This window comes from Mesoplodon densirostris, chromosome 9 (genome assembly GCF_025265405.1).
Source record: "Mesoplodon densirostris isolate mMesDen1 chromosome 9, mMesDen1 primary haplotype, whole genome shotgun sequence".
Taxonomy (NCBI): domain Eukaryota; kingdom Metazoa; phylum Chordata; class Mammalia; order Artiodactyla; family Ziphiidae; genus Mesoplodon; species Mesoplodon densirostris.
Window position 1 is genome coordinate 26,082,520 of NC_082669.1, and position 106,384 is coordinate 26,188,903.

A 106,384-nucleotide genomic window follows, 5' to 3' on the forward strand; every position below is an offset into this window, starting at 1 on the left:
GTGACAGGGACCTGAAGGAGAGGCCTCGGGATTCCTAACCACGTCCACGGGGGCATCAGGGAGCTGAGAGAGAGCATGCCAACCTGGGGTCCAGGACAGGTATGCCCAGCAGTGGCCAGGCTGCAACCACCCGACTCCCAGACCAGGGGGGACCAGTCCCACGTGTGCACCGCTGTGGAGGGCAGGAGCTCTGCTCTAGAGGCTGCCCTCCGACCCAGAAGAAGAGAGTGCTTACCGAGGACTGGCGACTCTGAGTCCACACACCACTCTTTATTCACGGAAACAAGTCGTCCACCCTGGGCTGAGCCTGCTGCCAGCTGGCCGTCTGGGGAGCAGAATGGAGAGGGGGTTGGGTCTGTTCCCCAGACCGTGTTCTGGGTGGTCAGGTCTTTGTAAGGCAGCTGCCACCTCCTGGACACACTGGCACATCGACTACTCCTGACTCTTCTCCCTCCCGCACACTTTGGAGGCAAACTGTTGAGAGATGGTGCCTCTCCCTCCTGGCAGATTATTTCTGCCCTGGGAGTTTGGAGTTTGCTTGGTAATTCCACTGTTGAGCCCTTTGCACATTCTTCACTCATTCAAGAAATGCTTATCAAGAAATGCTCATCAGGTCCTGCCCACTGAGCATGGCCCCTGGAATGGGGGAACGGGCGGGGGGCCCTGGAGAGGCTGCCATGTGACTGAGGAAGGGGATGTGTCACACACCTGTTATGTCCGGAGCGGGTGCAGGCAGACTCATGAGCCCAGCGTTCCGGGACCCGTGCAGGTAAATGGGGCACTGAGGACCCTCGGGCTGAAGCCTTCTGACTCCTGTTTGGAAATGCACGCAAGCTCTAGAGATACAATCTTTTCTCCTGACCAAAAGCTTTTTAGATTTCTGAAACCTGTGTGAAGTCTCGCCAGGATGCAGGCTGGATGAGAAACACCTCTGGGAGATATTTAGGAATTTGCCATTTTGGCGTTTGCTGTGTACGCGGGCCTCAGGGCTAGAATTTGGGTAATGACCACACAATGAGAACTGTCTTGGCAACGAACGTCACACACAGACCCACAAGTGCTTAAATACAGATTTATTGCAAACCAACACCGGAGACAGGGTGATTTCGCAGGTGTGCACCCCACTTCCTTGGACCTCAGCTGACGGAGCTCAGTGGCCAAACTGCTGCTGCCGGGTCTGAAGAGAGAAAACAGGCAGAGTGCACAGGCTCCAGGGCCCAGGCCGGCGGCGAGGGGCAGAGGTCTCCCACAAGACGGCGCGGGTGACCAAGCACTCCCTCCCCTGAAGCCTGGCACTCCCAGATGCCTGCAAGCTGCTGTTACAGCGGGTGGGGTGGGGAGAAACGCAACACTGGAAATCAAATAGGGCAAAGGGAAGACAACTGACCACCGAGTCCACAGCTCCCAAAGTCTCCCAAATAGCTGAGGTGCAGGCACCACACCCCACCTGGTCACGGCAGAAGACCCCACGGGGGTGGTGGAGGGGAGGAGGAGACAGGGGCGTGTTGAGAATGGTTCTCTTACAAACATGTGCCAGTGAGACCTTTCACTATGTGGGACAGGTGTACAAATCCTGAGGGCCCTAAAGAGGGGCCTCCAGCAGCTCCATGACCAGCTTCGGTGACAAGTGCAAACAGCAGGGCCCTGTGCCCCCGTGGTGGCACTTCCCCCAGCCACCTAGTGTCCATGCCTCCTGTGATGGCATCAGAGCAAGCAAACGCTTCCCAGGGACCCAGGGATGTGTCTACAGGGCGCTGTGAGCCAGAAACCTGCCCCCACAGACTGTGATGAAGCAGCTCCCACCTCTGCAGTTGAAGGGGGAAGTCTCCAGAAAGAATGCCCCCCGGACAGGGCTCCTTCCTCCCCCAGCCCAGAGAACAGAGCTCAAGAGGGCAGGTTCCAGGGTGCAGAGACCTGCAAGGTCACCGCCCAGAAGGGCAGCCCCACAGTCCTGGCGAAGGGCACAGGCTCTGGGTCCTGGGATAGCGGTGAGAGCAGAGCCACAGCTCTGTGCGGTGCAGTGTGGCCTCAGCCAGGAAAGGACCAAGGGCTGCACCGAGCAGCTGACACACCACAGGGCCTCCTGAGGGTGCCTGGCCCAGCTCACTCTGACAAGAACCGGATCCCCCGAGAGAAAAGTGCTAGGCCGGGTGGCAGCAGAGCAGCCCGGTCAGGAGAGGGACAGATCCTGCCGTGCCTGCACCTGAGCCACGAGACACTTCCTTCCAGCGTCCAGATCCGGCGGCAGGACCCCAGTTTCCGCAGCTCCTCAACGAGGCTGAGGCAGGCGGTGAACGCGTACAAGCAGGCGGGCAAGACCACACGTGAACACACCCAGCAAGAGGGCGAGGCTGCGCTCTCCCCAAACTGGCCAGGAGCTCGGCCCTCAGGTTGCACAACCCTGCCCACGCTTCAACAGCCGCGCGAGTGGCACCCACGCCCGCCCCAAGCGTGAGAACAGCAAGCAGAGAGCACAAGAGCAGCAAGCGGAGGGAGGGAGTGGCTAACGGGCCAGGAGGGGCCGGAGCTGCGCCTGCCGGGACACCCCCTGCTCTCTAACACCCGCCCGCACAGGCCACACAGCCCCCTCCCCGCTCTAGAACAGTCTGGAGATGCAGGGCCAGCATGGAGGCCGGGTTCCCCCTTGAAAAGAAGGATGGCAAGGGTGAACCAGGCAAGCGAGTCCCCGGCAGGAGGGAGCCGTGGGCCACGGCTGAGGCCCCACCTCCCCGCCGGCGAGGGCTTCGCTTCCTTCGGTCATTAAAACTGCACAGCCCCCGGGGAGATGTTGAACATGGCTGGGTCGAATCGCTGGCCTCGGAAGGGAGAGCCTTCAGCATCCCACCCCTTCTTCAGCATCTCATGGACTTTCTACAAACAGAAAATAGAGAGGTTACTGTAGTCACCAGGCCCACACGTCCTAGAGCAGGACTCCGCTCTGCGTCCTCCGGGAGAGGACCTGCCCAGGGTGACAGCAGACCCTCCGCAAGACTGCGTCCCCACGTGCAGATTCCACCCCCATCCTGGCCCCAGCGAAGCACTGGCCGTCCTCCTGGCTCAGATGCTGTCCCTTCTCACCAGAAGTACCTGTCCGAACTCCAAATGGCCTGAGGTGCAAAGAGGGGTTCTCTGCTCCCCTTTCCCAGGGAGAAGGCTGGTGGCCTCGAGGCCTGTACCCTCAGATAGTCTGGGAGTGACCCAGGCTGTGACTCAGAGAGACCTCAGGAAGTCTGGCTGTGGACCCACCCATCACCGACCCCTGCAGCCCCTGGGGGGCAGAGGTCAAAGCTGCTGGATCACATATCCCAGCACACGGGCAGCAGCAAGCCAAGCACTGTGGCCTGGGCCAGGGCACGGCGGGAGGCTGCACCCATGAGGGAGGTCCCTCGCCGTGCTGTAGGCCCTCCTTCCCCGCGGGTCCCCGGGTCTGCCCTCAGTGCTTCCCTGCGAATGCATCAGGCTGGGAACCATCTCCCCTTCCTTCTGACCAGGAGAAACAAAGAAACTCACTGCCACGGGGCCAGAAAGCCCTGCCCACCTCTGGCCTCTAGGCTGACAGACTGCGCTGAGGGGAAAGCTCCCGGTATCTGGCAAGGCTGCAGGACTCTTCTCCTGACAGGGGCCTCTTTTCCCTGTTAGTAAAACTACGTGGTGCAGCAGCAAACACATCAAAGATGGGTAGTACATCTCAGGGATTAATCCATATTACTCCCAAGTCGGTACAGATGACACACGCCAGGGACCCTGGGAAGAGCACTGGAGGAGCGGGCAGTGCTGCCCGCAGGCCGCCCCCCGGGGAGAAGGGACCAGAGAGGCCGGCCCCGCCCACCAGCCTGACTCCGGGGCTTCCTGGCAGTCCTGCTGGGCCAGGCCTCCTCCTCCGTGCCATCCCTCTTCCTCTAGCTCTCGCCCACCCACCCCTCTGAAGGCCCCCCCTCCCGGTCTCTCAACTCACTCTGTGCCCCTCATCTGAGCACCTCGTCTGCCGAGTGAGCCCTGACCCACTGATGTGCCCGTGCACCGGCCTCGTCACGGGCAGTCTGACGGGCCCTCATGCTCCAGCTCCACGGGTCCTCGGCCCGCTGCCCACGCTGGTCCTGCCCCAGGCCCCTCATGGCCACCACCTGCTTTCTTAAGCCACCCCTCCTCCCCGTAGCCCCCATCTGAAGCCACCAGCCAGTCCTGCTGACTCTCCAGCCCCGATTTCCTTCTTCTCCTGGGGACGCTTTCCTCCGAGGACTCCAGAGACTGTCCGTGGCTTCAGCACCGTGAAGTCCAGCTCCCTCCCCGCCAGGCCACACCAGCTCTCCTGGCCCCTCGCGCCTCCAAAGCTCTGCTCTCCATCCAGACCCTGCTCCCCGCACTGCGCTCCCCTCAAGGCCCGTGTACTGAGGACAGTCCACGTGGAAGCCTGGGAGGTTCCCGAATGTCTGCTAAGCCCAGATGAGTCCCACACGGCAGTGCTGGTGTTCCCACCTCTACTCCCATGGCCCCGAGGTGTCAGTCCTCTACTATCTCCAGCGAGGGACGGCAAGCTGGAGACCCCTGCCTGTCCAGGAGCAGGTCAGCTGGGCGAGGGGTCACCCCAGAGTCCTGCCGCCTGCACCACCAGCCATGGGCTCCTGTGTGTCTGCTGAAGGTCTCCGCAGGGCACTGCACTCAGCCGGGCACTCACGCCCCTTCATGGTCAGCACACTGCCTGGCACACGGCAAGCCCTTCCAGAATCCCTTTTGACTCAAACCATAGAGTTCTTTCCATTAGACTGCAGGGTCTCCCAGGCTCTTCTTCAGATCCTTCTTGATTGGCCGGCCCCATCCCTGAGCTCATCAACAGGGACTTGGCTTCCTACTTGGGTCTCACAACCAGGTGCCTGCCCACTTCGGGGCAGCGACACCCACACTTTCGATGGCTGCACAAGGTCCCCTCCCGTCGGGCCAGCGTTCAGAGCGCTCTTTCACCTGGTGGCCACAGGCACATGCAGCGTAACTGGATAAAACTGCCGCCTAAACGTGCACAGAGGTGGGTTGCACTCCACATCCTGCGCCCTGCGAGCTCAGCCATTACAGCCAGGGGCCAGTTTCCGTAGACAAGACCAGCAGATGTCTGTGATCCAATGGTCAACTGTAGCCCCGGCCTCTAGCCCCAAAAGCCCAGGTGGGTCAGGGAGCCAGACCAAGAGGTGATTCAGAGACTCGGGGAGGGGTGACAGACAAGCCTGGAACCAGCTCAGGGTTCAAACCCCAGCCCTGCTGCCAGACCAGCTGTGGGACCTTGAACACGTGCTGTGACCTCTAAACCTCGACCCCCCTCTCAGGGGTGCTGCAACGGGGGACCATTGACCCAGCCAACCCGACCCAACCTGCGTGCAGTAAGCACTCACTAAGCACTCCCCTCCATGGCTCCTTGGCCCTCGAAGGAGCAAGGCGGGCCGTTTGCATGCAGGGTCCAAATGAGACGGAAAGGAAGGACCACAGGCACGCGGGCAGTGGGCGGGGGCGCTCGACGGCCCTAGGCCTAGACCACGCACAGGAGCCACAAAGTGAGGCCTCTGGGAGATAAGACAGGACGCCTGAGAATCTGAATGGCACTGGGGGTGGGGTGGAGGGCGGGTCTCGTGTCTGACACATGAGCAGCCTTGGAGATGGACCGTGGTGCCATGGCTCAAACTCCCGGTGCTGTTCACGTGGGACACTGGGAACTAAAAATAACCTGAGAAAAGCAACCCTCTCTTCTGCACAGAGCCACTCTTGGGAGTATTAAAGCAGAAGGAAGACGGTACACGTCTAACTAATCCTCCTCGCTGCCACCGCAGGCTCAGGCACGAGCCTCCTCTTCGGTCACTAACTTCCTCCCATCCCTCCACAGCCGCCGGCCACGCCCACTTCTCACGCCTCTGACGTTCGAAAGTGACTTGGAAGGACTTTCCTCCCATTGGCCCTTTGTGGTCAAACCCGCACCGGCCCCGAGGCAGGGCTGGGCCCGACTGTCCCTCCTGTGCTGAGGGTCTTGGAGGGGCTGAGGGGAGGGAGCCGTCCGCACAGCCCCAGCGTGTCAGCTAGCAACACGCGATACCTCCGGGACCCGGCAGACAGACAGCTTTTGGCTCTGCCGGTTGGGCGCCCGCGTCAGGATCCCGCAGCAGCGCACACCGCCCCCCACTCTGCCCCGCAGGGCCCGTACCAGCTCGTGGCTCTGCGGCTTGCCCTGCAGCTTCTGCTGGTAGTCGAAGGCGAGCCTGTCCAGGACCGCGTGCTCCTCCTCGTCCACCGTGGCCATGGAGCGCTCCTTGTTGATCTGGTCGATGTCAATTTGCTCCTCCCCCTCCAGGATGGCGCTCCACCAGTACTCGCCCACCTTGTTCAGGCTCACCTGGCACACGAGGGCAGAGGCACAGTCAGTGTCGGGCAGGTGGCACCGGGGACCCAGCGGGGCTGTCCGGACCCCGGGCACTGAGTATTCCACTCTCCACCACCATGACTGGGTGGTACCTGTGGTTCCTGTCCCCCAGGTCCTCTCAGAAGACACTGACCCCCGTAGGCATCAGCACCCGCACCGCTCAGCCACCAGAACCCCAGCCCGCTCTGACCAGAGGGGGTCGTTTCCGAGCACTCCGAGCTGCCCCAATCGCCGGTGCCTGGACCCCGTCACGGTCTCCCGAGCTGCCGAGGGAAGCCTGAGCCCAAACAGGAGCTTCTGTCAACGTCCACCTGCCCAGGCCCCGCTAGCTCATCCCCCTCCCTCCTGCTGACCTTCCCCACCTCCAAGTGCAGCACCCAGGCTCCTGCCTGCTGGGGGGACCTGGAACCTGGGGAACCAAGCACTCAGCCTGACAATGACTACCCACCAGCCAGACGCCCAGGCGCCTTGTCCCACTCTCCTCCCTGGCCAGGCGGCTGCAAGAGCGGCTCCAGCCCTGCGACCGCTACATGTGACTCACCTGCCACTCAGCCTCATAGTGCAGCCCAGTGAGGGACGGGGGGAGTCGGGGGGGACACAAGAACTCAGAGGTGGGGACTGCAGAATATCAGGGCTTTGCCTGAAGCTGATGCCAAGTACACGCATCCCAGGGACCACACAGGGAGGGCCCAGGCCACCTCCTCCCCGTGGTCACTGGCCAGCTCATTGGGAAACTTTACTGACTGGCCAAGAACTGACAGGAGGGCTGCCCACGCTCCCTCACTCTGTCCATTCTCAGACGGGACGTAACCCCCACTCATGCCCAGAGGGGCAGGGAGGTGACACAGAGATGACGGAGCCAGCAGTGAGAGCAGCGCTTCCTCACAGGAGCACCATGAGGAGAGGCTTACTGGCCAGTGGGCAACCCTGACAAAGTGGACTGCGAGCTGGCACACAGGCGACATCTGTGAAGACACTGCATGCCCACAGGTCCTAAGAAGTCGGCCCCATGGCTCACGGGCTGCGGGGAGTGGTGCTGCCAGCTCCAGCCCTGCTGCCCGAGTCCACTGAGAGCCCCTGCGGAGCCCGGGTCCAACAGGGTCACAGCAGAGCTAAGTCCCGGCCCTGAGAGCAGCTGAGGCGTGGGCAGTGATGAGGGCAGGTCACACAGTGGAGACAACCTCCAGGAAACCACAAGCACAGCATGAATGTCAGCAACTCAGCACATTACAAAAGCAAGTCGCCCCACTTCTGACCATCCTGGGTGGACGCGGGCGTGAAGATGGCAGGGGTGAGATGGCAGGGGTTCTGAGCACCCCCTGCCCACCTGATCAGATGAATGACCTCTACCCTGCCAATGCCACTGTTTACATTCAGGGTGAAGCTTCTGTTTCCAGATGCTCTGTCTAGCCAGCTTCTGGCCAACTGTACTCTCCTGTTTGCACGCACGGACCTGACCTGGCCCTCAGAGCCCCCAGTGCCGAGCACTGAGCCCCGTCTTTACAGAGCTGCACCAGGGCAACAGAAACCTTCCAAGGGGGAAATACATGCTCTTCTTACCATTCCAGGAGAGACTTCTGAGGAAGTCGGCCCTCTGTATCCACAGGTTCTGCATTCCACTGAAGTCAACCAACTCCAGATCAAAAATATTTGGAAAAAAAAATTTCCAGAAAGTTCCAAAATGCAAGACTTGAACTTGTCACACTTCAGCAACTGTTTACATAGTATTTACATTGTATTAGGTATATGATGTGAAGTAAACAGGAGAATGTGTGCAGGTTACATGCAAACACTACACCATTTATATAAGGGACTAGAGCATCCTTGGACGTTGGTATCTTTGGCGGGGGGAGAGGTGGGGGGAGGGCTGGGTTCTGGAACCAATCCCCTGAGGATACTGAGAGACGACTGTAAATCTCCAGAGACAACAGACCCTTTAGACTCATTTTACTTGTATCTTCGTTAGTCGTCATCATGGCCAAAATCTCTCTAACATGTATCGTTAGCACTCACAACCTCTGTAAAATACCCACTATTACCTCTACCTAGAAGTCAGCGCCTCACCTGGATCACCCAGCGCTACAGGCAGAACAGAGCCATGCTCGGGCCAACAGCCCGTGACAGCACTGTGGGGTCAGCCCAATCCCCACCCCGGGGCTCTGCTGCTGCTCCTGTGCATACGAACCACACACGGGGTGTCCCAGCCAGGTCCACACACACATCCAGGCCCGACACAGCTCGGGGGCACAAGGGGACTGACCCTGAAACCAAGGAGCCTGGTGGGCCTCTGTGTCCACAGAACAAGTCCGCCCGGGCACTCTGCAGACCCAATAAACATCAACATGAGCCCAGCACCGCAGTAAAAACAATTTAAGGTGAAATTCACATTAACATAAAGTTAGCCATTTTAAGGTGAACAGTTCAATGCGTTTAGCGCATTCACAAGAGTCTGAGCTATTACCACCTCTTATCTAGTTCCAGAACACTTTCATCCCCGCAAAAGGAGAACCCGTGCCCATGAGCAGTCACTCCCCACTCTGTCCCTCCCCCAGCCCTGGCAACAAATCATTTATTTGCCTGTTCTGGACATTTCCCAAAAACGGACCCACAGGCTATGTGTCCTGTGGCTGGCTTCTTTCACTCAGCACAATGTCCTCACGGTCCATTCATATGCTAGTGGGTCAGAACTTCATTCCTGTTTCAGGTGGAATAATACAGAGTGCAGCATCAAGAGGACATGGGTGAAACGTTCTTGGAATGGAGCTCAAGGATTCAGGTCTAAAAGTAACATCTTTGATAAAGCAGTCTGATGGCTTAACATTTGGTTTTGATTTTTTATTTTAACATTGTTATTTTTTTAAAAAATCAGGTTTGTGGAGGCGTAAGCTGGCACACAGTAAAATTCACTGTCTTGAGGGTGGCATCCTATGAGTTTTGACAAATGCAGCCACGTAGCCACCACTATCAAGACACACCCCAAAGCTCACGGTCCCCTTTCGACGGCGATCCCCTCAGCCCGACACTTGCTTTGCCATTTTGTTGGTCTGTGTCTGTTGGTCTGCTCTTCTCTTAGCACAGTGGCCTGGTGTTCAGCCATGCTATGCGCGCATGGGGGTCACCCCCTGACATAGGCCGACACACCTGTGGGTGGACAGGTGGGTGTTTCCAGGGTTCAGCAGTCACCTACCAGGCTGCCTGCAGGGCTTTGTGGTCTCCTTTCCCCTTCGTAGGTATCCAGCAGTGGGATTGCTAGGTCCTATGGTAAGTGCACATGTAACTTTATAAAAACTGTCAAACTGTTTTCCAAGCCACCTGCACGGTTTGGCCTTCCCATCCGCAGTGCAGGGGAGCCCCAGGGGCTCCACACTGTCGCCAGTCCCTGCTCCTGTCGATTCTTTCCGGGAGCCAATCAAATAAGCGTGAATTGACATGTCGCCGTGGTTTTAATTGGTATTGCCTTAATGACTAACGACATTGAGCATCTTTTCATGGGCTTATTTCCCATCTCATTTCTTAAAACATTTTATTTAGAATAATTTCAAACTTATAAGTTATTAGAATTATTCAAATACAAAGAATACCATTTCCTCAAGTCACCCACTGTTAACATGCTACGCCTTTTCTTTATCACGTGTATGTGTGTCTGCATATATGCTCTCACTCTATGTGTGTAAGTTTATAATATGGGGTAAATTACACGGTATTTTTTCGGAATCATCTTGGCCCTTTACCCCTAATACTTTGGTGAGTGTCTCCTTCCTGAAGGTATGGAAGTTCTTTACGATAGTAACTTCAGCTCACCTTCCCTCCTGCACAGGATCCAGTCCAGGGTCCTGACTACATCTTAGTGGGCCTGTCCCCCTTCATCTGGAACATTCCACCGCCTTTGTCTTTTGTTGTTAAGGACCGTCCTTCCTTTGGGGTTTGTTTGGTGCTTCCTCCTGATTAAGCTCAGGGACGTGCCCCCGCAGAACCTGCACAGGTGATGCTGCAGCCCTCCTGGGATGTCCCCCCTGCAGGCACAGATGTCACGTGCCGCATTCCTGGGGTTCCTCCCTGACTCCATCTGCCCCGCGATATGGCAGGGACACAACACTTCCAGCCCCAACAGGTGCTGTGCAGGGGCCAGCAGGGGCCTTCTCCTCCAATGATGGAGCCACTTACCCCTCTGTCGCCAGCACCGGCTCCTGGACACGTAGCATCTCAATGGCTCACTCGTTCCCATCCCTGATCACACAGCGCTCAGAGTGCCCCATCTCGGCTGGTCACGGGTGGTTGCTGTGACCTGATAACACACCCTCGTTCCTTGGCTTTCCTCCAGGTTCCTTTTAGCAATCGGTCCCAGACCTAGAATCAGTTTCTCAGGGGAACCCCCAGAGTGCTGGTTGAACAGTTTTCCCAAAATGTCCTCAGAGAAACTTCCAACTCCACGTGGCTCAGCTCACCTCAGCACCCCAATCTGTGTGATGATGATGACTCACCCACACTCATCTCCCTCCCCTCCTTTGTCACAGAACGCTGCTTCTATTCAGAGAGGGAGGCAGTGCGCCCCGCGAGGAGGACAGCTCCTTGCAGCTGCCCGTACGTGGGATCAAGCTTGGGCCAAGGAGATGCAGGTGAAAGCTGTGGGATGGGGCTTCAGAAGGGCGCCTTGAAACAAGGACAGAGGACAGGGAGAGGCAGCGGGGGCCTGCTCAGCTCCAGGCGCTTATGCGGGGAGGACGCGGCCCCGGCCAGACCGCTAGCCTCTCGGGGCTCTGCCAGAGGCGGCACTGCGGTGGGCAACCTCCTGGTTTTAATGTCGTCAACAAGTGTTTTAAGCTTAAACATTAAAGCACTGTAGGGCCAGACAGAACCCGGCCGTGGTGGGCTGTGGCTGCGAGGCAGGTGACCACGCAGGGCCAAGCTGCGTCTCCACTCTCCTCCCTCACGGGACGAGGGGACGCGTGCTCTGTCCACCAGGAGCGTGGTCTTCCGGTTCTGCCTGACATGTCCCTTCTATTCACGGGCAACTTCTCCAGAATGTGCAGACTCAGGCTACCTGCTTCTCAGCACCCGGTGGAGATCCAGGGGTTGGTGATGATGCCAAAAATGTGACCACCTTGAGAAACACGATGGGTCCCGGGAGATGAGCATTGAAGGCCAAGAACTCGCATTTCAGTCCCTGGACTAATTTCCAGGCTTTGGGCTCTTGCCAAAATACTAACGTAATTTAACCTGTATTTTAAGCTGAACGATGGCCCCTCAGAGCCAGGCAGGGAGCCGGTGGCCACCAGTGACAAAACAAAAGTGGTGAACCACTTCACAGAGAAACACACATCCCCACTCGAAAACAGCCCAGTGCCAGGGCACACAGGGATCTGCTGATGTCACAGAAATCCGACATCCTTCTTCGGGGAGCCCACGGCAATGGCCGAGGACTATACTCAGCCTGTAACTCTACTTTTGAGAAGTGTAATCTAAATATATAATCTAAATACGGGGGACGCAGCTTATATAAAAACACTCATAGGTTCAAGCACCAGACACACTCAGTAGCGCGAGCTTTAAGGCAAGCAGACAAAGATCTGTGAACACGCGGCAGCTACTGCACCAGCTTTAAATGACTCGAGTGTGGACCATGTCAGCGTGTGGACTGGCGTCGCCTCACTAATGGCTACAAATGCAGAGACCGCGGAGTCTCGACGGCTCGAGGCCATGGCCTGCAGGTGCCCACGGCAGGGCCATCAGCCCCACCTGCAGGGAGAAACCAGGACAGTGAGCCGAGGCGGGTTCTGGGACAGAACGAGGCACAGGGGGAGGCCCTGATTTCACGTCTCGGGAACCAAGAAAGGAGCTTTGCCTCAGAATCAAGAAGCCTCATTTAACATTCTCGAGTGTGGGAGGGAGGGAGGCAAGAGCTGTCATCCGGGTTTAGCTGCCACCCCTGCCTGCTCTGAAAGCCTGCCCGGGCGTGTCTGATGTGGATCCGGCTCAGGCAAGGAGGGAGTGGTGGCTGGGAATCAAGGGGCATGTCTGCACTGGCCTGCTTGGGAGGTCAGGACTCGGACCACAGACTCTGGTAAGGTGACAGGCACCCCCGGGGTGACCCCTCCTGTCCCAAGTGGCCCCCACAGAGATCATGCCACATAAGGCCTGTGCTAGTGTCCTGGGGCAGCCGCAACAAAGCACCACACACTGCGGGCTTCAAACAAGATACTTATTCTCTCCATCTGGAGGCTGGAAGGCCAACATCAAGGTGTCGCAGGGCTGCACTCCCTCCAGAGCTTCCAGGGGACCTTGCCTCATCTTCACTTCACTCTGTCTGTTTCTTTTCCTCTCGTAAGGACACCTGTCCCTGGATTTAGGGCCCACCTGGATAATCCAGGATGATCTCATCATCGCAAGATCCTTCACCTTCTCACATCTGCAAAGACCCTGTCTCCAAATAAGGACCTATTTGCAGGTTCTGGGATCTGGCGAGGACATCTGGGGGCCCTTTTCGGCCCACTCAGCCTTTAGGAGGTGGGCCCTTGACTATTTTCCTTAATTGCCCCAGTGCCCAGCACAGGGTCTGGCACTTTGTGATAAGCAACCAACAAACGTCTGGGGATCGACCAACCAAGGCTCTGAGCCTCACCTGAAGATCGAGGAACGGAGGTCCAGTGAGGCTAAAGGCGGCCAGTGAGTGGGGCTGAGGCACAAAGCAGGCCTGGCCACCTGGGCAGCCACGCTCTCCCCCTCCAGAGGCTCGAGGGAATGGCACTTGTTCTGGTCAGTAAAGGCCCCAGGGTCTTCACGCATCAAAGCCATGTGCTTACTGAGCTACAATATCATCTCAGATACGTGCTCCTCAATGTTACCAGTAAATAAATAATTACACTGAGAACACACCAAACTTTCAGCTCCATAAGCAGCAATGTCTCCATTAAGACACTGGCATCGGCTGTACCCGAGGACCGTGGTCAGGAGGAAGGTGGAGACAGGCAGGATCCCCGCATCTCGTGAGAAGGTGCACGCCAGGTGTGCAGGGGGCTGGGCTGGCAGGGAAGCTCCGGAAGAGGATGTGATGCTCTAAATTAAGTCCTCTTCTTTTTCTACAAGTGGTGGAGCAGCGTTAGAAATGCGATGCCATCCACGGATGATGAAAGCCACTCGAAGGAACCTCGGGGAAGAACCAGCCCAGCACCTGCAATTCTGAGAGAGGTGTCTACATGGACCTCGCAGGGTTACACAGGAGCAGGACAGCCAGAAGCCACGCTCACGGGCAGTGACAGGTGCACCGCAGCCCATTCTGCTTCTTTATAACTCCTCGAGCAGCAGGTGCTTGGCAAAAGCAAACTGGAAAACTAAAAGGCAGCCAGGGCACAAGCCTCCCCCTGGACCAAAGGAGGGCCTGGGCCAACCACAGGGCCTGGGCGCATGACCGGACGTCACGGTCGTCTCATCAAGGTCAGCAGAGAAGGCGACGCACCCGTCTCCCTGCTGGCCCGGGGCTGCTGGTCACAAGCTACGCTGCGCTGCTGCCAGCTCTCCTCCCCGCGCCTACTCGCTCCTGGGTGCCTTTCAGCTGAAAGTTAGAGAAGGAGGGGAATGGGAGGCTTCTGGGTCTGGGGTCCAGCTCCACCCTGAGCAAGCTCTTCACCCTCTCTGAGCGCCAGCATCCTGATTTGTAAAACAGGCTTGCAGAGATGAAACAGCACCACCAGGCACCTCCCAGAGCCAGGGCCAAAGTGTACCCAATAGATGGAGGCCATAATTACAAGGAGTTAATGCCCTGGCCACGAGCCATGTCCGTATTCAGACGCAAGTTGTACAAAACACGCAAAAAAGGTGACACGGCTCTGGAACAGGCATGAAGAAGTCAACATCACCTCTGGCAACGAAAATCCCAAGAGTGAGGTACCTGGTTAATAACCACATTTCCGCAGAAGCCACGTCAAGTACAGGGAATCCTAGGTACCCTGATTACAACCCCGACAGACCAGTGGGTAAACAGTGGCTGTGGACCTTCAGGGTCCAGCAACGGGGTCAGTCTTTCCATCCTAGGCGGGGACTCGAAGACAACAGGGCTGAAGACAACAGAAGAACCCCTCAGAGGGAGCAAAGCACAACCAGCTGTCTGCCGGGACGAGCTCTACGTGCACAGCTCTGGGTGGTCCATCAACCCCACACAGGAGGAGTGAGGCCCAGCATCCGTGGACAATGGGGCACCCAGGATCACGGGTCCACGCTCCCCGTGACCACTTGAGCCATCACAGCGGCGCCGGGAGAGGGTGGGCTGCCTGCCGCGGGCTCCCGCTGGCTGCCTGCGTGACCTCGGGAGGCAGGGGGATAATGAGACCCTGGCTTCCTACTTCCCACAATCGTGGGAGGTGCCAATGAGACCACGCCCATGAAGGTATTCTGCAAATGGAACTGGTGGTTAAGAGCATGGACCGTAGTCTGGGGAGAGGCACTGGGGGTGGAGAGGCACGGGGGTGAACAGACGAGCGACTGAACCCCAGGGTGATAAGGGGGAAATCATCATGACTGTTGCACACTAGTGGCGAGAAGCAGAAACCTCGGAAGGGCAGGGGAGGTGCAACAGAGCACTTTTTTTTTTTTTTTTTTTTTTTTTGCGGTACGCTGGCCTCTCACTGTTGTGGCCTCTCCTATTGCCGAGCACAGGCTCCGGACACGCAGGCTCCGGACGCGCAGGCTCAGGGGCCATGGCTCACGGGCCCAGCCGCTCCGCGGCATGTGGGATCTCCCCGGACCGGGGCACGAACCCGTGTCCCCTGCATCGGCAGGCAGACTCTCAACCACTGCGCCACCAGGGAAGCCCAGAGCAAGGTTTAAGCAAGACTCGGGCAGACTTGGCCGGTGCTCTGCCACCGGGTGTTCCTGTCACACAGAGGGGCCTGTGTGTGCTCGGGGGTCCCGGGCATGCCGAGACCTCCAGCCCCCCAGCAGTGATGGAATCCTCTCCACTCCAACGGGTTTGTGTGTCTGCGAGCTGCGAGCAGCCAGAACAGAGCGCCACGGGCCTTGTCAGTCAGGACCAAGCAGGCAGGCCCATGGGCACCTATTCCCACAGAGAAGTGGATCATGACGAAATGGCACACTTTGCACATATAAAGAACATGCCTATATAAAATTCTGAGGTATTTTGTGCCCAAAGACTTAGTATTTTTCTTTTCATCTTTACCCCTTTCACCACGCCCTGGTTAAGCATCCCAGCAGGAAGGAAGAGGAAAGGAACGAACCCAAATATATAGTCTCCCTTCACTGCATGAAGCCTCCCTGGGTGCTGCCCACTGACCAGGTGCAAGGCTCTGACGAGAGAGGATGGAGCCACCAAAGAATCTAGTAACTGGAACACGTACCCCTTCGTTTGGATCCTGCACCCTTGGCTAGCTTAGCCAGTTGAGACCCACTTTGTCAAATAAGGCTGTCTGTTTGAATTTATTAACTCTGCATCCTCCAGACTGGCATTCATGAAAGCGATCTGCCTTTTAATTTTTAACTTCTTTGGTTTTGCCTTAGATGTAACTGAATCCCTGGAGAGCAGAAGCCTCTGGAACTGAGGGGACATGTCCGGTGTGAGCACAGCCGCGCTCTGGGGATGATGCCCCGCCAGGACCTCTTTCATGGTCACTGCATGCGGTCTGTGCATGGGCAGGAGGACACGAAGCAGTGAGAAACACTACATTCCAGTGCCCCTCAGTTTCTTGTTGACACGGGCCCCACCTCAAGGAAGCAAGCAGTGGGACACCGAGAGGCCAAGGCTGTAGATGCAGCAGTGACAGTCAGCTGAGGCCCACAAAGGTGCCCTTCGAGCTGCTTGGAAAACACCGAGGAAACTCCCCAGCTGGCAGAAATCAACACCCTCACAGCATTACTGCCCACACTTACCAAAACGCACTTCCCGGGTTCAAGGCTCCAGAGGGAGCTCTCGGTGTTGATCTTGTGGGTGAACTTTCCTTCCATGAGGACGCGCTCCCCGTTTTCCTCCAGCACGGCCACCCGGATGGAGCTGCTGCTGAGGGCCACAGAGACCTGGAACAGAGCAGAGGAGAATCATCTCGCGCTGGGAAGGTGGTGACCGACGTGCTCCAAGGTGGGAGGGGACGGAGGTTTCCAAGGCGCCTGACCACACACTGCAGGAGAACAAAATGCAAAACCAGCCTGAGGGTCATCAGGCTCTCTGAATGACGAAAACCATACCAACCACTGCACACGTGAAGCAGCCTCTGCATCATCATCTCCTTCAAGGAAACGCACTAGAAGATGTCTCAATATGCGTAACGGTAACGTGGGGGGCTTTGTGGGAACCGCTGGTTTCCCGCTGCAAACTCTACTCCGGTTAGGGGAGGCCAACTCCCTGGTCAGAGGGCAAGCGGGGCCGGCAGCAGGGGGTGTGCTCCCCCAACGCCCACCCTGCTGTCTGGTGTGGACAGCAGCCCTGCCCTGGAGGACACGCCCGGCGGGGCAGAGCAGCCACAAGCCCGGCTCTGCTGCCTGCCAGGAGCTGCTGTGCCATCTGTGGCCACAGCTCAGCTTTCACCCAGGAGGGTGAGGCCAGGTGCTCTGGTTTTATATTTTGTCTTTGTTCTCCCATCTCCTCATTCGCTGGAAACGCCCTCTCCCTGCTCTCTCCGTCTGTCTCCACAACAGTGCTAGAGCTGCTGGACTGGGAGATTTATTTCATGCGTGTACCCCGGCCAGCAGGACCCCAAGCACGTGGACCCCAGGACGTTCAGCAGATCAGTAAGTGGAGAGGAAAGAAAACAGAACTCCGGGTTTGTTTTTCCCCCACTTCTTCTAAATTCTAAATTTTGTGTTTTATAACGTAAAAATCTTTTATACTAGTATTTGCATAATGTCCGCATTAGGCCTTTCTCACGGGTGGGTGGTGTCAGTCAAGGTGTCAAAACAGTCTGGAGATGGCCCTCCCATGTCACTTGCAAAGTGCTTATTAAATGCACTTGAAAAGAAACCCTCGGTGTCACAGAATTTTCAGACTGGAGTCTACACCTGTCAGTGGAATCTGATACTATAACCTACCTGTATTTTAAATAACCATAAATAAGCGATGGAGGGGCTTCCCTGGTGGCTCAGTGGTTGAGAGTCCGCCTGTGGATGCAGGGGACACGGGTTCGTGCCCCGGTCCGGGAGGATCCTACATGCCGTGGAGCGGCTGGGCCCGTGAGCCATGGCCACTGAGCCTGCGCGTCCGGAGCCTGTGCTCCGCAACGGGAGAGGCCACAACGGTGAGAGGCCCGCGTACCGCAAATAAATAAATAAATAAATAAATAAGCGATGGAAAGGAGAGAGATGCCTGCACACACCGTGTCCACATTCAGGCCCCAGGGGGGTCCTGTGAGCCCCAGCTCCAATTGCACCCAATTTCTGAGAGAATGTACCACTTAACTCGGTTCTGCTAAGGCACGGGCACAACTCAGTTCACTCCCAGCTGCCCAACAGCGGCCCAGTGCACTCCGAGACAGATGCAGACAATCGCTGGCCAAATCGGGTGTCCCTGACCACGAACTCGGATGTGCGGTGAACACCTGACAGAGCGGACCAAGGCTCCACCAGTCCTGGCCTCCCAGGAGCAAGCTCACTTTAACAAATAAAATCCTCCAGCCAACTTTATGTAACAGGATAATTTCCAAACCTGGGTGAGCTCGTCTCTTATACAAAGGGGATGTACCCAAGCACCGAGGGGAAACCAGACCAGAGATGCTTCCAGGAGCTCCAGTTCAAGACGTCACTCTGGGAACAGGCGGCCATCTCCTGAGCTCCATGACCCACACAGATGACAGGAACAAAGCACGCAGAGAAAAACCCCAGACAACACAGGAAAGAAGGGAGAGGCCAGGACAGAGAAACTTTCAACAACTCTATGGAGAGGAAGGAGAGGCGTGTGGCGACAGACAGCACAGAGCAGGGACAAGCTCAGCCAAGTGGCGCTTCCGGCTGGCAGTTAGCAGGTATGGAGCATGGAGGCAGAGCGGCTGAGTCAGTCCACGGCCAGCTGTGCCAGCGGAAGCCCCGTCAGAAGGGAGAAGAACCCACTGTGTGCCATGGAGCTACAGGGAACCCTGCTCCAGAAAAACGGGCCGGCAGTCTAAGGGAACTGGGTGGACACCCAGCCCAACACACTGCAAGGCAAAGCCAGCCAGTCAATTCCTCAGCTGTGAGCAGCGATGGGAGCGGCAGACCTCAGACACGTAAAGGAGAAAACCATCAACATCATCCCACACTCCACAGAATGGGGAAGATTTTTTTTTTTCTGTTTTGCCACATCACGCAGCATGCGGGATCCGACCAGGGGTGGAACCCGTGCCCCCTGCAGTGGAAGTGTGGAATCCTAACCACTGGACCACCAGGGAATTCCCAATATATTTTTAAAATAAAAAAACTAGCAGGGAACTAAGGATTGCATTCTATGAGAAAAAGCAGCAGCACAAAAAGACAGACTTAGGTTTAAAAAAAAAAAAGTAAAGATTACAGAGCTAATTAGGAAAAAAGGGAATTCTAAAATATTTCCAATTTATACCCTCGAAGAGATCTGAGAAGATAAGGTATCTATAGAACCAGAATAAAACATGAAAACAGAACTAGACAAAACAAACACTTAGAAAAAAACAGAGTGAAAATAAGATTTTCAACAGAAAGGCTGGAAGATAAAGTCAAAGAAATCAAGGTAGAGCCAGAAACCAATCCAGGCAATCAGTTTGGCATTACAGAAACTGTGACAGCAACAAGACAATTTTCCAGAGCTTAAGAAAAATATGGCTTCAGTTTAAAAGGACCCACCGAGGGCTGAACAGAACGAATGAAAGATGACTTACACAAACTCATGACATTTCATACCACTGAGTATTTAAAATAAGGTCTTAAAAGTTCCAAATAGGAGGAAAAAAGTTTACTCACAAAGAACCGGAATGGAAGACATTTCTAGAATAAGTAACAGCGGATGTAAGAAAACAGGAGAATAATGCCTTCAATCTTGTTAGGGGAGATTTTTTTTTTTTTTTTGGCCCCACTACACGTCTTGCAGGATCTCAGTTCCCTGACCAGGGATCGAACCCAGGCCACAGCAGTGAAAGCCCAGGCTCCTAACCACTAGGCCAGCAGGGAACTCCCAGGAGAGTATTTTTTAAAGTTAGAATTCTATACAAACTCAAACCACAAAATAAGCGGAAGTTTAAAATAACGGCATTTTAAGACATTCAAGAACACTGCATTTATTACCACACATCATTTCGAGAAAGTTACTTGAGTCTATACCACAACAAAATGAGGATGAAAACAGAGGAAGATCCTGGATGAGGAGGGGGATCAAAATCCACTTATAAAATGAGTAAGTTCTGGGGATCTAATGTACAGCATGGTGACTGTAATTAACAATACTAAACAGTACATTTGAAAGTTGCTAAGAGAGTAGAACTTAAAAGTTTTCATCACAAGAAAAAATTTATAACTATGTGAGGTGATGAAGGTTAATTAAACTTACTGTGGTGATCATTTTGCTAAACATACACATCCCAAACAACTGTACACCTGAAATTAATACAACATTATATGTCAAATATATCTCAATAAAACTAGGGGAAAAAAAGAGGAAGATCCAACAAGGATCTAAAACACAGTGAATTTAACCTAGAAGTGCAGTGAAAAGAAGTTCCAGGATGCAAGCTATACAACCGAACTAGAAAATAATCAGTCCGGATGGGAGTCAGAGGTGAGAGGGTCTGCAGGAAGTGATTTCTAGACAATACACAGTACCAGTGAGAGTCTGAGTAATTCTGAGATTATGATGAAAGTGTACTATTTTTTGACAAGAAAAAAAGAAAGACAGCCAGAAACTCCAGAAAAACAAAAAACTATATAAGAAACTACTGATCCAAAGGGATGTAATGAAAATGGAGTAAGGACCTGCAAAACAGCTTGACGGGAGGAGCAGCAGGGACCAGAGCCCTGAGTGTAAGGGGTGGTGGGCTCAGGGCACTTGCACTCTCAGCGTCCCGACAGCCTGAGCCAGATGACACGGGAAATCCTAGGTCCCCTGAGACTTTCCTGGGCAGCCACCTTGGCTGGAGGCACGGCGGCAAACACCAGAGACCAAAGCCGCCCTAGTGGGGCCGACAGAGGGAACGGGGCGGGGGGTGGCACATCATCTGTGCTGAAGGTGGGGCCGCGAGGCTTTTTATTCATAGTTGACAACTTGACAACATATGCATAGAAAACATCTGCCCAAAGATCCCAGGAACTAGTACTGTGATTTCTGAGGTTGGGGTGGGGGCTGGTATAGGATAAAAGGGCAGAGGCAGGAAAGAAACCTCTCCTTGTACATTTTACTCTTTTGAACAGGTACATGTCCTATGCATTCAAACAAAAGCAATTTTTTAACAGATAAATGCAGCCTATTAGCCTTTTCTGCTATGGAAGTTTCCTATAAAAAAGAGTCTTCCTACATTTTTTCTAAACGCCTTCTAAGAAGGGAACGCCGTGTAATAGAGCTTTTAAGCACAAATTCCTACAGCTGAATCAAGCTCTGGGGCACAGCGTCACTGTACAAGACATGCCCAGGGGCCTTGGTGCTGTCCTGGAAGGTTCCCGTGGTGAGGCCAGAGATGGCATGCAGCATGGCCGTGAGCCCACCAGCCAGCAGCAAGGACCTCATCCGCCAGTAAAGACCATGAACAATCTCCGAGAGGAAAGAGAATACCGAGAAGGAAAGTAATTCACTTGTCACTCAATGTCATGCAGTCATGACTGTGTGCAACAATATCATGACATTTTCCACGCAAAAGACAACTAACTGATCAGACAGGGTGGAGGTGGGAGCCGGGTCCTGCGCTCCGCTCCACCACCGTCTCACCGGACAGTGTGGCGCCTTAGCGGTTTACGTCTCCAGGAGAGCTCTCTCATCTTCAAAATGAGAGTCAGACTAAAACTCTCCGGAGTTCAATTTTCCTGCATTAAAATCCTATGATTCAATGAAATGCCAGGTTTATAACCAGCCCCAGCTGACATTAGCGATCACACATACATCGTCCTGATGGCAAAGTTCCTTCTCCCTACCCCATGGCTACACTGAGGAAAGAATGGGGAACTCGGCTGCTTTTCCCGTGCAGAGCGGACGGAACAAAGAACGTGATGAAGCAAAGACCTAACTACATTTCACTAATGAATGAAACCAAAGCTTCATTTTGAGAAGTTTTCCGTTAGATGCACCAGCAAAATGATAAAAACAACAAAGACTTATAAAAAACCAGTTGCATGTAAAATAAGAACGCTTGAACTTAAAGCGTTCCGCACATGCATTTATCTGTCCCCCACTACCCTTGAGAGGCAAATACGTTTTCCACAGGGAAAAAATCCACAAGGAGTAAAGGAGGGGCAATGTTCTGAGGCCTCAAGCACCAAGCTTCAGCTGAAGAAGAGGGGGCCCAGGACCCCCTGCACTGACCCTCAGTGCTCCCACATCTACCCAGTACCCCCAACACCCCTGGCCCCTCACACACAGAGCTAACTACAAACCCAGAACAACTGCGACTTCATCAGCTGAGCCGCTACAATCACAGCTACCATCATGATGCTATCTGATAGGTGCCACAGACAAAAACCAAAAATAAACACTGCTGACAGGTAGCTGTGACAGGTACCGCAGGGAAGAGCTGGAAAGGAGCCAGCCCAGAAAGAAAGTGGCGACTCAGAAAAAAACCCTTAGGCCAGCAAAAGCCGAGAGATACAAAATAAACTTATCCCTAGGTTTAAAGTGAGGCATGCCTAAAACTCTTTAGATCACCAAGAACTAGAGAGACCATGCATTTTTCAAAGGTTGCAGTATAAAAGCGACCTGGAATCTGAAAGTTGCTAACAGAGTAAATCTTAGGAGTTCTCATCGCACATACGCAGTTCTGTAATATGGTGAGCATGGTAACCAGACTTACTGTGGTGGTCATTTCGCAGCACACACAGATAACAAACCATTATATTGTACACCTGAAACTAACATGACATTGTATGCCAATTATACATCAATTTTTTAATGACATGGGGAAAAATACTATTGAAGGAGAAAAAAAATTCAACCACGTAGGAGACTAGTGTAAATTAAGTCAGCAGGTGTCACAAAGTGCCAACACTGGATAAATAAATGCCTTACGGAGAACACGACTCTTCCAATCCCGGCGTCACAAACACTCAGGCTCATCCACACCCCCCGAGTGGTGGGAGCACTGGCTCCAGAGCAAGCCAGCCTGGAGAGACCCTCACCGTCTCTGCGTTTCCCACTGTGTGCACCGCAACGCCTTGAAGGGCTGCTGGGAAGAAGGGTCTGAGGGGTGCCCGGCTGCACAGAGCTGGTTGAGCCAACAGCCTGTTTATGCTCCGCATGGCACCTGCCACACCCTGGAACTGTACTGGCGCACCTGCTGTCATCAACTGAGCCCCACGCAGGGTCAGCTCCAGAGCAGCAATCTTGTTCGAGTCTTGGGGACCATCATGTGGTCAGTAAATGTCTAATGCAGAAATGAGCAAAACCCAGGGTTATCCTTAGTGAAAGCGAAGCCGTCTCCTCCCAGAGGCCACAACAAGTGGATTTAGGAGGCACAGATATGACTGGGGCATGACGGTCTGTCCCTTAGCGCAATGAGACGAAGGACAGGCCCCTCACAACACACTGCTATGGCAGAGCAGCGTTGTGAGACTGACACCCCAATGACCAGTGTGCACATCTGAGATGCTGTTTTCAATGGGAAGGTTTCCCGGATGGCTGTGGGAAGTTCAGCAAGAGATGTCAGGTAACCTGTGTCTCTTAAGTCAAAGAAAGAGAAAATAACTAGTTGTTTGTTTTTTTTTCCTCAGGCCGCACAGCGCAGCTTACGGGATCTTAGTTTCCCGACCAGGGATTGAACCCTCATCATCGGCAGTGAAAGCACAGGGTCCTAACCACTGAACCACCAGGGAAGTCCCCAGAATAACTAGTTTTAGGCTGGGCCTAACACAAGTCCTTCCAGAGAAAGCTCCAGAAGTTCATGGAGAAGTTAGAAGACAGACACTAGACCAGGAAGCTGTAACATTTTTAGCCAAGTAGTGAAGTATAGTAACCAATGCTTTTCATAATTTATTCGCCTATACACAAAGCAATCCTACCAAAAAAACAAAATGAAGGGCCTCCCTGGTGGCGCAGTGGTTAAGAGTCCGCCTGCCGATGCAGGGGATACGGGTTCGTGCCCCGGTCTGGGAGGATCCCATATGCCGCGGAGCGGCTGGGTCCGTGAGCCATGGCCGCTGGGCCTGCGCATCCGGAGCCTGTGCTCCGCAACGGGAGAGGCCACAACAGTGAGAGGCCCGCATACAGCAAAAAGAAAAAAAAAAAAAAAAAAAAAACAAAATGAAAATCAACACCTGGCCCACTAAAACTCTAAAGGATGCTGAACAAACTATTCTAACAAGGAAGGTCAGCCTGCACCCACTATGACCCACCACAATCAGAGGGAACATGGTCATCAAAAGTAGGACTCTTGGGGCTTCCCTGGTGGCGCAGTGGTTGAGAGTCCGCCTGCCGATGCAGGGGATACGGGTTTGTGCCCCGGTCTGGGAGGATCCCACATGCCGCGGAGAGGCTGGGCCCGTGAGCCATGGCCGCTGGGCCTGTGCGTCCGGAGCCTGTGCTCCGCAATGGGGGAGGCCACAACAGTGAGAGGCCCGCGTACAGCAAAAAAAAAAAAAAAAAAAAAAAAAAAAAGTAGGACTCTTGGGCTTCCCTGGTGGCGCAGTGGTTGAGAGTCCGCCTGCCAATGCAGGGAACATGGGTTCGTGCCCCGGTCCGGGAGGATCCCACATGCCGTGGAGTGGCTGGGCCCGTGAGCCATGGCCGCTGAGCCTGCGCATCCGGAGCCTGTGCTCCGCAACGGGAGAGGCCACAACAGTGAGAGGCCCGCGTACCACAAAAAAAAAAAAAAAAAAAGTAGGACTCTGTAGGGATGACCCCTAGTTACCTGGTCTGACCTGGATCCTAAAGTCCATTCACGGGTCACTGAGCCCTGGTGAGATCTCCTGGGATGGGGTGGGAAAGGGAGAAAGGGAGGAACGAGCAGACAATGCTGCTGCAGCCACAATCTCCATGACACCCTGACGCACACCCACGTGGAGCCGTGAAGGCTCAGGGGCTCCTGTCCTGCTCCTGTCTTCTGTGCTGCAGAATGAACTGCATTCGTCTGACACTGGAGGAAAGTAGCAGTATTCTAGAGGCTTCCCCGGGCCCCACCCAGACTCCTGCACAGGGAAGGCCTGTTTTAGGTAGAGCCTAGGGAACCAGGGAGGAGAGCAGCAGGGGCCTCAGGACGGGGGTGGGGTGGAGGTGAGGCCTGGAGGGGCTCACTCACTGCCCAGAGCCTGGATCTACACACGTATCCAGACCAGCAGCAGCCACTTTACAGGGCATCGTTTCTCAAAAATGTATAGGAAACTCAACTTCTGTTTTACATGCTCTGGGATCTTCTCTTTTAAAGAAGCCAGCAGTTATTTCGCTTTATAAAGTGAGGAGTGGGACACGGAAAATAGCATGAGCTTTAGAAGCAAACACACCTGAATCAAACCATGGCTTTACCACTGCACCCACTCAGCCATTCACTCCTTCAAAAACATTCGGACAGTGCTCACTGTCCCCGGCATAGCAAGAGTGAGGGAGACACATGGTGACTTTTCCATGTCAACCTGGATAACCAAGTAACTTCTCTCGGCCTCAATTTCTCATCTATAAAACATAAAAGCTACTACTTACTTTGCAGGTTGTAGTTTCTCATTATGACTGAAATAAGGAAACAGTTTCTGGCATATATCGGAATTTTTTATATTATGGATTATAGTAACAATGTCCCATTTCATGTGCGAGTTTTTCCTTTAAAGTGATGCCTACCTATTTCCAACGAGCTACAATCATGTTATTCTCAACGTCCCCAAGTAAACATCTCTCTCCCGCTAAAAGATTAAATTTCTACTCACTCAACGTCATTAAGATGGAGAAATCAACTCAAGTTGTAAATGTTACAACTCCAAAGAGCACAGGACTGGAAGTCCACCTGTCACTACAGAACCTGTAGTTCTTTGCTTTGCCTCTTGGGACTCCACTTTCTCCATCTGTGAAATGGGTATAACAACAATTGCCTTGCCTACTCTGTAGTGCTTTTGCAGAGACTAAAGGCAATAAACGATATGAAAATTCTGTCATTAAAAAACAACAACAAAGCTCACATTCTATTCACATAGGGGGCTGAGCTGGGTCTCATACTTGACGTGGTTAAAGAGGATGTGGTGGTGGCAGGCTTGTGACTGCAGAAAATAAGTGGTTTTGTGTTGGTGGCTAAGTGGGGAGACCAGCTCCAGTGCAGCCCACAGCCTGAAGCCTATGCCCCAAGGAAAGAAGCTGAGCAGAGAAGCTGGGAAGAACCCCCGAGGTTACCTGCTTGCCCTTCACCACGTGCTTGGGCACCGGCACCTTGAGCTCCAGGTCAGTGTAGTCCTGGGACCAAGCGTAGTTCTCACGCACAGCACCATTGTAGCTGTCGGGGTTTCTCTGGAACTGCTCCTGCCTCCTGAGAAAGAACAAGAAGTAAGATGACAGCCCAGGCCCACACACAGGGCAGGAAGGCCACAGGGGAACCCAGGTACATACTGTCTCTAGGTTGTGAGAATTTTCACCTAATCTCACTTGATTTTGCATCTAAAACTCTCCCTCTCTCTGGGCGATTTCCGTTCTGACCCCCCAGCTCGGGCTTCCTGGGAGGTCACAGGAACAAAGGGAAAAGCCAAGGAGAAGACCCTGAGTGCAGCACCCTTAAGGTCAGGAAAAGTATCTGCCACCACAGACCACGGCACAGCCTGGTGCTCCTGGTCTTCATGAAGCTTAGAAACCAGGCCAGGGGCTTCCCTGGTGGCGCGCGCAGTGGTTGAGAGTCCGCCTGCCAATGCAGGGGACATGGGTTCGTGCCCCGGTCCGGGAAGATCCCACATGCCGCGGAGCAGCTGGGCCCGTGAGCCATGGCCGCTGAGCTTGCGCGTCCGGAGCCTGTGCTCTGCAACTGGAGAGGCCACAACAGTGAGAGGCACGCGTACCGCAAAAAAAAAAAAAAAAAAAGAAACCAGGCCAGCCCACAAACCAAAGAGCCTCATTAATAAAATCCTGGGGGGACTTCCCTGGTGGCGCAGTGGTTAAGAATCTGCCTGCCAACGCAGGGGACATGTGTTCGAGCCCTGGTCCGGGAAGATCCCACATGCCACGGAGCAACTAAGCCCATGTGCCACAACTACTGAGCCCACACACCACAACTACTGAAGCCTGCACGCCCTGGAGCCTGAGTGCCGCAACTACTGAGCCCGTGTGCTGCAACTACTGAAGACCGCGTGCCTGGAGCCCATACTCCGCAACAAGAGAAGCCACCACAGTGAGAAGCCCGCGTACCGCAACAAAGAGTAGCCCCCGCTCGCCGCAACTAGAGAAAGCCTGCGTGCAGCAACGAAGACCCAACACAGCCAAAAACAAAAAAAATCCTGGGGCTTGTGGGTGCCTGGTTTCTCATAAACTACTTGGCAGGACGTATCTCTTAAAAAAAAAAAAAAAAAAGGCAAAACAAGTTCAGCCTACAGCTGCTCAACTTCAATCCTAATCCAACACCAGCCTCCATTTTCTCCCGGTAAATAAATGAAAGCCAAGGCAATGTACTAAACTGCAGGCTTTCCTAAGATGCGAGCAATGTGCTTATGAGACAGCCTAGAAAAAACCCAGTCAGCCAAATCCTCCTGTACACGCATTACCAACCCAGCGCAGATGCAAACAGGCATGGCCAAGAAGCTGATGGTAAAAATAAAATACAATAAAATACTTGCCACAGAATTTAACAGTGTTAATAACAGTATGAACACCATACAAAAATAAGTGTAGAGTCCATTATAGTGAGTTTTAGATCTAAATTAGAGACAGAAGCTTAGTCGGGGAGGAGGCAACACCTATGAGGAAGGACATCCCAAAATACAGATTCATCCGGCCACCTTCTCCTGCCCTCGGAGAGCCCGACAGACGCACCTGGAGGGAGAGGCCGAAGGATGAGACTCCACTCACTGTGAGCATCTGCACGTGTGCAGATGGAAACACCCAGAAAAGGGTCAAGAACACATGTACCCCATCAGCCCCACACCTCTGGTCAGGAGGGGTTGGGAGCGGTGGTTAATGAGGACGCACTTTTTCGGGCAAAAGTTTTAAGCCAAGAACATGTTTACCTCCTGTGGGTATGCTGTACACACCTTGTATCTGAGGCTGGGCGTCCATCACAGCCCAGGCTCTCTGGGCTGGTAAACTGGTGGCTGCTACAGGCTGAACCATGTCCCCCAAAATTAATACGCTGAACTCCTAACTCTCGGCACCTCATTTGGAGACAGGATCTACACAGAGGTAATCCAGTTAGAATGAGGTCATCAGGGTGGGCCCTGATCCAATGGGACCGTGTCCTTAAAGGGAGAGAGATCCGGACACGAAGACACACGCACAGAGGGACAATGTGTAGAGACTCAGGGAAAAGACAGCCACATGGTGACGGCAATGCAGCTGCAAGTCAAGGGACGCTGAGGACTGTCAGCCACCCCAGAAGCTGGAAGAGGCAAGGAAAGGTTCTACCCAGAGTCCCAAAGGGAATGCAGCCCTGCAACACCCTGATCCTGGACTTAGGACTGCACAACTACGGGAAGATTTATTTCTGCTGATCTAAGCCACCCAGTTTGTGGTACTTTTTGCAGCAGTTTAGGTCAGGGGCAGGGCTGGGCACTGACCAATCAGAACAGATGCCAGCCCCAAACTACCCACTCACGCGGCCAGGGAGGGATGGAGGGCCCCTGTGGGGACCTAGAGCCACAGAGAAAGCAGGGTGGGGCAAAGGAGACAGGAACAGTCAAAGCCTGGTCACCGGTGGTCAGCGTAAGCTTGATGTGGATGCCACCAAATGCAAGCGTCTGCAAAGGGGGTTCAGTGATGAGAGGAAAGCTTTCAATATACTATAGAACTGACAAAGGACATGCAGCTTTTGTGCATGGTACAGGTTCAGCCTTCTAAGAAAACACACACACAAAGACGTGTGTGTATGTATAAAAGGAAGTCCATTAAGCCTCTGTGGTTGTCTCTGGGTAGCAGGATCACAAGCAGTTTGATTTTCTTTTCTGTATCTTTAGGTATTGTCCGAATTCCCTACAACATGCAGACGCTTTACCACCAGGAGAAAGAGAGCTCTCTTTAAGAACACACTGACAGGAGACGGTGATCTGCCCTGTGGCCCCCACTCCTGGGAGCTCTCCAGTGGCCATGCCAGCCTGCTTGCCTGCTGAGCCCCTGAAACAGGTCCGGGGGACAGGGTGGCCCAAGACCCACGTGTCCCTGACCCACAGGCTTCCTCCCAGCTCTAGCACCTACCGCAGCTGTAAAGCTCACATCTGACAAACACTTGAACGTGCACAGAATACCGCCAATGAGCACCAAGTAACAGGAGGGGTGGGAGGAGGCCTGACCCTCCCCGTACATCTTCTCTGCATGGCCTTTTGAATCGTGTGTGTACGTTACCTGTGTGAAATAATCAAGGTTATGAAAACACGGAAATAAAATACCCACACACAAAATAAAAGCCCATGTGGCCTGGCACTGGCAGAGGTTAGGAAATAAACCTAAGGACCCCTCAAAGTGGGGGGACAGCTACTTCCCATGACATACAGCTAAGCCCTTATGGGCTGCCATCCACGTGGGCCCTCCGACCAGGACGGGCAGCAGACGAGCAGAGGACGGGAGATGCCACAAGGTCACACCTCCTCAAGGGGCCACCCTCCACCCCACGGGTGGCTGTGCTCAGGGAACCCCCTCTCCCAGAGCAGGAGGGGCGCTGCTCAGGCAGCATCGCAGGGGGGCGGCTCAGCAGGCGCTTGCCCCCCTCCCCCAAGACCTGCAGCCTCTTCCCAGCGGAGCCAGGAGAGTCACTCCCAGCACAGAGCAGCAAGCTGCTGGGCGTTTTTAACTCTCGAAATCCACCTTCTCTTTAAATACAGTTGATTACTTCCAGCCAACAGTGTGCAACAGTAAGTCTCCTGTCATGTGCAGGTGCTCTGGGCCCCCGCCCTCACCCTGTCCCCCGACCAGCCTGTGGCCACACCCCTGCAGCTGCTGGCCAGCGCTGGGGGTGGGGAAGGGGGCAGGAGGCAGGGAGTGGGAAGGGCGGGAGGAGTGTGAGTCAGCAGCCAGGGCACCACAGTGGGTGGCGCTGTCCACAGGCCTCACTGCAGCCCCCACGCCTGAGGAGCCACAGCACCAGATTACAGGGTTGCGACCCTGTTAAAGGAAACGCCAGGCCCTGCGTCTCCAAGGGATCAGCTCTGCTGGGCAGACGCCCACAGCCAGCATCATCACCTGCACAGGTGGGGGATGTGGAGCTCAGGCCGCCCCCACTCTCCCCCTCCACGCCCCTGCGCCAAGGCGGCGTGGGAATTAGAACAGCCAGTGGCAAGTAGGAGTTGTCGCGGGTAAAAGGGGTCACAGCCCCCAGATAAAGGCTTTTGTGCAAGCAGGCTGGAGCCCATAAAGGGAATGGGTTATAATTCGGGGAGCAGTCGGGGCTGCTCTCAGGCCCCTCCCAGGCTTCCGGGGTTGGGGGTGGCTCCCCCTACGTGAAGACAGGTGCTGGGCAGTGCTCACCAGGTTCCCAGAGCCAGAAAGAGCTGCTTTCACCCTGGAACATCCTGCCTCCACACACTCACACTCGCCCCTCATGACCTAAGGCAAAGGCCACCTCTCCACTGTCCTCAGTGGTGCCCAGGTGTGACAGTTCCGGCCACACCTCCCTACCCACCTGTAGATGCCACTGCCCCTGAACCCAGTGGGAGAGGCCAGGGCTTATGCGTGCACGAGCACACGTGGCGTGCATGGGTACGTGTGCATGAGCACATCATGCGACCACGTGTGCTGTAAGCATGTGCGTGGTGTGTACGTGTGTGGTGTGTGCATGTTATAAGCATGTTTGTGGTGTGTGTGCGTGTACGGGGTATATTAGGTAGTCACCAGACAGCAGCTCATCCTCTCACCAGCTCCATCTCTCATCGACTTCCTTCTCTTGTCACTGATCCCACCATATCCCACATGTGGATGGGAGCCACAGCCACTGGAAACACAGTGATTTTTCCTCTGGATTTCTGCATTTTCCAGCCGATTCAAAGTGAGCATTGTTAGAACACTTGCCCACCTCGGAGCCCCAACTCCCTGCTTCGGAAGCCCAGCACCAACTGTGCCCTCCTGGAAACAGGTCCACAGGCAGCGTTCTCAGCACTGCAATGTGACTGGCGGGGCCTGGATCCTTAGCCATTGTGACTGTCTGGGATGGCCACGCTACACCACGTCACACTCCACCTCCGCAGCTTAGAAACGAAAGGGTCAGATGGCAGCGTCGGTCCACATGACCCGCCCAGAGGGCGCTCTGCACCAGGCGGCCCACCGTCCTCCCCAGCCTCCTGCCCAGTCTCCTCTGGGGCCCCCCACCTGCAGGATCCTTTTTAGTACCTGCCTCTTCTCAGCTCCTCAGGCAACCAGAGCCAACATCACCGGGCCCCAGGCGCAGGGCTCAGAGCCTCTACACCAGGCCCAGCAGTCACTGAAGACCCCATGTCCACAGCACTCAAGGCCCGAGGCCGACCCCATGTCACTGGGTGCCAGCCATGAAACCTCAAGCAGGTCATGGCACTCCGGTCCCTGGTCCCCAACCATAAAACCAGAACACTGACAGCTCTGTCCCAAAGAGTGGCCAAGAAGAGTAAGTGAGACAAACGTGTAAAACAGCCAAAATGGGAAAATGTTCAGGGTCACCGCCCTCCGCGCGCTGGATCACTGCCCTCTTCAGTGCCTTCCCACCCAGTTAGAAAGTCTGCCTACAGACGCAAGACTCAACAAGTGACCTTTATGAATAGAGATTTCTTGACCTTCTGGGGCATTCAGGGAGGGAAGTTATGCATTTTGCCTAATAAGCTTACAGTTTTACCCTTGAGTTTCTTTTTTAAAATCTAGCATCAATAAGTTGATCTACACTGATCTCACCAGTTTAGCATCTGCCACCAATCGGTCTCCCCAGATAGTAGGGGGCTTGCCTCACCAACAGGACCAGAGCCCCTGTGGAGAGGCGGCTAGTCTCCAGTCGGCCTAAGCTAAGTAGTCCCCTGAGAGCAAAGATGCCACTCAAGGTGAGGAGGGTCCCATGAGAGGCACACATGAGACCCTCCAGAGGGCTCCTGCTGGCCAAAGATGGGACAATTTGAGCATCAGAAAGAATAACGTGAAATAGTTAAAGATCCATGAGCTCATAAAACCCCAGTGGTCACCTCTGGTGAGCAGAGTATAGCTCAGTCTGAAAATTAATTTAAAAAAAAAAAAAAAGGTTCTACAGGAACTGGAATTTCAGAAAAGCCAAGTCCCTCTATAAGGATTCCAGAAAAGCCAAGCTCTATAAGATAATAAATGAAGGTATAACAGAATGAGAAAATCACCACTGTGTAAAGTACAATGGAAACGTGAGGCTGGGCAGCATCCCTTGACAGACGCTGAGTGCTAGGTGAGCGGCGGATGGGAGTCTGCCCACGGAAGGATCAGAAAATCACCTATGTCCGCAACAGCCAGATACCAGGCACCTCCTGAGAGAGCCTCACCTTTGCTGTAGTCCTGCACCAACGCTGGGCCTTAAATCCACCCCACCTCACAGGTCTAATCACCAGACTATAGGGAGCACAAGGAACAGAGAACACGTTCATCAAAACCATGTACATAGGGGCTTCCTTGGTGGTGCAGTGGTTAAGAATCCGCCTGCCAATGCAGGGGACATGGGTTTGATCCCTGGTCCAGGAAGATCCCACATGCCGTGGAGCAACTGAGGCCGTGTGCCACAACTCCTGAGCCCACGTGCCACAACTACTGAAGCCCATGTGCCCTAGAGCCCACGTATCACAGCTACTGAGCCTGCATGCCACAACTACTGAAGCCCGTGCACCTAGAGCCCGTGCTCCACAACAAAAGAAGCCACTGCAATGAGAAGCCTGCACACCACAAGGAAGAGTAGCCGCCGCTCGCTGCAACTAGAGAAAGGCCGCGCACAGCAACGAAGACCCAACGCAGCCAGAAAAACAACAACACCAAAAAAATATAAAACCAACCAAGTCCAGAATTTGGAAAATTACAATAGACAAAACTCTAAGTTTCTTTACCAATAAATGGCATAAAATGAAAAAAGACAAGGGAAATGATTCTGAATTAAGAGACTTAGAAGATGTAGCAGCCAAATGTAATGTTTGGACCTGCTGGAATACTATTTTGAAAACAACAACTGAAAAAAGACATTTTGAGACAATCAGGAAAGAGTGAACACAGACTGGACATTAGATGATTATAAGGAACCATAAATTTGTAAGTTATAATTACATTAAGCCCTTTTTTTTTTACTGAAGTATATATATAGGTGAAGTCTGTGATTTCTGGGATTTGCCATATCAAAAAAAAAAGTCTGGGATTAGGGAGAGAAATGAAACACGAATCATGACATGCTGCTAACAAGGAAGGGGGGAACCTCGTGGACATTCATTATGCTACGCTTTCCTTTTTGTGTCACAAAACCTGAAGGATTTGTCTTGGCTATGCACCCAGGAGTGGGCCTGCTGGGTCAAGGGTGTAAAAGTAAGCATCCCACCCTTAAGAGGCAGTGAGAACTCATTTCCAAGGGCTGCCCCAATTCACATGCACCAGTGGTGTGCATGGGGTCCCGCCAACCCACGGGGTCATGTTCAACCCTGGCACACTTTCTAAAGTTTTATCAAGTAAAAATATATAAAAAATAGTATTTCCGTATGGTCTTGATTCACATTTCCCTGCGTATTAATGTTAACTGGCCGTATATGCGACTCATTTCTGCGAAATTCCTGCCATGGCTTTTGTTTGTGCTTTCCCTGGTTTGAAGAAGTTCTCTATAAACTTTTGATAAGAATTCTTCGTTGGTTTCATACTTCACAAACACCTTCTCCCGGTTTATTAACTTGTCTTCCTACTTCCTTCCAGATGTTTGATTAACTCAAGCTCCATCACTACCATCAAAAGATCTTCACAGCTCCTCACCTCCCCGAGGTCTGAAGGGTGTCGTCGCGCCTACTTTCTAACAGGAATACTCTAATTTTTTAATCTTTACTTTTTGCAGTTATTGCTCCCTTTGCATTCAACATGGTTTCCTTGTGTCGTCTTTTCTTCTCTTGACCAGTTGTACCAGGAGCTCGTCTAAATATAAAGGGAAAGTCCAGCTGAGGAACACAGAGGCCCAGCTCGGGACAGGGCTGGCCCATGGTCACTGCGCGCACCAGTCTAGCTCCTCCGGGATGCCTTCCATTCCTTAGCACCCACTCATGGCCAAGACACTGTCAGGAAGGCTCAGTTTAATAAAAAAAAATTCTTACAAAAAGTATACTTTGAAAATGTGCTTTTAACATTGTAAAATTAATTCTGTAGCACAGTTAAAAATATGAGACGATTCTATATTTACCTAAAATAAATGAGGCAAGGTGCTTGGAGTCTCATGATACGCCCATGAATCATTTGACAGGTGTTAATGCAAATTTAGGGAACGTCTTTGACAATCTGTATCAGATGGTCAGCCAACAAAAACATAATCAATATTTACTATGAACTCTTCTAATTAACTAAAGATATAGGTTGGTTATAGTGAGACTTTTTCTTAAATCGTGTTAATTACTTCAACAAGGGAAGGAGGCATTCCAATTTTTTACAAGTATATAAGTATGAAATATACATTTTAAAACAAAAACTAGATAATCTACTCCATAAATATGCTGAATTCTTAGTCTTTAACTCAATTTTCTATTCCTGGTCATCCAAAATCAGGACAGTTATGACCAGCTTTACTATTTCAAGTCCCAACAGACTTCCCAATTGAGGAATACAAGCATACCTCAGAGATATGGTGGGTTTTGTCCCAGACCACCACACCACCACAATAAAGTGAGTCACATGAATTTTCTGGTTTCCTAATGCATGTAGAAGTTATATGTACTCTACACTAGACCATATAACTATTCTGTAGTCTGTTAAGTGTGCAACAGCATTATGTCTAAAAAGACAATGTACATACCTTAATTAAAAATATTTTATTGTTAAAAAATGCTGACCATCATCTGAGCCTTCGGCGAGTCATAATCTTTGTGCTGGTGGAGGGTCTTGCCTTGGTGTTGGTGGCTGCTGACTGATCAGGGTGGTGGATGCTGAAGGCTGGGGTGGCCGTGGCCATTTCTTAAAACAAGACAACAATGAAGTCCGCCACATCGACTGACTCTCCCTTTCACGAATGATTTCTCTAGCAGGCAATGCTGTTCGACAGCATTTTACCCACAGGAGAACTTCTTTCAAAATTGGAGTCAATCCTCTCAAACCCTGCTGCTAAGTTTATGTAATACTTAAATCCTCTGCTGTCATTTCAGCAATCTTCACAGCATCTTCACCCGTAGATTCCATCTCAAGAAATCACTTTGCTCAGCCATAAGAAGCAACTCCTCATCCGTTAAAAGTTTTGTATTTATAACAAATATAATAATAATGAAAAGGTTTGAAATATTGGGAGAAGTACCAAAATGTGACACTGAGACCTGAAGTGAGCAGACGCTGCTGGGAAAATGGTGCTCCAAGGTCTGCTTGACAGAGGGCTGCTGCAGACCTCCAACTTGTAGGAAACACAGTATCTGCGAAGCACAGTAAAGCAAAGCACAATAAAGTGAGGTACAGCCTGCAACCCACAGGGACCAGAGGGAAACAACACCCAAACCTCAGAAGGGGTGAACCCAGCAACACAGCCACCTGTCAGAAACGCCTGCATCAGAAGCTGCCCGTGGAGACAGCGTAACAAGGGGCAAGAGGTCCAGTGAGGGGATGAAATGGAATCCAAAATACATGCATGCATGAGAACTGAGCACTGCCACACGCTCACCACAGATGCAGACTAGAAGCCACACCTGGCTGCAACATCAACAAGCCTCAGCACTCAGCCGCTGCCTGCACTAGCACTGACTATTCATGACAGCAACTTCCCCAAAGAGCCCTCAACTCTTCCATGAATGTAAACTCAACCTCCAGTTTACACCCAGCCTCTGAATCCACCCTCAAAATCATAGCCTTGCAGTTTCCACCAATCCTGACTGTCCTCACCCAGTCCTAATCAAGACTCTCACCCCACGTTCTCACTTTGAAAGACCCACCTTATATCAAACTTCTAATTCTCAACAAGGTCTGGCCTTACCACCCCCGTCCGAGAGGCTGTCAGAGCTTTGGAGGTGGTGCTGTCCCTCCCGAGGTGAGCAGTCCTCAGCTGTCTCACCCACAGATGACACGGTGGTCTCTGGGGTTGCCGTACGCAGGCATGCAACGTGCACATGCGATGTGCATGTCAGGACACAGCAGGGTGGCTCTGAACCCATAGGGTCTGCTCTTTCAGAGGCTGACATCCCATAATAAGTGAAGTTCATCAAGTCCTGCTTCAGGTGGACCAAGTTGTGATGAATGAAAAGTACCACACTGGAGGAGAGAGACCAGTGTTACTTTTATTGAAAGTAAAAACCAAAAAATAGGAAAGAAGGAAACTTGCGAGGGCTGAGGAGGGCTTCCCTGGGCCCAGGTGAAGAGGCGGTGAAAGTGTCAGGGTTGAGGGGCAAGCCTCAGGCCATACAATCAGCTGGCCACCTCTGTCCTGGTGACAAAATGAACTGGTTAATGACACCACCACTATCACTGTCAAAGAATTTACAGCCCAATCCGGGAAAGTCGTGTGCCCAGCCCAAGATGAAAGGTGCAAAGTGTTAGCTGCCAGTGCCAGGCTGCCCAGTACCTGCGAGCACTGAGGGACTTCGGGGGGCGGGGGGAGAGCAGGGAGAACGTGGACACCCCGAGACAGGGAGCAAGGGGAAGCGTGGCAAGGGGACACGGGAATCAGGGGAGTCCCGAGGACCTTGGCAGGTCTGGGCCTGAGGTGGCAAAAGGCAATTCTACCCACAAGTCTTGAGCCATGAAGAAATGATCTTGATACCGAGTACTGAGAAGGCTGGTTTTTTTCAAAGGTGAGCCAGCTAATGTAAGTTCTGTTTTGTTCTACCCTCAAGGTGTGTTACTGAGACGTTGTCTGAAATACTACAGGTCACAGGATGGCAAATGACAGCCCAGCACCTGTTTGGTAAATAAAGTTTTATTGGAATGCATGCTGTAGTAATCCATTTACAAAGCGTCTCCGGCTGCTTCTGGCTCTAGAATGCATGGCCTGCAAAGCCTGAAATATTTACCAGATGGCCCTTCAAATTAGCTTACGTAGTTTTGGAATTTGGGGGCTGGTTTTGGTGTGTTTGTTTAGTTAGTTTTGGCTTTTTGGTTTTGGTATTTTTGAAAAGCCACGTTAAGTTAAAAAAAAAAACTTTTAAAAGGCATCAATTTTAATCAATAACAAAACATCTGAAATGGAAGCGACTCCTATCACTAGGACATGTGGTCAGGTCACTTGGGATGGGGCCTCCTCCACTCCCAGGGGCTCCATCCTGGGAAGGGGCAGTGTGGAACAGCAGACGCACAAGGGATTCAGGATGATTAGCTACGACCGCTCACACCCTCTCTGGGCTGCAGGTTCTGCATCTCCTTTTCACCTCCCAGGATTCTTAGGTGAGAATCATGTGGAAGTGCATGCACACAGTGCACCTGGTAACAGACATGCTCTGTGTGATTTTTATCTAGTGTTTCCCTCCCATAAACCACCAGCCGCAACTCCTCAAGGAAGAAACCAAATGCCCTTTCATCCTGGAAGCTGTCTGCTGTCCTCTTCTCTCAACATCTTCCTGACCGTCCCACCAACTGGACGACCTCACCCACAGAGCGAGGTGGGCATGCCTGCATCTCTCCAGTCCAGACCATAGAGAGAGGAGGATGAGGCCCAGAAAAAAGAGAGGTAGGGGAATTAAAATAGAGACCAAAAAGGATGCCAAAAATCACCAAGATAGTACTGAAGAAGGAGAAAAACAAGGGGGGAGAACAGCCCCTGCTGATGTCAAGTGTGATCCTGGCACTCGGAGCAAATGGCCAGCAGGGAGAACACCCAGCCCTGAACCAGCCCCTCCCACGGAGACCGAGGTGGCACACGGATAGGAAAGAATAGCTGCCTGACAAAGGGCAAAAAACTAAACCTAAATGTGAAAAACACACTTGTCTTTAAAAATTTTATAGGGAAATATTTTTATTAAATCCAAGTAGAGAAGTATTAACAAGACACCTTATAGCATAGAAAAGACCGATCATTTAAATCTAAACTAAATGTGGGCTTCCCTGGTGGCGCAGTGGTTAAGAACTCGCCTGCCAATGCAGGGTACACGGGTTCGAGCCCTGGTCCGGGAAGATCCCACATGCCGCGGAGCAACTAAGCCCGTATGCCACAACTACTGAGCCTGCACTCTAGGGCCTGTGCACGACAATACTGAGCCCGCAAGCCACAACTACTGAAGCCCGTGCGCCTAGAGCCCGTGCTCCACAACAAGAGAAGTCACCGCAATGAGAAGCCCACGCACCGCAATGAAGAGTAGCCCCCGCTCGCCGCAACTAGAGAAAGCCCGCACGCAACAAGGAAGACCCAACACAGTCAAAAATAAAATAAATTGGGCTTCCCTGGTGGCACAGTGGTTGAGAGTCTGCCTGCCGATGCAGGGGACACGGGTTCGTGCCCCGGTCCGGGAAGATCCCACATGCCGCGGAGCGGCTGGGCCTGTAAGCCATGGCCACTGAGCCTGCGCGTCCAGAGCCTGTGCTCCACAACGAGAGAGGCCACAACAGTGAGAGGCCCGCGTACCGCAAAATAAATAAATAAATAAATAAATAAAATAAAATAAATTAAATTAATTAAAAAAATATAAATTAAATGTAAAACTTCTATATGAGAAGGCCCCATGAGTACACAAAGTTAAAACATAAGCCACAAGGACTTCCCTGATGGTGCAGCAGTTAAGAATCCGCCTGCCAATGCAGGGGACACGGGTTCGAGCCCTGGTCAGGGAAGATCCCACATGTCGCGGAGCAACTAAGCCCGTGTGCCACAACTACTGAGCCTGCGCTCTAGAGCCCGTGAGCCACAACTACTGAGCTCGCGTGCCACAACTACTGAAGCCTGTGCGCCTAGAGCCCGTGTTCCACAACAAAGAGAAGCCACTGCAATGAGAAGCCCACGCACCGCAACGAAGAGTGGCCCCCACTTGCCGCAGCTAGAGAAAGCCCACATGCAGCAACGAGGACCCAATGCAGCCAAAAATAAATAAATAAATGAATTGAAAAAAAAAGGTAGGCCACAGAAAGGAGGAAGATCTGTGACACATAACCAACAAAGAACTGGAACATATAAACAATTTCTACAAATCAGTAACAGAAATAGGAAAGTCGGCAAGGGCTATAAAGAGGACATTCAGAGAGGAGGAACCCAAACTGCCACTGAGCATAGGGCTGCATGGTCTCCCAAGTAACTGCAATCATGACCAAAATGATGGACTCACCCATTGACTGACAAAAAGGAAAAGAAACCACTGAGGTAATCAGAGAGCAGGGCAGGAGGAACGTAATTTTCCATACACCACTGGAGGGTGCACACCCTAGAATAGCACTTCTCAGAGCACGGGGCATAAAATCTACATGTGGAACAGAACACAAAATGGAACGGACAATGGGAAGCTGTACTGCAGAGAAAGAGCCAGCACAGCTTCATGGCGCTGCCCCCATGTTGGTACCGGGCATCTGAGGGCACAGCCAAGACAGTGTGCAAGTCGCTGCCTGAGAGAACCTATCACACACACAGGAGAGGAACTGCATCATGGTCAGGAGAGGTCAGGGAGTCGAGAGAGGGTCACGGGGCCAGGAGGGAGGAGGCTCCTGGGGTAGAAAGGGAGGTCACAGAGTGAGGAGGACACCACATCAGAGATTATCTAGTAACCAGTGGGGGTGAACAAACAAATGACAGCAGGTTCAATCGGCGGCCCGCTGTATGAGGCTGAATAACTGGAAACAGAGCTTAAAGATGAAGGGTAACGACTGAGTGGTGCTAGCGCTGGGGGAAGGACACACCCATCATCACAAGAGAGCGAAGAATCTGGGGGCTCACAGTCAACCAATCAATCACAGAAGTAGGAACACCTCCTCCAGCACACATCCAAGCTGGGACACAGAATTCACCTATTAGAAGGATTTGCTAATTGCATCACAGGTGCAGGTGACAGGCCCCATGCTCTGGTTCTCAGAGAAAGGTACAAAGATTTTAATATATTTCCAGAAAGAGAGATATAAAAATAAGGAGACAAGCATGGACACTGACAGGGTCCAGAGGCAGGGGCGCCCAGCAGCAATGAGCTCATCCACTGCCACGTATGGTTTCTAAACACTGTCCTCAAACAAAGCAATCAGGCTCCTTGGAGAATGGGTGGAAGAGAAAATACGAGGTGAGCCTGGAGCACCTGGCAGTGCCAGGAAGTAAGGAAGTGCTCAGAAAACCACAGGATGCAGAATGTCAAAAGGACAAAGAAGCCAACTGGAGAGCTCCCAATGGGCAGAGCTGGAACTGATATGAGCGGCTAAATATATAAAACAGCACTGGATTATAATGCAGAGAATAGGGACTTCCCTGGTGGTCCAGTGGGTAAGACTCCGCGCTCCCAACACAGGGGGCCCGGGTTCAATCCCTGGTCGAGGAACTAGATCCCACATGCATGCCGCAACTAAGAGTTGCTCAGAAAGGTCACAGACCCGCAACTCCGGTCAAGGGAGCCACTCGGAGGCTTGACAGGTAGGAGGAGGGTGACTATGACCCCAGTGAGCAAGGGAGGCGCACAGCTCCAAGCCAGCTCTGCCACTGACTTGCCGTATGACCCTGAGCGGATGCCTCAAGCTTCTCACCTGTAAAATGGGGACGCATTAGTACCCACCTCAGAGATGTGAGGATTAAATGGGTCGAGATATATATAAAGCACTCAGAGCAGAGCCTCCTGGCCCAGAGCAGGTGTTCCAATCATCAGCATCTTTACTCACCTGGATCATCAGTCCTGTAAACACTGCCACTGTTTTGTCAAAGAGAAGAAGCGGTCGTGCCAGGCAAGACCTGGGCTTTTAAAACCAGACAGGGTTCAGAATTTAACAAAAAAGTCATGGGTAGTCACCACAGCGTTGGAACAGGGAGTGACATCATTTGACTGTTTTAAAAGGTCGCTGTAAGGTTGCCATGCGGAGGCGATTGGATGGCAGGACGCCCACTGCATGGGAAAGCAGGCTGGTCAGTGCCGGTGGGAGTCGGGCTGGTGGGGTGTCAGCAGGGATGGGAAGAGCTGTGGAGGCGAGGGTGCTGGGGGCCCAGCCTGCAGGCGGCACAGGAGCCTGAAGGGTGGCAGGAGGGCGAGCACCTGGAGGGCCGGCAGAGCCCGACACTCAGAACGTGGGGGCTGAGGGTGGAGGGCCGGGTGACCCCCCCCTGGAGGCCTGCCTCGCCTCACCCACCCGCTTTTCTCAGCCTGCTTATCCCATCCTTTCCCCTCACCGCCAACCTCTACCAGGCCAGGACCAGGCTTCCTCCCTGATGACAAGAGGGGTGAATCTCCCTCTTCACACTCAACACCAGGACACAGACGACACCGCAGACACACACAGAGCAGGCACGGTGTTATCTGCTCATCCTGCACTTACAATCAGGCAGCCACATGCATAGCTGTCATGGGGTCCCATATGAGATCACAATCTTCCAGAAGAAAACCACACCTAACATGGGGTCTAACACACTGGTATACAGTTGGGACAAATTTTGAACAATCTGAATGTAAACCACAGAACTTAACGAAATACATACATCATAATCTTATGGAAGATCTTCTCCCCCTGTTTCCTTTAAATCCATCCAAAAAGCCTCAAGTTACCAATGTCTGAGTTTTGTTTTCAATCTCACAAGAACACCCTGGAACTCTAAGTAGAGATGTAGTCCATCTCCTCAGCTGTGAAGGCCCGGAGTTATCAGGGGTGGAGAGGGGTTTCCACTGCAGCCTAAGGCCCAGCCTGAAGGTGTCCTATTGCGGGTCAGCCCTCAGGTCAGCCTTCTGCATATGCACCAGCTTCCTCTCAGTAAAGTCTAGAATGTCTTTTCTGCAGGCAAAAACGCACACCTGGAATTTAAGATCATAATCCATTAAATTCTGATAAGTAAATATCCAGCACGACCTGAAGGCCCGGTGCCCTGAAACAGGACCCTGGCATAAGACTGGGTGGCCAGCACGGGGGCAGCTGCAGGCCCAGGCCCTGTCCGGCCATTTCTATCCTCTCTGCTCTCAAGCTCCCTGAGATGGAACTGGCCCGGCTCCTCCATCCCCACCTCAGGTTCCCGCTGCCTGGCTCTCGCGCGCCCCCTAGACTGTAAATCCAAACAGAAAAAGTCACGGCAGGGAAGCAGCCCTCTTCTCAGCCAGGCATTCACATCACGCCCTCCACACCTCCTCCACCCTCGGCCAGGCCCACCTCTCGGGAGGAGGTGCACCGACCCCTGCAAGACCTTCACTCGGGTGTGGCTGGCGTGTATCTACATTTGCAAAGAGAAAATCTCCAATGAACTAAGGAGTCTGCTATTGAATGGAATCTTAGGGTAAATGCTTTTGGTAAAGTGAAGCATTATTTTGACACAGCAAAGCTCCACTCCTCACTCAACACTATATAACACAGAACTTCGACGTCAACTAGAAATGCTGAGTCCTGGGGACCTGGGCTGTGCTCTTGCTTTTTGCTGTCAAGGTCAACGGGCCAGGCCCCCTGGCCGGCTCCTGCTCGACCCCTCCCACAGATATCCCCTGTCCCTCACAGCCACCCACTGCTCCAGCCCTCACACCTCACCCAACCTTAAAGACAAACAAACAAGGACACGAAATCCTGCTCCCACCCTGCCTTCCCTTCAGGAAGTCACTTTCTCTCCACCTCACCTTCCAGCACGCCCCACTGTGAAACCCTGGCCAGCCCAGCGACCTCCAAGTGTCAAAGCCAAACGGGCCTTTCATAGGTTTCAGAACCTGCTTTCCCCTACAACATGTGACATCAACATCCTGCCCTAGACACCCAGTCTCCCTCTCTCTCCTCCACCATCACACCCACCACCACCTGGTCTCCTTTGGCTGACCTCTCCTCCCCACAAGCTCCAGGCGACACAGCAGTCACCCTGCCTCTTCCACACACACCCCTGGAAACACTGCAACAGTGAGGCATCCTGTCTGCGTCCCCAACCTCATCCACTGTGTCTGCTCCCTGTTAACTTTCAAACAAACCAGAGTACGGAACTCTTGAGTTAGAAACCATTGGGTAGCCCGCTCTCCACAAGATAGACCCACTTCTTCAGCATGACACTCAGGGTACTTGACCGCGTCATCCCAGCGCCCCAGGTACACAGACAAGCCCTCTCTCCTCCGACCTCCCGCGGGACCACAAGAACTCCAGCACTGACTGTACAGGAATTCCTCCTGACAGGGTGCCTGCCCTTCTCAGCCTGCTGACCTCCCATGCCACCTCCCCCACAGCTGGGCACAGTCTCCCCACCGACTGTTCCTGGTGTTCCTGTCTGCTTTGTTTTTGGAAGGGAGGAGGGTTGCTGCTGTGAGCGTGTGTGCACACACATGTGCACAGTAGAAGGTGCATTCCAGACTCTAACACAGCACAGGCAGTCCACACGGTGTCAGGACCGGAATCAGCAGCTCTGAGCTGATGTGACACTGAGAAGCAATGAGTACCCGACCCTAGTGAGAAAGTGAAAGAGCAGGCAAAGGGGTTCACATGTCAGACCTCCTTAAGGCAAGGAAGGTCTTCAAAGGATTTCAGATAAAAAAATAAAGCAGAATAATCTAGTGCTCGAGGACACAGACTCTGGAGTCAAAGTCTCTGCTGGGCCACAGACCAGCAGCGGAAGCCTGGACAAGCTGGCCCGGCTCTCCAAGCCTTGGTGTGCTCGTCAGTGCAATGAGGGATGTAACCCCTCGCTGCGGAAACGGCATGGGCTTGCGAGCTAACAGACCGGCAATGGCTGACACCCCCAGAACCCATCTATGGGTTGTGTTGATCCAATTCTTATCCCCAGTTTACACACATGAGGCTGCACAATTCAGGTCCAGACACACGCTCTAGGTCCAGCTGTGACCTCTGGGTGCCATCCACCTGCCCACCCACACGACCCTGAGCCCTGAGAGTGTGTGGTCAGACTTTCACGCTGACAAAACGCACTTCTCCATACACGTCCAGGGTCTTGTGTGGCTGTTTCCGCCTCCTGACAACAGCTCAGCTTGGAAGAGATGACGGCCCAAGAGTACAGCCAAAGCAACAACGTGCCACGGGAGCACTAACGCCTGCTGGATTTCAGTCTCTGCAAATAGTACTTTCCGTTCTCATAGTTATATGCTGCCAGGGAATTTTAGCTGTGAAGAGAGTGAAGACAGGCTGGAGAAACACTCCTACCATTTACGAAGTTCTGTGTCAGACTAGATCCTCCCTAACAGCCCCCTCCTCGCATACATATGAGCTAAGACCCTCCAGCAAGTGCTGTTCTGAGGGGGGCTGAGAGGATGGCTGGACAAGACCCAGGCCACAGGCTGGCCAGGTCCTCCCGCAGCGCCAGGCAGTGAGCTGCAGCGCGATGCCACCCGGCCTCGCTGAGCTACTTTGCTGTTGGCTTCTGCTGCCTGCCCCCACACAGCCATGAACTGTTAACTTTACTGCCTCCTAAAAAGTGCTTCAGAGGAGCCTCTTAGACTACGGTATGTATTTGCAATCTCCTTAATTTTACCCTTTAAAGAAGCAGAACTAGATGCTCTATCAAACATAATTACTTCATTGGACTAACAATGCCTGAGGAATGCAGCCCGGTTTCTGGCAATGTAGACTGGAGAGTTCTATGTAGAGGCTTATAGAGAAAGGTCTTACTATAACAAGAGTCACAAACAAAACTAGTGTCAGAAAGGCATCTCTGACAGACAGCCTTTCAAATGCAGCACATCTACTCAGGCTGCTGATGAAAAGCAACTAGTTCTGCCTTCACGGGTACTTCCCTGGTGGTGCAGTGGTTAAGAATCCACCTGCCAATGCAGGGGACACAGGTTCGAGCCCTGGTCCGGGAAGATCCCACATGCCATGGAGCAACTAAGCCCGTGCGCCACAACTACTTAAACCCACGCGCCTAGAGCCCGTGCTCCGCAACAAGAGAAGCCACCACAATGAGAAGCCCACGCACCACAATGAAGGGTAGCCCCCATTCGCCGCAACTAGAGAAAGTCCGGTGCGGCAATGAAGACCCAACGCAGCCAAAAATAAATTTATTAAAAAAAAAAAAAGGAAATGTTGCCAAGGATACGGAGAAAAGAGAACCCTAGTACATGGTTGGTAGGAATGTAAACTGGTGCAGCCATTACAGAAAACAGTAGGGAGGTTCCTCAGAAAACTAAAAATAGAGCTACCATATGATCCAGCAGTTCCACTCCTGGGTATATATCCAAAGAAAACAAAAACACTAATTCGAGAAGATATCTGCACCCCAGTGTTCACAGCAGCATTACTTACAATAGCCAAGATACGGAAGCAACCTAAGTGTCCGTCAACAGATAAATGGATAAAGAAGATGTGATACACACACACACACACACACACATGCACGCACGCACAATAGACTATTACTCAGCCATAAAAAAGAATGGAATTTTGCCATTTGCAACAATGGATGGACCTTGAGGGGATTATGCTTAGTGAAATAGGTCAGACAGAGAAAGACACACACTGTATGTTATCACTTATATGTGGAATCTAAAAAATAAAACGAATGAATATAACAATACAAAAAACAGATTCATAGACATAGAGAACAAACTAATCTTTACCAGAGAGAGGGTCAAGGTAGGGGTAGGGGATTAAGAGGTACAAACTCCATGTACAAAATAAATAAAGTATAACAATATATTGTACAGCACAGGGAATATAGCCAATATTTTACAATAATTTTAAATGGAGTATAATCTATAAAAATGCTGAATCACTATATGTTGTACACCTGCAACTAATGCAATATTGTAAGTCAAATACATTGTAATATAAATCAGTCAATCAATCTTCTTCCGTGTCAAAACTGTATGCAAAGAGCACATGAGCAGAACGACCTGCTGATCTGCCAAGTCTTGCCATCCCAAATGTGGCCACATGGTTGAATGGGTGAGTTCAACTCCTCGCACTCGCTCTCAGTCCACCGAGTCCCACCCTGCCCACCCCCAGACGGCTCTGCCCGCTGTCCCAGCTCAGGTCAGCGAGTCTTTCCCAAACCATCTTGCTCTCAGATTCCCCCTCCACCCGTCTTACCTCTCTTCAGGGATTCCTTTTCTTCCACCGGATTCTACCGTCCCCAGAGCTTCAGAACGCTTTCCCCCAGCCTCTCACTGGCCGCTGCCCTTCTCACTCCCTTCAGAGACAAAACTTCATTTCCAGGGTTACAACCACCACTGCCAAGATGAGGATTCTCATGCCTGGCTCCAACTTTTGCTTCTCTCCCTAAACTTCAGACTGACATGTCCCTGTCAGCTAATTGCTTCCACTCACATGTCCCACAGTCACCTCATACCTGAAACCAAACACACACTTCTGATACCACAGAACCCCCAAAGGCTCTTGAGTTGGGGACACAAGTTACCTTAGGAAGTAGGGAAGTGGGGCTAAATACTGAGGACAGGTTAAGGAATCTCTCTAGGAAGAAGTCAGCCCCCTCTTCTATTCCACGAAGAGGCAACTACCCGCCCCACCCTCCAAAAACCTAGAGGTTTATTCTACAGGGAACTGGAGACAGATAAACACACACACACACACACACACACACACACACACACACACACACACACATCTCCATCCTCCTGTGTGTGCCCATCCTCTCACAACCGTGAGATGATACCACAGCCTTGAAACAATAACAGAATATTATGTAAAAAAACAACCCCTTTCAGAAAACAAAGAAAGAAATTGTGGAAATGAATACTGATAGCAGAATAAAAACCAACTCAATACAAGGATTGGAGGATACAGGTGAGGATACTGTGCATGAGTTTTCCAGAAAAAAAGAAAAAAGTCAGAGACAGAATACACAGGCTGACCACGTTTTACTGCACTTTGCAGATACTGCATTTTTTTTTTTTTTTTACAAATTGAAGGTTTATGGCAACCTTATGTTCATTGTCAGATGATGGTTAGCATTTTTTAGCAATAAGGTATTTTTAATTAAGGCATGTATATTGTTTTTTATATATAATACTGTTGCACACTTAACAGACTTATAGTGTAAACCTAACTTTTTTATGCACTAGGAGTGACTCCCTTTATTTTGACATTTGCTTTATTGCAACGATCTGGAACCAAACCTGCAGTATCTGCAGGGTGTGCCCGTGGAAGAAAAAAGTGGAACAACGGAAACAGCAATCCAATTTCTGAATAACAGAAGAACTAGGTGAAGAATAAAGAAAATAAAGGTGGGGGGGAGAGAACCAGAAAGAATTTAAGAAATTTCGTAGAGATGAAGGACATGAATCTACAGTCTGACGGGCGCCCACCAGGCACAAAGCACATCAAACTGAACTAGAGCCAAACTCAGAGAAGCAAGATACACTTTTGGAAGAGCAGAAACACTGGGAAGAGTAAGCTTCCCACCAAGAGCAAGAATCAGAATGCCCTCCAACTCCCTAAGTGTGACACTGTGAGCCAGAAGAAAACAAGGGAATGTAGGGCACACTGCCAACCTAACACTATATAGAGCCAAACTATCAATCAAGTATAAAGGCAACACAGACACATTCAGACATTTGGTAGAGTGGCCGGCTTGCCGTGGTTTCCTTGGGGCTTTCTTTGCTTCAGCACTGGATTCTCACATCCTGGGAACCTGCTCAGTCATGGGCAATGGTTTCCCCATAAAACTAAAAGTCCCTTATCCCAAGAACCCTTCAATCCCAGGAAAATTAGGAAGGTTGGTGAGGTCTCAAAAACTTTCTCTCAATGGTCACTTTCTCAGGGAGTTACTAGGAGGTGTTCTCAACCAAAACATGAGAGTAAAGAAAGACTAAGGCCCACAGTTCACATCACACTTAAGGGTGAAAGCCTGAATGCTTTTCCCCAAGTCTGGGAATGAGACAAGGATGTCCGCTCTCACAATTTCTAGTCAATTTTGTACTGGAGGTGCTAGCCAGGGCACTTAGGCAAGAAAATAAATAAATAAAAGACACCCAGACTGGAAGAAGTGAAACTATCTCTATTTGCAGATGACATGATCTAGATAGATAGATAGAAAGACAGATAGATAGGCTGACAGATAGATGCTTAAGAATTCACTAAAAATTATTAGTTAATAAAAGAGTTAAGCAAAGTTGCAGGTTACAAAATCAATATGAAAAAATCAATTGGGTTTCATAACAGTAGCAGTGAACAATCTGAAAAAGAAATTAAGACAATTCCACTTACAACAGCATCAAAAAGAATAAAATGCTTAGGAATAAATTTAACAATAAAATGATAAAACTTACACTCCAAAAAGAAAACTTTGTTGAAAAGAATTAAAGAAGAGCAAAATAAAATTGAAAGGCATCTCAAGTACAAGGACTGGAAGACTTAAATACTGTTAAGATGACAATACTCCCCAAACTGATTTACAGAGTCAATGCAATACCTATCAACACCCACACTGGCTTCTTAGCAGAAACTGGCAAGCTGATTCGAAAATCCATACAGAAATGCAAGTGATCCAGAATAACCAAAACAATCTTAAAAAAGGAGAAAAAAAGGTTCCAATTTCAAAGCTTACTTACTAACAAAGGTGTAGTAATCAAGACAATGCAGTACTGGCGTAAGGACAGACATGGAGGTCAACAGAACAGAACCGAGAGTCCAGAAACTCTCAAATTCACGGTCAACTGATTTTCAACAAGAGTATCAAGTCGGGGCTTCCCTGGTGGAGCAGTGGTTGAGAGTCCGCCTGCCGATGCAGGGGACACGGGTTCGTGCCCCGGTCCGGGAGGATCCCACATGCCGCGGAGCGGCTGGGCCCATGAGCCATGGCCGCTGAGCCTGCGCGTCCGGAGCCTGTGCTCCGCAATGGGAGAGGCCGCAACAGTGAGAGGCCCGCCCGCGTACCGCAAAAAAAAAAAAAAAAAAAAAGAGTATCAAGTCTATTCAATGGGGAAAACAACAGTCTTTTCAACAAATGGTGCTGGAATAACTGGATATGCAAAAGAATAAAATTAAACCAATACTTCATATCATATATAAAAATGAACTCAAAATGGATCAGAGACCTAAATGCAAGAGCTAAAATTATAAAACTCTAAGAAAATATAAGAGTAAATCTTTGTGATCTTGGGTTAAGCAATGATTTCTTAAATATGACACCACAAACATATGCAACCAAAGAAAAACTAGACAGACTTCATCAAAATTTTAACCTTTTGAGCCTCAAAGGACATTTTCAAGAAAGAGAAAAGATAACCCACAAAATGGGAGAAAATACTTGCAAATCATGTATTTGATAAGGGCCTAGTATCCAGAACATGCAAAGAACTCTTCTAATGATAAAAAGACAACCAAATTAAAAACTGAATTAAAGGATCTGAATAGACATTTCTCCAAAGAAGATATACAAATGGGCAATAATCACATGCAAAAACACTCAACATTTGTAGTCACTAAGAAATTCAAATCAAAATCATTAGGATGGCTACAATCAAAAAGATAGATAATAACAAGTGTTGGCAATGATGTGGAGAGATTGGAGCCCCATAAAGTGTTGGTGTACAATGGTGCAGCCACTGTGGAAAACAGTCTGGCAGTTCTTCAAAAGGTTAAACATTGAGTTACCCTGTGACGCAGCAATTCCACTCCTAGGAACATGCACAAGAGAAACGAAAACATGTATCCAGACAGAAACTTGTACATGAATGTTCACAGGAGCATTATTCATAATAGACAACCCAAATATTCATCAACGGATGACTTAACAAAATGTGGTCCGTCCATTCAAGGAAGTGTTATTCAGCCAATAAAAGGAATGAAGTCCTGACCCATACTATACCACTGATGAATCCCGAAAGCATTATGCTAAGTGAAAGAAGCTAGACACAAAAAGCCAAATATCACATGATTCCATTTAAATGAAATGTGAGAACTAGCAAATATAGACAGAAAGTAGGATGTTGGTTGCCTAGGCCTGGGAGGTTTGGGAGGAAATGAGGACTGACTGCTAATGGGTATAAAATTCTTCTGGGGATAATAAATATATTCTGGAACAGAATTAGATAGTAGTGATGATTGCACAACCTTGAAAATTTACTAAAAACACTAACTAGCATATGATAATAGGTATTTTATGATCTGTGAGTTGTATCTCAATTTTTAAAAACTGTGTGTGTGTGTGTGTGTGTGTGTGTGTGTGTGTGTGTGTGTGTGTGTGTTGTGAGCATGGAGGAAGGTATGCAAGAATATACTTCGTGGTATATTAACATTAGCTACAGAATTCGGAGGAAGAGTTTACCTTTAAATATACTTGTAATTCACCTATTATAGTGGCCAAGTATTTTCTAATGTTAAAATGATCTAAAAAGAGAAATAGCAAATGTAATTTTTTTAATTGGAAGGAAATTCAACAGTATAGTAATACTGATGGAACTTGAATAATTTTCTCTATTTTCCAAATTTTCTAAAGCCTGCCTTTATTACTTTTATAATTAATTAACTGCTTTCCTAACTGGCACAAGCTGTAACAAACAGAGGCAAAGAAAATGCCATTCCTAAATGCAACACAAACATTAAAAACTTGGATATTAATTGAACTCAGGATACATGAAATCTGTCTATAATCCTCCAGGGCAACTTTCTGTAACTGAATTTAATGAGAGAAGGAAAGGAAGCCATGAACAATGCAATGATATACCTGCTTTTAACAGGGTATTTAATGGGAGTATAATGATAACATATACTGCAAGGTAATATGCAGTTTTACCGTAACACCAATTAAAGACCCAAAGGGGTATAACACAGAACTTGATCAAGTCACAGTAAAATTCATTTTAAAGAAATCAAACAATATTAAAGAACAATCTCAAGCCCCTTGTACACAATGGAATGGTACATCCAACCTACAACTTGAAAGGAGAGAGCAATTTCTAAAATTTAACAACATAAAGGAAATCACTGAAGACAATATAGATGTGGCAAACTCCCTGCACAAAGTTCAATGAATCAACTGGAAAAAGAAAAGCAGCAAATAAGAAGACACGTTAAGTTTTATTTGTGAAACTCTACAGAAGGGAAATACCCAGATTCCAGGTACTGGAGTAGTTAACAGAAGGAAACACCAATTTTAATAAATCACTGCACAGAAAATGTAATCTTTCTAATAATTAAATTAATGCAAATTAAGGTGTAAGGTACTGTCACACATGTTTAACTGAAATTTAAAACTTGCTTGTTATCCATGACAACCAAGTAGGCCTGTCCCAGAAGAGGCAAAACACAGAGAAATAGGAATGTGCTCCATCCCGTCACCACAAGACTCTCTACAGACAGCATACCAGACTCTACCTCAAGCCCTTTTTAAAAAACCATCAGTATGTGTAACATTCACCACCACCAAAGCTAGACGAACCACAGGAAAACAACTTTCACCACTGATGACACCTGAGGCTTCAAATCTACCCATACACACTCTCCCCAAAGGACACCAACGAACCAACTACCTCCAAGAAATAGAAGAAAATATGACTGTGGCATGAAAATAAAGGTGAAAGGGGCCTGATGCTTTAACTTTGGGGGAAAAAAGAAATGGGAGATCAAAAGTTTAAGTACTGGATGGAGGATGAAACAACTGAAATTTACACTGAATTCACAAACACCACAAGACACTCCACATGAAGTAACTCCACTACCCAACCTGTGACTGTTATACTTTTCACAAAATTTACAATAAGGGATTTTAGTTTTCTTGGAAAAACTTTCAGTCTTTGTTAAAGTCTATTTGAACTGCATCATGATTCTTTTCCACGCCCACACATCCTAGGTGGCCCCACACAGCAAACCCAATGACTAGCCTGGCCGCAACCCTACCCGTCTCACAAGCTCCTTCAAGGCTACGCCCTCCTGGGGAAGGGCCCTTGAGTGCCTGCCTGCCGGCCTGCCTGCCTGCCTGCCTGCCGCCACACCGGCTGGAGGACAGGGAAGCCCCCGCCCCTGGCTCCCGGGGCCCTGCCCAGCACATCCTCGCCAGGAAGCATTTCGGATGTCTAAGGGAGCTGTCTGACCTCTTCCTTACACTCATCACACTGAACTACAGCTGTCTGTCCCCGTCCCCACACCGTGAGCCTGCAAGCACCCCCTGTGCCCCCAGCACCTACAGCAGGGCCTGGCACAGCATGCAAGAGACACAACACGCATGTCAGATGCGAGGGGAGAAGGGTAGGCCCGTGAACAGAGACACCTCCTCTAACATCAGAGCGGCCTGTGAAAGGAAGAGGCGTTGCAAATAACCGGGGTTTCCTGTCACTGGCCTGATTGATTCCCACCCTTGGGGGTGTGTGGGAAGGCAGAGGACGACCCACCCCCAGGGCTGAGGCTCAGGACCCGGCATCCACAGCTGTGAGTGCATACTGGGCCACGCTCTGAATGGAGTGTGGCCATGCCTTTAGCCCCAGCGGTCGGAACAGAGGAAACTGAGGAAAAGGGAAGCCTGGGAGCCAAGCCCAGACAGGTGGGACAGGGCGGCTCCTGGGGGCACTGCCACCCTCCTCGGCAGCCGGCCCCAAACCCGTGACCCCATGGAAGCTGTCCACACTTGCGATGAACAGGTGATGACAGGACAACTTCTACAGCAAACAACATCAGTGCTCAGAACAGTCAGCTGTGCAGGCAGATGTCCGTGAACAGGTGGCCTCCCTAGGAGACTTTCTGTAGCATTGTAAAAATAAAGCCACACACACACTCCCTGGGAGAGAGGGAAAGACAAAGAGAAATGTGTGTTACCTCCAGATCCTTGAGCATATTTCAAGTTACTCAGTCAAAGAGCTGGATATATTTTGCTTACAAACAACATTTCACAAATGGCCCTAAAATTTCAACAAAAACCAATTTCCAGGGCCTCCCTGGTGGCGCAGTGGTTGAGAGTCCGCCTGCCGATGCAGGGGATGCGGGTTCGTGCCCCGGTCTGGGAGGATCCCATGTGCCGCGGAGCGGCTGGGCCCGTGAGCCATGGCCGCTGGGCCTGCGCGTCCGGAGCCTGTGCTCCGCAACGGGAGAGGCCACAACAGTGAGAGGCCCACATACCGCAAAAAGAAAAAAAAAAAAAAAAAAAAAAAACAATTTCCAGGGTTCCAGTCACAGTTACTGAACAAATGTAACCTATAATAAATTAACACACATGCAATTCACCTGCTAAAATCCTCTAATGGTCATGTCTCCAGGAAAAGTCCTAGATAAGAAAAACTGATCAATATATAAGCTTAACTTCTAGTGGAATAAAGAAACCCTAAAGCAGATTACTCCGCTTGTTTGAATGCACATGAAAGCAGGAAAGTCCTGCTTGATGGGCAGCTCTCAAAGGGAGGGACACCGTGGAGTGCTGGCGGCCTGGAGGGAGCAGGTGACGCTGGGCCCTATGCACTGTCCTCTGACCCACACCCCTCTACACGTCCCTCTAGACAGCAGGCAGGTGGCAGCATGTTTATAATTAATCTGAGCCTGGAAAAGAGCTCAATTTTAGATACAAACCCTAACAATCTTTTGCCTGGTCTCATCACACTGTGAATTTTCCAGGCACACAACCATGTGTGAATCTGTCTGATTCTGGGCTCTACTGAAAGTTGGTCACCTTTCTGAAAACTCATGACCAGCACAGCACTACTGAAGCGACACTGGTAGACTTCACCTAGAATAGTCAAATGCGGTGGCACAAAATATTTCTTAAAAACATGGAGCATGGTCTGGCAGGGTTAAGAAGTTTAGGAGGAAACCTAGTTTTCCTTTTTAGATAAATGAACGCTTAGCAACTCTTCAGAGAATCACCTCTTGATATAAACTTACGGGTCTGAAAAGCAAACACAACATAAGGAGCTGGCTGTGAGGCTCCGAGCCACACAGCTTTTCCCCACAGACAAAGCCACCCGCCGGCCCTGTGCCCCCGACGAGCAGCACACACAGGGCTCGGGCCACGCTCAGGGGATGCTGTGGTTCCATGCAGGACAAGTGCTCTGTGCAAATACTGTGCCCCCAGCATTACAGGACAGAGAGCTGGAAGGACCGCAGAGATCATCCGGCACAATCCCCTCATTTATCCAGGACAGAACTGTGACTTGTCCACAGGCACACAGCTCTGCCACCGCCTTGTCCCTGACTCAGGCTCAGCAGTCAAGTCCGCTCAGACACGTTCAGGGAGTAGGTGCTGAAGCGGTGCCTCAGAGACACCCTAAAAGAGGGAAGTGAGGGAGCTTTTCCCCGGCAGGAGCACCGCTCAACAGGTGTCTAGTGGCCCGTGGGACACGCCTTCCGGACGATGTGCGGACCCGGGCAGTGTCCCCAGTGCCTCAGGGAGGGCCAAGGCTGAGCCAAAGGCTCACATCCCCTGGGCTCAGACCTGTCAAGTCCTCTTGCAAAACGCAGTCCCTGCAGTTTATAACAGATGTCATAAGGACACCTGAACAACCATTTCGGAAATGGTAACACTGAATCCACACCTCACATGTACAAAGAGGGCAAATGGATCAGAGGCATAGATATAAAAAATGACACCACACAAGGGTTATTTTCACAGAACTATAGAAAAAAAGCACACAAGTACCACAGGAAAATGGGTGAAATCCTTCCTGAACTCAACTCAACTCAACTCAACACAGAAAGCTTTCTAACTCAAAATCAAAAAAAAAATCTGATAAAGTTTATGACACAAACATTTTAAATATTAAAAAACACTTTTTGGGCTTCCCTGGTGGCGCAGTGGTTGAGAGTCCACCTGCTGATGCAGGGGACGCGGGTTCATGCCCCGGTCCGGGAGGATCCCACATGCCGCAGAGCGGCTGGGCCCATAAGCTATAGCTGCTGAGCCTGCGCGTCCGGAGCCTGTGCTCCGCAACGGGAGAGGCCACAGCAGTGAGAGGCCCGCGTACCGCAAAAAAAAAAAAAAACAAGACAGAAAAACACTTTTGCTTGCAGCAAAACCTATCATAAGCCAAGAGGAAAATATTTATAATATATTACAGATAGAGGTCTCATTTCCCCAATATAGAGAGCGAGCTCTTAAAAGTTGAAAAAAGTAACAAAACCCTAACAGAAAAGTGAGCAAAAGACATAGAGTATTCTCAGAAAAAAGATATACAATCAGCCCTTAAATGCATGACACTACGTACAACTTCACACACGATAAAAGAAATAAACATTAAAACATGAGTGTATCTCATCTTTCAAAGAGTAAAAATTTAAAAGCTCGGCACACACAGTCCACTGCCCAGCTGTGGGGACAGGCTCGCAGTAGGAATGCAGATGGCACAGCCTCAATGTCATTGGCTTATCTAACAAAACCACGGACACACACATATGCAGCGACTGTAAGGGAGTGGGTGGCACACAGAAGGAGCGCGTGGGGAAACTTCCAGTTACTTCTCGTTTGGGAATATCTTGTTCTGGGTGGTGATTCACGGCAATGCTCATTTGTAAAAATACATCAGACTGCACTTGAAAACTGCACCCATAACAGATGTGTGTGCTGTACCACCCTGGCTAAGGGGGCCCGTCTCTCCGAACCCCCTTCCCCAGGCGGTTCTGAATGAGAGTCGGCCAGAAGCTGCCCGGGGATGGAAGTGAAAGCTTCGAGGGGGCAGCAGCCTCAACTGTAAGACAGGCCCAGGGTGTCTGGTGGGCTCCAGCTCAACCTCATGACTTACAGCTAACTAGTATTACTTCGCCGGCTGGTGGTTGAACAGACCACCATCAGGCCTGCAAGAACCACTACTAAGCAGTATGTGGCTAAATCTACCAAGTATTCCAGGGGCCTTCCAGGTCTAGGCCCAGGTGAGCTGGTGACTAGGGACAGTGGGAAGATGACGGGGTCGGGAGGCCCTCAGCAGCGTGCAGGGGTGGCACCGACCCCTCAGCAGAGACGGGGGTGAGCCCTGTGCTGAGATGGTCCCTTGCTGAGCAGGCGGACGGAGGCACCGCCGGTGCCCAGAGCACTCCCCTCCCCAGAACCAGGAGAGCAGGCCAGGCTGCACGTGGAGGGGGCAGTTCAGGCAGGATAACCTTTTGGGTTTCTAACTTACAACCTGCTTCGCATAATTAGCTGCAGGGCGCACCCCTCAAGCCTATGTCGTACTTATGCACACGAATGAAGTCTGAGATGCAGAAAGTGATACATGCTGGGAAAACGCACCCGAGAGACTTCAGGGAGGCCCAGCCTGGACAGCACTGGAGCGAGCGTGCACAGGCCGGAGAGGGAGGCCAACAGAAAAGGAGCCGGCGCGCAGCGGGGAGCATCCTCCTGTGAGGGGGAAGGAAGGTCCACAGAGACATCAGGGGATGAGCCGAGGATGGAGGGGGAACAGAGACGCCCCCCTGGACAAAAGTCTGAAGTGCAGAGCATGAGGCTTGCAGGAGGAGAGGGATCGGAGAGAAAGCACCCAACGAGCTTGGGTCGTGAGACGGGGCTGAGTGACTCGAAGCCTTAGGGAGGGAGGGAGGAGGCCACCAGGCTTCAGGGAAGTATTTTACATACCTGCATGAGTGTGTATGAGACTAAGTGGAATGGAGAAAGGCCACGGTCCGAGCAGGAGGCTTCAAGCCCCGGTCTGTGTGGAGGGGTCAAAGATGCAGAGATGGACCCAGCTCTGGTCTCTCCCAAATAAGGAGGGCCAGCGTGCTGACGGCAGGACAACAGAAGGGCCACGAGTCCACCTCCTGCCCCCTTCCCAACACATACAAAATCTGAACCAAGTGGCACCCAGCCCAGAGAGTGTGGGGACATGTCTGGTGACACCTGGGAACTGGAACTCCATTCCTGCAGAACAGCAACCAGCGCAGTACACCCTAGGCCACCACCTAAAAATTTCTAGAGACCAGGTGTGGAACAGTGACAGCATTCACAGACAGGGTAACAGGAGTCTCAAGCACAAAAATGAACACAAAATCAGGAATCACCAAACCCTGAGAAAAGCCAGCTTCCTGGGGCGGAGGCCACCAAATTCTACAGGGAAAGAAGTGCTGTTGAGAGCCATGGAGGGAACCGGGCACCAGGACTCCACAACAGACACGATCACCCTTCCAAGTGACGGGAGGGACACTGCACTCCAAAACATCAACCAGCCATCTGAGAAACTAAAACCTGTGATCACTGAAATTAAAAAACAAACACAAAAGGTGAGCTCCAGAAAAGTAGTTGCCACTGGGAGCAAACTGCGATCGGGGTGGTCAAAGGGGGCCTGAGATTTACCTATGCTTCTGAGTGTACTCTGTAACTGTTGTATAAATTAAAATTAATGAAAAACTTCAAAGAAATATATTTTCTGGATGAAATAAATGAGAACTTAGTACTTCTACAACCTTTCAGGCTCCTCCAAAAAAAAGTCCCTCAAGGTGACAGCAAGGAAGGAAAAGGCCCCGTGGTCTAACTGAGTTGGTAAATGCTGGGTTAAACCACACGTTTCTCTCTTCCAGGACCACCAGGTGACAGTGCCACAGCGCAGACCCGTGAGTCACTGATGCTCCAAGAACACCTGCCACAGAAACATTCACGACTGGAGATGCCCAAAGCTGTGTGTCAGCTCTCATTCTTTTTTATTCTATGAAAAAAAAAGGCAACACCCACTCCTGGGCTTCTGGACAGTCTGTGCCCCCTCATTCATTTTCCTCAGTGAATACACATTACTTCGGAAGGTATTTTTAGGACTGTTAGACTCTCATAGTCTGTTGAGTCACTGTTCTCCTCCAGTTCCATGAGAAACGAGGCCGACGGAGCAGGCAGTCACTGAGCACAGTTTACACAGAGGAACACGCCAGGTGGCCGCTCCAAAGAACACAGAGCACCGAAGAGGACACATTTATAAGGTTCACCGTGTGAAAAAAGCCAGGGACGAGCAGTGTACACAGCGCACTATCCTGCTAGGAAATCAACCCAAAGGCAGGATGGTGACACAGGGAGGCTGTGCGTGTGGGAGCGGGGCTGCGTGTGGACTCTGTGCTCTGCTCAGTTTTGCTGGGAACCTAAAACTCCTCTAAAATACACAGCCTGTTTTTCTAAAAAGTAGGAGAGAGGAGCACATAAGCACCCTCGGATCCTCACAGACTTCCCCTGTGGTGTCCCCGTGGTGACAGGCTCACGCCGGGGGGGCCTCTCTGCGGACAGAACAGGGAGGTGGGGTCATGGTGAGAGGAGGATTGATGTTCCACGGCCCCCCTTTCTGCTACTGCGATCTCTTTAAATATCTGCGTGTGGCATTTTTCAAAACACCAGTGAAAAAATGGTTTTAAGGAAAAAGGAAGTTCTAGGGCTGGAGGGGTACAAGGGAGACAGATCTAAGTAAAGGCTGCAGCAGCAAAATCAAAGGCGCTCGGCCACAAAGCCACAAAGTGGGGAAGAAACTGGCACAAGGAGGCAGAGTCTGTAAAGAAATGACCACGGGACTCAGGGGCACAGCCTCTACCCGGCAGCCAACCGAGACTGCAGAGCCCAGGGCCACCCTCGCTCGCAGGGCTCTCCCTACCATCCTCCTCATCAGATTTCAGCCTAAACCTGAAAACTGCTGTTAACAGTGAGATCTACTCTGTGTCGCTAAGAGGGCACTGCCAACCTGCTGGAGGACAGGGACCACACCCCACACCCGCTGTGTGGCAACCATCCCCCTCCTTCCTGACTCTGAGCTCTGCGAGGTACCTCCATGAGTTTTGCTGTTTTTGTTGTTTGGAGAATTGGGGACTTGTTTTTCTTGGGAAGGAGAAGAGACTTCTTTCTGTTCTCTTATTCAGGACCCAACAGAGTGGACAGGGGTGGGCGGTCCCACGAAGCAAGTTAGGAAACCGGTAATCACTGCACTGCGTTGTGCAGCACAAGGGTCATGGGGTCAGCATGCAGGCACTGGGGTCATGGGGTCACCCCGTAGGTACCAAGGTCACAGGGTCAGCCTGTAGGCACCAGGATCACAGAGTCAGCAGCACCGCCTTCAGAAACAAGAGGCAAGAAGAGGCCTGGAAGTTTGTTCTCTTGGGAGAACAGGAGCATCTGAAATAACATTCCTCCTACTTTATTCAGCTTTCCCCAGGGACGCCCAGAAAATGCTCAAGTGTTTTTAGGTCACAGCTAGTCCTACCTACCCACTTACTGCAACGCTCCAGCAGCAGCAGAACAGAAAGCTCTCGGGGAGCCTGTCTTCCTGCCCGGAGACACTGGCGGGGGCGGATCGGGTGCCCAAGGCACAGGGCTTCGTGGGGGGGCCAGCCCAGACCTGTCTCCCACCCCTCCTGCCGTTCCCCAGCAGAGAAGATTCTGTCTAAGTATCTGGGGGCTCGTGGCCACCACTGCAGAAAACTAAGGGGCGCTGGCTGGTTTCCTTCCGACTGCCCCCCTCACCAGCCCCCCGGCTGCACGTACTGCGAGCCACACCCCACTCCACGGAAGAACCGGCCAAGAAAGGCAGAAAGGTTACGCCAGAGGAGGAGGAGAAGTTCCTTCCAACCTCACACAGGACAGTGCCACCCAGAGGTGGGCGATGAGCCAAGACAGTGCCATCCAGAGATGGGCTAGAACCAGGACTGCTCCTTTAACTGGGGACAGCGAAGCACCCACTCCTCTCTCCCCGTATCCCTCCAGCTGTAGAGCAGCTCGGGAACAAGGAGGCGTCGGAGGCACTGCCCCTGCACCAGCTGGCCGGAGGCCCCACCGGGCTGGCACTCCCAAACCCCACATGCCCCAGGCCCTGAAACAAACCTACACAAGCATTCATTCCATAAATACCTGCTGAATGAAAGCACCCAACTGAGCACTCAGCTTGTACTGACCACTCTCATTTTACTCTCTCATTTAACCCTCACAACAACCCTTTAAGCTGAGAATCATCACCCCTATTTGACATATGGAAAAACTAAGGCCTGAAGGCCAGATGGTTCAGCAAGGTCTGAGCTGGCATTTGAATGCAGGGCTTTTGACTCGGAGATTCACACTCTTAATCCATACCATGAATTTTTTTAAAGGGAGGAAAGAAAACTGTAAGTGAAAAGTTGGGCAGGATGGTTTCAGAGGGTAAAGTAACCAGGAAATGGGCATAAAACAGTCCTAGAAGCCAGGATACCAGAAGTGACAGGACACCTGGTGCCCAGATCCTTGATTTCAGACCATTCTCCAATCAAAAGCCAAGGCCGGGGACTTCTCTGGTGGAGCAGTGGTTAAGAATCCGCCTGCCAGGGGCTTCCCTGGTGGCGCAGTGGTTGGGAGTCCGCCCGCCGATGCAGGGGATGCGGGTTTGTGCCCCAATCAGGGAGGATCCCACATGCCACAGAGCGGCTGGGCCCGTGGGCCATGGCCGCTGAGCCTGCGCGTCCAGAGCCTGTGCTCCGCAACAGGAGGGGCCACAGCGGTGAGGGGCCCAAGTACCACACACACACACAAAAAGAATCCGCCTGCCAATGCAGGGGACACAGGTTCGAGCCCTGGTCCGGGAAGATCCCACATGCCTTGGAGCAACTAAGCCCGTGCGCCACAACTACTGAGCCTGTGCTCTAGAGCCCACAAGCCACAACTACTGAGTCTGTGTGCCACAACTACTGAAGCCTGCACACATAGAGCCCATGCTCCACAACAAGAGAAGCCACCACAATGAGAAACCCGCGCATCACAACAAAGACTAGCCCCCGCTCACTGCAACTAGAGAAAGCCCGCGCGCAGCAACAAAGACCCAACGCAGCCAAAAATAAATAAATAAATTTAAATTAAAAAAAAAAAGAAAAAAGCGAAGGCCACTTGGAGAAAAAGCCGACTTCACAGCAGGATGACATGGAACATCTTGTGGTGCAAGCACGCAGAGAAGTGCTCAGAAAATGATGCGAACGTGTCAAAAGGACAAGCCCATTTGAAGGGCATCCTGAGCAACAACTCAAGACAGTGGGGCCATAACCATGGAGTCAACATCTGTAAAGACACAATGACACACACAAATAAGTGCATGAATGAGTGAGTGAGTGGAGGAGAAAGAAAAGCCATTCCTAGCAATATAATCCCAATTAATAAATGTAGAAAGAAGGATATACAGGAAATCGCAATTTGGCAGACACCACAGCAATAACTGTTTCAGGCAAGAATAATCAATGGTTGCTAAGATTAGTGGGCAAAGTATGAGAAAAAACAAGATATTCAGAGTCTCAAAGTATTTCTGCACAAGACACTTATTAATCACAAGGGAAAATAGTAACTCTTTAGCACAGAAGAAAAGCAGCCACTGCGGCAGCCTTAGCCGGTCACAAGGAAACATCAGACAAAACCACATTGAGAGACAATCTACCAAGGAAAAAAAGAAGTCAGTACTCCTTAAAAGGGTCAAGGTCATTAGAGACAAGACTAAGAAACTGTGCCAGATAGAGGAGACTGAGGAGACGTGCCCATAATGCAGTGACGACAACGGATGCAACGCTGGCCCGGGAGAAAGGACACTACTGGAACAATGGATGAAACTGGAACAAGGTCTTCAGATGCGCTCACAGCAGCCCCTGGTTACAAGAGGCACAGACGTCTGGCATGCTGGGAGAAGGATGTACAGGGTCCTTTGCATGATTTTTGCAACTTTTTGGGGCAATCTTAATTATCTAAAAATGAAAGTTTTCTTCAGAGACCACAAAATAAATAGACCTTGAGAGCTACATGCGAGAACACGTGGTGGCCCTTGCTCAGCTAAGGACTGGCCCCATTCCATCGCATCGTCGAAGCCACGGACCTGACCCTCGAGAGGTACTCAGAACCCAGGCTCCCAAACAACCAGACACGCAGGATTCAGAGCTGAGTCATCCCAGACGTCCTACTCCAGGGGTTCTCGAAGTGAGCCTGGAGATGAAGCCACCCGTGCCTCGCAGCCCTACGTCAGCCAACTGCTGAGCCCTCACCTGTTGTACGCAGAGGCCTTCCCAGGACTCCACTTACTCACAGGAGGGCAGGCTCCCTGGCTTAAGAAAAAGAGACAAACAACTCGGGCCTGCTCCCGCTCCCTTGCAGTACAGCCTACAGGGCCCAAGGCCCACTCACACCAGGGCTCCTGACTCCCAGTCCCGGGCTCTGTCCCTAGAGGGTTCTTCGCCACCAGGGAAGCTGAGTGCCTGGCCCCTCAGTACAGAAACAGGGAAACGATGGAGGCCTCAGCGCTCTATGACCACACAGGACTCAATTAGGGAGTTTACAGAACACTGAGTTGCCCTAAAAGAAGACAGGGATGAACAGTACATAGAAGATGTGAAAGCCCTAACTCTATGAAAATTCAAAAAAAAACTGAATGTTACTGGATAATGGAATTCATTAGATATGTTAAAATTCAAAGGTTTATCATTTTTTAACATGACTTTTAATTTGAATCACTCACTCAGCTGGTTACTAAGTGCCAACTATGCCGTCAGGGACGTTCCAGGCACTGGACACACAGTGGACAAGATAAATAGACCAAGGTGCACACAGTAACAGAAAAGCTGCACTGTCCCTCCATCACTTTCTGCCGACTGCCCTCCTCCTGGTTTCCCCAGTGAGAGAACTAGCACCGAGGGCTAAAGACACAAAAAAGGCAGTTTACACGGGGACACACGTGGGAGCCGCCACCCGGGGCCAGAGACAAGGGTGCAGTCTGAGCCAGAGGCCAGAGAAGCACCCGCCACAAGGCGAGCCCACCTCAGAAACAGAAACCAGGGGACAGGTCAGGAGTGTATCCCAAAGGAAAGGGGTGACGAGCGAGCTGAGGACTTCAGGGCTGGACGGCTGCAGGGAGCAAGCGAAGGGTGAAGTAGCAGCACATGTGACGGTGCAGCGCGTGTCACCACTGGCCTCCCTCCCTCGTGACAGGACACTCCCCTGGTTGCCTTGCTCGGGCCTGCTCCCCCTGGTCACACACCCCGCTCTCCTGGCCCCCTAGGCAGATGTCCCCTCACCTCATGTATGACCCCCTGGCTCTCAATCCTTGGACCTCTTCTCCATCTACACTCACTGCCTTGGTGATCTCACCCAGTCTGTGCCTTTGAACCCACTGATAGGCCAATGCTTTTCAAACTCCCACCTCCAGTCCTGCTCCCCTCGGACTCCACCTACATGGCTCACAGTTTCTCAGACCCCGAAGACCCCGCTGCGGCCAAAGCCTAAGCTGTCAGCCTCAGAACCAGCCGCCCCCGACCCCTTCCCTCTGCAGCTAGTGTCAGCTCCATCCTTCCAGGTGCTCTCGGGGCAACACATTTTGAGAGGGAGAAAAAAAATGAAGCTACATTTAAAATTCAAAATATTAAAAACGTATTTATTACTAAATATAGTGGTCACTAAAATACTACAATGAAAACTGAAGAGTCTATATTCCTAGAAAATCCAAGAAAATCAACAGAGAAGCTATTAGAAAATAGAGAATTCAGTATCAGTGTACAGGGCTTATTGAATAAAAACATTAAAATTCTACAGAAGAACATAAAACAAGACTTGAATAAATAAAATATACCCTGTTCTTAGACAGAAAGACTCAATAATGTAAAGCTGTCATTTCTCTCTAATTCAAAACATAAATTTAATGTATTCCCAATGAAAATTTCAACAGAATTTTCACATGGAAAAATTTTCCAGAAAAGTCTGGGGGCAAGGGATTAAACACTAGTCCTACCAAGTACTAAAATGTATCATAATGAAGCTACGGTAAATAAAACAGCTTGGTACTGGCAAACAAACAGAACAAATCGTTTAGTATCTATGAATAAATGGAACAGAAAAGGAAAAAAAACACACAGAAACATACACAGAGCCAATGAGAACCCAACATATGCCACAGTGAATGGCATTTCAAATAAAACCAATGAAGCAAAGGTAAGAGCAGCCAAGAAATGGGTTAGGGCTGCCGGCTGGCACCTGGGGTGGGTAGGGTACCCACCCTCAGACAGCCTGGCAGTGAGAGAACAAACTGGTACAATCTCTCTGGGGCCACTTTAGCAACATCCATCAAAATTACACACTTCAGGATTTCCCTGGTGGCGCAGTGGTTGAGACTCCGCCTGCCGATGCAGGGGACGCGGGTTTGTGCCCCGGTCCGGGAAGATCCCACATGCCGCGGAGCGGCTGGGCCCGTGAGCCGTGGCCGCTGAGCTTGCGCGTCCGGAGCCTGTGCTCCGCAACGGGAGAGGCCACAACAGTGAGAGGCCCGCGTACAGCCAAAAAAAAAAAAAAAAAAAAAAAATTACACACTTCATACCCTTTGACCCAGTAATTCCTGTTCTGGGAATTCATCCAACAGATATTCATACACATGTTCCAAGAAACACATACAGCACAGTCACTGCAGCAGCATTTGTGACCACAGTAGAGTGGAAACCTGATTACACTGCCTGTGGAGACTCACTAAATTATGACACTACATCCACAGGGTAGAACTCTGAGGGAGTCGAGAGAAAGACTGTAGTCAAGTCTGACTCTTGGTTACAGGCAGAGTCACCCGGGAAGCTTCTGAAAATCCTGACACATGGTCGCACCTGGGCCAGTTAAATCTGATCTCCAGGGGCAGGCCCAGGAATCAGCATCTTAAAGCCCCATAGCTGTGAGGACAGAGACAATGCACACCGGGAAAAATGGCACCTGGCAACAGGGAGACTGTCTCCTTGTTAGCTGCTTGCCAGCTGCTCGGGGGGATGTAACTAGAAGTCCACGCACAGCATATTGTATACAACAGAGAAGATATACATAAACGAATATGAAAAACAAAAAGTTTATAAAACAGAAAACTTTTACAGAAGTACAGACAATGGCTGCCTTCAGGGAGAATTCACTTTCATTACACAGGCTTATAACTTTCAAAAGTATTGACCCTAAATCCAACTGCCAATTTACTACACCACGTAACAATCAGAGAGTGGGAAACTCAACATACCAACAACCTGATTTTTTTCTTAACAAATAAATTTTGAGAGAATAAAAGCAAGAGAAACAGAGAGTCAGCTACAAAGTGATATGTGGTTGGAGCCTTATTATAGATTTAAACTTTTTTAAAAAAATTATGACGTTATGAGAAAACTGGAAGTTTAAACACTGGTTGAAAACATTTACAGATGAAATGATGAGGTAGAATTTGGCTTCTGAATAACACAGGAAGGGGAGAAGTGGCCGGGTGTACTTCACAGGGTTGGCAGTGAGTACACGCGGATTCACTGCATTCTTCTGTCTACTCACCTTTGTATTTAAATTCAACCTAATACATTTTCCACAAGGTGCATATACCTTTTTTTTCAATAGGAAAAAAAAAAGCTAGCATAAAAAGTTATTTTTCTTTAATGACATAGAAAAATATTCAATTAGAAACTTGTTGTGTTAGTTTTGAAAAGTATCTCTTAGATAGTTCTGGTAATAGTTCCTTTTTCTTAACAATAGCAAAGCGAACATACCCATGTCTGGGCCTCTAAGCACACTGGGAACTGCTTCAATTCCCCATGACTCTGGCCCTCCCTTCTAACTATGATTTCAAGCAAAGCACTTCACCACTGTTCATCTCCATTTCTCCATCTGTTAAAAGGAAGCAGATTGGGCTCTGGCATCTGGAAGTACACATTTCCCAGGGGGGAAGAGTACCCTGGGGGAGTCTCACTGGCCTCCTCCTCTGGCCCACAAACATGCTCACTCCCACAGGCTAGGACGCCAGGTCATTTTTACCATCCAGCTTCAGTATCCAACCAACTCAACATAAGTCATCGCTGTAAGATATACAGGCCAACCTCTTCTAAAAATAAAGCCTATAAGCTAGAAATGAATTGCAAAATGAAAACAAAAACACAAGGCTTCTAGAGGAAAAAACATACTTCTAACAAACAACCTATACAGGTCTTCCTCATCTGTGATTTAAATCAAATCCCTGAGGCCACTTACACCTGAGGTTCCTTAGAGAAGGGGCAGTTTCAGGGTGAATTGGGTGAAAGAACAGCTTCTATACCAGATGAGACTGAAAACAGACCCTGAGGCAGGCAGGCCCAGCAGAGCCCCAGTAGGGGAAAGCCGGAAGACATCCCTGGACTGCTGGCTTTCTGTTTACTGTTCTCTTGAGTGCATGATTACAGCCAACAACCTCATCTGAGCAAAAGAACCTCTTGGGCACACAACACTCAACAGTGTACAATATGAATTCAAAATCAGCAAAAGGGATGCAGGAAATGCTCAGCATACAATGTTCAGCGAAACAGAAGCCACAGTGTAAGACAATTTTATAAGCATACTTTGTTGTGTGTGTATGTGTGTGTGTGTGTTCAAACACACCCACGCACACGTTTATATGCATAGAAGAAACTGTAGAAATATCCCAGAAAGTTAATAGGGAGTGGTAGGATGTTTTCTCTTCTTTACACACTTATCTTTATTTTCCAAATAGTCTACACTGAGCATAATGAGGAAGAAAAACAGTTTGTTCTTGTTTAAGTTAAGAAAAGCAATACTGAGAACAGCTCGTACCTACTTGAGGGCTCACTATGCGCCAGGAATCTTGCTCACCAGGTCTTACACACTGACCTCAGTCAATCTTCACCATAAGCCGACAGGGTGGGTATTTGGGGTAGCATTCCGGTATGTCCACGTGACTCTATCAAAGGGCCTCCTGCAATGGGCACCTGAAAAAGCAGGGACCAACAAAGGAAGGACCCCATTTAGAGACAAATCCAGGAAGCCAGCTCTCAGGCAGCATGACTGCACACAGAAAGGATGCCCCAGCAGAGAGCAGCACCCTTCTGCTCTTGTGACAGCCCGCCTAAGGGACATCTAAGCCACAGACGTCACGAGACATGGGTGAGTAGAACCAAAGGAGAGGCACTAAGGAATGAACTCAGCACGCATCGGATGCTCACCTGACACACTGCTGGGGGCTGAGAGGGGCTGAGTAAGTCTCTGCCCCAAAAATGAAAGATGTAAGAACTAGCCATAAACAGATGTGAGATGAAACCCAGGCTCAGAGGAGACGCGGGTACCTGTGGCGGGGAGCAGAGGGACAGAGGCGCTGGAAGGCCTTGCTGCGTGGACAAGGGCACTGAAGAACGCGAACAGTGCTGTGCTTGGGGCAAATGAACCCGGCGCGACGAAGACGAAGCGTCTGCTGAGGATACTATGAGAAATCTGAAACTTCTCTTCCAAACGACACCGTCTCTTTCCCAAGATGGGTCCCTGTAACAGCTGGACACAAAGGCCACGCCACCCAAAATAAAAGAAAGCACTGAGCAGCTTTCTAACACACCCTTGTTCTACCAGGATTTCACCAGATGGGGCAACACATCAAGTAGTTCCATGACACCCCCTTCTCACGAGGCCCTGCTGTCTGCTTCCCCGTGCAGGACAGAGGGGTAGCTCGGGAGGGACTCAGGGCATGTACCACCATTCAACACTGACACGCAGGAGCGGCTCCTCTGTATCCACAGTTCCACATCCACGATTCAACCAACCACAGATTCTGTGGTACTGTAGCGTTCACTACTGAAAAAAATCCACGTATAGGTGGATCTGTGCAGTTCAAGGTTGTGTTGTTCAAGGGCCAACTGTAATTTACTCTCAGTGTTACTTTCTTTCCTTTTCTTCATTTTAAAGAATGCTGTTTGTGATTTATAAGGGCAAAAGCCAGAGGTGGCACAGCCTTTTGTACATTTTTGTCAGCCTCCCAGCACAAGCAAATGCAGTTATCACTGTTTTGCCTACAGCGACACCTGCAGATCGAGAGGGAAACGGCAGGACCTATGGCCACCGAAGCGGGACCAGACACAGATGGAATCCAAGAGGCAAACCCCACCAACAGGTCTGAGAGGTGCCCGACTTAGTGATTAGGACGTTGATGCTGTTGGTTTTGCATCCCTCTCTCCTTCCACAGCACTAGTAATGTCATCAGCATTTCTGAAAGTTTCCCAGCTCCCTAGAAGTCCTTTGAGCACGTATCACTGGGTCAAGTACAATATAAACACTGGGGCTCTAAGCAGCCCTTTTTACAATATCTTCACTACGGACAACTCATAAACTGTGAAGCTCCTTTGCAGAGTATGTGCACCTCTCAAAGCTATCTTGTATGGACAAGGAAATTTTTGTGTACCCAAATTCTCTCATCTCTAAGGAATAAAACTGGGCACTTTGAGCACTAGGGTGCTGGCATGTGGCTTTATGTGTAAAAATCTATACTTTATTTTACGTATAAATGAAAATGCACACTTCAAAAACTTTAACCCATGGTTGGCAGGGCCTAGGCTGGGGACAGGGGGTTGACTCCCAAGTGTGATTTGCCTGTAGACTGAGAGAAGTTGCCATCACCACTACCTAATACTGGGCAGAAGCACCAGCAAATGGGTAGCAAGCAGGAGTAATCAGAAGTCAGCAGCGTCAGACCCAGATTCTAGGTATGTAACTGGTTTTTGGACAGGGTGCCCCACAAAGGCAGTGCTTCTGTGTGGTCACCTAAAGAATAACTATCTTAAGTTATTTAATTAACAGAACCCCCAGATCTACAGTTTATAGGGTAAGCAATTCTGGGCACTGACCGGAGGGACTTGGGGGGCCACAAAAGCTACAACAAGGACAAGGATGGCTTTCATGTTCCATTTCAGATCTGCCACAGCACAGCCTTTCAGATGGAACCAGAGAGATGTGGACCACAATTTCTTGTTCTGTTCACAGAACACCAGTGACCACCTGGAGGCTGAGAAGGCTCAGCCCATGGAAGCGTTGTGGCTGCAGCACCACACGAAGGTCTCCTGGAACACACCCAAGCCTTCAGCCTATGCTCACACCACGGCAGGACCAGCAAAACCAACGCTGGTACTAACCTGGAATACAACTCATTGGTCCAAGGATAAAAAATAGGGACTCTACAAGACAACGAGGCAGCTATTCTAATCTATTACTCAGGAATTAAAAACAAATCCCCTCTTTTAATAGAGTTTTTAGAAATTATAAAAAGAATGCAAAAAAATTAGTAAAGCAAAGTGTATAATTCATTGTAGAAAAATTAGAAAATACAGTGAGGGGCAACGACGGCAATGAAAAACACTCACAATCCCACCACTATTCATAATGTATTTCCTTCTGGGCTTTTCCTCTGCATGTACAGTTAACCCCCCTTGAACAACAGGGGGTTAGGGGCACCGACCCTCCATGCAGTCGAACTTGGACTCTGCGACTCTGCAGTCTTGCCCCAACCTATTGAGACTCTGCAGTCTTGCCCCAACCTATTGAGACTCTGCAGTCTTGCACCAACCCATCTCCACAAAATTTATTTTCCCCCTACTCCGCATTTTATGCCACTCCAAGTTGTTCACTTTGCTTCATTAACTAGGAACTACATTCAAAGAGTCCCCAAAACAGGTTAGAGGGAGAGTGCAAGGAGAGGGAAGAACAGAAGGGAAGTTTAGTCAGAGAAGAGCCAGGGGGGAGAGGCAACCCAAGAGAGGGCCGGGAACAGTCCTATGAAAGAGGGAAGAGAGCAGATTTGCCTAAAAACAGAGCAGGCCAGGAGCAGCATGCTGTCTTTCAGACACTGCCGCAGCTCATACACAAGGAGGTGTCAGCTCTTCTCACCCAAACAGGGGCAGGGAAGCACCAGGAAGCAGAACTCCTGAAAAGTGAGGACAAGTACAGCACAGGACTTGATCTAAGCCCTACCACTCATGAGCTGCATGACCCTTGGCTCATTCAATATTCACAACAGCCTCTGAGGGAGGTGCTGTTATTATCAACTCCGCTGTGCAAAGGAGAAAACTGAGACACAGAAAGGTGACGCAGCTTGCCCAAGGTAATACATTTACCAAGTGGCAGACTCTGAGGGGACTCTGGGTCTGCAGTCCCCCATTCCAACCTCTTTGGGTGTACGTTAGACCCAGAGGACTGTGGGCCCATGTCCCAGCAGTTGCTCCTGCAGGGAAAAAACAGAGTCAAGACACACAGACAGGCAGGACTCACGGGAAAGCAGAACTGCATGAGCCCAGTGCTCTAACTCTGGTCTAGCTCTTAACTGGCTGTTTGACTGTGGGCAGATTATTACCTTACCCTATAGAGAGAAAAAGGAAGAATACTGAAACCAGTTGACCTCCCATCCTACACACCGTAAGGCAGTTTGCAAACATGAAGAGCTAACTAAATGCTGAAATAGAGTCAGTGTGTTACCAAGTAAGACCCACTTAGGGACAAACCCAACCACCAGATGTCAAGCAAGAAAGAAGCCACCTCTGACATAAAACTAGTGATGTTTCCTTAGGTCAGTCTCCCAAGGCAAAAGAAACAAAAGCAAAATAAACAAATAGGACGTAATCACACTTATAAGCTTTTTCAGAGCAAAGGAAACCATAAACAAAACGAAAAGACAACCTAAGGAATGAGAGAAAATATTTGCGAACAATGCAACCAACAAGGGCTTAATTTCCAAAATATAAAAATAACTCACACAACTCAATAATAAAAAAAACAAATAACCCAAATGAAAAATGGGCAGAAGATCTAAATAGACATTTCTCCAAAGAAGACATACAGATGGCCAATAGGCATGTGAAAAGATGTTCAAATCGCTAATTGTTAGAGAAATGCAAATGAAAACTACAGTGAGGTATCACTTCACACAGGTCAGGATGGCCATCATTAAAAAACTCTACAAATAACAAATGCTGGAGAAGGTGTGGAGAAAAGGGAACCCTCTTGCACTGTTGGTGGGAATGTAAATTGGTGCAGCCACTCTGGAGAACAGTATGGAGGTTCCTTAAACAACTAAAAACAGAGTTACCATATGACCCAGCAATACCACTCCTGGGCATATACCCAGAGAAAACTCTAATCTGAAAATATATATGCACCCCAGTGTTCATTGCAGCACTATTTACAATAGGCAAGACATGGAAGCAACCTAAGTGTCCATCAACAGATGAATGGATGAAGATATGACACACACACACACACACACACACACACACACACACACACACACACAAACAATGGAATACTACTCGGCCATAAAAAAGAACAAAATAATGCCATTTGCAGCAACATGGATGGACCTAGAGACTATCATACTAAGTGAAGTAAGCCAGAGAAAAACAAGTATCATATGATAACACTTACACATGGAATCTTAAAAAAAAAAAAAGAAGATACAAATGAACCTATATACAAAACAGAAACAGACCCACAGACACAGAAAACAAACTTACGGTTACCAAAGCGGAAAGGGAGGTGGGGATAAGTTAGGAGTCTGGGATTTCCAGATACACACTGCTACGTGTAAAATCGATAACCAACAAGGCCCTACTGTATAGCACAGGGAGCTATATTCAATATCTTGTCATAAACCGTGATGAAAAAAAGAAAAGAAAAGAAAGAAGCCTCCAAGTAGAACTTCTTACTTGGGAAGGGCTGGCGGCCTCCTCGGGGCTTCAGCAGCGCCAGCGTCCGTTCCCGGCGGCTCTGCCTCCCTGGAGCGGTGGGCCACCTCCTGCACGGCGCCCTGCAGGCCGGGAGGCTCCTGAGGGCCGCCCGAGGCTGTGGTGGAGTCAACCTCCACCTCCTGAACCGGGGCTGGGACCGGCTCCTGCTCGGCCGTGGCCTCCTCCCCTTCCTTCCTCCTGATTTTCTCCTCCAGCTCCTTCCTCCTCTTTTCATCATCCTGACGGGCCATGCGGTCAAAGGTTTTGAACACCTAAAATCAAACAGCAAACCTGCAATGAGTTCATCCGCCCAGTACTGTACCACACGTTCTGCAGAAATACAGCAAAATCTGGTAAATAAAGAATGAAGAAGCAGTAGACTAAAAAAAATGTTCCCATAGGCAAAATGGAAATGCACTTCAACTTCACCAAACGCCGCTAGGAAAACAATCTTTAAAGGGGAGTTCCAAAATCAATGAAAGTGAAACCTTTACAAGCCAAGGCTCAAAATATTTACACGCCTATGAGGCCAACTTTCAAGTCTAAATGATGCATAACTAAATGGTCTCACCTGTCATTACTTTTATAGCCCCAGAGAGCCTTGTTCGAAATGCAAAGAACACGCTGTCCTGGTACTGAGAGCTGTAAAGGCACCAACTACTCAGATGAAAGAAGAGAAGATGGGAATTAGTTGAATTTCAATCCACAAAATACAAGCCGGCTCACTGGGCTGCTGCTATCTTCCCACACTGCACGGGCTGAGGGAAGGTGCGGGTCTTAGCCTGGGAATTCAACAAACATCCGTGATGTGCCTACAGTGTGCAAGGGGCACCAAAAATCCAAATGACAGCTCCCAACCTCGAAGAACTCCATTTTCTGGTGCGTGGATCAGTCATTAAGCTTTTCTGGGCCACAGTCACACCCACAAAAGTGCTGGGACTCTCCATCCAAAAAGTGTACAAGAAAATGGCATTTTGTATGCACCATTCAAGGGCGCACATAACCCTGAATTATAGCCAGGACAGACCCAGACGTGACAACTCTGACAGGGAGAGGCTGTGACGAGTACGTGTGATGCCATCACAATGAGGGTGCAAATGAGCATTTCCGGTGAAAGAGAGCTAAGGTAGTTTCTTGGAAGAAGGCGCTCTGCATCAGACCTTGAATGAAAGGCACACCTTCCAGAGGGAATGACAGGAGGAAATGTCACAGCTCCAAGAGGCAGGATCATCAAGAGATATATCCTATGGTATCTCCTCCCGGAGACAGGAAAATTGGGAGATCCACCTTGAAAAGTGGGTGGGAGAAGACCCTTACATTCAACCCAGCAACCTCGCTCCGTGGCATTTACCCAAAGGAGTTGAAAATATGTCCACCCAAAAACCTGTACACGGACTGTGTATAGCAACTTTATTCATAATTGCCAAAACTTGGAAGCAACCACGATATCCTTCAGCAGGTGAATGGATAAACAAATTGTGGTACATCCAGACAATGGAATATTATTCTGTGATGAAAGAAATGAGCTATTAAGCCATGAAAAAACGTGGAAGAACCTTAAATGCATATTAGTAACAGAAACCAATCTGAAAAGGCTACACAGTGTATGATTCCAACTATATGACATTGTGGAAAAGGCAAACTTTTAAAGACAATAGAATTTGCCAGAGTTTGCAGGGAGGGAGGCTGGAGGCAGCAGGTGGAGCGCACAGGAGTTTTTTAGGGCAGCGAAGATACTTCGTGGGGCACCATAAGGAGGATTACATGCCATCACACAGTTGTCCAAACCCCGTAAAATGAACAGTAAGAGTGAACCCTGAAGTAAACTGTGGGTTTAGGTGACTATGATATGTCTATGTAAGTCCATCAACTGTAAGAAATGCACCACTCTGGTGGAAGCTGTTGGTAGAGGGGATGCTGGGGAGGGGGCCAGGGGGGACATGAGAAATCTCTGTACCTTCCCCTCCATTTCTCTCTGAACCTAAAACTACTCTAAAAAACAGTCTTAATAAAATAAAAATGTTTTAAAGTGTGCAGACAAGTGCTAAATAACTGTTGCGTGCACTGGGCAGGAAGACAGAACCAAAGAAGTCACTAACTATGCCAATGTTTTTACAGACATTCTCTCAAAACCCTCGTGAAAATGCCGTGAGGAAGACAGCACTGACGTTTCAAAGATAATGGAAAACTAAGCTCGGAGAGGGTAACCTGCCCAAGGTCCTGCCAGTCAAAGAAGAAAGTAAAAAATTATACAGGAAACACACCAAACACTGAAAGGAGATGTAGGCAGAGGAAGATAAGTAAAACCCTAAGGCTGAAAACTGGAAACAGTATCTCTCTCTACTTCTTCAGAGAACCTGAGCCCCTGACTCACTCCTCTCGTACTCACGTCAATGACACCGGACACCAGACCCGTTACCCTCAGAGCCATTCACCCTCCTGACACCCCACATCTTCTTCTTAACTCCAGAAAAGAAGCAACAGCAAGGGCTCTCTCCAAACGCCGGGGGGCTCCCTCGGACCCTGGGCCTCACGTTCCTCACTACACTGCGGCGCCCACAACCCCTGCTTACTCAGCACCCCGCCTGCCCCCTGGCTTCACCTCTCACGTCGCCACTGACCTCAGCACTCATTTCAGAATCCTGGACTGCGGAGCTGGAAGAGATGTCCCTGACCTCCAATCAACCTTCTCAGCTGACAGAGAGGAGAGTGATTCTCCCAAGACTTCCCAGCAAGCTCAGAACAGAGAGAGCCAGATTTCCTGACTCTCATGCGGGACCTCTAAGCTTGCCAAACTGGACTCCAGAATAAACACAGAGGATCCACTGATACGAATGAAATGTCATTCAAAATTATTGTTTTCTTAAAACATACTAATAAATCATGGAGTGGAATACAATTTCTACATGCATCTTTCCTGCTGAGGGTCTGGCAAGCTGTACATTCAGACTGTGCAAGCCCTAAGAATTAGGAGGAAAAGTGTGAGAAGGCTTAAACCTCACCAACAGCCCATACCCCAAAATATCAAGGGAGAACTTTTGGGTTCCAGAACAGAGTACCCCAATACTCCCATCCAAACTCTCTTTGCCTGAGTTCTGAAGAGACCCCCCAAGCACCCCACTGCCAATGCCTCTGTGGATAAAAGAACAGCTCCCCAGGACTTACCCTGATCTACCCAACCAAAATACCCAGGGAATATCTGCTCTTTTAAAGTTCCTTGGGCAATACTGATGATTCAGAACCACTTTAAAAAAACACTACACCCCTCCTAACCATCTGCTGGAAACTGTCCCCCTTGGTTTCCCTGAAACTTACTGCCCTGCCCACTTCCCTCCATCCCCCTCCCACTCACACAGCCTCTTCCTTCTCCCATCCCTTCTCTGGGATCCTTCCCCAAAGGGCTATCCTCCACCTTCAGTTCCTCTCCTTCAAACCACTCAGATTCCTAAAATCCAGCCCCACAATTGAACAGCCTGTGGGAAGGGACTTCTGCCTGAAATCTCCAATTCAACTAAGCTTCTTCCCCTAAACTCAGGTGACAGTTCAGTGAATGCATTATCATTATTACAGTGCCCAGGTTTGAAACCCTGGCTCACCTCTGGCCCATCCCAACCCTCTCTCTGCCCTGCTCCCCACCTTCACTTTATTAAACTGTTCACCAAGTCTTAACCTTAAGGGTGCTTGAAACATAGTAGGTGTCTTACATGAATTACCTCTGTCAGTTCACCTGTAAAACAAGGGAAAACACCAACCTTTCAGGTTGTGTTAGAAATAAATAACATCCTAGAATGTAAAATATATAACAACTGGTACATACTAGGTGCTCAGTAAATGTTCCTTTCTCCTTTACATCTTTTCTGCAAAAGATCACCCTAGACAAAAGTGTTCCCACCCTACTATGGACTGGCTAAATAACAGAACAGAAAGATCTGGAATCCGAAAAATGAAGTTTTGAGTTCCAGCTCTATGATGAGTTTTGTCAAATCACCTAACCTTGCTGAACTGGCACTCTCATCTGCCACATAAAATTCAACCGTATCTATGTCACAGTCTTCCATGAAAGCATTAATTTGACATAAGGGCCTCCTAAAAACCATCTCTGACACACAGCTCTCTGATCACTCAGATGGCACTTAACAACTACAAGGATGAGGAACAGCCTTAAGTTTTGAAACTGAATACCACCCTCACTCCTCATCTGACCATATTATCTTCGGTAGTTAAACATTTTAAACTTCTGTTTCTTCATGCAGGCACTGAGGAAAATACCTGACCAACGTGCAGCTTGTAGCAAGTCTTCAGAAGATGAACATTTGAAATCACTTCATAAACTGTAAAACGCTACAGAACGGTGGGAGGTTATCACCAGCGTTTCTACCTTCTCAGGTTCCTAGAAACAGGCTCAATGCTTGACTGAGTACCTTCTTTCAATCCCATCAAAGTCCCACCTCTTCGAGTAGCACTGACGTCTATACACTACCAAATGTAAAATAGATAGCTAGTGGGAAGCAGCTGCATCGCACGGGGAGATCAGCTCGGTGCTTTGTGACCACCTAGAGGGGTGGGACAGGGAGGGTGGGAGGGAGACGCAGGAGGGAGGGGATATGGGGATATATGTATACATATAGCTGATTCACTTTGTTATACAGCAGAAACTAACACAACATCGTAAAGCAATTATACTCCAATAAAGATGTTTTAAAAAAAAAGTCCCACCTCCTCTATAAAACTTTTCTCCATTCCCAAACCATCATTTCTATTCCTTTCCTTCCAATGGGCTCTGTCACATAATTGGCCTTGCACAGTTCTCTGTTACTGTGTTTTACCTCCTTAACTAGAGCATAAGTATCCCAAGGAGAGAGACCATTATTTAACCATCTGCATTACCAGTGTATCTCCAATGCTTCTGGCAGCTGAGAGTATACATTCAGTACATAAACTCTTGGTTATTACATTCCAAGTACCCCGTCAACGTCAGTGAATAAGTATTACTAGCACCTCAAACATACGATAAACTTAATCCGGGATGTACAGATATATGTTCAAATGTAAACTTATTAAGTACTACTATGACTGCCTCTGACCTGGAAAAGGCACACTTCGAACAGGGGGACCACACCCATCAATCACACAGTCTCCCTTCCACGTCCAGTCGTCGCAGTTCTGGGGTGTGCAGGTGTCCGTGCTGCCGCCCGTTCCCCCGTCTAGCCTGCGCTATTTTCATTCTCTGACCGGCAGGCCCTGGCACCTCGAAGGGTTACACGCTGCGGAGCTGACCCTGGCTCTGAGCTGAGCGTCGATGTACTACTTCCGATATCCAAGTGCACCCGGTCGGACCAGGCTGCTCGAGGGCCAGCCCCGCTCGCACGGAAGGAGTAAACTGATACCCCAAGAGCCTGTCTGCTGAAGCCGCGGCCCCAGGAGGCTGGTCCGGGGCAGCGCCAGAGGATGAACTGAGGCCGGCAGCGAACGGAGCGGCGGGCTCGCAGGGGTCTGGGCTCCCGAAGAGTCGGCGGCTACGGGGGCGCGCTCGCGGGGGTCGGGGTCGGGGCTCCCACGGCCTCCCCCTACCCCACCCCACCCCGAGCTTCCCGCCGGCCGCGCATTACCTGCAGCACCAGAGCCTGCGCGGCCCCCGGCGGGAAGCCCATGCGATCCGACGGGTGGCGCAGCAGGCGGTAGAAGTCCGTCTTGCGGTAGAGGAAGCCGAAGAGCACACGCAGAAAGTCCTGAACGTTGCCCACGTGCTGCAGGATGCCCAACAGGGCCTGATCGTACAGCTCCGCCGCCCCGGGCTCCATGGCGTCGCTGGCCTGAGGGAAGCTCACTCACTGCGGGCGCGGCCCGGACGCCGGCCTGGGGCCACTTCCGGTGCGCTGCGGTAACGGCTCCGGCAGCCCGCGCGCCCGTGAAACTTCCGGTCCGCGCTCGTTCGCCCCCGCGGTAGGGCCCGGCTGGGCTGAGTTTGAGCCGACTTGACGCGGGCCCCGCCCCCACGCCCCCTGGCTTCCCGAGCGGTCTGAGGAGCGGACGTGGGCCCATAAACGCAAGAAGGCCCGGAGCTGCGGGACTGAGGGCGCCTAGTGGCCATGTTGGCAACGGGCGGAAGACGTGTAGCGCGGACAAGTGTTACGTGCGCCTCGCTGTTGTCTTTGGGTTGTGTTCCCAACTGGGTGTCCCGAGCTCCAGGCGGGACAGCGGGAGCCTTTTGCTGGCGCGTTAGAAGAGGAAATGCGAGCGCTTGCGGGTGGTGTCTGTCCCGTTAATAACGGAGCCGTGGGTGAAATGCAAGGTGAAGTGCATAAATACAAAAAGACAAGAATGTAAGGTGAGTGCATGCACAAATATTAAATGGAAAGAGCTAGGTGCAGAGTAGAGAATCTGGCGTGCCATCCTGTGAAATATACATATACGTATGTATGTGTGTGTAGTATATACATTGTATGCGTAGTATACACACAGCGTGTATACGTGTCCTAAGTGTCTGTCAAAGCATAATCTTAAACTAAAAATATAACACTCATACAAATATATAATGAACACATGTGAAACATTTATACATTTTAAGTAACCAGTGATATGACAAAGCTAGTTTGGGGAAGCTTTTGGAGAAACTGGGTATTTATCAACACTTTGAGAAAACAAAGATTGCTAGGTGGGATACGAAGCTGGCTGGTGTCCTACAAAATGATGTAGATTATCTTTTCCAGTGGATAGAAATGATTTGCATCTCTACTGGCCTAAAATCTAGAGGTTAACATATATCTTCATAGTGCATGGGCGCTAATGAATTGTAAATAAAGGCAAACTCAGATAAATTGCCCTAGAGCAGTGGTTCTGAAAGTTTCTGGACTTAGGACCCATTTACTGGGAACTCCCTGGCGGTCCGGTGGTTAGGACTCTGAGCTCTCACTGCCAAGGGCCCAGGTTCAATCCCTGGTCAGGGAACTAAGATCCCACATTTCATGAGGCGCGGCCAAAAGAAAAAGAAAAAAAAAGGACCATTTTCACTCTTAAAATTTATTGAAGACTCCAAAGAGTCTTCAATATTTTATGTAGATTATGCTTATCGGTAGTTACCATATTGGAAATTAAAACAGAAAATTTTTAAATATTTCTTTATGCATTCTAATAACCATAAAAAACACATTACATATTAACATATTTTTATGAAGAAATAATGTTCTTCAAAGCAGTAAAAGTTTGTGAGAAACACAGCATCCTTTTAAATTTTGCAAATCTCTTTACTATCTAGCTTAATTGAAGACAGCAAGATTCTCACATCTGCTGCATTCACTGCATTGCAATGTTGTTTTGATTGAAATATAAGAAACCCAGTCTCAGGGCTTCCCTGGTGGCACAGTGGTTGAGAGTCCACCTGCCGATGCAGCAGACACGGGTTTGTGCCCCGGTCCGGGAAGATCCCACATGCTGCAGAGCGGCTGGGCCCGTGGGCCATGGCCACTGAGCCTGTGCATCTGGAGCCTGCGCTCTGCAACGGGAGAGGCCACAACAGTGAGAGGCCCACGTACTGCAAAAAAAAAAAAAAAAAAAAAAAAGCCTGACTGGTCTTCAACTGTCCAGGTCATCAAAAACAAAGAAAAGGAGAGTCTGACAAACTGTCACAGCCCAGAGGAGCCTAAGTAGACATAACATCTGAGTATTATGTGGTGTCCTGGATGGGATCCTGGCACAGAAAATGGACACTAGGTAAAAGCTATGGAAATCTAAACAAAGTATGGACTTTAGTTAGTAGTAATTATCAGTACTGGTGCATTAATTGTACACTGACAAGTGTATCATACTAATGTAATGTGTTAGCAGGGTAAACTGGGTGGGGGGCATACAGAAACTCTCTGTACTATCTTTGTAATTTTTCTGTAAAACTATTCTAAAATTTAAAAGTCTTCTTTTAAAAAGGTGTTTTTAAAAAAGGGATAATCATCCATAATCCTACCCCCCTGCCTCCCAAAAGTAAGTGGAGCGTTTTGTTGGTATTGGTGCAGGGAGAGAGGCAGCCTCATCCACTGCTGGTGTGAATAGGGCAACCTCTCCGAGAGGCGTTTGCCTGTATGCCGTTCAGCGCTACAGCGATGGTAGCTCCCCACACATAGACAGGAGACGTGTAAGCACGTGCTCGTCACACAGGTCCATGGTTCCATACCTGAAATCCCTTAGGTGAGCTGAATTTCAGAATTTAGAACATTTTTTAGAAAGGTAATTTGATGCTTACAGTACATTAGATACTAGACCCCAGGAGGATCTGGGGCAGCAACACGAAATCAAACTCATTAATGTGCTGAAATATACGGCTATTCACAACAAGTTGGTTGAACAGTGTAAGTATCCTATTTATAGAGTATAAATAGATACATCTTGTCTGATTGGTTTTTGCCACCAAATGAGTTTGTCCCAAACTTACAGGAGAAAAAGAGACAAACACAGTAGGTTTTCAGAGCTTTGGGAGCTCTGAATTCCACAAAAGCAACTGTGGACTTATAGCAGAAAAATAATTGGGGACAATGTGATTGCCCACTAGCTGGAGAATGGATAAAAACACCGTGTTCGTTCACACAATGGAATGCTGTGTCGCAGTTCAAATGATTGGACTAGATCTCCACGTATCAACGTGAATAAATCAAAAAAATGTATGTTGCGTGCAAAAAAAACCTCATTGCAAAAGGATAGGTCAAGTATAATATCAATTAAGAAAAACTTTTAAATGTGCAATAATATTATATGTTTACATACACAGAACTAAAGTTTTAAAACTTGCATGAGGAGGACACATGTCAAATTCAAGAGGTGGATCAGGACCGGATCACACCCACACCATCGCGTGCCACCTCCATTATGATCGTGTGTCCCTGTGGGTGAGACCTCATGGCCAAAGGGTGACCTGTTGTGGGCACTCCTGTGGGGACAGCCTCTCCCAGGCCCTGAGGGGGAGGATGGGTCAAGGGACCCCCACAGAGGAGCCCTCATGGCCCCTCAGGTCAGGGCCGGTGAGCTTGGACAGGGGCTCTGGCTCCATCAGAGCTTCTGCTTATTGTGAGACCGAGAGCTACCCAGGCCACCCTCGCTCTTGGCAGGATGTTCAAAGCCATAGTTGACATAGACACTGTTGGCCGTGCTCGTCGGGGCAGGGCACTTGGAGCAGGAGGCCGCCTTGGCCGCAGTCACCTCCCCCTCCTGCTTCTGCAGCTCCACCAGAGCTCGGTTGACATCAGGCCCTGCAGAGAGATAGGTACAGAGGACCACGGTCAGGGAAGCGGCATGCTGGATGCGGGGCGCAGGCGTTTGCTGTGGCCTAAAAAGGAGGTTCCCGAGAGCGAGAGCTAAGCCCGAAGCCCTCCACCTCCACCACTGCCCCTCGCCGCAGCCCTCGTCCCACCCTACGCCTAAATGCCAGTAGCCGTTTCAGCCGCCATCCGCGCCCAGCCCCTGGCCCACCTGCCTTCCAGTGCAGACCCCTGCCATCTGGGGATCTTGCAGGGGAAGCCCCCAGACGCCCATGGCCTCTGACTGCCCCCCCTCCTCTCTTCCTGGACACCCTGTGCAAGCGCTCCTTGCCGAGAGAAGCCGTTCCTCACTCTGTTGTCAGACTCAGGTCAGGGAGGGGCCCAGGGGCCTCTGCGCCTGCCACTCGCCTCTCTGTCAAGATCCCCTGAGGGGGCAGGACCTGCGAGCTCCTTCCTCACTCCCGGCCACTCGGAATCTCCAAGGGGTGCCCCGACCTGTGGGACCTGTAGCTCCCCAACTGGGTGGCCCCTGGGGCTGTCCTCCTCGCCACCCACCATCCCCAATACACTCTCTTCTTCCAAAGGGGGTCAGGAAGTTTCTACAAGATGCTGGTGCCTTGGGTAGGGGTGCTGGAGCTGTGTGGCCTCCAGATACACTGCGTGTGACCAGCTCTGTGACTGGGGTGGGAGTCTCAGTTTCCTCATCGGTGAAATGGGGATGAAAACATCACCTACCTCCAGAGGTGATAAGACGATTAGTGCACATATATTAGAGCACAAACACACCCTTCTGTAAATGTTTTCTCTAAAATTACCATTATTATTATTCCGGGTGTCAGGGAATGGTGCAGCATTGAACTGCTCTCAGCTTGCCCACCGTAAGACGGGGGACGCTTCGTCCTGTGGGCCCAGTTTAAATCTCTGCGGGGGTGGGGCGGTGGAATTCCCTGGTGGTCCAGCGGTCAGGACTCCGTGTTTTCACTGCCAAGAGCACGGGTTCAATCTCTGGTCGGGAACAAAGGTCCCGCAAGCCGCCCAGTGCAACAACAAAAAAAAATCTCTTTGTGGGGACGGGGTGTGTAAATGACTGTGCTCAACAATGAGGAAACGGAAATGCACGTGTTGCTGGTAGGAGTTTAAATGGTAAAACTTGCTGGGGGGCATTAACCATTGGCATGAATAATCAACATTCACATATTGGACTTTCTCCAGGAAATATTGGAGGATGAGGTCAAAGGTTAACTGGTTAAATGGATTGTGGCTGATCCATAGGAGAGGATATGTTTTTCGACTGCAAGTAGTCACCCATGAATGAGTCATGAAATCAGTTTCGCAGATAACACCAGCATTTTTAAAAAAATCAATGATAGACTAGAACAGAAAATATCCGAGGCTTCTCCGGCAGTGTTATTTTGTCAAATGCTTGTTCTACTCTGCCTGTCCGTGTCCGTGCCTATACACATCACCTCTCAGTGTGAAAATATATTTCTTGCTGAAGGTCATGATCAAAAGTTCAACAGCACTCAGCACAGAACCCTACGGCCACTGAGTGTTGGAAACACACATCTGACACACAAAAAAGATGTTTTCACATGTTAAGTGAAAAACCGCAGTTTTTCCAAACCAGGAGGAATTGTGTGCTCGCAATTTGGGCAGTGACTGTCCCGGGTAAGCAGGGCTGTGTGTGTTCGTGGCATTTTGCCTGTGGCCTGGAGTCATGAGGGAGGGGCCTGGCAGTATCAGAGGAGCCTGGGCACTCACCCAGGTAGCTGAGGATGACCGGCAGGAAGACCAGGCCATGCAGCAGGCCCAGCGCAGTGATGAGGAGGTTGAGACGGAAGAAGAAGATCTGGATGAGCTGCGCCTTGGCCAGGCCCAGGACGAGGATGCCGGGCAGGTTGGTCATGGCCACTCCTGCGAACACCTGGGGGTCACAGGTGGGCGTCAGGCTGGGCACGGGGCAGCCGGCCGAGGACTACGTGAGGCAGCCCATCCACTCACCGCACTGCCCATGAAGATGGTGGCCTCCTTGGCCCTCTCAAGCCGCGTGGGCTCGGTGCTGATGGCAAAGGAGCGGGTGATGTGGGACACGAACTCCACAGAGATGCCCACCGCCTGTGGGGAGAGAGGGGGCTTCAGCCACAAAAGGGCGGGGGCAGGGGTCCCCACCCAGACCAGCGGGCAGCACCTAGACTCTAGAAAGGGCTGGGGTCATCCTATGAGGCCAGCACCCCTCCTGCCCTGGAGCCCCGCCCCTTCAGCCAGCAGGCTACCGTGACCAGGTTGATGAGGGACACAGCATTGTAGCTGATATCCCACAGGGTCATGAAGCCCACAGTGTCCACCAGGATCATGATGATGGAGAACAGGTTGAGGAGGCCGGAGCAGATGTCCATGCCCAGCAGGAAGCAGCAGACAGCGAAGGTGGGCAGCAGGCAGATGGTGAGCATGAAGAGCCCCTCAGGGATCACGGTCAGGTACTGCTCATAGAACACGTTGGTGATCCTGCGGGTCGCAGAGCACAGTCACCGCTCCATGGCATCCCACGCCCACTTCAGGATGAGCATGCAGCTAGGGGAGGGTCTCGGGGGGCCCGGGCCCAGGTGCAGCCCGAGCCTCCCTGCTGGAGCCCATCCCCACCCAGCAGCCGCCCTCCAGCCCAGCACCCTCACTCGGGCCCACCTCCCTGCATCCCAGTGCCCAGGGACTCACGTGTAAGGGAAGACCTCGAAGTTTGGGTCGGTGCCCGGCACCTTCCGCAGGTCGGCGGTGATGTTGGCTGCCAGCGCCCGAGCTGCCCGCAGAGCCTCCGTGTAATCCTGAGAGTTCTTCAGTGGCTTGTGGTAGGCCATGAACCGCGAGGCTGCAAAGGTCAGAGCCTGTACCAGGAGCCCTCAGAACCCCCAAGGGATAGCGCCCGGCTGGGTTCAGGACTCTGCCACCACCATTTGGGAATTCTTAATACATTCTGAGCAAAGGGCCCTGCATGCTGGTTTGGCCCCAGTCCTGCAAACTCTGCAGCTGGTCCTACTGCTGTGCAAGACTCAAGTCCCAGCCCTGCCTCTGATGGATAGAGCTTACAGAGATCTCCCAGGACTTCCTGGTGGCACAGTGGTTAAGAATCCGTCTGCCAATGCAGAGGACACAGGTTAGAGCCCTGGTCCAGGAAGATCCCACATGCCACAGAGCAGCTAAGCCCGTGTGCCACAACTACTGAGCCTGCACTCTAGAGCCTGTGAGCCACAACTACTGAGTCCATGCACCACAGCTACTGAAGCCCGCGTGCCTAGAGCCTGTGCTCCACAACAAAAGAAGCCACTGCAATGAGAAGCCCAAGCACCGCAAGGAAGAGTAGCCCCCTCTCACCACAACTAGAGAAAGCCTGTGTGCAGCAACGAAGACCCAACGCAGCCAAAAATTAAATTAAGAAAAAAAAAAGAAGAAGAGATCTCCCAGATGAACCCAAACGCTGCTCTGTATGGTTTCAAAACATGCATTGGATTCTTAAAATTCATTTAATTACTTTTCCAAAGTACATATTCCTATAGGAAAGGACCATAAAGGGAGTCAGAAAAATGGAAACAGCTGACTTAACAGAGCTGTGCATCAGGGCACCCACTGGGTAAGTACAATAGTCATTCATTTAACCAGCTGCCCACTGCCCACATCTGGGTGTGACTTGTGCCTGAGAGAAAAGGATGTGGGTGGCTCCCGAGTGTGGCATCAGCCACTGAAAAGTCCATGAACGTCACACTGACCTTGGATTTGGGGGTGGGGAGAAGGAAGCAGGGCAGAAATGGGGTAAAGTCTGAGGATGTGGAGCTGGGTAATGTGACCTCTGAAGATAGGGCCAGGGCAGTTAGAAGTCCCCCATAAAGGAGGAAGGAGAGAAGGTTCCCTGGGACTCGTGGGGCCCCTGGAGCAGCTGGCTCTGGTCTTCCCTCCAGTTGAGGCCGTGCTTACCTAAGATCTTGCCATCTGGGCCCAAATTCACAGAGGTGCTGTACGCTGCCAGGCCGCTGCAGGGAGAAGACCAGAGCAGGTTAGCCAAGGATCGGGCCCCCTCCATGTTCCTGGCCTATGGCCATTCCCAGAGAACCCACACTGCCTCCTGCCCCTCTGTGCCCCCGCCTTGGGCGCGCACACAGCTGTCCTCCCTGGTGGACCCGCCACCCCGCCTACCCTTTGGGACATTTGATGTTGGGCTCATCGTTCAGGAACCAGGGAAGATACTTGTGGAACTGCTCCACTGATGGCCGGACAGACCCTGCTGTGGGTCTCATGCAGGTCTTCAAGCAGGCCAAGGAGTCTGCAAAGACAGCAGGGGCTCCAGGTGGCGGCACCCCCAAGGCCAGGCAGCACCCCCTCTGCCCGCCTTGTGGTCCTTTCCCATCATGATCCCCATGCACTGCCACTGCCGCAACAGGCATGGGTACTTCTGGAGAGATTTGCATTTGTCTCTAACTATGGGAGGAGTTCCCCTCTCAGTTATGGAAACGGCTGGTACCTATGAGCAAGTGAGGCAGAGAAGTTTGGGCAGACAAGCAGCCACCACGGGGCCTCCCCACTCCGCCTACAAGCGCAGCTGCTCCGGGGTAGCGCCACGTGCTGTTCTCACTCAACTCCCTCGGCATGTGAGCAGCAGCCTGCCCGGCGGGTGTGGACACAACTCAGCAGGGGCATGAGGGGGTGACTGCCTGGTGGGCCAGCTGGGCGTCCACACATACGGGTGCAGTCCCCCACACCTGTGCTCCAAGACGGGACCCTCCCGCCCCGACTGACCCTGCCGAAGAGTGGGAGGGGCTGAGAGATCCTCCACCAGTCCTCTCCTTTTTCTAGCCTCAGTTTCCCCAAGATGTAGTGGGCCCTGAGCCCCCAGAGGCCCCATACTCACTGACAGTCGAGGGGCAGAACTCATCTTTATTGGGGCCAGAGACATAAAGGCGGCAGCAGGAAGATGAAGACAGCCAGTCAATGAAGTCGTCCACCCAGGAGGAGGCAGGGATGGCCAGGTAAGACCTGAGGGTCGGGGAGAGGAGCTCAGGGGACAGGACCACACAGGCAGGCTGTGGCGGGTCCTTCCTATGGTCCAGCCTTCATTCTGGGCCTCCCCAGGCACATGGCAGCAGGTGGGCAGCAGAGCAGGGTAGGGGGACAGACAGGGGTGGGCTGGGGCACTCACTCATCAGGGAACTCGGCGGCGTACTGGATCTTCTGGGTTAAGGAGAAGTTGTTGCAGCCTGCGCTGGAGCAGATGGCGTTCAAACCTGCCTTACTGGAGAAGTTGTAGCCCCCAGTGGTTACAAAGTAGACTGGGACCCCCACCTCAAAGTAGCGGTTCAGAAAGAGGAAATAGTCAAGCAGGTACGAGTCCTGGAACAGAGGACAGTCAGTGAGGCCAGGGCCAGACACACCCCAAGAGCCTCACTCCAGCAAATGCTCAAGAGGTACACACACAGAGGTGCACGCTCACAGGGGTACAGAGATACGTGCTCACAGAGTCACACGTACGGTTCCATTACAGATGTACATGGTCAGAGGTGTGCCCATAGAGGTACACACACCAAGGTACACACATCCAGGTATATAATTACAGGTACATGCACAGAACACACTCATGGAGGTACATGCACACAGCATCATATACCAGTCTGTATGAACACACTCTCTGACACACACACAAACATATACACATAATTTTACCCCTTCTTATCATCCCCAGTTTGGTACAGCCACAGTCTAACAAGCTGGCCTGTGACCACAGACTGCATGGACACGCACATGTAAACACCCTTGTGCATACCCTCAAGGCCATGTGCCAGGCATCTGCATGGCCTGTTCCCTTCTCCTATAACGTAAAACCTCAAAGTGACATCAGGGATGATGTTGGAATAGGAAGAACCAGAATACCACCTCCCCACCAAGACTCCAACTGCACTGGCAGAATCTGTCTGATGTAACTATTTTGGAATTCTGGGGTCGACTGAGGGCTTGAAGCTTCCAGAGAAAGGCTTGGATGGTTCTTAGCATGGTACTGGCTACTCATCCTTTATCCTCCCAGCCTGAAGCAGGCAGCCATGCATGCATTCCACGAACAGTTTGCACACAGCTTGCAGGATCCAGGGTAGGCTATAAGGCCCATCTCTTAAATATCAAGGATATGTGTTCTGATCACTCATTGCTGCTTCTGATATCCATAGAGCAGACACAGAGTCAGGCACCATTAAAACCTTCACCTCAAGCTGAAGTTACTTCCAAGATATTTAAAGAGCAAGTGCTTGATTTATTGTTTTTCCCCTTCATATCTCCCTTTTTCTCCTTTTTGAGAGCCAGACCTTTAAGGAACATGACACTCAAAATCAACCACAAATACAGGGGAATTTAAACAGTCACTGCACATGCCCAGGGAAAGGTGAAGGCTCAGAAAAGATCTGTAAAGACTTTAAATTTACATCTCAGGCTGACCTCCAGGACAGAGACATCAGTAACAATTAAGTTTATAAAAATAAATAAATAGGGCTTCCCTGATGGCGCAGTGGTGGAGAATCCGCCTGCCAATGCAGGGGATATGGGTTCGACCCCTGGCCCAGGAGGATCCCACATACCGCGGAGCAACTAAGCCCTTGTGCCACAACTACTGAGCCTGCACTCTAGAGCCCGCGAACCACAACTACTGAGCCCACGTGCCACAACTACTAAAGCCCATGTACCTAGAGCCCGTGTTCTGCAACAAGAGAAGCCATGACAATGAGAAGCCCGCGCACCGCAATGAAGAGTAGCCCCCGCTCACTGCAACTAGAGAAAGCCCATGCACAGCAACAAAGACCCAACACAGCCAAAAATAAAAACAAATAAATAAATTTATAAAAATAAATAAATAAATAAGCAAACCCTGGGGAAGGAAGAGAATCTGATCTCTAGAGTTACTGTGAACTCTCAAATGACCATTTTTCAACAACAACAACAATGAAAATCATAAAACATACAAAGACTCAGAAAGATATGGCCCATACCTGGGAACAAAAATTAATCAACAGACACCATCCCTAAGAAAGACCAGACAATGGATTTATTAGACAGAGACTTTAAAACAACTATCTTAGAGATGCTCAAAGAGCTAAAATAACATATGGACAAAGTCAAGAAAACAATGTATGACCAAAATGGAATGATCAATAAAGAGAAAACATAAAAGAGAACCAAAAAGAAATTCTGGGGCTGAAAAGTACAATAATTAAATAAACAATTCACTATAGGGATTCAAAAGCATATTTGAGCAGTCAGAAGAAGAATTACCAAACATGAAGATAGGACAATTGAAATTATCAAGTGAAGAAGAGAAAGAAAAAAGAATAAAAAAAATGAACCTGTGGGACATCATCAAGTAGACCAATATACGCATCATGGGAATCCCAGAAAGAGAAGAGAGAGAAAGAAAGAGGAAGAAAGATTATTTGAAGAAACAACAGCCAAAATTTCATAAATCTGATGAAAGAAATGAATATAAACATCCAAGAAGCTTAACAAACTCCAAGTAGGATAAACTCAAAGAGACCCACACCAAGGCACATTACAATTCAACTGTTGAAAGATAAAGACAAAAAGTGAATTTTGAAAGCAACAAAAGAGAAGAAGCTTATCATATACAAAGGATCCCAAATAATATTATATGCACAGTTCTTATTAGAAAACTTGAAGGCCAGAAGGTGGTGGGTTTGTATACTCAAAGTACTTAAGGAGAAAAAACTGTCAACCAAGAATCCTACTTCCGGCAAAACTGTGCTTCAGAAATGAGGGGAAAATTAAGGCATTACCAGATAAACAAGTGCAGAAGGAGTTTGTTGCCACAAGACCTGTGCTGCAAGAAGCGCTAAAAGGAGTCCTTCAAGTTGAAATGAAAGGATGCTAGGGTATAACTCAAAGCCATATAAAGAAATGAAGATCACTGGTAAAGGTAAATACATCGAAAATTATAAAAGCTAGTTTGATTGTAACTTTGGTTTGTAACTCCGTTTTTTAATTTCTACATAACTTAAGAGACTAATACATAAAAAATTATTAGTCTGAGTTTTTGGATACACAGTACATAAAGATGTAATTTTGTGATAGCAATGACTGAAAGGAAATGGAAAGGAACTGTATAGGAACATATTTTTTCTATGTAATTCATGTTAAACTAGGATAAATTCAACAAATTTTAGGATATTTAATGTAATCTCCCTGATAACCACAAAGAAAATAGCCATGGAATATACACAAAAGGAAATGGGAAAGAATTTAAGCATTTCACTATCAACTAAACAAAAAGAAGATAGTAATGCAGGAAATGAGAGACAAAAGAGCTATAAGGTATACAGAAAACAAATAGCTCAATGACATAAGTAAGTCTTTCCTTATCAGTAATTACTTCACATGTAAATAGACCACTCTCTCCAAAAAGAAGTCAGAGGTTAATAGAATGGATAAGAAAAATATGATGTCTATAAGAGACTCACTTGATATCCAAAGTTGCCCACAGGTTGAAAGTGAAAGTATAGAAAAAAGATATTCCATGCAAACAGTAGGCAAAAGAGAGGTGGCTATCCTACTACCAGGTAAAATAGACTTTAAATAAAAAGGTTACAAAAGACAAAGAAGAACATTATATATTAATAAAAGATTCAACAAAGCAAGAGTAAGTGTGTATAAACAGTTACACACCTAATGAATGACCGTCAAAATCTATGAAGCAAAACTTGATAGAAATGAAGGGAGAAATAGAAAGTTCTACAATAATAGTAGGAGAGTTCAATACTCCAGTGTCAATAATGGTAGGACACACAGACAAAAGATAATTAAGGAAATAGAGGACTCGAACAACACAATAAACCAACTAAATCTAACAGACATATACAGAAGCTCTGCCCAACAACAAAATACATATTCCTCTCAAATACACATGGAACATTCTCCAGGATAAACCATGTGTTTGGCCACATATTAGGTCTCAACATTTAAAAAGATAGTTATCATATCATGTATATTCTCAGACCACGACTACATGAAGTTAGAAATCAATAACAGAAGGAAAACTGAAAAATTCACAAACTTGTAGAAATTATACATCACACTCTTAAACAACCAGTGGGTCAAAGAACAAATCAGAAAGGAAATTAGAAATTTACAGATGAATGAAAATGAAAACATAACATGCCAACACTTATGGGATGCAGTGAAAGCAGTGCTAAGGAGGAAATTTACAGCTATAAATGTTCACAATAAAAAAGAAGAAAGAGGGCTTCCCTGGTGGCGCAGTGGTTGAGAGTCCGCCTGCCGATGCAGGGGATACGGGTTCGTGCCCCGGTCTGGGAAGATCCCACATGCCGCGGAGAGGCTGGGCCCGTGAGCCATGGCCGCTGGGCCTGTGCGTCCAGAGCCTGTGCTCCGCAATGGGGGAGGCCACAACAGTGAGAGGCCCGCGTACAGCAAAAAAAAAAAAAAAGAAGAAAGATCTCAAGTCATCATCCTAACTATACAACTTACAGAACCAGAAAAAAAAAAACCTAACTAAACACAAAGCTGCCAAGACAAAAGAAATAATAAAGATTGGAGCAGAGATAAATAAAATAAAGAATAGGAAAACAATACAGAAAATCAATGAAACCAAGAATTGGTTCTTCAAAAAGTTTAACAAAATCAACAAAGATTTACTTATGTTGACTAAGAAAAAAAGAAAAGACTCAAATTACTAAATCTGAATTGAAAGTGGGGACACAACTACTGATTCTACAGAAATAAAAGGAATTTTAAGTAAGTACTATGACCAATTGTATGCAAACAAATTGGATAACCTAGATGAAATGGACAAATTCCGAGAAACACAGAGCCTACCAACACTATTAAAAGAAGAAATAGAAAATCTGAATAGACCCATAACTAGTAAGGAGATTGAATCCATTTTCAAAAATCAACTCAACATAGAAAAGCCCTGTACCTGATGACTTCACTGGTGAATTCTATCAAACATTTTAAAAAGAATTAACACCAATACTCCTCAAACTCTTCCAAATAATTGAAGAGGAGGAAACACTTTTAGCTCATTCTATAAGGCCAGAATTGCCCTAATACCAAAGCCAGACAAAGACACTACATGAAAAGAAAGACTACAGACAAATATCCCTTATGAATATTGATGAAAAAAATCCTCAACAAAATACTAGCAAATTGAGTTCAACAATATTTTAAAAGGGTTATACACTGTGACCAAATGGGATTTATCTCAGAATCCAAGAGTGGTTCAACACATGAAAATCAGTCAATGTAATACACCACATTAATAGAATGAAGAGAAAAGCACATGATCATCTCAACTGATGCAGAAAAAACTTTTGACAAAAATCCCACGTCCTAGGAATTCCCTGGCAGTCCAGTGGTTAGGACTCAGCGCTTTCACTGCTGTGGCCCAGGTTCGACCCCTGGTTGGGGAACTAAGATCCTGCAAGCCGTGCAGCGTGGCCAAAAAAAAAAAAAAGAATTCCACATCCTTTTATGAAAAAAAAAAACTCAGAAAAGCAGGAGTACAGCAAAGTTCCTCAACATGATAAAAGCCATAGATATGAAAATCCCACAGCTAATATCATACTCAGTGGTGAAAGACTGAAAGAATTTCCTCTAAGATTGAGAACAAGATAAGGATGCCTGCTTTCACCACTTCTATTCAACATAATACTGGAAGTTGTAGTCAGAGCAGTTAGGCAAGGAAAAGAAATTAAAGGCATCTAAACTGGAAAGCAAGTAAAATTATCTCTGTTCATAAAATACATGATCTTATATACATATATAAAACTCTAAAGATCCACCAAAAAAAACCGCTAGAACTAATAAATTCATCAAAGTTGTAGGTTACAAAATTAACACACAAAAATCAGCTGTATTTCTATACATGAGCAATGAGTAATCCAAAAAGGAAATTAAGAAAACAATTCCATTTACTATAGCACCATAAAATACTTAGGAATTAACTTCACCGAGGAGGTGAAAGACTTATACACTGAAAACTACAAAACACTGCTGAAAGAAATTAAAGAAGACAGAAATTGAAAGACATCCAATATTCATGAGCTGGAAGATTTAATATTGTTAAGATGTCAATAGTACCCAAAGCAATCTATAGATTCAATGAAATCCCTATCAAAATCCCAATGATTTTCTGCATAAATACAAAAATCCATCCTAAAATTCATACTGGAATCTCAAGGGACCCCAAATAGTTAAATAATCTTGGCAAAGAAGAACAAAGTTGAATGACTCGTATTTCCTGATTTCAAAATTTACCACAAAGATACAATAATCAAAACAGTGTGGTACTGGCACAAAGACAAACACATAGACCAATGGAATAGAACAGAAAGCCTAGAATTAAACCCTCACATATATGGTCAAATGATTTTTGACAGGGGAGCCAAGACCATTCCCACCAACAAATGGTGCTGGGGAAACTGGATATCTACATGCAAAAGAATGAAGTTGGACCTTCAAAAATATACATAAATACATATAAAAATCAACCCAAAGTGGATCTAAATTTATGAGTTAAAACTACAAAACTCTTAGAATAAAACATAGGGGGAAAACTTCAGTACATTGGATTTGGCAATGATTTATTGTTTTTTGTTGTTGTTCTTCTTCTTCTTTTTGGCCACACCACAAGGCTTGTGGGATCTCAGTTCCCCAACCAGGGACTGAACCCGGGCCCTGGCAGCAAAAGCCCAGAGTCCTAACCACTAGACCATTAGGGAACTCCTGGCAAAGATTTATTCTTGAATATGACACTAAAGTCACAGTTAACGGACAGAAAAATAGACAAATTAGACTTTATGAAAATTAAAACCTTTGGTGCATCAAAGTACACTACCAATAGAGTAAAAAAGCAACCAACAGAAATGAAGGAAATATTCACAAATCACATATCTGATAAGGGATTAATTATCCAGGATATCCAGAGAACTCTTAAAACTCAACAACAAAATCCAACCCAATTCAAAAATAGACATTTCTCCAAAGGAGCTATACAAATGGCCAGTAAGTACATGCTTAACATCACTAATTGTTAGGGAAATGCAAATCAAAACCACAATGAGATACCACCTCACACCCATTAGGATGGCTATTATCAAAAAAGAAACAAACAAACAAACCAAAAAAACCCAGAAAACAAGTGTCGGTGAGGATGTGGAGAAATTGGAACCCTGTGCGTTGTTGGTAGGAATGTAAAATGGTACAGCTGCTGCTGTGGAAAACAGTATGGAGCTTCCTCAGAAAATTAAAAACTAGAATTGCCATATGATTTAGCAATTCCACTTCTGGGTATATACCCAAAATAATTGACAGCAGGGTCTCAAAGAGATACTTGTAAACCCATGTTCATAGCAGCATTATTTCACAATAGCTAAAACACGGAAGCAACCCATATCCATCAACAGAAAAATGGTTAAGGAAACTGTGATGTATATGCATTCGTATACGTAGGAATATTCTTCAGCCTGAAAAAGGAAGAAAATTCTAACACATGTTACAGCATAGCTGAACCTTGAGGACATTATGCTAAGTGAACTAAGCCCATCACAAAAGGACAAATAACGTATGATTCCACTTACATGAGGTACCTAGATTAGTCAACTTCAGAGACGGAGGGTAGGATGGTGGGTGCCAGGGGCTGGGGGGAGGGGATGGGGAGTCCGTGTTTAATAGGGACAGAGGCTCAGTTTTGCAGGATGAAAGAGCCATGGAGACGGATGGTGGTGAGTGTGGCACAACGATGAGAACGTACTTAACGCCACTTAAAAATGGTTAAAATGGGGCTTCCCTGGTGGCGCAGTGGTTGAGAGTCCGCCTGCCGATGCAGGGGACACGGGTTCGTGTCCCACATGCCGCAGAGCGGCTGGACCCGTGAGCCATGGCCGCTGAGCCTGCGCGTCCGGAGCCTGTGCTCCACAATGGGAGAGGCCACAACAGTGAGGCACGCGTACCGCAAAAAAAAAGGCAAATTTCATGTTACGTATATTTTACCAGAAAAAAAAAATGGAAAGAAATAAGTTTTATAACATCATAAGAAACAAACAAATCTCCCCCAAAGAAAAATAAACAAAGGGCATAAACAAAACCTCAGCTGGGTCTTGCAGCCCATCACCACCTTCCTTCTCGCTCGTTGGCTCGGCCCACCAGGCCCCTGATGCCCATCCTGGGGGCACTGGGGACCCTCTTCTCTTCAGCCCTGTGAGCAGCCCCCAGGGCCACCATGGGTGGCAGGGTCATTCTGGACCCTTGCTGGCTTTGCTGCCTCCTCTTCCTCCCTATGGTGGCTCGAAGGTGCCATCCTGGCTGTTGGCTCTCCTCCTACCTCATCTTGCTTCCAAGGCCAGCACCACCTGCAGATGGCTACCCAGACTACTCATCCCAGGGCTCCTGCCAGCACCCGGACTCCCATCACCCTGCCCAGGGTGGCCCTGGATGTCCGAGCCCTCATGATGCTCTCTCTCCCCCAGAGCGTGGGCACGCAGACCTGCTTTCCCCCAGCCACCAGCCCACACCACCTCTGGTTGCACATCCAGACGAGCCTCTCCGATGTGTGCTTGCTGGCCCCAGCCTGGCAGTCAGCACCCTTCCCCACGCCCGAGCCCCGGCCTCCTGCTCTCGGGCTCTACCGCCACTCCTCGCCACACCCCATCACTCCCACACCCAGGAAACGCACCTGGATGCGCCCCAGCCTCCCACGGGTCCGTGCTGTCACCCTTGCTGCCTTCCTCTGCAAATCCCACTCATGCTCAGATGCCCCTCGATCTCTCCTCTGCCCAGGACCCTCAAGCCACAGAGGTCTTTCCTTCCACAGAGCTCCCGACCCTCACTGTCTTTCAGAGGACGGTACAGTGACATGGGCTGCTGCGGAGCCCAGGCCTGAGGATGTGGAGTGCCCAGCAGAAGGCAGGTGCTCAGCAATCCTGCCCCGACAATCATCTCGATTGGCTCCCACGTCCAGCCCCTCGGGTGCCTGGTCATCTCCCTCTCGTGGCCTGGGGCTGGCGCTGAGCTCCTGCGCTTTCCACACATGACGTGGCTTCTCTTCCCAGCTCCACGTGATGAGCGGTCCTGCACTCCTACCACGGCCCTGCTGCATGCTGCCCCACCAGCTGTGTGCTGCTGAGCCTCCCCATGTCCCTGGGGGCCGAGGGCAAGGGAGGGAGGGCGCCCACCGGTGGCCCCAGGGCCCGCTCACCTTGGGCAGGGCCAGCTCCTGGTCCAGCCCCACTTTGATGTAGCACATGAAATACAGACTTGCTCCAAACATGGCCAGGAAGAGCAGCAGCTGGGGAGGGAAGCACCTTGTGAAGGCCTCCTGCCCAGCAGTTCCCCAGGCTGGGTCTGGGCGGGGTCTCATGGGGAACATCCTGGAGTTGGGCAGACTTGAATCTCAGCCTCCCTCTTGCTTCAGCTCCTGGACCTGGGCAAGCTCGACACCCCTCCAAAGATGACGGGCGAGGCGAGGGTCCAGGTTGAGCAGAGCCCGCCACCCCGGGCACTGCCAGGACCCCTGTCCCCGGGTGGTGCGAGGCCCCCCAGCTTCCCCTCCGTCCCCACTCACCACGACCACACGGGTGAAGCGGTGAAGCAGGAACGGGACGTAGAACTTGCGGAAGCATCGGAGCAGTGGCCCCTCGTCCTGGCTAGGCGGGGGCAGGTCCCGGGCTCTCTTGCAGCAGCAGACGTCCAGCCGGGAGGCCTGGAAGGAGGCAGGCGCTCAAGGTGGCCCCAAAACAGACCCCGGGGACCACCTCCCTCCCATGGGGTGGGAGAGCCACCTTCTGCAGGTGGTCCGTGCCAGCACCGCCCAGTGGGGACATGCCACTGTGCGTTGCCTTTATCTCTAATTTCTACCTTGACAAAACACCTATGAATTTTGCACCATCACCGAAACAGGAACTCCCTCCCTGTCAGTCTCTCATTTATATTTTATGTCATGACCTCGTGTACTTTAGGAGGTTTGATCATATTCCCCCAAATTACCAAAACGAGGTTGCTTTGGGACACTGGGGACTACGTGGCCCAAACATTCCAGCACTCTGTTGCTGCGCTCAGCGCCACACTCTGAGCCTTTACTTCTACAAAGTAAAGCCACCCCAGCCCGAGCCAAGATGGGGGTCCCTTGCTCTCTCCACCTCCCCTACCTCCTGCCTCCTGCTGTCAAGGGAGAGCAGGGCCACAAAGGCTGACATCTGCAGCAGGAAGTCGAGAAGCACCGCAAAGCCGGAGGTCAGGGCAAAGGTCCGCACAGCTGGCATGGGGGTCAGAGCTCCTGGTGGAGGAGGGGACCAGGGGTGAATCTCAGGGCCCGGCACCCGCTCAGACGGTACAAAGGGAAAGGAGGCTGCCAGCCTCCAAGAACTCCCAGTACCTGGTGGGGAGGGGCTGCCCCGGCTCACCTAGGAAGAAGCAGATGGCCTCGGAGAGGCTGCAGAGCAGCATGCTGGGGGCCACTCTGCCCAGGGCTCGGCCGATGTGGGCCTCCCGTCCCTCCTCAGGCCTCCGTGGCAGTCTCTGTGTGGGGACGGCAGGGACACGGTCAAGATCCGGCCAAGGGCTCTGTCCCTCGCAGGCCAGCAGGGAGCTGGCACGTGCCACCCGCTCCCCCAGGCACGGCCGTCGCCTGGAGACCCAGCCAGGCCTGAGGAAATGGCTCCACCCTCCCCAGTGCGAGCAGACCCTGCCAACACTGTGCTCGGCCACATCTTTCACGTCTCGGGGTCTGGCCCAGAGAAATGCTTGGCATGTCTGGGGATGCCCATGGCATCCTTGCTCTGACCCATCGTGGAACCCTAAATGTTCACTAACAGGAGAGGCTAAATGGACCCTGACTTGTCCTTCCATGGAATGCGACCTCGTAGCACAAAGACAGAGGTGGCTGTATGTGGAACAGGAAGAACAAACCTGACCCCACATTGGATCTCTAACCTTTGTGCTCTGTTGCCTGTGCTTAGTCAAGCTGGCTCTGGATCTTCTGTTAAAGAATGTTGCCTATGGCCTGAAATATACATGACGGCCCATTCTCAAGGCTTTGACCTTTAAAGGTATAACACTTTTCCATTCACATAGAGAGAAAAAAGTTGCAGAGCAGAGTCTAACATTTGTCTTGTTGGAGGTTTATAGGAACATTGTGACCAGACCTACATGGACAGCTGCAAGAACAAAGGATTCCCAGCACCAAAAAGTTTGTAACCACAAGCCACACCCCCTCCCATTTTAGTATAAAAGAAGCCTGAATTCTGGGGCTTCCCTGGTGGCGCAGTGGTTGAGAGTCCTCCTGCCAATGCAGGGGACACGGGTTCGTGCCCCGGTCCAGGGGGATCCCACATGCTGCGGAGCGGCTGGGCCCGTGAGCCATGGCCGCTGGGCCTACGTGTCCGGAGCCTGTGCTCCGCAACGGGGAGAGGCCACAACAGTGGGAGGCCCGCGTACCGCAAAAAAAACAAAAAAAAAGAAGCCTGAATTCTAACTCGGGTAAGATGGTTCTTTGGGACACTAGTCCACCACCTTCTCAGTCTGCTGGCTTTCCTAATCAAGTCACTATTCCTTGCCTCAACACCTCGTCTCTCGATTTATTGGCTTGTCTTGCAGCGAGCAGTATGAGCTTGGGCTCAATAACATACGTGCTATGGGACACGCTTACCAGAGAGTATGTGGGGCTGACAGAGAGCAAGTTCAGGTGACACAAATGGTATGAATACATTTATGTGAAAGATAAATAAACGCAAAGCACTGTTTTCTACAGGAATTGTACACATGGACATCAGTGCTTAGGAAGAGGCCATAGGAAGCCCAGCAAACCCATACAGGGCTGCACCTGGGCATGCAGGGGCAGCTGGGGGTATGCAGAACTCCTGCCCCCTTACCTGGTACTCGAGAACGAAGATGAAGATGTTGTCGGCCCCCACGGCAAGCACCAGGAAGGGCACCACTTGCAGGATCACCAGTGAGGAGGGGACGCCCAGGTAGGAGAAGAAGCCCATGGAAGCCAGGACTGCTCCCAGCACCACAGCCACCCCGCCCAGGCCCAGCGTGGCCTTGGAGTCCACCTGCAATGGGATCAGGCTCAGCCTCCTGGCTGCAGGGCTGCCAGATGTGCCCCCAACCTGAGTTAGAGGAGGGCAGAGGGCAGGCTTGCTCCATGCTTCTGTGTTTTGGCCGCTCTGCAGAGCCGTCCTCCCGAGGGCAGGCCCTGTGAGCCTGCCACTTCTACCTCAGGCGTGCATTGTAAGACAATGTAAATGTTAGCTTTGCATTTGCACAGGTTGGGGGTGGGGTACTGTCAGGGAGCAGAATGAAAACTCGCATGGCCTTTAGAAACAGAACACTTCAAGAAGCATCACCCTTTGGGGGAGCCACTCTGGGTGTGTCCACTCTGCTGTTTTGAAGTGCTCTGGAAAGCAGGTTGGAAAGGTTCTAAGCACCCTGATGGGCCATCCCCACCCTCGCTGCTCCCCTCACTTCTCACCAGGACTCGGCGCCAGCTGGAGTAGCTGCCCAGGGCCAGGGAGATGTACAGGAAGATGACAAGGTAGCTGACAGCAAAGATGGGCAGGTCCTCGGCTGTTGTGCTGTTGATCTCATCCTCCAGGGAGCGCTGTGGACGCACACCCGACCAGCCCCACTGACCCAAGGGCTCGGCCAGCGGGCACCGTGCGCATGAGCCACTGTGAGCCCCGGCAAGGCTGCGAGAATAGCTGTCGCACCACCCCGTCCTCCTGGGCAGGCAGACGCTAGCTAAAGGTCACTCAGGAGGGGCGAGGACACGATGGGGACACAAGACCCCACCCAGAGCCACTTGAACTGTCCTCCCCAAAGCCAGGGGATCCTGCAGCGCCTACCTCTGCCATGAATGTGACCTGGAACACACCAGCCGTCCGACGCTGGAAGGCTCGCATCTCCTCCAAGAAGGCCCCCTCCCAGAGCTTAGCCTGGGCCAGCCGGGGGTCCCCAGGAGGGTAATTGTTGAGGGAGAAGGTCATGACCAGGGCCTCGGCCTCAGAATAGTCCTTCCCTGGAAGGAGACGCTCAGCTACCCTCCAACCGCACCTCTGCTTTCCTCCCTGACCCCCACCTCACCCGTTTCCCCTCCCCCTCCCCTCCTCATTCAAGTCATTGTCGAATGACTACACCCCGCTTCCCTCTCTCAGCCAAAGGCAAAGCCTATGGGCCCAAGCACAGAACCAGAGAATCTGAGCAGGGCTGGGAGAAGATGAAGGGGGTGGCAGAGGAAGCCCTTTGCCACTCCCATCCTTCTGCCCTCGACTCCTGCCCCGTATGTCCCCTCATTGTCCTCCCGGGGGCCACCCAGCTTACCTTTGTAGCCCCCCATGGCGAGGAAAGGGAAGATGGGTGCCCCGTAGTCAGCCATGCAGCTCAGGGCCAGGGCCGTGCCATCTTTGTAGGTGAGGGGGGCGCTGGAGGGAGAGGAATGCACCTTTCCTGATCCCACTCCCATCTCTGTGGCCCGGGTGCCCCACCCCGGACCCCCAGCACCATCGCCTGACCCTGTGGTCAGAACATTTCTGAGCCCAATCCAGAGTGAACTGGAGCTCCCTGAGCGGGGCCTCAACTCTCTCCCCTCATCCCAGCCTCACCCTCCCGGCTCCGCCATCATGTCCTCCCAGATGCGGCGGGTGGGTGAGCGTCACACACGCTCCCCTGGGGTGGGGGCCGGAGTCTGGCACACAAGCCCCCCAGGGTCCTAACCACCAACAGAGCCACGCAGGCCTCACGCTGCCCTCAGCCTCCTCCTCCCGCCAGCCCAGAACCCTCCAGGCCCAGAGGTGGGAACTCCTTCTTTCCTTGGACAGCGTACCAACCCTGCAACCTTGGGCAGGTCTCCATGCCCTCCACTGAGCCCTTTCTGTGAACACATCACACGTGCGTGGACGAAGCGCTCATTGTGAGCCAGTGCGTCCGTCAGTCACCAGCTGGCTGGGAGTGCTGGTTGCTGTGTGACCTTGAGCAGCTCACCATACCCCTCTGAGCCTCAGTTTCCATGTCTCTGAAATGGGGATAATCGGGCCACCCAAGAATTGTTGTGAGCATCCAAAATCAAAGTAAAGCCAACTCGAGGACTGGAAACCTGGGGTCAGAGCTTCCTCCCTGACCTGCCTGTTCTGAGCACCAGCCCTGGGGCTGAAGCACAGACTCTGGGAAGCAGCCCAAATTGGCTCACCTGAAGGGTGGGAGCCCTGGCTCCCCCGTCCAATCCAGAGGTTCTCGGGGTGGCCTGAGGGCCTCGGGAGCCCTGGAGACCCTTTCAGGGGTCTGCAAGGTCAAAACTATTTCCATAATAACACTAAGATGCTGTTTGCCATTTTCACCCTTATTCGATCTCGAGTCTGTGGAGTACAGACAGTTCACTGACATGGCTCTAGTTTCCATATTGCAGCTAACATTTAAGAAAAGATCACTTGGGGACTTCCCTGGTGGTCCAGTGGTTAAGAATCCTCCTTCCGGGCTTCCCTGGTGGCACAGTGGTTGAGAGTCTGCCTGCCGATGCAGGGGACACGGGTTTGTGCCCCGGTCCGGGAAGATCCCACATGCCGCAGAGCGGCTGGGCCCCTGAGCCATGGCCGCTGAGCCTGCGCGTCCGGAGCCTGTGCTCTGCAACGGGGGAGGCCACAGGAGTGAGAGGCCCGCGTACCGCAAAAAAAAAAAAAAAGAATCCTCCTTCCAATGCAGGGGACACGGGTTCGATCCCTGGTCAGAGAACTAAGATCCCGCGTGCCAAGGGACAACTAAGCCCACGCGCCTCAACTAGAGAGAAGCCCACATGCCGCAACTAAGACCCAACGCAAAAAAGAAAATAAAGATCACTTGCTGAGCTTTGGTGACGTATCAGAGAAAATCCACAATTCTGTGGAAAGGCTATTACAACACTCCTCCCTCCTCTGGCTACACGAGTGTGTGGCCAAGCATTCTCGCTGAGCTTCAACCAACAGGCCAAACGCAGAACCAGATGCCGGGATCCAGCATCTTCTGCTAAGCAAGACCCTAAAGAGATTTGCAAAGAGGCAAAACAATGCTACTCTTATCACTCCTGACATTTTTGGTACAGAAAATACCATTCTTTTTCATAAAAATATGTTATTTGTGGCAGCATGTAATGGGCCTATTATTGTTATTTTTTAAAGAATTAAGAAATATTTTGTCATTTCTCAGTTTTACTTTCTCACGTGGTAAATGTCAGTAGATATAACCTCTATCCAAACGCAAGCTCTCTGGAGTCCTCGGTCTTTTGTCACAGTGTGAAGGGACCCTGAGACCAGGCTTTTGAGGGCCACTGCCCATTCCAACCCCAGAGAGCCTCAGCGGCTGCCTGCCCACCTACCTGCTCCCCTCCAGGCTTGGTAGCTCTGAGACCTTCGCTCTTGGTCCCAAGGCCCAACGCCTTCACTGGCCTCCTGTTTGCACCACGGCAAAGTGGACACAGCCGGGGACAAAACCCCAAACAGCGTGAGGGGGTGTAGCTGCAGCCTGCACAAGGGTACCTGGCCCAGGCGAGCAGGACCTAAAACCAGCCCTGGCTCCTGCCCTGGCCCGGGGCACCTCACGGGCTACCCATGGCCCTGCTGGCCTGCATCCAGGCCCAGCACAAAAGCAAAAAGGAAAATAACGAAGCACACCCATGAGCAGGGCCCTCAGATTCCTCTGTGACCCTTAGACCAAGAACATGCAAGGATGAGCCCTATGTCAGGAGCGCTGCAGAAAGACCGCGTGGAGGTTCTGATGGTCAGGTGCAAAGCAGCTACAGTGAACACGCACCCCACTTAGGGCGTGCGGGCCCGAGAGGGAGCACGGAGAGGAATGGCACGTCACCACCCCTGCGACCGAGACCCAGAGCCACACGGGGCCCCTCAGTTTGGGCTGTGTACCTGGCCTGGGAGCCAGGGGGCCCACGCCGACCCCAGAAGCCACGCCCGCGAGGACTCACTTGGCGCAGTAGAGAAAGTGGTCCTTCCAGTCCACCTGGGAGGTCTGCCCCGACAGCGTCTGGTTGGCCGTGAGCAGCAAGCGTGTGCGGTTGTTCTGGAAATACTGCAGGAGGCTGTTGACGCAGCAGTCGGAGAGACTGGCGTTGTGCGGGTTGAGGGGGGCGTAGCAGGTGTCCCGCAGGGAGACGTTTCGCTGCTCCTCTGGCGACCACACCTGCAGGTGCCGCAGCCTCTCCTGCAGCTCCAGCACCTCCAGCAGCAGGTCAGAGGACAGGATCCCACTGAAGTTCTTGGGCCCCAGCAGCAGGGAGTCATACCTGTAGCGGGGCCGGCTAGGTGCCGTCAAGAACACCTGGTTGGTTCGGAAGAAGAGGCCAAAATGCTTGTCGTGGAATGCCTTCTCACTTCGGGCTCGGCTGCTGGGGGCTGACCACAGCTCCACGGGGTCTGTGGTCAGTTCTATAAAAGCCAGGCCCCCTGCCATAAGCACCACCACAGCAGTGGCCACCACCAGGACCGTCACTGGCCAAGAGGCCACCCACGTGCCCCAGCACTGGAAGCACTGGCTGAGGGCGGTGTGGGTGGAGAGGCTGAGCCGGTGGGCGAGGCTGATGCTCGCCTTGGGGTCGGGCGTCTTGCGCTGGCACCGCTTGGCCAGGCGGGACCACAGGAGGAAGGCGGTGAGCGAGGCGAAGAGAGAGCAGAGGATGAGGATGAGGGCCTGGCTCCCTACCATCCGGCCCAGGTAGAAGGTGGGGTCCAGGGCCTGGGGCCGGGCGATGACGGGGCAGGAAGCAGCGCAGTCCTGACAGGAGCAGGCCGACGTGCCGTTGCCCTGGGACTGGTTGCAGGGCACGACCTCACCATTCAGAAGTTGCATCACGCTCCCCTCGGCCTGGCTAGGCTCCCACAGGTGAAAGGTGATGTCCAGGGGTGCCAGGCCGTTCCCCGTGTCCCCCTGGAAATCGAGCCAGCGCTGGGCATTGCAGAGGGCAGAGCCGTAGACACCGCACATGGTGCCCACCGCCAGCGTGGCAGCCGCAGGGATGCGCACCCGGCTGCAGGAGTTGTAGGTCCGCTCGGCGAAGCTGCGCTGGTAGTAGGCCTCGTAGGCCACCACCGCCCGGGGCTGGCTGCCCCCCTGCTCGGCCACTCGGGTCACGTTGATGAAGAGGCTCTGGTTGGAGCTGCAGGTGTTGTGACAATGCAGGCTCACGAAGTTGTCAGAGCAGGCGGGGCAACGGGTGAGGAGGGCCTTGGTGACCCCCAGGCTCAGGTCCAGGGCCACCAGCTGTTTGGGGGAGCAGCAGGCGTAGGTGGTGTTGCGGCCGGTGTAGAGGCGGGGACAGATGCTCTGCAGGAGGGCCAGGTGGTCCCCCGTGACGTGGCGGGCAGGCGTGTTGTCCAGGCAGGACACGTTGGTCAGTGACGCCAGGCTTCCAGACAGCTCCGGGTTCTTCCCGCACTCGTCGTAGAAGGCGCAGTATCCGGGCTTGTGTATGGGCGTGTACAGCTCGCTCTGGACCTGTGGAACAGGGCAGCGTCACCCCGAGCCCCAGCGCCGGCCAGCACCTCTAGGTAGCTGATGGGGCAGCGGGCAGCCAGGACAGGCGTGGAGAAGGAAGCAGAGCAGGGCGGGTGAGGGGTGGACACCACGCAGGTCCAGGATGCTAGGGATCCCAGGGGAGCGCCGGAGAAGGTGGGGTGCCAAAGCAGCACATGGGGCTCCCAGTGGTGTCTGAGGGTGGTGAGCAGATGGGAACAGCCAGGCCTCCACCCTGAGCGACAGGGTCACTGAAGAGAGAGGTGACCTGGCACATCTGTCTTTAGCAAGGTCACTCCGGAGGGTAAGGGGAGAGTAGGGAGAACGGGGTCACCCAGGAGACCCCTGGAAGCCACTGTGTGGTCCTGCTGAGAAACAATGACCCCTGGACAGGTGGAGGGCTGCTCCAAGGGGCCGTGTGGATGCAGGTCCTGTGCACCTGGGGCACCACTGCCGTTGCTGGCAGCTGCCACCGTGCCCAAGCTGCAGCCAGGGCCCCTCTTGGAGATTCTGAGCAGAGCTTCCCCTGCCTGCCCTTACCTGCTGGGCGCTGAAAGCCTTCACCCACCTTCCCAGACGTGCAAATGAGCAAGAAACTTGAGAGGCAAGACCTCCTCCCAAACCTAGATGCTAAATCCTCATCAGGTGATTCCCCCCTTGAACCCATGCCATCAGCACCCCGGGACTGGCTCCTTCCCTAACCTTCCACCAACCGTCTTAGGCCAGGACACCCACAGCGGACCAGGAGTGGGAGGCACTCAGTCACAGCCAGTCCAGCTACCCACTGCTCAACGCTTGTGTCCTTCTAACCCCGTGACCTGAAGACTTGAGCAGCTCAGGACCCTCGACCTGCACCCCTCCTCTGGGGAGCCTGGGATCCCTCATCTGTTTAGAAACTGCCCCCTCCCCAGGCCCTCTCTCACTGTTGCCAAGCGGCCCCCTGCCTGGGGTGGACACAGGGCCTGGGACTCACCAACTTCAGAAGGGCCCAGAGCAGCCAGCCCTTCAGGCCGACCTCCACCATCCTGGCACTGGGAAGGGGTCAGAGGGTAAGTGAGGCCAGGACTTGGGCACAGCCAAAGGCTGGCTCCTGGCAATACACAGAGCTCACTGCGGCCGTACGTATACTAAAACTGGGGACGGCCTACGAGGCAGCTTCCCCACCCGGGACAGTGTCACCCGATTGAGTTGGGGACCAATGGGGCTGAGCCCTGCACCTCCCAGGGCTCCCAGCTGGTTAATGATCCACCTCACTTGTCCCTCTCACCTTTCGCTCCACCCTCTCAGATGAGCCTCCCGGGGTGTCCCCTTCACCCACTTCCCAAAGTGACCAAGGCCAGAGGGCTGAGCGAGCCAGAGACCTCCCGTGAGCTCCCCAAGCGGCCTCTGCTGCAGGAGGTCCCAGGCCCAGGGACAAGTGGGAGACGTGGCTGGGCCTGGGCACCGGCCCTCCGAACCTCTATTCGCGTCCCCAAGCCCCAGCCTCAGACCCCTCAGTCTCCCCAGTGCCCTCTTGGGTCCAGGCCAGCTCTGGCTGGGACACACCCTTTCACTGTCATCCTTAGCAACTGTTGTTAATTAATATTAACAACCCGATAGCAGAGCGGGCAGTTAGGGGTGGAGTGACACAGGGACGGTAGGGTGGAGGGGCAAACACCAGCTCGCTGGGGTCTGACAGTACACAGAGACCCCAGGTGTGACGGGTACACACAGCCTCGCTCCTCCGCCCCGGGCCCCTCCCTTATGTCCCGTGCCCGGGTCTGTCCCCACCAACCATGGAGGGGCTGAGGGTCGCTGGGAGCCCCCGGCAAGCAGCCCCACCCACCCTGGGCCCAGGTTACACTTCATTCACCTTCCGCTCCTTCCAGATAGGGAGCTCTGAGGCCTCCCTTGGGCTCTCCCTATCACCAGAATGGGTCAGACCTTGGCCCGCATGCCAAGGCCGAGCAGATAAGGGCAGCCCGTGGGGCTACCTCTCATGTGGCCACCTGCCAGAGGCCAGCTGCAGGAAGGAAACTTCTGTCTCCCTGGCCTTGTGTTTGCTTCACAGACCCTGGCCTGACTCAGAGGGAGCCACCCAACACAGACAGGGGAAGACAGAAGCCAAGAGGCGGGGAACCAGACGCCAAGGGGGGATGCCAGGGCAGGTGCAGGCGGACCCCGAAGCCCCCAGTCAGCCACGGTGGAGAGGAGAGCCAACGGCCCAGGGGCTGCCGTGTGCAGTGACCTCCATCCGGCACCTCCCAGGCCCCGCCCCCATACACCCTGGCAGGCAGATGCTGGGACTCCAGCTCCCACCTAGGGGCTCTGTCCTCTCTCCTAGATGTCTTTCCCCCAGAGCAGACGCTGAGGCAGGGATTCCAATGCAAAGAGTTGATTTGGAAGGTGATCCCAGAGGGCACCAGCAGACAGTGGGGATGAGCCAGGGGATGGAAGGAAGCAACCAGAGTGCATTGAAGAGTGGGCCCCTTGGACTTCCCTGGCGGTCCAGTGGTTAGGTCTCCATGCTTCCACTGCAGGGGGCACTGGTTCCGTCTCTGGTCGGGGATCTAAGATCCCGCATTGTGCATTGCGCGGTCAAAAAAAAAAAAAAAAAGTGGGATCCAGCTTGGGTACCCACAGTCTCACGGGGAACCTCCGGAAGATGATGGGGAGCCTGCCCCAAGGGTGTGTGCTTGTCCATCATCTTCTTTGCTCGCTGGTTGAGGACATTCTCTGCAGCTTCAGCCCCGGGCCCCCCTGGCACTTGTGGAGCCCCCGGGCACACCCCATAGACCTAGTTTGTCCCTAGAGGAGACCCACAGAGACGGAGCCCAGATGTGTGGTCTCTGGGGTCTTCTCTGAAACACACACAGGGGGAGAGCAGCAGCCTCCAACTCTGAGTAAAAGAGGAAAACTCTCAGCCACGATCTCACCACCCGGCTCCCTGTGCATGTGTGGGGTCTCCGAGGCCATGCCCCGGGCACGGACTTCGGTTGTGAGCACAGTTTTTGTACACTCCTGTGTCCCACTTTATCTCCTGACATTTAGCACAGATTCAACACTGCCTTCAGACTCTGACTAGCGTGTGTGTCACTGGGCTGTGTCCACAGAGTGATGGACTGTCCCCTCTCCTGGTGCCAAAGGTTGGCTGCTTCAATAAATAAGTTTTTGGTTAATATCTTTGTGCCTGCCTGTATTTCCTCTATTTTGTATTTATCGTCCTTAATCCAGGATTCTAGAGATGAGATGGGAGTGTTGACAAGTACCACGTTTACAGCCCTAAGTACACACAGTGCATCAGCTCTCCCCTTGGGCTAATCTAATCTAGGATGTATTGAGTAATTATGAGACTCTTGCTTATTGGTGTCGGGTGAAGGATTCAGATGGTGGACACACATGGATTCCCCAAGGGTTGCGACTCTTTCCACTGACACCAGCAATAACCAAAAGTGCCAAGTCACTAGCCTCACCTTCACTGTGTGTTCGATCTACTGTCAGACTTTACAAATTTAA

General features: G+C 50.9%; 2 protein-coding genes across 3 annotated transcripts; both read right to left on the bottom strand.

Annotated features, from left to right (window-relative positions):
- Positions 1-1,058: 1,058 nt before the first annotated feature.
- NUDCD3 (NudC domain containing 3) lies at positions 1,059-76,978 on the bottom strand. 2 transcript variants are annotated; one of them, XM_060108314.1, is made up of 7 exons: positions 76,715-76,978; positions 71,085-71,377; positions 25,842-25,974; positions 16,274-16,417; positions 6,182-6,370; positions 2,726-2,871; positions 1,059-1,177 (listed from the first exon to the last, which is right to left on the bottom strand). In XM_060108314.1, the coding sequence occupies exons 1-6, from the start codon at positions 76,904-76,906 to the stop codon at positions 2,761-2,763; spliced, it is 1,062 nt and encodes a 353-aa protein (XP_059964297.1). In that variant the 5' UTR covers positions 76,907-76,978; the 3' UTR covers positions 1,059-1,177; positions 2,726-2,760. The 2 variants fall into 2 exon arrangements, with proteins under 2 accessions (XP_059964297.1, XP_059964296.1); XM_060108313.1 differs by having other exon boundaries at positions 1,059-2,871.
- A 3,160-nt stretch (positions 76,979-80,138) lies between these two features.
- On the bottom strand, positions 80,139-103,913 carry NPC1L1 (NPC1 like intracellular cholesterol transporter 1). Its single transcript, XM_060107699.1, has 19 exons — positions 103,863-103,913; positions 101,346-102,871; positions 98,720-98,820; positions 98,245-98,417; positions 97,872-98,000; positions 97,270-97,452; positions 95,803-95,917; positions 95,548-95,675; positions 94,965-95,102; positions 94,599-94,688; positions 85,530-85,720; positions 85,242-85,366; positions 84,530-84,656; positions 84,311-84,366; positions 83,060-83,210; positions 82,621-82,852; positions 82,349-82,462; positions 82,109-82,271; positions 80,139-80,338 (listed from the first exon to the last, which is right to left on the bottom strand). Exons 1-19 carry the CDS (start codon positions 103,911-103,913, stop codon positions 80,139-80,141), a joined length of 3,993 nt encoding a protein of 1,330 aa, XP_059963682.1.
- Between the last annotated feature and the right edge of the window lie 2,471 nt (positions 103,914-106,384).

Bases quoted from the DNA above. Each gene is read 5' to 3' on its own strand.
- NUDCD3 (XM_060108314.1), bottom strand. From the start codon at position 76,906: ATGGAGCCCGGGGCGGCGGAGCTGTACGATCAGGCCCTGTTGGGCATC. The intron at 71,378-76,714 runs GTAATGCGCGGC...GTTTGATTTTAG, and splicing joins CGCAGGCTCTGGTGCTGCAG to GTGTTCAAAACCTTTGACCG. The intron at 2,872-6,181 runs GTACGGGCCCTG...TTCTGTTTGTAG, and splicing joins AGCCGCAGAGCCACGAGCTG to AAAGTCCATGAGATGCTGAA.
- NPC1L1 (XM_060107699.1), bottom strand. From the start codon at position 103,913: ATGGTGGAGGTCGGCCTGAAGGGCTGGCTGCTCTGGGCCCTTCTGAAG. The intron at 97,453-97,871 runs GTGAGAAGTGAG...ATCCCATTGCAG, and splicing joins CCAGCTGGCGCCGAGTCCTG to GTGGACTCCAAGGCCACGCT. The intron at 95,103-95,547 runs GTAGGGGAGGTG...GCCTCCTTCCAG, and splicing joins TTGACAGCAGGAGGCAGGAG to GCCTCCCGGCTGGACGTCTG.